The sequence below is a fragment of the Lacerta agilis genome, chromosome 13 (assembly GCF_009819535.1).
Source record: "Lacerta agilis isolate rLacAgi1 chromosome 13, rLacAgi1.pri, whole genome shotgun sequence".
Taxonomy (NCBI): domain Eukaryota; kingdom Metazoa; phylum Chordata; class Lepidosauria; order Squamata; family Lacertidae; genus Lacerta; species Lacerta agilis.
The window spans coordinates 8849699-8968035 of NC_046324.1; the positions used below are offsets into that span (position 1 = coordinate 8849699).

The following is a 118337-nucleotide window of genomic DNA, read 5'->3' on the forward strand; positions in this document are numbered from 1 at the left end:
TCTGTAAGAGAAATGGCAAAAAACTGGAGTCCAGAAAAGACCCTCCCTACAACTGCCTTAAAAACAAAGTGAGATCTGGTGAATAAATGACTCCTCCTTTTCTATACTTCCCTTTGTCTGTCTTTCTCATCCCTCCCATAAGTCACTTTCCCAATTAAAACTCATTTCTGTAAAGATCAGAGTTGGGGAAGCTGTGGCTGGACTCCCATCAGCCCTAGCTAGCACGGCCAATGATCAGGGATGATGAGAGTTGTAGTCCAACATCTACAGCTCAATTGCCAGGCGATGAAAATTTTGCAACATCATTTAGACCAGCCTTCTCCACCCTCTAGCCCTTTGGGCGCTGCTGAACTAGAACCCCCACCAACCCCAGACAGCAACATCAATGGCTAGGAATGATAGGAGTTGTTACTCAACAATATCTGGAGACCACGGGGCTGGGGGGGAACTGAATTGGACAAGTTTCCCTTTGTTTGCTTAAAGCAGGGAGACGGGCACGGTATAGGTGTCTTATCAGGGAAACATTCCAGGCCAAAGCCATGAAGATTTCCCAGCTGCTGCCGACCAAAGAGAATGTACAATATTGCTGTTGTTGTTCATCCTAGTCCATTATTTAATGGCGAAACAGGGCCAATTAAAGCCATTAATCAGCCTCCCTTGCATTCCAGCATCAAGGTCGAGGGAGGCTCAGTTCTGCTATCCAAGCTGGAATGTAATCATGACTGTTGATGAGCAACATTCTGGGTCAGAATAAACTCTGAATGCAGGAAGCCTTTTTTCTTCCCAGTATGCCAGAATCCAAAGAACCAGATGGACATTCTTAGACTGCAATCCTAGTTACAAATAGTCTTTATATTGTGTGTATACACACACACACACACACAGAGAGAGAGAGAGAGAGAGAGGCACCCCCCTAGATTGCAAAACAAGGAGTCCAATGGCACATAAGGCAGGGATGAAAAAACTGTGGCACTCCATGTATAATTGGACTACAACTCCCATCATCCCAGGCCGTTGGTCAGGCAGGCTGGAGCTGACAACAGTTGAAATTCAACGACTTCAGGAGGGTTGCAGGTTCTAATCCCTGGGTTAAGGCATTTCTTGAGGTATATTTTGTATGCATGAAAATTTATCCCCAGTCTCTGCAGGCAGTTCTGCACAGGAACGCTTCCTAGCAGGTAACAAATTAAGCAGCCACTGGGATCATAGCTCAACAGGAGCCAACTTGAATCAGCTGACACTGTATTTGGTTTTCCCATCAGTCTTTAACTGCAAACGCTTATGCCAGTCTTCGTTAACCTGACACTGTCCAGATTATTCCAGACTACAACTCCCATCATTTCCAACCAGCACACGGTGACTGGGGCTGATGGGAATTGTGGTCCAAAATGTTTGGAGAGCACCAAGTTGGCTAAGGATGTTTCATGCTAGCATAAGCAGAAAATGGGCTTCATTTAGAAAGATCTCTCTGCTGCTTCCTTCTCAAACATTTTTTTTTTTGCGGGAAATGCCCTTATTCCACTGCCATTTCCCATTGCAAAAAAAGGGAAAGTTGACAGCTATGGCCATTTCCCAATGCAAAAAAAGGAAGTTTAACAGCTCTGTACTGTACTTGACTTTAAAAAAAAAAATTAATGAAATTTTGTTGCCTTATTTATTGGGGGGATGGGAGCTTTTAGTGAAACATGGTTTCCATGTATTAACTAACAAGCTAACTGTTATACCTCTAGAAACTATACAGCCCTCTTTGGACCGTGAAAGTATTTTTAAGGGCAGGGTTTCACAATGCCACAAAGGATTTCACTGGTGTCCCTGGGCAGATGTTTTTTAAAAGAAAAGACACATGCATGAAGGAAAGAAAAAGGCTACCAGCAGCCACTAGGAACAATGGCTTTCTTGCCTAGCTTGCAGATTTCTCACGGGCCTCTGGGTGGTGACAGTAAGAACAGGATAGGGGTCTAGGTTGGCCGTTGGGCCTGATCCAGCAGGCTCATCTTATGTTTTTAAGGCCCTGGAGGAAAGACAGGCCACACCTCAATGGAACGGCCATAGCATGTTTTACATGAAGAAGGTCTCAGGTTCATTCCCCACCATTGCCTGGTGAAAGGATCAGCTAGCAAATGATGGGAAACACTTTCTCTGCATGAGATCCTAGAAACACAAGGGACACAAATTGCTTGGCCTGGGGTATGCCAGCTTCCTAAGCAAACAATACATTTCTTATAGTGCTTAAGGTGCCATTCGACTTTTTTGTGTGTGCACTAGTTGAAGGTTGTATTTCAAGCAAATATTTGGAGTAGTAACTCATGAACCAAGTCCCTCTCATGAGCTACAGTTGTCAGCCATGAATTCAGGCATCTCTAGTAATTGCAATTAGCAAATGGTTCTTGAAAGTTATATTACAACAAAGGCACCAGGAGAGCAATGAAATTTCTCAGATGAAGTACAGCACACCTTTTCCAAAAGATGCAGTCTAGCATCCATTCAAATGGAACGCAAATCATCTTAGATGGGCATAAATAGGTTCACAGGTTACTGCAAAAGCCGGGTCTGTAACCTGAGCCTAAAGAGGGGGAGGGGGGAAACCTATTAAACCCAGTTACAGGTAGGTAGCCACTTATCCTTGGCTAACAGTGCCATCTACTGGTCAAGAGGTATTACTACACACAACAGCTCAAGGGATGATATAGCGGCAAGCATGTCTGTTCCCATGAAACCTCCCAATTCTATTCAGAGTAGCCTTCCTAAACCTGAACTGCATGAGGTGCAACATGACAGAAAATCCTGGAATCTGGATACCTTAAGGGCTGCTTTATCCTGTGCCTTCTGATCAATATCAGAGGCCCTGTTCTGTCACTGGGATGTGATCTCTGGCCTCTGCCATTATCATTAATTACCTGCCCTTTACCCTGAGGTCCCAGGGTCTGGTTACAACAATTAAAACACAACATTAAAAACAGTTTAAAACAACTTACGATCACAGGAAATCAAGTGGGTCCTAAAATATACACCTAAAGTTTCAAAAGCCAGAGTAAAGAGCCTGTGGTCTAAGGACTGCTTTGCATGTGTACTTAAAAGGAAGAAGGTCACCAGTCCAGATCAGAGGATCCTGCTGAGGTTACTGGTGGCTGAATTTGCTTGCTTTCCTCTTCCTTCTCCATTTATTTTGTATCATGTTAGTGAGTCTGCAGGTAGGGGGCTATCTTTATCTTTTAAACTCTACATAGCACTTCCAACAATTTTAGACATGTTACAGGCACTAAATCAAGAACAATAGGTAGATGAATTGGATCAAAGGTAGCCTAGAGATATGGGAAATATATTTTTACTGTGGCATGTTATGTTCTTTTACATAGTGCTTTGAGAAACTCTTTGCCTAATTATTAAGTCAGTTTGTGCCCAATGCAAAAGGACACAAAGAAAAAGAAGCAATGACCACTCCCCCTTTGTAAATACAAAAGCCAGCAATTTACTCACATCAGCCCAGGTAACAACTACTCACCCCGGGTATCTTTAGAAGCTCTGATACAAGAATAGGCAACTTTAAAGCAGCCACACTTCCAGTAACACCAACAAGGATGTGAGTGTTCTTCTGCATTTCAATCTTGGGAACCATCACATTCTGTATGCAAACAAGGAAAACATGGGACTGTTATTGCTTTCAAACATCACTTGAGGAATCTGTGTAGGGCCAGATTTTCTTTATTTATTTTCTTGATTCCGTGTATGAATCACTTCGCATAAAACATCTGAAAGGATATTTTACTTTCAGTAAGAACATCAACAACAAAAACAACTCCATATGAAAAAACAACTCCATATATACAACTAAAAGCAATTCCAAATGTAAGGGCAAGTTCCAATACACTAGCATAAAGGTTTCCACTCACCTGTTGAAAAAGGAAGGTCTTCAGTAGAGACTCAAAAGACAATAGACAGTGCCTGTCTGGAGGGAGTCCCAATGGATATGTACTACCATGCTAAAGGTCCAATTCCTATATTGTATGGAATGGACCTCCTGATGAGATTATATCCTGTAGAGCACAGTAATCTATTGGATATATAAGGGGTGAGCTAACCTTTTAGTTATCCTGGTCCCATACTGCTTTGTATACCAGAACCAACAGCTCAAACTTAGCTTGGTAACTAAGTGGCAGCCAGTGCAATTCTTTCAACAGCAGTATAGCACAGTGATGACAATCGGCCCCAGTGAGCAGTTCAGACACTGCATTCTGTACTAGCTGCAGCTTCTGGGTCAACCTCAAAGGCAGCCCCACATACAGCACACTGCAGAAATGCTGTGCTGGAGGTTACCACCACAGGGACAACAATGGATTCAATGCACAATGACTTACTAGTCTACTTTACTACAGAAAATGCCAATTCAGGACCAAACACAGGCTAAGCAATCTCTGAAATGGCAGGTGTGTATAGGGGAAGGAGAGTGAATGGACTGCAGGACCTCTCCATGTAGTCTGCTGAAAGATCAGGAATTTTTGGCTGCCCTCTTTTAAATGTTTCCATTCCATCTTTCCTTTCCATTCCAACAACTCCGTAACTAGGATAATATCCAGTTCATTAAAGACATACAAACTTTAGAAAAATACATACCTGATTAATTGACACATCAGGCTTGAACATTGAAGCATGGTACTCGAGCATGGACAAAAGCTGACATGCCACATTTGGGCAACTAAAGGGAATTCTAACCCCCATCTTTTCTAGAATGTGTGGCAGTGTTAGAAACTCAGAAATGTAAGCTGGGCACCAAAAAGCTCTTTAAACCAAGGCTACAATTGCCAAAACGGAATGTATAGTTGTCATTTGGGGGCAAGATAATAACAATATAATAGTAATTTATTATTTGTACCCTGCCCATCTGGCTGGGTCTCCCCAGCCACTCTGGGCGGCTTCCAACAAATATTAAAATACATTAAAATATCACAGATTAAAAACTTTCCTAAACAGGGCTGCCTTCAGGTATTTTCTGGATGTCAGGTAGCTGTTTATCTCCTTGACCTCTGATGGGAGGGCGTTCCACAGGGTGGGTGCCACTACCGAGAAGGCCCTCTGCCTGGTTCCCTGTAGCTTTGCTTCTCGCAGTGAGGGAACCGCCAGATGGACTGACTGGGAACATTGCCTTGCAAATCAGCCAACGAAGGGTGCAAACCATGTCAACTCAGAAGTAATTCCCACTGAATTCAGAGGGGCTTACTCTTAGGAAGATGGGGTGAGGATTACAGGCAAAAGTGCCACTCTCCTTAAAACCTCTTCACTCCTGCAGGAGAAGAGAGGAACCAGGCAGAGGGCCTTCTCGGTAGTGGCACCCGCCCTGTGCAACGCCCTCCCTTCAGATGTCAAGGAAATAAACAACTATCTGACTTTTAAAAGACATTTGAAGGCAACCCTGTATTGCCGGGGGGGGGGATATATGTATAATGTTTTACCATTTTTTTATGTGCTGTACGCTGCCAAGAGTGGCTGGGGAAACCCAGCCAGATGGGTGGCGTATAAATGATAAAATTATTATTATTATTAACTGACAGTATAGCCTGCCAGTCTTTATTATGCCCTTCATCAGCCACGCATGTGCACATGGCAAAGAATACATGTGTAAGTATATATGCGTGTCAGGGCGTGTTTGATCCGAGGAAGGATCAAATCCCCAGGTTGTTGGTTTTGTTTTGTTTTGTTTTGTTTTGTTTTGTTTTTTGTCTCCTAGTATTGCTCTATTATTCTTTCCTGCATTTGGTTCTTGTTCTCTAGAACTTCCACTTTGGAGGTTAGATCGTTGATTAATACCTGCAGGGAAGCCTCCAGTTTTTCTACTAATCTCGCTTCCATTTCCCTCAGATCTCGTTTCGTTATTGGACGGTCATCATCTTGAAGGGGCGTTGCGGTTTCAGCGTTGTTTGCCATCTTCCTGGTTGGTGTCATCTCAATCTCCCTGGTGATTTTGGTTTGAGGTTTGCTTGGCGTCTTCTTGGAGTACGGCGTGTTGCAGTTACGAGTTGTGGCGCTGGTGGTTCCTGGGTGTCGTTGGTTTGCTGAGCTGATCAGGCATCGTTGACTGGTGGCTTTTACAAAGCGTTCAGGTTAGGTGGCCATTTGTGTCACTTTAGGCTGTGTTTTAAGAACTTGTCTGGGGTTTCTGTAGTCGCCTCAGCGGTGTCGCCAGAGCGAGGAGCAGGTAAGCAGACAGACAGACCAACAGACAGTTCACATTGGGGGGGGGGGGTTTAAGCAGGCAGAGATGCAAGAGACCAGAGGGGTGGGGCCAGGGGAAATGTGTTTTAGGGGGGGTTATATATACACAAAAGGGGTACTGCGGTCCGGTTAAGGTGGAAGGTGGGGTTGGGAATGCGTTCAGCAGCAGAACCAGACAAACAGGATATAGGTAAGAGTGGAGGGAGAAAGATGAAGAAGGGGGGAAGGGAAAAGGGGGGGAACGGGAGGGAGGGAAAAGGAGAAGGGTGGAAGGAGGGGGAAATTGGAGTAAAAGAAAAAAGGGGGGCCTCTGGCGGCTCCCCGGTTGATCCACTGACCGTCCCCAGCACCCGCGCTCGGAAGCCGGTCAGGCAGCACGAGCACACTGGCCGCCCTCAGGAGCTCTGCGGCACCGTGCCGTGCGCCCATCAAATCCCCAGGTTAACATTATCTTGGCCCGGTCCCTCCCTCTCTCAGCCTGGCCTACCTCACAGGGCTGCTGTTCGTGAGACCCAAGCTACGATCCTAACCGCTCTTCTCTGGGAGTTAGTCCCACTGAATTCAACGTTGTTAGGATTGCAGCATAAAACGGGGGGTGGGGGTGGCGAACAGGGTTCGATGCCCTCCGCCCCCCCGGAAGAAATGCAACTAGCATTAAGAAGCATATAAATAAGCAGCGACTCTCGACCTTTCCTTCCCCCAAACTTACCTGAGGGAACGACCCGTCCTCGGAACCTTCCAGCGAGGAGCGCAGGAGCACGGACACTATTGGGAGAGGACCTTCCGCTTCCTAGACGGCTGCTGCAGGTGCATTTATTAGAAAGGTACTCGGGACACCACTTCCCCTTCCTTCCATAGGCTTACTGGGCAGACTGACGCACTGTGCTGCTCAATTTCCGGTTCCTTTCTAGAACGAATGTAACCATAGACTTAAATGTAGAGTGGCGCGCAAGCGTCAACTTTTACTCCTCCATTCCCCACGCACACACCCGATAGAGGAAGCTCAGGGCATTTAATGGATGATTCCAGGATTTAGGAGGTTTTTTTTTAAAAAAAAAAGGGGGGGGGAAACAAATCAGCCAGGTGTATCTCTTAATCCTAGCATCTCTAAAGGTAGCCTGCATAGGACACAGAAAATCCCACAACTATTTTTAGTTAGTTACTGATTTTTTTATTTGCAAATTTAACGAAGAAACAGAAATAAAATAAAAAATACTATTTAAATACTGCTAGTAATAACAAAAAACATAGCAATCATCTGTTCGCAAGCTGAATGCAATAATCACCAGTACATACATCTTAAGTTACTATAAGCCCTCCAAATGCCTATTAATTCTGTTCCAGCTCACAATCAATCTCAAGACTGAGACCAATGCAGACTTTAACGCCAAACCAGTCTCCACCCCTGCCCTCACCACCTTGCTTATGTAACACCAGGCTTTGATGAAGGGCTTCTGTAGAATTCACGACATTTGTTCACTATTTTGTGACATTTTAATTAGCCGAATAAAGGTACTGAGCTACTATGGACTTTGGAATTCTGCAAGGGGTCACATTCCCTGAATAGCCTTGTTGCGATGATTCAGAGGTTTAATCTGAAACCAAGCTAGATTTTGGCAAATTGGTTTCTCTGTGTCTTCACTCTCTTACATAATGGATGTTGGCTTAGGTTACGGGTATATGTTCTGTATTGTTTTTATTGGTACTATTGCTACAAGAATGTCATGGCCTTTGGCTAGAACAATAAACTTGTGAACTGATCTAATAATACTCAGCGATGATTAGTTTATGAAACTGTGTTAGTTAAGTAACTAAAAGGTATGGAGTATTTTAAAGGTATTTACAAAGATGCAAAGGATTACCTGTTTGAAAATGAAGATGGTCTTAATTAAGGTGTTTCAATGTGGCCTGGGTATTCTGTTTGAAGAATGCATACTGAGGGCATACTACCCTTATGTAATTTGTGTACATGCTGTTCCTGATGTTGCCTGTTTTTAAGTGCTTAATAAACACATAAACCTAATGTGTCTAATTCCTTCATTTTTCCAACTGCACATTATCAGCTTTCCAACTGCACACTATAAAAAACTCCTCCCCCAGCCCCACAACCATACACTTGCTGACTACTCACCCAATTAGCAACCCATGCAAGAATCTGTATCCACCCACTTTCTTGCCTGCTTGTCACAGCTATCTGGCAGTCTCTCCCTCTCATCAGTTTCTCGCCCATTTTTGTATTCCTCTTCACCACCTCTGCATCTGATTCCTCTTTTCTCTTGTCATCTTCTTTCCGAGGAATTCTTCTCCAACAATGCACACATTTTTTAATTTTTTTGTGGTGAGGCATCACCAGCACCAGCACAATACAAAACCAAACCAAAAGCACAACCTTTGATATAATTTGTTTTATTAATTAGTCTCCAGGTTGACACCATTTCATCAGGGACAGACATGGAATGACTGAATAATCACAAGTGGTCCCCATATTTAAAAACCCCATCCCTTGCTTTTCCCATTTTGTTCTCTATATAACATTTGTTTAAAAACTCTTTTGTGAATTAGATACATTGAGATGATTACTTATGGCACCACAGCTATTTGAGGAGTCTCTGAAAAGAAATGCAGAACAGGATCGCCAGTGTCTCTCTCTTCTTTACCAAACAGGAGCTCAGCGGAGGAGAAACCTCTGCCCTGCCTAAGCAAGGGAAACTCACAAGAATTCAATGAACAATGATTAGAAGCCATTATATTCCCTTTTTGAAAAATAAATTATTACAAATGCATTCAGCCCACAACTGTTCCCTATCCGATTGAATTTTCCCCCCATGAATAACTCAGTCCAGCCATCAGCATGCAGCAAATGAAAACCCTTATAAGACGTTGCTGTCTCAAGTGGCAGCCCATAAGCAACACCCACTACTTCCAGGCTAAGATCCAAGGCCTATTGGTACTACCATTTCAGCACACAGTGAATAGCTGCAAGATGGCCTTGAGGGACAAGAAGCCAGAACCCAATTAAGGAGGAAGAAGCAATGGGAAGCTAAACGTCAGGACAGATGAACAGAAGCTGGTGCTGGTAACTGAGGTTTGGTGCATGAGGTTTGTGAATGCAGGAGAAGTCATCTATGGCTTACCATAGGTGCTGGGAGATGACAGCAAGCAATGGAACAATATATAATTGCAGGTGATGGGACACCACAAGCAGAAGAGACCTGCTGGATGAGACCAAAGGCCCATCAAGTCCAGCATCCTGCTCTCACAGCGACAAAGCCAGATGCATATGAAAACCCTACTAGCAAGACATGAATACAACAGAACTCTCTCACTCTTGTTCCCCAGCAACTGTTATTCAGAGTTACTGTACATTGTCTCTGACACTAGGGGTATCCTTTCTGATTCAGCTCCAAGCACCTCTTCTCCAATCCATCTCAAGGAGGCATTCTTTCAGCACCTCCAATCCCTGCAAACAGCAAGCTGGCTGGCACAGAGCCCCCAGTCATTCCCCACTTGCATGGTCTCCATTTGGGAGAGCCACAGAGAATGAACAAATTCTCTAGCCTAGAATCCCTGAGATGCATTTCGGGCACAAGATTTATCTGTACTAAAAATGTGCCTGCCGTTTTGGCTTACAACAAAACCTGTGAACAAGGACACACACACACACACACACACACACACACACACACCCTAGAGCTGATATTATTTGGGTACTGTTATCACCAAGCTGGTCAACCTGGGATGGGACTGTATTACTTCCAACTGCGGGTGGGATTTCACATGATGGAAAGCCCCTCCATTCAAAAACAACAACATCCCTACATGAAGAAAACTAGCACATCAGGGAGATAAATTCTGGCTTAGCCTTCTCACTGCTTGCTTTCCATGTACGGGGATTTCCCCCCCCCCTTTTTTTTTTTTTAAGGAGGAACATTTACCTGAAGTACTGTCAGAAAAAAATAAAAAAATTGTCCAGTAGCAATTTAATTATTTTTTTCCAACTGCGTCAGACCAACACGGCTACCTACCTGAATCTGAAGTACTGTATTCAGTTCTAGGCACTGCAGAGGATATACTGATAAACAGAACATGTCCAGAGGTGGGCAAGAAAGATGGCTAGAGGCCTGGAGACCAAGTCCTTCAAGGAAAGTTTGAAGGAGTTGGGCATCTCTAGCTGGAGAAGAGACAATTAAGAGGTGATGTGATAGCCATCTTCAAATACTGTACTGTTTAGAGTATTGGGCTGGGGCCTGGGAGACCAGGGTTCAAATTCCCCACTCAGCCATGAAGTTCACTGAGTGACCTCGGGCCAGTCACAATCTCTCAACCTAGCCTACCTCACAGGGTTGTTGTGAGGATTAAAATGGAGAGGGGGGAAACTGTGTATGTCACCTTGCGCTCCACAGAGGAACTGAGAGATAGTCATGTAAAATAATAGAATCACAGAATTGTAGAGTTGGAAGGGGCCACAAGGGTCTTCTAATCCCACCCCCTGCAATGCAAGAATCTTTTGCCCAACATGGGGCTCAAACCCACGACTCTGAGAGTAAGAGTCTCATGCTCTACCAGCTGAGCTATCCACGATAATAATAATAATAATGGCAGAGGGCTAAACTAGTTGATTTTGAGGTCCCTTACAACTCCTTATGATTCTACCATTCAAGATTCAAGCTTATGAGCCCTTATGTGCAAGCTGAAGTAATACTTCCCCAACACAAATTCACCACTGCAGAGAGAATTGCTCATCATGTATACCTGAAAGGCATTTTTCCTCTTGGGGATCAAGAGCTACAGATCATCTTCAAACCACATTGTCCCCCCATTCCCTTCACAGACTCAACGAATTTCTCTATTCCCAGAGCTGCAAGCATCATTACAGGGCATTGCCAGGCACACTCAGTGGGAAGCAAGTTACCCCCTTCCAGATTATCTTGTTGCTGCAATTGAAAGCAGAGCTCCCTGAATTTCTCAAGTCTGACTCCTCCGACTGATGAGCGAGATGAACAGAGGCCAAGCTGTTCCAACTGATTCCATCTGCTCAGAATGACAAAACTGGCTTCCCATCTTTGAGAACAGGCCGGCCTCTGCAGTTTTTAACGAGAGAAACAGGCAGAATTCCATACATTTGGGTGACATGCACTGAGAAGGTGGGTGGACTTCTACAGGGATGCTTAAAAATAGCAGTGTTTAAAAACCCTTGCTGCTTCCTCCCCTCCCCACCAACACATAAATTAACCCATTTCACAGAACCAACACAGGAGCAGGAAATATGCACTTGTGAAGCAGAAGGAGGAAATTGCAGGTGGTGGAGGGAGGTGAGGGGAGAAAAGGGAGGTAAAAAGCTTCAAGAAGGGAGGAAAAGCACACCACCAATCTGAACGAGTTTTGAAAGCCTTCTTCTATGGTGTTCTCTAATCCTACGGGATTAACCCACTTTTATTAGATCTAACACAACAGAGGAAGAAGTTGCTGCAGGTAGCCAAAGAGAATGGCTGCCCATGCAATAACTCCATTCTGCAGGACCCACCAAAATTAAGGTGAAAATAATCTACTCTTGCCAGAAGTCTACGTTAAGTTCTGAAGGCAGACAAGACTCTTTTAAGTGTCTCTGATTCAGTGGAACTGCCAATCTTTAATAAACTCTGAATGCACACACACACCTGGGAGGCCAAACAGTAATGTTCTAGCAGCAGAGAATACAGCAAGATAAGACACAGGGGCAGAGGAAGGCATAAACACACTTCACAGCCACTTGAACACCAGGGAATATCACGTTCTCTTATTCAAAGCACACAATCCCATAAAGCAAGCAAATAGCCCTGTTCAAGCACCATGGGTATCAACCCACTTAATGAGCAAGGGGGTGAATATGGTGACCCCACCTCCCGACAACTCCATCCTTATCCACTCAGTACCTACACCCTTCCTGTGTTGACCTGGGAAGACCTGGAGGAGGCAAATGCAAGTAGAAGTTGCCCGCCAGACCTTTCCACCTCAACATGCAAAGATTGGGAACCGAGGGGAGGGGGGCAGGGTCCATGGGGGACACTGGGAGCAGGGCCTGCACACATGACCCTCTGCCTCCTACCTGGGTTATATTTCCCGTTCAGGTGTAGGACTGTATTTCACCATGGGAAGGACAATGACTCAGTGGCAGAACACCTGCAAGGTCCCAGGTTGAACCCCCAGCATCTCCTGGTAGGGCTGGGAGAGACCACTAGCTGATACCTTGGAGAGTGGCTGCCAGTCAGTGTGGACTATACTGAGCCACATGAACTGACAGCCTCCTATGTTCTGATGTTGGATATGATGGGGAAGAGGGTGTTGGCCAAGGAAACCAGAATGAGTTGCCGTATTGTTATTTTATTTTTATTAAATAAATTTATATGCTGCCCTTCCTCCATAGGTCTCATGGTGGGTTAAAATACAAGATAAAATACAAGATTCATACCCAGATCAAGAAAAAGCATTGGAAGTTGAAGTGAAGGTCTGCTCGGGATGCAGGAGAGGCTTCCATGTTCCGAAAAACAATTGTCTGTGTGTGGTGGCTCTTCACACAAGACAGCCTATTATAGACAAGCTTCACATTAATTCCTATACAGAAGCACCTTCTGTGCCTGCATGTTTTTTAAAAAACCAAAATCCATAAAGCAGCCTTGCGGCTCTGTAGAAACACTGATACAAATCAATGAAAATACAATTACTTGATGCTGGGTCTTCTGACACCACCAGACAATTCAGAAACATTAGGAATTGTTCTACAATGTTTCAGCCAAAGAGAGAAAAAACTCCATTCTTTACATTTAGTTGAGAATTGCCATGTATCAGTGAGCCAATGGAATTTGGAATGTTGTTCATAGGACTGTAGAGTTTGAAAGGACCCCAAGGGCTCTCTAGTCCAACCCCCTGCAATGTAGGAATCGCTGCTAAAGCATCCATGACTGATGGCCATCCCACCTCTGCCTAAAAACCTCCAAGGAAGGAGAGTCCACAACCTCCTGAGGGAGGCCTGTCACACAGCTCTTACTGTCAGAAAGTTTTTCTTGCTGTTTAGTCGGAATTTCCTTTCTTGTAACTTGAATCCAGTTGTTTAAGTCCTACCCACCAGAGCAGGAGAAAACAAGCTTGCTCCATCTTCCACACAATAGCTCTACAGATATTTGACTATGGCTATCATATCTCCTCTCAGACTCCTCTTTTCCAGGCTAAATATACCCGGCTCCTTCAACCTTTCACTACAAGGCCTGGGTTTTTTTCCTTCTTGCATGTAGGAACAATAATAAGTAATAGAAATAATCAGGAATCAGCTTCACTCCTTCCTTCTCTCATGAGAAGATGCTGAGGAACCATCGGAAGCTGCCATATATTGGCCCATTTACTGTCTACAGTACTGTGAACTGCCATAAAATCTACAGATGAAGTGCGGTATACAAATTTAATAAATAATAACAATAACAATAACACACCGACGGGCAGCAGCTCGCCAAGATTTCAGGCAGTAGACATTTCCAGCCCTACTGGGAGATGCTGGGGATTGAACCGGGGACCTTCTGCACACAAAGTATGTGCTTTACCACTGATCTACAGCCCTTCCCCAGGAAAAGGGAAAAGAGAGCATGCAGACAGGTACAATGCAGCCTACTTCCTGCTGTGGGGCTCCAGCCAGCAGCTATAGTGGTCACCATTCTTGGCCTGGGTAGTGGACAACAGGAGTATCAGGCAAGGGCACCTGCCATTTGATTAACTGGGGCGACTGTGACTTGTCCAAATGACCGCCAAACTGCATGGCAGCTACATGGACTGTGATCAAGGCAACCCCGCTAAATCAGAGCCAAGCAAACCTGTGGCGTTTGGGATGGTGTTGGGACTCCCATCAGTCCCAGCCAGCATGGCCAATGTAAATGATGATGAGTTGGAGTCTAGCAACATCTGGAAGGTCACCATTCCCCCAGCCCAGCTCCAATGTCATATGAAGCTCTATAGCCAATTTTGGGCCATATTCTCTTCTGCAAAGCAGAGAAATGTGGGTTGTTGACTATGTATTGTGAGAAGTACTGCTTCTCACCCCTTTATAGGTGAAAATTATGAGGTCATGGAACCAATTGCCTGGTTGGGGGGAGGCTCTCGCTGACCAGAGGTCTTCGAGCACAAGTTGAACAACCACCAGTTGGTGATGCTCTACATCTGAGCTTCTGGCATCAAGCAGTGGCTTGAACTATATGGCCCACACAACAGGGGTGGGGAACATTAGGCCTTTTGGCCCTTCCCCCAGGCAACACCCCTCACTTGACCCTGTTACTTACACACACACACACACACACACACACACACACTTCATGCTTTTGCCTGGCTGGAATGTGTCTTGAACTCCGATAACACCCCTTGCTTGTCTAGATGGAAGGCAGAGAGAAAGTAGCCTGCTGCACAAAGGTAACACAGGCGTTCCTAGCTCCACCTGGTTTTGCCTCTGGACCTGCACACCACCAGCACATAGCTCTCGAAAGCTTGTCCAGAAGAGAACAAGATCCTCTCTATGATTCTATGTATGGGGCTTCTGGGGTTGGGGGCATGTTTGGAATGGGGTAAATTTCACACTGAACACAGGGGTCTGCTCCAGTTCAAACAGGGCAGCTCTACAGCACTGCTCACAACTTTGTTTTTTAAGCCACACACTAGCACTGCCTTACTATCGATACATCGGAAGAGTAAATGGACTTGTTTATAAAACCGCACGTTAAGGTAAGCGGTAACCTCTGGTGGATCAGCATGGAATGAAAGGGTTGAGCTCTGGTTTTGAGAGTGGAGAGAGTGTGTGAAAAAGAGCAGGGTTTAAATGCTATTAAGCCAGCAATGCCCTACATCAGAAACATGCAGCCCCCCCAGGTGTTGTTGGATACTACCCCCATCATCTCTGACCATGCTGGCCGGGGCTGATGGGAGTTGGAGACCATAACACCCAAAGGGTCACAGGCTCCCTTCCCCTGTTCTATGCTGTATAAGTTGCAAATAGCTGGGACAGAATGAACCCAACAAAGTTCTTGCAACAGGCAGCTGTTGTGAACTGGGTTATCCATGAAACCCCCAGAGTGTCCCTTTAATAGCTCTTGAATATTTGGGCTCTCCACACTCACCCCGGCTGATGCAGCTATAATATCATCTACCACCACAGTAAAATTTAAAAACCACCACTGTACATTGTTTCACAAAAGGGGGAGGGAGACCAGCACACACATGTACAGTCACTACAGCACGACACAATAGTCCTGCATGTCAACGCAACAGCTTCTTCAGATTGGGGGGAGGGGAGAGAGAGAGAGAGAACAAATTATCTCCAAGGACAATTATCCTAGAACAAAGTCAAAGGGTGGAGGAAGAATAAGGATTTTGACATGCCTCCATCCCATCAAGGAGGCTTTTATACAGCCAGCCCTGCGCCAACCCTCCTATACAGTGAAATTTACATACACAGAGAAACACACACGCTCTCCTCCAGTTCTTCCTGCCCACTTCAAGTCACAAACCCTTCAGGTTCACATCTCACTCGGGAAGTTCTAGTTGGGTGGGGAAGGTCGCACCTCACATGTCATTGGGGTAGTTGTAGTTAGGAGTGGCCGAATACTGCGTCTCATGTGGCATCATGGCTCCCTGGGCAGCACCAACCGCCACGTTCTGAGCTGCCTGCTGCACGTGGGGGTTCTTCCAGGCTCCCGTCGTCCACTCCTCTTGCGCTTTGCTGATACTCCCACCACTTCCTCGGTAAAATTTATGGACCTGGAATGGAGGAATGTAAAACAGGGTCGTTCATCACCTTTTTCAGTTTAGCCTTGGAAGGACAAACAAAGGAGCCAAGCTCACGATTGTTTCTTGGGAAAACCACGTAGCCATCTAACATCAGAAGAGCTCTGCTGGATCAGGCCAAGGGCCCATCTAGTTCAGCATCCTGCTTTCACCAGACACCCATGGGAAGCCTGCAAGCAGGACCTGAGTGCAACAGCACTCTCCGCACTTCTGAATCCAAGTAACTAAGCCTTTATTCTCCATGAAATTGTACAATACTCTTTTAATCCAAGTTGGTGGTCATCCATAATTTAACTGTGTACCATGTGAAGAAGTTATTTCTTTTATCTGTCCTAAATCTTCCAGCACTGAGTGACCCCAAGCTCTTGCTGGTGGCTGCCCAAGATTCTCAAAGTACATGGACAGATACTTCTAAGGCACACATTAAATATATAGGTGTGAGGTGCACACAGAAAAAAAATGTAAGAAGCAGCTTCTTGGTGACTGATATATACCAATCAAAATCCATGCACATTGCACGTCACTTGTGCAAACGCAGTCATGTCAACTCTGGCCCTTGGAAACAGAAGGAACAGCCAGCAGGAGTCTCCTGGGCATTCTCAGCCAATAGAGTGTGAGATATATCTATGTAGCATCCCCATGTGAAACCTTTCCCACATCTTACCATACTGAGGGCAATGAAGGAGAAGACGGACATGGCTGTGAACATGATGGTGGGGATGAGCATCACGACAGCCGACCCCACATTCGTCCCAAAGAAAGATATTGCTGCAATCCAGCCACTGCAGAGAAACGACGAGAGTGGGAGGAAACATTGTGAGGAAGCTATGATGCTGCTACCACTCCTTTGAGCCATAACCTGGAGAAAGGTCATAGTGCAGTGGCAGAGAGCCTGCATTGCATGCAGAAGGTCCAGGGTTCAATCCCTGGCATCTCCAGCTAACGAGATCACATGGCAGTTCCCTATCCCTGAACGAGGCCATACAGTTAATTGCCTAAATATTTATTTTAAGTGGGTGTCTGCTCTTGTCAACACTTCAGATGTCCAGCTTACCAGACTCCCCAGCCAGGGATCCCGACTGCCTGGATGATGCTGATCACCAGCTGAGCCATGAAGGTGAAGAAGAAAGCCATGAAGCTGAAGGAGCTGTCTGTCCTACAAAAGAAAAGAGCCCATCATTGTTGCCTTCTCCACTGCTGTTACTGACAACCAGTCCAACCACTAGGCAGGTCTCCCACCAGCAGTCAAGACTCAAAAGGAAAGAGAAGAGTGCTCTCCCGTACTTTGAAAAAAGACCTGTCACCAAACAAGATGACCCAGCTAGGATGCAAGCAGCCTCCAGGAAAAGACAGGACAGGGAAAGCAGCTATTTATTGATGGGTGAACACAGAAAGGATGACCAAGCTAGCATTAATTTGCAGTGCTAATTTTAAAAAAGCTTTTCCCCATTTCTGCATGCCTAAGAACATCGAACACACACTGAAGATGACTAGGACTGCTTGGAAACAGAGAAGACATACTGCCACACTGCCTTTCCTTATAGTGATAGTGATCAGACACATGGCTTAAAGTCATGGGCGGTGGCAAGGATGGATAAGAGAAGGAAGGGTGATGTGATTTGCAGGTGAGAACTACAGAAGCAGGAATGTGTGGTAGGAGCTGGAGACCACCATGGGTTAGAACATCTGTGCACAGGAGAATAAAACAGCAACTAAGAAATGGGTGGATATGGAGGGGCTACTGAACGCAGTAGCAAAGGGGTGGGAAACCTGTGGCCTTCCAGATGTTGCCGGACTATAATGCCCATCATCCCACACTGTTGATCAGGCTAGCTGTTGATCAGGATTTGAGAGTCCAGCAGCAAGTGGAAGCCATGGATTCCCCATCTGTGCAGTAGGACCTAGCCAAAAGAACTGAGGAGCACACTGGGGTGGGGCTGGAGAATGAGAGAGAGACAGAGAGAGAAGCTGTGCCTATCACTTACTTGAAGGCTTTGTAAATGGGTCTAAACCAGCAGACATAGGAGCAAGGCGTAAAGAGAATGAGCCAGAGAATTGCCAGTCCAAAGTTAACTGCTCCACCACCTCCGATCATCCATGCAAGGCAACCAATCAGATTCACTGCCAAGGTGATGCTATTCACTGCAAACACATTTATCGAAAGAGACACACAGAGAGAGGAGCAAAAGTAGCAGATCACACAGCAAGAGCTGGACAAGCTGAGAGTGGAGAAGATAAATGAGTTCAGGGCTTCAACGAAGAATAGTAAGTGCCACCTCCACGATTTTCCAAGGGTGTTTCCAGACCATAGCTATTTTCAGGTATGATTGAATCACATGCTGGCAAATTTGGGTTACACAATTAAAGCTGAGTTAGAGGCCTTGCCCAACAAACCCACTTCTCCAAAATGATTGGAACCTAGCCTCCCTACAAACAAATCAGTGTGAATGCTCTAGAAACACACATTGTCTGGAAATGCCCCTAGTTGGGCTTCTCACATTCCCTTCGGGAAAGGCAAGGGAGAGAGACAAAGGAGTAGAAAAACAAAAAAAGGGAACCAAATAAATCTACCCTCTTGACAGTCAACAACGGTCTACACTGTTGTTGTTGTTTTGTTTTGTTTTAAATTGTTTTTATTAAATATTTTGAGACTACACTGACGACTGAGTTGGCCCTTAAAGAAAACAGAAACCAAGAGCACAGATGAAGGCTGGGACTGGAAAACTGTTCCACGCTGGCCAAAACCTTTTGTCCAGATCTGAAGAATTAAGACTCTACCTCTGGACTTGGTTCCACAAATAATAACCTAGGATTGCCATACTTCAAAAGGTGTAAATCCAGACAAAAAAGTTGTTGCCTTGGCCCAGTATACCTGAAGGAGCGTCTCCACCCCCATCGTTCAGCCCGGACACTGAGGTCCAGCTCTGAGGGCCTTCTGGCAGTTTCCTCACTGCGAGAAGTGAGGTTACAGGGAACCAAGCAGAGGGCCTTCTCGGTAGTGGCCCCCACCTTGTGGAACGCCCTCCCATCAGATGTCAAGGAAATAAACAACTATCTGACTTTTAGAAGACATCTGAAGGCAGCCCTGTTTAGGGAAGTTTTTAATGTCTGATGTTCCTTAAATAGCAATTAGAAAACAAAACGGCAGACAGAATATTGACACCACATCACTCCAGTGCTTAAAATCTTGCAGACTGCCCATATGTTACCAAGCCAAGGTCAAGTTCTTGTCTTAATTTACAAAACCTTTAACAGCTTGAGTCCAGGATGCCTTTAGGACTACCTGATGCCTTCGATATCCAGGGTCTTTCAGGGTATATCTGTTGGAGGTCCCCCAAGGCTGAGATTGGCAGCTCATATCTGCCAGGAGCCCCACATTCCACATTGTGAGCCTAATTTTGCCTCTCTAGCAAAAAAAATATCTATCAATATTGAAAATAAATTAAAATTTTAAATTCAGATTTGTGGAAAGGGAAATGAAAGAGTGGGTCCCTTACTGCTTCTAGTCCATGCTTCCCCACTTACACCCACTAGAATGCTGGCTTGCCCTTTTAACCCTTCAACCTCCACAACTTACACATCCAGAGGTAGTAAAGACGTTTGACTGTGGTTCGGTGTAGGGGTGGGATTTCCTCATCAAAATCCTGGTAAAAGCACGGTTTCAATGGGATGAAACGAGGGAGAGGAGGGAAATTGTTGATTCTTTCTGCAAGAAAAACAGAAGGCAATTTGTTTCCTTTCCATTTCCCTCCCCACAAGTAGTATAGTCATTCAATATTTAAGCAGGGCCTTTTCCGAATGGTTCAACACTTTTGTACACAATGATTGTATACAAAAGCTAGGCACAAAACCATGGCTTGCACTAACCATATTAAACAACAATGGCTTAGCAAAAACAAACTACGGCATTGCCATTATGTCTGAACCCAGCAAATATCTCTGCCACCCTCGTAACAACCCTACTGTGAAAATAGCAAGGGATGGGCATTCTGTGGCTTCCATATGTTGCTGAACTAGCGTTCCCATGGTCCTTGGCCACTGACCATGCTGGGCACAATAGCTGTTGGAGTCCAACAATACAGGTATATAGAGTGCCAAGTTCCCAACCCCTGTTATAAGCAAAAAGCAGAGATACAACAGCTTGCCTTGATTTTGTATATTCAGACTGGGGCACTTCCTGGTGTACAGCTGACACTCTTGATCATTACAGCATTGCAACTTTCAACTAGCCATATTGTACATCCTCTGAACTTACTTTGTCCATGAGAATGTGAGTGAAAATGTACAGTAGTTTGAAATGTGGTTCAGATCAGAAATGACTGCATTTTTTAAAAAGAACTCCCCATTCTGCTCCCAAGGACAGTTCCATTAATAATTTAAATACTTGTCTTTTGGTCTGTCCCCCATCCCCAATGCACACTTTACATACAGATAAAATTAGCAACCTCCTATGCACCTGTTCTGTGACAAAGATAACACAGAAGCGGATGCCCCAGACTGTGGGGGAGCAGAGAGAAGAGGACATTCTAACAAACTGCTATTGGTTGCAATGACTAAATTAATTATTCAGAATCCCCAGACAATGAGTTGTGCATCTTATTTGTGACAATTTGCTTAATGTGAACAGGAGCAGTTCAATATGCAATCCTAAGAACATTTGCCTGGAGGCGAACCTGTGGAAATAGAATTTATGCCTAAGAAGGGCCTGCCCAAGACAATTGAACACTTTAGATATAAAATCTAAATGGCACTGTTTCATGCCATCACCTCCCAGCAGTAAAAATCCAATAATAAATTAAATGAATGACAATGTACCACCTGTTCATGATATCATAAGTCTGAGTCAACAGCCCATTTCTGCCTAATAGTAGACTTGGCTTAACTTCCAAGAAAATAAATTTATGATCAACAGCATAACATATTGATTAGAGGGTAGAGAGGGCAGAGAGATGATAGAGGTCTATGGAACTATGTACACCGAGAGGAACTGTTTCTCCCTTTCGGGGCTCTTGGGTTCGTGGGACTGATAACAGCCACAATAATATAAAAGGCTCATTTGGGTGACTTTCAGGTCAAGGGAGGCTGACACACAGAAAAGGAACCACTAGCATTTCAATGATGAGTACGTTAAGAAGTCTGGAAGCTTTGGCTACATGCAGCACTTCCTTATGCAATCAAAATCCACAGTGTATAACTGAGCTGATTTCTGTCTACATCAAGGGTGGGGAACCTCTGGCTCACAGGCTACACCCCCTGTAGCCTTTCCCACACACACCTGGCATTATAGGTGATGTTAGGTGTGGGGCTGGTATTCATATTATGGCTTCAAATGAACAATTGGGAGCTGAAAATGAACTCCTGGTGGTTCCTTTGCTGGAGCAAGGCATGCTTCCACTGACCACAAATGGAGGAAGGAGGAGGAAGTGATTTCCAATGAAACACTAGCTAATATGGATATATCTTCCTTGGCCATTTTAACAGCATTTTCAATGGAAACTGCTTCCTGCTCCTGAAGCAAGGTTCAGGACAGGGCTGTTTGAAAGCCCTTTTGCAAGTGGTCCCCTACTGTAATTCTACATCACTGAGGAATTGTGAAGGGCTTCTGCCATAGCCCATCCTATATATCAGTGACAGCCAATGTAGCATCCTCCAGATGTTCTTGGCCTCCAGCTCCCATCAGCCCCAGCCAACATGATCAATGGCCAGGGATGATGGGAAGTCAACAACAATGGAAACGGACAACATTGGCTACCCTGGCATATACTCATGGCAATCTCCTTCTCTGAGTATGGACTCTTGGGCAGTCAGAACAGCACCATCTACACACAAGAGAGAGGCATCAGCAGACTCAGTGGAACCCCAAGGTGTGTGGAAGTACAAACACACACACAAATCTACAAGAAAAGAAAAAAACTGGGGGAAGAGTCCCACAAGCATGCTCTGTGGGAATGGAATGTTGGCTGACTGTTGTGGTGGGGCAAAGGAAGAAGGAAATTTAATATCCTGAAAGAACGCATGGCCAGATGGCTGCCTTGAACAACAGGATTCAAGACTGCAACAAAATCTGTGTTTCCTGAAATTAACCACAGAAGAGCACGAAACTTGTTACCAGAGCCCTACCTGACACTGCTAAGTATTGGGGGCAACCAGAACAAATAAAAGTTGGCTTTTTAATGGCTGCGAGACTATTAATCTCTAAATACTGGTAATATCTGAAGAGCCTCTCTATAGAGACTTAGTATGAAAAGCTCTTGGTACTGGCAATTTCAGAGAAGATTATCACTTAAGTACGATTACCGGTATTTGGAAGACAAATTTTAAAAGGCAAATTTTGCTCCATTTGGTCAGGCTTCATTGATTATTTAGCAAAATTGGACAATCCTAGTGGAATACTAGGATGGTTTGCATTCATATGGGGCCAATAATCTCCACTACTTATTCTTTTCAAAGTCCAGATACCTTTGATGGGTACAAGAAGTTGTAATTGGAGATTTCTGTGAAGTAACAGACAGGCATTTCTAGACTGGTCCCACTTGTTGCTGTGAATTTCTATGAACCTGGGAGCTCTGTCCATCAAAAGTTGTCACTGTGTCAAACACAGGCATCTCAGGAATACTGATCTTGTCATCAAGTGTTGACTCACTTCAGCCTCCCAGTTCAGGTTGAACATGAGAATATACAAACTACTGTCCCAGGATAAAAAGTGTTGATAGAATCAGGCCTTGCTCAGAGCATCAATTCCTCACACAATGAAAGCTTTAGTTTGCAAGAAAATCTTACTGTCATCTTACCTCCCATGATGTCGCCCAGTCTTTATTCCACAGATAGACAGAAGAACTTGTCACACCACCAATAAAGCTGAAAGAAATCAGGGAACAGTTATGTGGATACCGTCATTATATAGTTTTGCCACCAGGTGACACTGGACTTATTTGTATCTGGTTGGAGTCAGGCACTTACTGCTTGTTTGAGAGAAACAATCAAGTACTAGGCTAACTTTATGACTTGTGTGTGCTCCCAAGACTTCAATGACAACAGATACGATGTTAAAGGAAGAGACTAGGGATAAACATGTCCTTGACATGCAAGTCTTTCCACTTTCCTACCCGAGTTAGGAAGAGAGCAGAGAGAATTGTAGCAGATCCTTTACATCCCAGTCATCATCTGCTTGATTTACTTCCATCTGGACGTCACTACAGGACTTCATATACAAAATCGGCCAGGCACAAGAATAGTTTTTTCCCCTTGTGCCATTAAATTGTTAAATTCGTAGTTGTATAGCTGAAGGGGAGGTAAAATATGGGTGGGGTTTCTTTGCTTCTTTGTATTGTGAGAGGAACAGTGTCTGTATGTTTACACTGCAATGTAGCCGAAACAAATTCCAAGTACTGTATGTTGGAAAATGTACTTGGCCAATAATAAATTATTCCTATTCAATTATTCCTATTATTCTGATAGACCAGGCCTAATCGTGCAATTTGCTTCCTTTGCTGGCTCAAAATCCAAAGGAACATTTGCAGTGGCTTGGAACCACTCAAAACAAAAGCATGACCACCTCAGTAAACTTAAGATCAATGTAAATCAGGGGTGGGGGACTTTTTTCCAGCGGAGGGCCACATTACCTTTTGGGCAAGCTTCTTAGAGGCACAGGCCAGTGGTGGACAGGGCCAGAGACAAAAGTGGGTAGAGAAATGAATGCAAAGTTTATAGTTCGTACACACACTCCTCTCTAGTCTCCAGACAAACAAGAGGCATTACAGTGGTACCTCGGGTTACATATGCTTCAGGTTACATACTCCACTAACCCAGAAATAACGCTTCAGGTTAAGAACTTTGGTTCAGGATAAGAACAGAAATCGTGCTCTGGCGGCACAGTGGCAGTGAGAGGTCCCATTAGCTAAAGTGGTGCTTCAGGTTAAGAACAGTTTCAGGTTAAGAACGGACCTCCAGAATGAATTAAGTACGTAACCAGAGGTACCACTGTATTCCAAGGACATATTCCAACCATGCAAAAACACTTGGGGGCAAAGGAGGGCCATTAAGGGGTACGGCATGGAGAGAATTCCCAGGGAACCAGATATAGAAGCCTGGAAGCCCACATTTATTTCCAAACCATGTATAAAGAGTAAGACATTCTTAGCTATTTTAAGCTTGATGTATTTGCCGCCCTGGGCTCCTTTGGGAGCAATAGGCAGAGGGAATATACATTTAATGGTACAATAATAATTGTGCTCATCTTCCTATTCTATCCCAGTCAATTAGAATCCCTTTTCTAAGTAGATAAATTGGAATGCACAAGATCTGACCAGCAACCGACAGGCAAAGCTGTTAGAGGCATCCATAGCCAGCGTCCAGCAGAAGTCTGTGTTGCTAAACAAACCGGCTTTAGCCTGAGAAGTTAAAAAAGGTTCTACAATGTAGGACAGACATACTTAGCCTCTGGCTCTTCCTGAGTAACCTATGAGTGACCTACACTGACCCACACTACTCTCTAATCCACAGATACAGACCTGGGCAGGAAGAGCCAGAATAGATCTACGAGGACAGCCAGCTTGACTGTAGTGGCACTACAGTCCCAGACTTTGGCTTATGTTTTCTGAAGGATATATCCAAAAAATCCAACCTTCTGCCTTATGACATCCAGATGAAAATACAGCAGAATGCATTATTCCTCATAGGGGATTATATCCCTGTTTTCTTGCATTGATTAGGTATTGGTTTGGTGCATTCCCAAGGACTTAGAGCAGGCGACTCTATAGCTGCATACACACCATATACTTAAAAGCATGTGGTTTCCTCCAGAGAATCCTGGGAACTGTAGTTTGCCCACACAATGCCTAGCACTTCCTGAACAAACTACAGTTCCCAGGATTCTTTGTTGGAACTATTGTATGTGCTTTAAATGTATGGTGCACAGACACACCTATGCTAAGCTTAGAGTCTTCTGCACAAGGTTTGCACAAACCAGGATTGCAAACCATGGTTTGAATACTCTTTCCAATCCTATTATTTCATTTGATTACACTGTTACCTTGTCCTTTTCCAAGCAGCTCAAGGAGGTTACACAGCACTTTCTTCTTCTATCTGTATTCTCACAACCCTGTGAGGTAAGCTAGGCTTAAAGACTGGCCGAAGGTTACCCCCAACAGCTTCATGGCTAATCAGTTGACGGACACGGTGACAGCTCAGCCCCAACCTCCAATTCTGTGTAGGGGCCTCTGTGTCTTGCAGAAGAATTGAGGTGCTGTGACCCCTAAAGGTTCCAGATTGCCCTGCTCTGTCTTACTGCCCAATGGCCCAGCTTTCTCCTCTGTAACATGTGCTTTGGGGAGTGCCAGGTCCTCTTCCGAAGAGGATCCGTCCAGTAGGCCACATGACAGTTGACAATAACTTAAGAAGTACATAAATCAATGCCATTTTGAAAGGTTTGATCCACTATCCTGATTCAAAACAGCATTCAATAGTATCCAAACATACACCAAAAACCCTGCCCCTTGATCTCAGGAACCATCATTCCAAGTTTGGTGAATACACATCAAGAGGTGTTTGAATGTATAGAGAACAGACAGCGAAGCAAACAGCAACTTTCCAAAATATACACCAGAAGAAAGGAAGATACTGGTGGGGGAGAGGGGGATGAGAGAACCAAAATATGCAAATCCTAAATATATTTACTTATATGGTGCTTATCCCATACTAAATATTTTCAGAACTGGTTCTCAGATTTGACCTTATACATTACATTGATTAGCATGAAAGACCAACTACAGATCTTTCCAAGAACTAATTTTTCCATTTCATTTATTTACTTAAATGTTTTAATGTCACACTCTACTTTGCAATTAACACTAAAAACTAATGGCAACCATATTAAAGATGGCACAAAACAATAAGCCAAAACAAAAACCTAATTAGCATTAAGTGGCTTTAAAAAAAAAAGCCAGAGCAAATAAGATCTTCTCTTGGTGCCAAAAGGATGTTAAATTTAGTGCCAGGGAAGCTTTCTTGGGGAGAGTGTTCCATAAATGCAACAAGGGAGGCTGTCCCAACCTGATACCAGTCCAATGTTTTGAACTGGAACCCAAGTGATGTGGCTTTTCCGAAAAATGTCAAAGTTGCATAGGGGAATTTTCAGTTTGCAGGAAATGATTCTGAGCAGGGGTGGGGAACTGAATCTGACCAGTGGGGCAGATCCCCAGGCCACCTTTAGCAGATGGATTAGGCTGCACCCCTGTCAATCACCTCCAATCATCATATTAGGTGACAACTTTAGAGGGGCTCAATAACCAACTGATTGCCCCCCTTTGAAGATATGTTAATCAGCTGGTTTGGGTTGATAGAAGGCATTCAGTGAGGCCTGCTGTAACCCCCAAGCAGCTGATTGGCAGTTACGGTATGCCCTTTTAATGTCAGTTTACAGGGATGATTGGTATCAAAACGCTCTTGCAAATGAACGTTTTTCCTCCACAAACTGGCAGTTCAGTTGTAAAAATGTTCATGTGCTGAGCAGCACCAAGAGCAACTCCCATCAGCTGTGCCAGAGAGTTCCCAGTAGGAAACTCCCTAGTGCAGCCAATCCCAGCAGGTCTCACAGATCAGTGCTGTCAGTGAGTGCCACTCACCAAGAAATGGAATACAAGTGTTAAATCAATTCAAAACAAGACATGTCAGTTCCCAATTGCTCATTTGCAGCCAAATATTTACCTGCCCCACACCTGGCATCACATATGTAAGGTGTAGGGCAGGTGAGTGTAGTTGGGGGGAAAAGGCCTGGGGGACCCAACTGTGACCTTTGCTGGGACTAATTAAGCCAATAGGATATAAGTTCCTCACTGCTGCCTGAAGGAATGATCTAATCTAGCATGTTTATTCAAACTATATTTAGTAAACAAAGCTTTGAAACTGCCAAGTTTGTCTAACGAGGTGTTTTCACTTAGAATCCATTCACTGTTACTAATAATCTTAGGACATGGGATATTTCCCAAGGAAAAATAAAGCACTGTGAAATTTTCTTCCCTGCATCACTATTAGAACCCATCCCTTGTGACCATTAGCCCTGCTTGCTGCAACTGATGGGCACAGGAATCCAACAACATATAGAGGACACCAGGTTGGGAAAGGCTGGAATAAATACCAAGCTTTATGCAAAAGGGCATTCTCAGAATCATAAAATGTGAATGATTCAGACACAGTTATACAGGCTGCATAGGAAAGCTGCCTTATAACAAATCAGTGTCAGGATCCTGTCCCAAAACTTGGATGGCAGTGACTCTTACTTGTAAGTGAGGAAGAGATAACTTCTCAGGCTAATAGTGGTAAAGGCTGAGCAGGAAGCGGAGGGTCCAGAAGTCAAGGTTCCAAGATGCACAAGCAAGGCAAGTGGTTCATAACCGAATGGAAACTACACAGATGTCCCAATAGTTGAGACATCCCTTGTGTCAAGTTATTAAAGAAAGGATGGGGTGAGCTCACTCAGGGGACTCTCTTGTCATACGGATCTTCTGAGTGTGCACATGTCCGTTCTGTCTGAGTGGGTGTATCTAATCCCACTAAGTAAAGGGGGTGTCTGGTTCTTGACAACAAAACTGTCTCCTGCCCCTCTGCCTCCAACTCTGAAATCAGCTCTGACCATAAGAAGCTGCCTTATAGTGAGTCAGACCAACTGGTCCATCTAGCTCAGTATTGTCTACACTGGCAGTGGCTCTCCAGGGTTTCAGGTAGGGAATCTTTCCCAGCCTGACTTAGAGATGCTGGGCACTGATTGAACCTGAGACCTCCTGCATGCAAGGCAGGTGGCTACATCCCTTTCCTAAGGAAGTTTCTCATGGAATTTAGCAAAAGTTGGCTTCCCTGCAATTTCCACTCATTCATTTTAGCCCTGCCCTGTATTATGGAAGTGATGGAACGAGAGTTAAGTTTTCTCTCTCCTCTTTCCCCACACCACCTTATAACTTTGTAAACCATGGTCATATTCCACTTAATATTCTTTCTCTTTAAGCTGGAAAGCCTCAACTTGCCTAACTGGAAACGTGTTCTGCCATCTTAATCATTTGGGTTGTGTTTTCTGCACCTCTTCCAGCTCTACAATAGCTACAGCATAGAAACCTCCATATACATTCGCCACCACTCGAAAGTGTAAGACAATAATCTGCAAATGCCCAGAAATTCTGCTGTTCTCATATTACAGGTGACAGCAGCCTCTCTGCTTCCAGCCAGGTCACTGGATTTGGAACAGAGGAAGCTGCATTGAACAGTCAGTCCATTGATCCACCTAACTCAGTACTGTCCATCCTGACAGATGGTGGCTCTCCAGGGTTTCAGACAGGAGTCTTTCATGGCCCTATCTGGAGATGCTAGGGATTGAACCTCAGGTCATCTAAATGCCCTACGAAGAAGCTATGGCACTTCGCCTGAGATGCTCTCCCCACACCAAGTTCAGTGGTGCCACAAAGGAAGGACTTTGGGGTAGATACACATCCAGGGCCTGTTCAACAGAATACAGTAAGTGAGGGGGATGCAAATGCAGAAGTGGTTTATCATATTTTGAAATAAGTGAAGTAATACACGTTGCCACTTAAAGAGCACACACCCACACTTCATAAATCCATTAAGTCTAGGGTCTAAAATGCCAGCTGCACCACTGGGAGTAGACCCTATTTTGAGGAATGTGAAGGAACACCAGGTAGCCTTGTGTCAGAGAAATAATAAGAAAAGGCATTTCATTTTCCAGCTGAGAAAGACAGACTCTGCTGCTACCTAATCTCCAAATGCAATACCCCTAGGCTGGGTTTCAAACTGATTGATGCACACTCAACTGCCGTTCATCTCAGGAGGACAAGCAAACATGCAAAGGATTGGACTGAAGAGCCTGTCCATATTTTAGGACTTCAGTCCAACCTAAGCAGATATTTCAGCATTGGTTGGACCCAACACTTTTGACCTTATAAATAATAGAAGCCCCATCTTCATACAAAACATTATCTGCCATTTGCAGACGAATGGAGCCTGAACATCTACCCTAAGGAGTTTATGGTTGTTTCTCTCTCTGAGGGTTGCTCTCTGCTTATTACAGTCTCTCTTTCTAATGCAAATAAATTCCCATACTTCTGTAAGATGAAATCTAGTTATAAAATAATACCGTTTTTGTTTTGTTTCTACAAGCGCATTGATTCTCAAGTCAATTTTTGAAGTCACCAGGAATCAATTGTTTATATTTTTGTGACAATGGGTATACATGAATGACTTTCCCAAAGAAAGCATCATCCTACACTAACCTTCCCCAACCTGGTGCCCTCCAAATGTTGCTTGGAAATGGGAGCTATAGACCATGCCTAGAAAGAACGGAGGAGATGTAAGTGCAGGTAAGCCTTGTGTTAGAAGTGCCAGTGCTTGATTCAACACAAGGCAGCACCTAGGTTTGTTGACCTGTACTAACTGGCATGTTCAAGTCCCCCGCTCTGTACTAAATAACACTGTTAGACAGTTATAACGTTATTTATATTTATTTATTTTATAAATTTTGTACACCGCTTGAAACCAAACAAGTCTCAAAGTGGTTTACAAAAAGATAAAAACAAGAAAATCAAGGGGGGGGAAATATAATACTATAAACAAACAGAAAGTTAAAATACTAAAACAGATGAAAATTCACATAAGCATTTCTAAGCATCTGGATAGGCTTGCCTGAACAACAATATGTTTAGATTAGCCACACATCCTAGGCCTCTGTTAGCAAAACTGAAGAATCAGCTTGAAAGAAATTAACCTCGTACTTGAGCAGCCACATCATAAAGGTGACGAGATTATGTATCAAGTCCCTGGCTTTGCATGCATTTGCATCCAAGATTCCAAGTGAGAAATGATGCATAAGAGAAGGTCAACACAGACTGTGTACACACCATACCTTTAAAGCACATCCAAAGCACACACATCTCAAAGAATCCTGAGAACTGTAGTTTGTTAAGGGTGCTAAGAATTGTAGCACAGTGAGGGCTAAACTACAATCCCCAGATTCCTGAGGACAGGAGACGTGCTTTGAATGTACTTTAAAGGTATGGTGTAGGATGCTGCCTTATACTGAGGGCTCATCCTGACTTCCTTTTGCACTGTGCTTTCCAGGAACAGGTCCACGCTTTAAAGCTCTGTATCCGACCAGGGTTTATTTGTTTTTTTGTCCCGACACTTTCCCCTGGGAACCTCACATTTTAGCACTGAATCAGACCAAATGGCAATCCACAGAAAATTTTATTGCTATTAGCTTCAACTCAGTGCCAAAATGTGAATTTTCCCAAGGAAAACACCAGGACAAAAAAAATACCACTTGGACACCGAGCTTTAAAGTCCAGACCTGTGCCTAGAAACACAGTACAAAAGGGAGTCTGGGTGAGCCCTGAGTCAACCATTGGTCCACCCACCTCCATATTGCCTATGAGACTGGCAGAGGTTCTCCAAGGTTTCAGGCAGAGATGTCTCCTTGAACTACCTGGAGATGCCAGGAGCTGAACCTGGGAATTTCTGCATGCAAAGCTGAAGCTCTACCACTGAGCTGTGACCCTGGATAATACAGAATCTAGGTGATCTTATACAACTTCCAGAAGTTCCTCCTAATGTTCAACCAAAATCATTAGACCACACACACACACTTACTAAGGCTTTCTTACATGCATATAACTCCTCCCAACACAAACCTGCCCTTAAACTCTCTGACAGCACCATCCTATTATCTACCTATTGAAAGTAAATCTTGCTTATTCCAGTGGTGTTAACTGGCAGTCAATAGGTTATAGCATAGTGGAGATGTAACCCACAAAATTTGGAATGTGCAGGGTTAACCGTGGAAGAGGACAACTGCCTTAGGGAAGATGCTGATTGGATGGAGTTCAGCAAAGCCCTTGGTTCTACAATACCATAGCTGAGGTCACTCTGCAAACACATTTTGTCTCTGTTGGAATATCTTTGCACACTCATGCACTCATTGAAGGAGGGGTGGGAAGAGAAGGAACTTACCGTTTTACAGATATAACCCCTATAGAGCAGAACAGTTTGCACACTAACCACAGACACACATCTACCGGAAGGCCTCAAAATGCAAGAATCCGCGCTCCCCACCAGCACCATCAATGTCAACAGCTTGCGGATGGAACCTACACAGTCTTTTGCCTCTAATCCGTTTTTCCTTTTTGCACAGCGCTCCTGTTGGGGGAGGGAGCTGGGTCCAGTGCATGCATCTTGCAAAGGTTCGGAGAGAAAAGGGAACCGTGGATCAGCTCCCCTGATCCACGGTCCCCCCCCCTTTTTAATTTTTTTATTTTGCAAGGGTGGAGTGCGGGGGATGAGGAGGAAAGACGCGCCGGGGAAAGGCTCCATTGCACGTATCCTCTCAAGGAAATCGCACTGAAGGCCACATTGCTCGGCCCCGGGGAAAGATAAGCAAAACCCCGTCCCCACGTCCCCGAAGGCACCACGCTAACACAGCGCGGGGAGGGCAGCAGACTGGGAGGAAGAGGCCTCTTTTCCCGGGCGTCCAACGGGAGAGGCCTCCGCCCTTCTCCATCTCCCGCTTTTAGGACTCACCGCTTCGCTGCCTCGGTCCTCGGGCCCCGCCGAACGTCTTCCCCGGATCCGGACCCGCAGCGCCCACCGGCGCCTCCTGCTGCAGCGGCCGCAGCTCTCGCGAGGCTCCTCCGATCCTTCTTCTTCTCCTCCCCCCGCCCCGCACGCACCCAGGGCTGGGTGGCTCCGGCGGATGAGAGAGGGGCGGGGCGGAGGCGGAGATGCTGCCGCTGTCCCCGGTGCTGAAACGTCTCTGGGTGCGGCGAGCAGACGGAGAGGAGGGGCCAGGATGCAAGGCGGAGGAGATGCGAGGCTGCTGAGGCTGCCAATACCAGGAGGAGGACTTCAGGGCCTGCTCAGCGGAATGAGCAAGACCCCTCCAAGCAGAAGGGCTGGCTTAGCGCATTCTGATGTGCACATTTATTTATAAAACCATGCCTTCTCGTAAAATATCAGGGTGGAGTAGAGCAATATAAGGGCATTATTATTATTTTTAAAATACACATTAAGAGCAGTACAGAACACTCATTAAAATGATGGGCCACTTAAGAAAGTGGTGAACTTTAAACAAGGTTTGATTTGAATGTTTTAAAAGCTGCATAAGCCTGTCAACATTATATTAAAAATAAGACACCTGTTCAAGAGACACCTGAAAATCAAAAGTGAGGGTGCCTGCCACATCTCTGCTGGAAGAGTGTTCCACAGCATGGGACCATTTAGCAACACTAAATGCCCAACTTCTGGTTGAGGCTGGTCAGGCCTCTACAACACAAGGGACAACTAACAGCGCTTATCTCTGTTACCAGATTGAGATTTAAGGGTTCAGGTGGTCCTTAAGGTATCCTGGACCCAAGTTGTCCCAGGCTTTGTACAGTGACACAAGGGCCTTGAACCTGGCCCAGCTGCCTATGGGCATATGTTGCCATCTAAAGAGCACTACTTACTACCAAGACCATTAAGTCCAGAGTCTAAAATTCCCAGTGGGTAGCCTTTGACAAAGGAAGTTTTAGAACTGGGCTTCCCACTCCTATGAATCTGAAGAAAAACATGCATGTGTTCTACTTAACCAAAACTTTGCAGCTCAGAGTGGAAATACAGTTGAAACTCAGGCATACATAAAGCAAAGAGTTGTCAAACTGTAGTCTGCAGACCACTGGAAGTCCATGAACTGCATTCAGGTAATCTTCAGAAAGGCTAAACTAAAGCTGAATATCCATTCTTCATCCTGCTTTTGTTTTCTATGACTACAGAAATTGAGTCTGTTTTTGGTTTTTTACCTGGGGTAGATTTAGCAAATAGGCTAATGACAACCATGTAGACAGTGTGACAAACTTACATCCATGAGCAGCACTAATTCCACAGTAAACCTCAATCTGTAAGCACCATGTGGCAGTGGATCTACAGGATCTAAGACAGAGACCTTTTCCCAGGCCTAGTGAAAGGTGCCAAGGTGCAAACTTTTCACACTCTCTATGTAAAGGATGTGTTCGACTATCACATTTGGATGTGTTGTCGACTGCATATTTCTACCTCACAAGTTGTACCAGGAACGAGAACATAAGGGCCTGCTGGATCAGACCACTGGCCCATCTAGTCAACCAGCCTGTTCTCAAAGTGCTCAACCAGGTGCAAATGGGAAGCCTGAAAGCATGACCTAAGATTGGGCTGCTAAAACATATTGCCCTGCAATTCAGAATGCTTCTCCTTGTATTATAGATGACATTTGCAAGCAACCAAAGCAGCTTCATTGAAAAGTAGATACCCACATCTGTGCAGAAGTAGTAATATTGAAACCACTGCTATTTGGCTTAAGTAAGTTCTACTAATAGAACAGAAATCAAACCAAATTTTTGGTAGTTCTGAAATTATAAATTCTTTACAGAATTTAACTGTTCAAATTCTAAGGTATCATGCAGGACAAAACTTTCTAATGTAAACTTGGCAATCCTTTCAGGAGAAAATTCAGAATAAAGCACAACTGTCAAAATTAAGAATAAGGATCACAAGGAAGAATATTCAGAGGCAGGGTGTGTTTGTTAAATGTTACTTATAACTTCCGTTTTAATTTTGATTTTCGATCAGAGAAAATACTTGTTTCATTTGGAATACAGTATGCCAAGTAATCAGAGCAGCCAGGAATGAAATCCTGTATTTCTCCAAGGAATTTGTTCATCTCTTTAGCAGAAGGATAACCTGTGAAGTAAAGGTTAAAAGGTACACATTTTACAATCTCAATATTGTTTTTAAAAAACACAGAATGTAATGTTGCAAAACACAGAAAGAAATATTGGAAGGCCTTAAGCATCTCAATTACAAAGCATTTTTTTGTTGGCTGTGCTTACATGAATTTAAGGGGAACCCTTGTGTTTCCACTAATGAGACACAATTAGCAACTTGAAAGAAGGTGATTTAAACAGCACAGAGGAACAGGGAAAGAGTTTTTAAAAGCCTTCCACTAGCCCAACAATCCAATCCTACACACCCCTGCTCTTAAAATAATGAATTTTTCTGAGAGAGACAGAAAATTCAGGGATAACTCTCCAGTGCCATATTTCATTTTGTCCTGATCCCCATATGGGACAGCTGCATATTCTTGCATTGCAGGGGGTTGGACTAGATGATCTTGCAGGATCCCTTCCAATTCTACAGTTCTATGATCTGATGTCATAACCCAAGGACAGGAATATGAAGAGAGAGAGAGATCATTAATTTAAATTGTTTGGATTTGCATGAAGAAATGTAATATTATTTTGACTGCAACTTTTAAAAAAAAACCATTAAAACTGGATGAAAAGAATTGCTTTTGGATTGTAAATCCAATTTAATTTTAATATCTGAAATCAATAACAAATTCACTTCAGCCCTGTCAGAAACTGTTGGCAAAACAGATGAAATGAAATGAATTGAATCAGACTAACTAAACCCACACTTCACAGTTTAAAGGTACACTGAGATCCAGTCTTGTCACTAGAGATGGAGGTTGCCTCTGTGGCATGGAGTGCCTTTTACCAGAAATGTCCGGCTTGCCAGCTATGACCACTTCTGGACAGCAATAATCTGGCTAGAGTGATGGTTGGATTATTGCAATGTGAGTTATGTGAGACTGCCCTAGCAGGACGTTTGGAAGGCTCAGTTAGTAGAAAATGCAGCCACATTACACCAATTTAAAAAAGATTAATTCTTTGCCTTAGCTCCTGGGCCCAATTCAAGATGCTGAACTTTACCTAACTAAATTGAGACCTGAGTTCCTAAAGAAGTAGCTGTCACAAAGGACTCTGGTCTCCTGCCATTTCTCTAAGTCAGGCTGTCACATATCTCCTACCAGTTCTATTCAAATGCACTTAAGGGTGCATGCCTGTAGTGTAGTTTGTGGAGGGTGCTGGGAATTGTAGCTCTGTGAGCCATTAAGCACAGTTCTCATAATTCTTTGGGAGAAATAATGTCCTTTCACTTTGCTTTAAATGTATGGTGTGTACTGTGTACAGAGCCTGTGTCTCTAGGAAAACCACAGTTGTTTAACCAGGGGTTTAAATAGATTTTTTAAACTTATCTAACTGAGCAAGTTATAGTTTGCCATTCATTGATGAAGATCAGAGTAAAATTTGCTGCTTTTAATCTTTGTTTTGTGTTTTTACTGTTTTGGCTTTATGCTGTACAGTACTTAAAACTAAGGTCATGTGCATAATAGTGATAAATCTTAATAGTGAAAAATCCTAAACTATACTTTATTCTTACCTATCACCATATTGCTTGCTGGATAATCTTGTAGTGGAATATATGCCATCTTCACTGTTTCTACCGTCCCTGGGATTTGATTGTCTTCACTGTAATTTCAGACAGAAATTTTGCTATTATTTACACTTTCAAAAGCATTTTTTTACGACAATCAATATAACACCAGAGAAGTATTTTAATTCCAGATTATTATTTTTGTTTTCCATCATCTTGCTACTCAAGGTACAATAATCTGTGCACTGCCCCGAAGAAAGAGATTTACAAGAGCATAATTTTTAACTTGTGCTGCTTTGTATTATCTAGACCCAGCCTCCAGCTATGGTTCATCAGACATTTATATTAATGAAGCAAACAGGTTCAAACTGTTAAAAGGCATCCTCTCTTCATAAAGAATCTTGGAACTGTCAATTCCCTGGAATTACTTTGGTTGGGAGTCATGGGTGCTTCCATATGGGAGCTTACTACTGTGAACAGGTTGTGACTTCATATGGAACATAAACAAGAAGCACATAACTTCCCCAACGAATCCTGGGAACTGTGGTTTGTTAAGAGGACTTTGAATTGTAGCTCTGATGTAAACTGCAGTTCCTATGAATCTTTTGAGCAGTCAAATGCCAATATATATCACTGGTGTGCACAACCAGTGATATATTGTAAATGTGTTGCCAGAAACAGATTTTTTAACTTACAGGATTTCCCCCAGAATGGGAAAATCAAGATAAAGTGGGGGAGCATACAAGCTGGCATTTTTTATGTCAATAACATCTTGCAGACACGGAAAAACAAAAAACAACAAACCTGCATTCATGAGGAGCACTATTCCCAAAAACAAAATCTGTCCAGAAAACCATATGATAAAGTGGAATAAAACCAATATAACTGACTTCTAGCAGAGGCTGCCCTGTATGACTTCTAGTATGCACTGCCCTGAGACCTCCAGGCAGTATATAAATTCAATAAATAAATAAAATAATAGACCAAGGCAATGGAACAAGATGCATTAAGTACCCTTATGTAGACATCTTTTCTGGCTGTGGGAGCTCAGTTGGGCAGACTAACATTATTTGGTTCAAATTACTTCCCTTCTGTGAGGTCAGCTAATTAATGCTTTCATATTGGGTAGTATCCAAGCTCAACTTAGAGTAGACCCACTGAAATTAATAGGCTTAAGTTAATCATGTTGATTATTAACTCTGGATACAACTCAAAATCTGGGCATTGTTGATATAATTACTGTTGGTGGAGTGGTAATTATATTGGACATTTACAATAAAAAAAATAAGAATTGAGAACTAGCTGTGAGAACTGACTTTAGCTAATCCGCACTGTCACTGAACACATGCCACCACCAGTGTATTTTAGCTACTGCATAAAACTACAGACATCCAACAATATCATCTGATACAAAATATACCTTTTCTCCAACCCTCTCTTCGCCTTTATCTCTTCTTCCATCCTGTGGCACTTTACTTCAACAGGTTGACTGGGCTGTGGATATATTTTAAAAATGGCCATAGCTGAAACTGGGCACAGGACTCAATGTAGCAATGCAGTTTTATAAAAGAGATGGGAATTGGCTCCAAAAATATTCATGGTATTATTAATTATTGCCACCAATCCATGCATTATTCAGTGCTGAGCTACATAATACTGGAGTCAAACTCAGTCTTTCACTTCTGTGTAGGAGAGTCATTGGTACTGAGTTTTTTCCTCCTATGGACAAGACTCACATCCTTATTAGGCAATTAGCATGGAGGTGGATGGGTGGGAACAGAGAAAGAAATGGGCAGAAGGAGAGAGAGTATGGCAGAGAGAGTAAAGCAGAGGGAGGGGTAAGCATGCAGAGAGATAAGCTGTGGAGGCTGGTCAATTGGAGAGAATGGGGCACTGCCCCACCAACCTCAGCCAGGCCTCATCTGCCTGCCTTCCAACTTAATGTCAGGGCTGCCCTTATAGAAGTCAGCAGGGAGGAGGATGGGGACAAAACTAGCAGTGATTGTCCATCTGCCATTGGTTCTGGCTACACCTCTGGCCTCCCTGCCTTTTGTCCCACCAGCTCCAAGGGTCATCAGCATAGGAGCTAACTCCTAGGGGTTGTTGGGGCTTCAGCCCCCACAATAAAATATTTGAGGGGGCTGGGTCCCCACAAGGTTGATGGGCATTCCCATTCAAATGGTATGTGTGATCAATTATTCAGAGTGGGGTTTATCCAGGCCCCCACAATATTTTATTCAAGTTAGCACCCCTGGTCATCAGCTTCACTGGAGACAGGCAAAGGGAGGGGCAGATAGAGACAGGCAGAGAAGCACAGAGGGAAAGACAGGCAGCTCTAAAGGAAGGAAGGAAACTACATACCAAGTTCATGCTTTCAGCAAATTTCAGTTATTTCATTTTGGAGTACTATTCCATACTGTACATACAAATGTTGTATGTCAGGCTTCCTCAACCTTGGTCCTCTAGATGTTTTTGGCCTACAACTCCCATGATCCCTAGCTAGCAGGACCAGTGGTCAGGGATGATGGGAATTGTAGTCTCAAAACATCTGGAGGGCTGAGGTTGAGGAAACCTGCTGTATGTGAAACTCTAAAATAAAAAAGTTACAGACCAAAACAGATAACTAAATTAAAATTAAAAACATGTAATGTACACTGTACATTCGATATTCTTCTTACCTGCAACTTCAGAGGGTTGGAAATCTGCTCCCATATAAAGCTGCCATTTTTTTTCCTAATTTCTGTAGGGATTGCAAAAAGAAAGAGAATCAGGCTTTCAGTACATCTTTATCAGATGATGCAATGTAATGGCCATCACTCACTAACAATGTTTGCTGCTGAAGTACTTCAAGGACGCATTTTAGTCAGGCAAAAGCATTTGAGGCAGGTGCTCAGCTGGGTTGGTGAGAGATGTGTGGCCTGGTGAGGGTGCCAAGGGTTGGACAGAGAAAACTGCTTTTCACTCCCCATGCCCAAGGTTTCCATCCCTGTCTTAAATAACAAGTGTAATACTGAAATGGGGAAAAATACTTGTGCCCACACACCTTGCTGCAAGCAGGCAGGTAGAAGGAGGAAGTGTCCTAATGCTGTTGAGTTTTTTGTTTCAGAGTTGACACATGCCGTAAGATAGGAAGAATGAAAAACAGTGACTCTGTCTTCTAGATAATCGAAGCTCTGGTGTATTCTAGAGGAAGAGGAAGGGGGTTACAGAAATGAATATGAAGCATCCAAACAATTGTTTTAATTACAGCTTTCAAGGAGGGTGAATCCCTCCAAAGATCAACCAAGGTAGAGGATGTGGTGGCATCCATAAATGGAATTAATTAGTTTGTTTGTTGCTATATTTTTTTACCACCCCAAGGGAGTGCTGCTAGGATATTTTGCCTCGGCAGCAAAATGCCTTAGATCAGGGAGTTCCCAAACTGTGGTGTGGTGACCACCAGTGGCCCATAAGCTTCATTCAGGTGTTCTGCAGACCGTATGTGGATTTGTGGTTGGAGACGGCACATCCAGCACATTAAATATTCATATTGAGTTTTAATTGCATTTGTATTGTTTATTTTCCACATTGTATTTAATAGTGTTCCAATTTGAAGACAATGGAATTCAAATTCTAATACTATAAAATACAATAAAACGATATAGTATCTAGCACAGGCAGCACATGACAATTGCTACAGCAACCCAGAAAAATCATTAAGTGATCCACTAAGAGCATCAGCAATTTTCATGTGCTCGAAGGGGGGGGGGAGAGTTTGGGAACCACAGCCTTACATCATCTCCATTCTCAGGTATATAGGCAATATAATCCACAATATATACATATCCTCCATCCCCCAGCTATTAAATATCTGTGAGATACTTCTTGCATTTCCAATACAGAAGGATATTTTAAAGCTGATTTACATCCCAACACTTCTCCTTCCAGAAATTAGGCAGTAGAAGCAGAAGCTTCCAGTGTACAATGCCCAGACTTCAGACCATGTATGGTATTGATAAAGACTGAGCTATAAAGCCACCTACAAAATATACCTTTTTGTGTCAGGGTGGGAAGCATCACTGCTGAACAGATAATCAGCATCGTCCTGGTTTGTGATCACTCCTTCTTCAGCAACTGCAGAAAAATGCCACAAGGGAATAATCTTTCTTCTTCAAAATATACTTACTCTTTGAAATACGGGTTTTGAAATTTGCAAACATGTATTCCTTGCATTGAACTGTTGTTGTTTACTAATTCTTTATTAAACTTTTTTGAAGATGAAAATTAAAAATGAAGCAAATCAGAATTAAGGGGTGAGTTGTTAGCATAACAGGCTTGAGGCAGCTTAATAACGAAACATAAAGGTATTCTTAATACTTTCTCCTTTATGTTATCCTTACAGGAATTTCTTTACAGGGTGTTTCTTTGCAGTGTCCAAGGTGAAGAGATAACTCAAAAGGTTCATAGTTTATACTGAGGGTTGTGGGGCAGACATTACTCTTTACACTGGTATAGTCTCTCTTGCCTCCTTGCTAGGAGGGGAGGGAACTCCATTGCAACAGAAAAAAATAAAGATCTGCCTTGCTTTTTCGGCCTCCTGCTTCCATCCATTATTCTCTGACCGATTATAGACTTAGGGACTTTTGCTGCACAACTTAGGGAGTTGTCCAGCAAAAGCCAAGCACCCCTATTTTTTCTATACCAATACAGGTAGATAGATAGATAGATAGATGTTTGCTGTGCTGGAGCTCTCTGTCCCTTCAAAACTAGCTGCTCCCACCAACCCCTCTCGATCCCATCTCCCATAGGAGCCAAAATAAAATATTTGAGAGGGCTGCTCCTTCCCCCAAAACAGTTGATGGACATTGTCATTTCAAATGATGTTAGTGCTCCGTAACATGGGATCGATTTTGCAAGTCAGGGCTTACTTGCCCCCCCCCCAAACAAAAAAACCCATTTTATTCAATTTGGCACCCCTGCCAACTCCCTGCCCTCAGTGAAAACATAAAGTTTGACTTTCAGCCTCAACCTTCTCCTCAGGCTGAGGGATATAAAATCTCCCACTTTTCTTCCCCAGAGTGTCGTTATTTCCCCTCACCCCAAAGGCCACGGAGCTCATGGCTGACGCTTTGAGAAAACCAGGCGCTGCAGCCCCTGAACATCCTGTTGTGAAGTAAAGGGTGCCCCTGACAGGCCTCCACTTTCCCGCCTTTTTCTTTTTTGATACAGTGAAACCGAAATCCTGCGGAGGAAAGGAGTGAGGAATATGTCTCCACTCACTTTCCACAATTACATTTGACCAATTTGTTTACACATTTTCCACAGTGTATTGCACACAAACGAGAGAACCCACAAAAAAAACCATGCTTTTCCTCACAGGAATTCATGGCGTTTTGCACACAGAGGGTGTCCCAGGCAGTCTCCCCACCCCACCCCAATATAGGCTATTTTGATGCTACTGACTGTCCAGCAATCCTGTCAGAATTCAAATCTATCAGTTAATCGTGAACAAGGCCAAATCTAGGTTTTGAAGGCCTGTGCGCAAAGTGTCGTGCTAGGCCATTGCTAGGCCCCTACCCTGTTGGTGGGCCTTGCTGGAACTGCCCAGCTATGGCAGGTTGCAATAGTGTGAAAGAGGATTTCTGATATATTTCAGCTGCTACTGCCCGTCTTGGTAGCATAAAGGGCAATAAAATGGGAAGCTTACTTGAAAACATCTTACAACATGGGGTCATAGTGAAATTAGGGACTTGATTTTCCATCGACAGTTATGTACATCTATCACAATAAGGGATGGATGAATCTGCCAGTTTTCCCAGTTTCTCATTTTTCCAATCCTACATTCAGTTTTCCACATTTTCGCAGGAAATCGCAAAAAATGTTTTGGTTTTTTTATTTTAAAAAATCCTTATAGAAATTGATCAGCATTTTTGTGTGACTTTCTCCTAAAAAATAGGACCCTTCAACCCCAGCTAGCACTGCAGTAGGGTAGTGTAATGAGTGCAAAACCTATGTAAAGCCAGATAATAATGGTCTACAGACATAAACATTTACCCTTTATTAAGACTATTATTTGAACTTTATTCAAGAGCCCAGCGTCACACTGTGAAATTGAAATGAGTATTCTTTTTATTGGATTTCATCAAACAAATACAAAAGGACACACCGAAACATTTTTGTTGGGGAACAAGTTTTACCCCAGAGTTATTACTGGTACTTATTAACCTTTACTTCTGCTCCCTGCCATTTCGAAGCTAAATATTTTTCTAATAAATATACATGTGGACAATTTTATACATGTGCTAAACTTGTGCTACATTGTGAACTCAAGTGGATTTAATTTTTTAAAATAATAATATAATTTTTTTCATTTTGGGGGGAAAATATATAATTAATCTCTCCTTACAATTAGGAGTGATTAGTGTAAGAATTCTGTAGGCCTCAACTGCGATGCCACTTTTACGGGCCTACATGGGATCCTGCTAACTTTTCAGCCATGGCAGGGCTGGGTAGCAGAATTGAAGCTGGACCACAGGAAGGGCCAGGGTAGCTACCAGAGCAGGTCCCAATGATAGGGCCAGAGTTAAGTCCCAAAAGAAGTCCAGGGGCACCTGCTGTCCCCTTTCATTGACAATGGGATCTTAGCACCAGATCATGCGAGTTGTCTGCATCTAATAGCTCAGGGTGAAAGAGATCTATTTTACACATGGTGCTCCTTCTCACCCTGCATCTATAAGTGAAAAGCAACAAGTCTCAGAGGCTCACTGTTTTGTCCTGCGTCATTCAGACATGGACAAAGGTATGGGTAGAGTTTCTCTGCGAAATTGTCCATGAAAGTGTAGATGTGAGACATATTGTCTGCATTATAAAAGGATACCTGACCACCATCATAATCCAAGAACACCCCAATTCTAGTGGGAATTTTGGTCAGGGCCAGAGTTTTTGATTCCATGTCTATAGCTTTAAACTCATTCTTATTCCTTAGCTTTATAAGCCAGTGACCCTCTTTGGGTGACAGTGGGTAGTTCCCTTTACGGTTAATGCTCTCTCTCACGACCCCCAAGGTCCATTTGGTCTTGTTCCATGTCTCCACTTCCCAGTAGTGTCTCCCAGCGGTGAACCCTTCAGACGCCAGGACAGAAACGCTGCAGTCAAATCTCTCTGGAATGTCCGGCAAAACTAGCTTTGTGTCAGTATGTCTCACGCAGGTCAACTTGTCAGAGAGAACCAAGTTTGGATGTGCTGTTTTGGGGTCCAGAGTCAGGAAGGAAATGTCTGGTGGGATCAAGAAAAACATGACTATTGTAGCATTGGAGACTTTTAAGGACAATCGTGAAAGTGTAAAAACAACCAATAAAGAAGGCCCTACTGTTATGCAAAATTTTGTGTTATGCAAAAAAAAAATATTCCTCAATATATGATATTCTCTTTATTGAACCAGCTAAGGTCTGAATTCAACAGCTTTGCTGAAGCTAAGCAAGTCTGGGTTTGACAAACGTTGAGTTTGGAAACCACTAAAAATTCTAGTTACTGGTAGGTAGCCGTGTTGGTCTGCCATAGTCAAAACAAAATAAAAAAAAAAATCCTTCCAGTAGCATCTTAGAGACCAACTAACTTAGTTCTTGGTATGAACTTTCATGTGCATGCACACTTCTTCAGATAAGAATTCTGTTTAGGCTGTCTTAAGTTCCATAGTGGAAGAAAAATGAGATATAAATACATGGAAAAATTAAGAAAACTTTTTTCTAGATGTAAAGATATGCAAGCTATTCATGAAAACCTGCATTCCCTGTCCCAACAAAAAAGTAATACAATGTCATATTAAATTTTGTCACTTTCATTTTAAAGTTTGCAGTCCAAATGCCACTTAACTCGCTAGTGCTGAACAGCAGTATCTTCAGCTACAACACCTTTTAGTGTCTATTTATAGACTGTAGGCATTGAATAACTAGATATCTCCAATATTGCTGAAGGAAATAGTTGGATATTTGTGTAATGGTTGTTGAGAAATGTTTTTGGGAATGTTGTAAATTGGATTTTCAGAAACTTGTTGATGAATGAATAGAGCATTCCATTCACCTCTAATTACTGAAAAGTTGTTTCAGCATCTACAGGTATATGTAGTAATGAAGTAGAGATTTAAAATGGAGATTAATTCAGCAAAAATTGATGTTCCGTGTATATTGGACAACACGACACTTTTAGAGAAAGGAATTTGCTAGTTCAGGCAGATGCTGGTGATGTAAAACTAAAAACCTCTTTGAGGTATAATCTTTTAGGTTAGAAATTATTGTTCATGTTAACTTTGTTTTGAAGAAACTGATTTGTAGATGTTTGCACTCTCTTAAATTATATTCCTGTGTTGTGGGGGACTAACAGGAGACAACAAAAAAAGATCCTGCAAGCCCTTATTGTGGTGAGAAAGAGGAATCAGAACACTTATGTGAAGCTCAGTGACTGCCTGTCTTTTCCCTTAAACCATTTTACAGCACGGTCCTATACAGATTTATAGTGCCTTTCCTGCCTTTGACCACAACGCAGCGCCAAATTTTCTAATGCCTTGCTGCAGTATCTTTGAACTACTCAGAAGTTAGTTCAGTGGGGCTTACTCCCATGTGTGTACAGAGCTGCAGCTTTAGTTTGATTTAAAGATGAGTAAGTGGTACAGGACACAGCTTTACCTGGGCTGAGGATGGATTTCATTTCCTTCCATACAGCATAATGTATGGGCCCTTTGTAGTCCCCTGCATTCAGAGTTCCAATCACTAGTTCACCCAGAGATGAATTTTCCGTTTTCTGTTCCATCCTGCACAAATCATGAAGTCACATTCCAGTTAGCAGGAAGTGATACTGCCTGAAAAAAAATGTTCTATAAACAACCATTATAGTGGTTCACATATCAAAACAAATCTTAACATTGCTTAGCCAAAGACCATCAAAGCATTAAAAAGTACAATGACAATGTGGGGTGCACTGCTCAAAATATACTTAAAACATGTTTGTATAAGATAATGCATTACTATATTCAGTATTGTTGACAGTGATTAAAAACTGTAAGAGGCATTCCAGAAATGGCTACAATAGGACCCTATAAACGAATAACAATAATTGTGCAGCAGTAGTTGGAGCAAGGGACAAACGGAAAGATACTGTAAATTTTCAGCAGCATGCACTAGTATGCTTCATGTTCACATTAAGCCTTAATTTAACCTGAAGATACATTTGTGACCAATTAAAATATAAGTTCACTATGTTTCTCATTTTCTTAATATTAAAGTCAGTTCTCCACATTTCTATAGCAATTTAATATTCTGTCCTTCCCACCCCGCCCCCTAAAAAAGTTCTTTAAAATTTGCCGGGATTTTTGGGTGCATTTCTCCTACTAAGCACACATTTGTATGCAGTTTTGACAACTGTACACATTTTTGCAATTAATGTCCCCTAATATAATGCTATTTTGCACGTTATTTTAACTAAAATGTACGTTTAAATCATAGCTGTCAACTTTTCCCTTTTCCTGCGAGTAATCCTATTCGAAATAAGGGAATTTCCCTTAAAAAAGGGAAAAGTTGACAGCTATGGTTTAATTTGGATGCAGAACTGCATTGAAAAAATCAGAGTAGTGCAAATTTTGACTGCTAGCTGTGTTTCAGTTCAGAAACTGTTTCATAAAATGTGAAATACTGAGGTAGTTTCTCCTCAAAATGCAAACAAAATCAAATTGTTCTTCCATCCCTACACTCTGACATATGCCAGCAGAAGAGAAGGGCACACTTGAGTCCAAGGCCCGTGCTACCTCATTCCTGTAATACTAAATTATGCTACAGGCGACTCTCAACTTATGTGATGCTTACGTTCCGGAGATAGCACACAATGCAAAAATCGAGTATAGTCAAAAGACATTGGGTGCGATGGTGGGGGAAATTGCCAAAGGTTTCCCCCCAAAACAGCACTCACTTTCTACCCGCTAGGTGTGTGTGTGCCTGGAACCCAAGCTTCAATATTCACAAGTTAAACAGGCGTAAGTTACGAGTTACCTGTATAACGTTATGTTTGAACCAAGCACTACTCTTCTGTAATATGAAATATCACCCTTAATTACATATGGCGAAACTTACAATATTTAGCCCTATTTAGCTACAGTATTTAGTATCCATAGAAGATACTGTACCAAGAACCAAGGTATCAAGAATGCATAGCCTGGTCCCCTGGAGAATATCCTGCCACTGGCATACGTGCCAACTTTCAAGGGCATGGCTAGTATACTCCACCCTATCACTCTCACATTTGGTTCCCACACCTACAGGTAAATAAGGCTTGTCCCCTGACTGATTAAAGAAAGCCTGCCTTACTGTTTCGATAACACTTGCTCACAGACTCACACTTACTTTTCCATGAAAGCTTTTATTCCCTGTCAGAGGAAAGGAGAGAGAGGGAAAAAACAGTTATTTACTAGTGGTCTTTGGGACACACTTTCAGCATACCATGTGGAACCTAGCAGACCCAAGCAGGACAGGTGGTTCATTGCACCAGAAACCAATCGATGCCCCTCACAGTCTGCCTGTCTCCTCTTCCAGAAGGTGTTTCTTTTCTCACAGATGTTCATGGTGATCTAAAAAGCTGCTTTCACCAAACCTCTCTGCGAGGCTATAAAAAACATACTGTTGCTGCTGTATCCCAGATTCCTTTCTTCCGTTTTCAGCTTCCATTACTAAAGGGGCAAAACAACTCTATGTGGGGACAGGGAGGAAGGAAAGCAGTAGATTAACTGCCGCATCCTAAATCCTACCAGCCAACTAGGGTAAATAGCAGGTGCATTTTCTCCTAAATCTTTGCTATCTCAACTCCAGGCTAGCGTAGGTGTTAAGGCCCGAGTCTCAAAGCCTTCTTTCTGGCGGCAGGCATCATGGGGTAGTGAATTGGCACACACACACACACACACACACACACACACAGACACACACACACACACTCAAGGCCACTGCTCACCTCATTATTAGCTTGGCTGACTGGCTTCCCGTGTCACCACCATGTAAAGGTAAAAGTAAAGGAAGCCCTGACCGTTGGGTCCAGCCACGGATGACTCTGGGGTTGCGGCGCACATCTCGCACTATATGCCGAGGGAGCCAGTGTTTGTCCGCAAATAGCTTCCAAGTCATGTGGCCAGCATGACTAAGTCGCTTCTGGCAAACCAGAGCAGCGCACGGAAACGCCGGGCCCAAATACAATTTGTGCTTTAGCTCATAGAAATTTAGTGTTTCTTCCTGTGCCACAAAGGGCTGGACATTTTGCACCTCCCTGGTCAGGACATTCAGAGCTTAAGTGATGCAGTCAAGGGGAAACACAGGGTAATGCAACTCGGGGGCTTTTTTTCAGAGCAGCAGTAATGGCATCATTTCCTGGAGCTGGAAAACTGCCTTTTTTCGTTAACATACAGTGTTCCTTATTACTATGGTCTGTTTCCTTATACTAAGCATGCAGTGACTGGACTAGAAATCTCTGAAATAACCCATGGACAATATCCCAAACAATGTTGTACGGTTAAGTCCAAATTCCTTACTTTCAGGAAGCCAGCAGAATTCTGCTGGTACAGACGGGCCTGGATGCAGACCAGGGTATCCTTAGCGCTCTGTGTTTGGTCTTGGAGTTTGTTTAGATTTGCCTCCATTTCTTGGAGGAGAATTTCACCCTCTTCTTTTAACTGATTGATGTACATTTTCTCCTTGCCATGAAGAAACTGGTGCAGTTTTAGAAATTCCAAGGAAATATGGTACTGAAATTGCAATCTGTTCTCCTGGAAAAAATAATAATTTATCAGACAAAGCAAAGGGTGCTCTAGTAGCTGATATAAATATTTTTATAAATAAATAAGATTTATTTTTTAAAAAAGAAAACAGTCGTCTATTACTGCTTTGTAATATTTCAGTGACCCGTTTGCAGTATTAAGACCCCATCTGGAAGCACACAATTGTATTAAAATAGCAACATTATTGTTGGAGGGATTGTCTAGATTTTCTTTTCCCATTTAATAATAGGCAATCAAGAGCAAATTCAAAGTGCATCATGTTGCAACTCCAGACAAGCTTACTTTTTATATCAGGGGTTGGCAGACTTCAGGCATGTCAAATTTATTTTATTTATTTATTAATAAAACCACAAGATCTGTCAACCAGACCTTGTGCAAAAGCTGTATAGTTAGAATTAAAGAACAAGGTATCTCTGAGTACATCCTGATATTAGAATTTGTTTTCAGTACCAGAACTGAACAGAGCTCACCGACCTTTCAGACAAAAGTTAGCTTGGGCTGTGTACACATGACTAGATTAAAACATAGTTGGGGCATTTCCCCTCCATTGTGTTTCAAATTGCATTTGCACACGATTGATAATTATAATAATGGTGATGGTGATAATTTCATTACATATGGCTCGACGTGTTTCTAAGTAGCCTGGTGTCTGTTCACACCATTGGGTGGAGAGAAGATGCAGGCGTCTTGATATTGTTCAAATAAGATTGAAGCTGCTTGGGGGGGGGGGTGCATCAAAACACAGAATTTCTCAAGAAACTACAGAACAGATGTGGATTGTGACTAACAGCATGTGTACATGGTTTCACAAACCAGTGGTGGGAGCACATTGAATTCAGAGTAAACTGAAGTGTGTGCACAGCATTCTAGTTAGCTTCCTTCATTCAAGTGATTTAATGTAGGTATGGAAAACACTGTGTACACACAGCAGTTTAAAGTGGATTCAGTGCATTCCATGTGTGCCTGTTTTCCACACAATGTTATCCTTATCCAAGGGGCAGCCTATACTTTCCGTCCTTATAATTTGAACTTTCCTGAACTATGGATAAAGCAGTGAAGCGGAAGGGTGGAATTCAATATAAAATCTAATATTACCCAATTGTGGATGTACTGCAGTTCATTTTGTGGATGGATGGCTGAGTGGGCCATTTTTACATGTATGGTGACATTTTTCTTGGTCCCATCTATTTCCACAAACGACTATGTCCAATGGTGAGGCACTCCTTAATGGCCTACTACTGGTGTGACTAGGCTCACGTGTACATTTTAAAAAATTGCATAGCCTTCAACATTTCTCCGAAGAAAATAGGTACGTCTCATTCCATAGTGATAATTTTACTATTTATACATCATACATCTTACTGGGTTGCCCCAGCCACTCTGGGTGGCTTTCAACATATATTAAAACAAAATGAAACATTAACCATTTTATTAAAAAAAAACCTTCCCTATATAGAATTGCCTGCAGACAGCTTGGGGGTTGGATAATTCCATACCCTCCAACATTTCTCCAGTGAAAATAGGGGCATCCTAAGGAAAAGCAGGACATTCCGTGATCAAATCAGTTACCGGGACAGCTTCTCTAAATCAAGGAAGTCCCTGTTAAATAGGGACACGGAGGATCTGAAATTGTTTGCGTCTTTTGTGCAAGTCTGGTATATCTGATGACTTGTACCTCAAAAATAAAACATAGGTCATGCACAGGTAAAAAAAAAATGTGAAGGCATGCCCACTATGGTCCTCAGGCTTCCAAAACTCTGGGAGGGTTGGGAAGTGTTAACTGAGAGAACACAGAAGCTCATAATGCAAACACACCTCATCAGACACCACCCACAAGTGCGAATGGGAAGCATTGAGAAAGAAATCAATTGAAAGAGCTCATGTGTGGACAAACATGCACCAAAGCTACAAGGAGACCCACATGCACATTAACACTCTGGTGTATATAGACAAAGTAATTTTGATGCTGCTATTCTTAAATGCACATTAATGCTACTCACTTTATGACTAGAAATCTTCTCCTCCTGAGCATTTTTCAACATCTCGAGTTTCATCATGATGGACCTGAGCTGCATTCTCATCATGAGCAGTTTTTCCTGGAGGGGGGTGGGAATAATTCTATAATTCACAGAATAATTCTATAATTATTTAAAAAAATCAGTAATTCTATATCCAAGGAAGGTGATCAGTCCCATTTAAGTTTGTCAGCCACATTACCAGAGTTGCATGAAACTTTTCAGGTGGTGGTCACTGCATTTCACATATTTCACAAGCATATTAATATATAGATAGGCACAGTGCTTTTTTCCCTTAAAAATATGTTTGGGGATACTCTCTTTTTTCTACTAATATTGAAATACTACCCCTCAATGAGGCCAAACTTAGATTCACAAAAGGTTTAGTGGTACCCCTGCATCCCCCCAGAAAAAAACCCTGGATAGGCATATAAACACATGCTTCCTATAACTCTCTGCAACATGCAAGGAGTCCATGGCAGAGGCAGGCATTCCTTGGCAGATGAGTTAATCTGGAAAAGTGTTACTTAGTAGAGCTAGAAATTTAGAAAATCACTGGCAGAATGCAAGCTGTTATGTAGGCACGATCTCTGTTCTTTTTGAGCTGTGCCAACCAGGAAGTATCTTTGCTTCATGGCTGAGGTTCTTTGATGTAATAGTAATGCCATCTGCAACTAAAACAACTTAAATCACAATACTAAGTAAGCCAACTTCCAAGTACTGTAAATATACCGGTATGCACAGGATTGGGCAAGATCTGCATTTCCCATCTTCAAGCACTAGAGGGCAACTTTAACTCACATGTCATCCATTCACCCCCACAGAAAAAATTGAACTGAAGTCCTAGAAAGTCATAGAACCATATGGAGGGGAAGAATCACAGGAAGGGACCACAAGGGCCATCTAGTCCAACCCCCTGCAATGCAGGAATATTTTCCCCCAATGTGGGAACTCGAACCCACAACTTCTTCAAGTGTTGTGATACAGTTCTACAACCCAAAATGGTGGAAAAACATGTGTGCATATATGGGGAAAGCATAGACAAAAATTAGTCAAAATAGCATACAAAAATGCATGGCATTAAAGAAAATTGGTTGCAAAAATACATATACTAGACAAAAAATGTGTGTATCAGGAGAAATGTGCACTGAAAGGCTGATGAAAATTCATTGCAAACTGATGCGGATATATGGCAAATTAAATTTGCAACTGGAATAATCAAATTTGACAGATTCATCCACATATAAAAAAGAGGAGAAATTCTTTTTAGAAATATTTTAAAATAGAAAACAGAATAGAAAAAATACTTTTAAAATGTTTTCTGACACAGATGCTGTTTTGCTCATCATCAGGACTGACATGGGTGCTACCCAACATGTGTTTGTGATACTCTGCACTACTCTCCACACGGCAGCCACCGTTGCAGTTGATACATCATGAGTGGCAATAGGCTGTCCTGGGTACATAGAATTTTCCTTCTGCACAAAATGCAACCACGAGAAAAGAGGTCTATGAAGCAACTAATCTGTGCCACATGTGTGTGATAAAGCTTTTTGTTTGTTTTTTGGTAAGGCTCTAAACTGCATCCAGTTAGCAGAAAAGTGTATTTGAGCTAGAGGCCTGCTTACTGAATGGAAACATTTTAAAGTGTTTGTACAGGATAATCTCCATCCATTTTTAAAACATCCAACCAGCCAGAAGGTTGTGGGGGGGGAGCAGGTGGCCCAAAAACTGGATCTTTTGAGCTGGGTCCCCGATTTCCTGACCCTCCCACCTTAAAAAAAACAACCAAAACTTTTAAAACAATGTTTATAGGGCAGCTGAGCATGCTGCAAAGCAAAGTGCTGGTGGGACATCCTCAACCACCCAACTTCATTTCCCCAGAGGAACACTATACAGTACATGAATGCAAATTTGTGTCACAGGCAGCTACTTTTAAGTCCTTACCAATGCCCAGCTAGCTTTAAAACATATATACACACCTTTTATTTCAACGGACCTGATAAGTAGGTACTTAGGTGTTTCCCTTTGAAACCAGCATAGTTTTAAAAAGCCTGGGTTGTATTTAGCTAAGGGCTTGTCCACACTTACCTTTCCTCCACTCTTTCCAGGTAGGGGCACATCCACTTTAAAACTCGGTGTCGAGCACCTCTTCTTCTTCTTCTTTTGTTCCTGAGATTTCCCCTCAAAACCAGCTCATTAAAGCTGAATCAGAGCAAATGGCAATCTGCAGAAAACCTAAATTGCCATTTGCTCCAACTGAGCGCCAAAGCGCAGGTTTTCAGAGGGAAACAAAAACAAAAACACTTGACACAGAGCTTTAAAGCACAGAACAGTGCGTGGGGCAAAAAGGTAAGTGCAAATCAGCCCAGAGCCCTACTCCAAGTAGACCCACTGAAATTGAGAAATCTAAGTTGGTAGTGTCCATTAACTCCAGTGGGCCTGCTCTGAGTAGGACTAGCATTGAATACTGCCACTTGAGTTTGGCTGGATCATTTCCCATATGTTTTGATCCGGCCTTGGTAAGATGGTTACCGTATAAATCTGCACAGCATCTGGGATAAGGAGAAACTGGGTGCTTTGTTCTTTGGGATGCTGAGCTTCTCGGCAGCTGAAGCAGGCCAGCTTTTCTTGCGGCTTCCAGTAGAGGGTGTATGGCTCACTGTGTTCTATGCACTTCTGTTGCTGGCACCCCACATGAAAGGTCTTAATCCTTTCCGCCATTTTCTCCAGTGTTTTGTTTACTATGAACTTCCGCTCTGGGACGCTCGCGTGGCATTGTGGACAGAAGACTCCCTTTTTCCCCCATACTGACTCTAGACAATTTTTGCAGAAGTTATGGCCACAGGGCAGAATGACAGGCTCCTTAAACAGCTCTAGACATATACCACAGGATAACTCCTTGGTGAAATCATCTGCATGTATCTCCCAAGAGGTTTCAGAAGAACTGGCGCCGGCAGGTTGGGCTTCTTTTTCAGTTGTGGTAGTAAATGAGGTAGTTGAAGGGTTTTTGCTTGCGGGTGTGGACATTATAGCAGAAAGAAATGCCCTAAGGCAGCAGTCAAGATAGGGCCATCCTGTCAGATGAAAAAGGAGTTAAATGAGCTTATCATAAAGCATAATAATCAAGGCTGGGTGGCAGTTGTGTGAGGACTAGCAAAACTCTACTCAATGTGAGAGCTTTCAGTAGAGTCTTCCCTCCCAGGGCAATATCATTGCTTTTTGTTCACCATTTGTTACCCAATTAACTCCAAGTTACTTAAAGCAGAAGAAAAAAGACAACTCCTATAGCAGCCACAGGAAGCTTTTGGCCATACTAATAACAAACAATATTGTCTTAGTCGATCAAAAGCCTGGGGGGAAATATAAGTCTTTAAATGATGCTGAAAAGATGTCAACAAAGGTACCCAGGCAGACTTGGCTGGGAAGCACATAGCATCAATAGGGAGTCACAACTGAAAATACCCCTTCCTTGTCACCACTACCAAAGCCTCCCTCAGAGGGGGTCCCTGGAGAAGAGCCTCAGAGGATGGTCTAAGGCAGGCATAGGCAAACTCAGCCCTCCATATGTTTTGAGACTACAATTCCCATCATCCCTTACCACTGGTCCTGTTAGGGATGAGGGGAGTTGTAGTCCCAAAACATCTGGAGGGCCTAGTTTGCCTATGCCTGGTCTAAAGGTCCAGGTAGGTTCTAGATTATATCGCGGTCCTGAGCCATAAAGAGCTTTCAAGGTCAAAAACAGCACTTTCAATGGGGCTTGGAGGCACACGGGCAGCCAGTGTAGTATTCGCATTGAGCCTGTCAACAGTCACCGCTAATGCTGCCAGGCAGGTGTGGGGCACAGAGGGTTCATGGGGCTGTGATGCGCCAGCTGCTTGCCTGCCCACGCAGGGGGAAGCCCAGCTGGCAAGTCAATGCGGCCTTTGTTGGGTGCATCCCTCCAATGCTGGCTGGGCGGTCATTTGGCGAGTGGGTCAAGGGCGCTGTGGCAAGACCAGGCTGGGCTCTAGGGCCCAGAAGGGGGTCTTGCCTTCTGGCCAGCCCAGGACATCCATCCACATTGCCCACACTTGCGGTTTGATTTCACCCTGGAGGCACACTCCATTACCTCTCAAGACAGGACAGATGCAAACAGTGAGGTTGCTGCTGCTGGGATGAATATAGCCTCTTCACACAAGGCATGATTTACTCAATACATACACAGTATCGCCAGGAATTCTGTGTTGTTTGGGAAAAATAAAGCTTTTGCTAGTACCAACCTTCTAACTTTCCACACCAATACCACTTTCCTGCTCTGGATCTCCCTTTCAAAATTACCGACAGATTGAGCTGGCATTCTGTATTAAAATAGCTTCCCGTTGCCATCATTTTTCTAAGCAGTTTATTCCCAACTCACCTGTTTCCCAGAAATAATGTGTTTCCAGGAGCTATTGTTTCTCTTCCACCCTATCTCATTATACAGCTTTTCCGTCCTGGCTGATAACTGCCACTCACCAACTGTTTTCCTCTTCCAGAAGATTCCATCTGTGTTCCATTGAAATTATTTGCTCTCAGATCCAGCCATCAGGCTCTCCAGATGAGATCAAAGCTTAACTTCCATCAAAACAGGCCTGTTTTTATTCTTTCCTCAGCATTGCTGTCCAATTCCTTTATGCTGTATAACCAGATCTCTCTCACACAGGGTATCCATGGTCAATAATTACTGATGTTATGCTTCTCCTCTAGTTTTAATACAGGGGAAAAAATCCACTTTTGCCTTGCATGTGATAAGGTGTTCGAAAAACATCCCGGTATTTATAATCTTGGTAAAATGAGTTGTTTACCATCAGTTCGCTTCCCTCTCCACTCTGGAACTGTGGGTGTTGGCCCACAATATGCTTTTGTGGGTTATATGGTGTGTTAAAACAACCACGAGTCTTATGACACCTTAAAGGCTAACACATTTATTACGGTATAACATTTCATGGTCTACAATCCAGTTCATCAGATGATCCTGAGTAATAGGTGTATATATACACAAGAACACGGAAATTTCACATTGCATTCTTCCTTTGATGTTCCTTTGTCCTAGAGTGGCTACTTTTAGATCAAATACAGAGTTCTCCTGGAAGGTAGAAATGTTCCCCTACTTGCTTTTGAACGCTGCCATTTCTGATGTCAGATTTGCAATCATTTATTCTTTCACAGAAGGAATGGCCTGTCACAGAGAACGCAGAAGGGCATATAGCCTCTTGCTTGGGGTGTGTTTAGAAACCCGTGTCTGGAATGCAGCCTACTGCAAAAGGTAAAAATCCCACCCATTGCCCATCCCACATTTGCCCCTTCAGGAAGATTAAAGGGTTTCTGATTGGTCTTGCCTTCTTCCGTAAGAAGTGTTAATCCAGGGGTCGGCAACCTAAGGCCCATGGGCCACAAGCGGCACATGGGGGTTGTTTAACTGGCCCACAAGCTGCCCCTAAACCGAGCGGCCTGCTCAGCAAGTCCCCATGTGCTACACTAAAGTGGTGCGGCGACTCACTTCTGCTGTGTCGGAAATTGTGTCTGTGCTGATGCAGGTAATCGTGGGCACTTACGCACACGATTATGCAGGTAATCGTGGGCACTGATCCGGCCCACAGAGGATTCTCTGCTGGAGTGAACCAGCCCAGGTGAGGTAAACCTTGCCAACCCCCGAGTTAATCCTTTGCCGTCAGCTCCCCTCTTCTACTGGCCAAGAATTATTTATCATAAGCAACTCTGGCAAGAAAGCCGTGAGAGTGTTTGCTTTGTTCTGAGCTCTGCAGTTTGTTTTTAGTTTAGTTTTAATTTTTTTAAAAAAGGTTACAGCTTGCTACATATGGGCAACAAGCATCTTTTACTTTTCTTCTTTTTCAGACTCAAAGGGTTATCTGGGGACCCCCCCCCCAAGTCATGCAACGTATTTTGAGACATTGGGATTTGAGTTCTGACACATATATAATTTTTGAGGCCTATTTTGTGAAGGGAGTGCAGTGTGACTTACAATCTCTCTCCTTATTTTGATTCTTAAAGCTCGCTTTTAACTGCAATTGTGTATTATGACAGACGAAAAATATCATAACGCTCCTTATGATTAGAACATGTTTGTGGAGATCTGTTGACGGATGTAATATTGCATTTTGTATGCAATCCTGTTTACAGATACCAGGGATAAGGCCTATTTAACATAAGAGGACTTACTCATGAATAAACATGTGTGGGCGTGCCCTGCCAAACCAATAAATCAAGGCCACCAACTGTTACAAAAGGAAATCTTGGTAGAAGTATTTTATTAAGAGTTTAATAAACGCTAATACAAGCATTACGTTAGGCCAAATGAGAAATTAATTCACAGTCAAAAAAGTGAAATATATAGGATACTCAGAGTAGACCCACTGAAATTAATGGACCAAAGTTACTCAAGTCCAATACGTTTAATGGCTCTATTCAAAGTACAACTAGTATTTGATGCAACCCATAAGCCTTTCTACTTGCTTCTTTTTGCAAAGATTCAAATTCCTGGAAAATTTTGCTGATAGAAGTATTTGAAAAATCAACAGGTTACATTGGGTTGTTTTTTTTTATGAAGCCAGACTGCAAATCACTGAATGTTACAATAAATGCATGACTCATCATGATTTCCGAGGCAATCTTCAATTGTCTGCCTACAGTGGACACATCACACACTTCAAAATCTCAAGCACGGCCCATCAGCAGGTCTCAGCAGGTTTTGGTGTATGCGGCTCATGATGGAAAACTATCCAGAGAGCTACATAATCAGTAGAAAAGCAGGAACAGCGCAGGAAGAATGCTCAAGGAGCAATAAAAAGGAAGGCTCTTCAGACCTGGAGAGGAAAAACATAAAACCAACTTTTATACTGACTCATATGTGGGGGGGAAAACCCCAACAGTGGATCATATGCTGCCAAACTACAATTAACCTCAATGTGGTCTTGAGCATCATTATTGCAACCTAATCTTGCCTGTTAGTGGCAGGGGAAAGCAGGACAGAAATGTAGAAGAGCACTTTGAACAGTGAGAAGTATTAGGAGAACTAGCTACGGGCAGAGCTGCAAATCAAGAAATCTATTGGTTCACCGGGAACTCACTGGGTGGCCTCGACCAGGCATCCCCAACCTGCAGCCCTCCAGATGTTTTGGCCTACAACTCCCCTGATCCTTAGCTAACAGAACCAGTGGTCAGGGATGATGGGAACTGTAGTCTAAAACATCTGGAGGGCCAAAGGTTGGGGTGCCTGGCCTTGACCAAGTCACCCTCTCTCTCTTAGCCTCAAGCCCCCACCACCACCACAATATAGGAGGTAATACTGATTTCAGAAGGGTTGGGGAGCATGTGGTATAGTGGCTGGAGTGTTAGACTAGGGTCTGGCAGTCCAGGGTTCGAATTCTCAAATCAGCCAAGAGACTTGCTGGGTAACATTGGGTCATGTTCTGGCGGTTCCCTCACTGCGAGAAGTGAAGTTACAGGGGACCATGCAGAGGGCCTTCTCGGTGGTGGCACCCGCCCTGTGGAACGCCCTCCCATCAGATATCTAGGAAATAAGCAACTATCTGACTTTTAGAAGACACCTGAAGGCAGCCCTGTTTAGGTTAAGTTTTTAAATGTTTGATGTTTTATCGTGTTTTTAATACAGTGGTACCTCGGGTTACATACGCTTCAGGTTACATATGCTTCAGGTTACAGACTCCGCTAACCCAGAAATAACACTTCAGGTTAAGAACTTTGCTTCAGGATAAGAACAGAAATCGTGCTCTGGCGGCGCAGTGGCAGTGGGAGGCCCCATTAGCTAAAGTGGTGCTTCAGGTTAAGAACAGTTTCAGGTTAAGAACGGACCTCCGGAACTAATTAAGTACGTAACCAGAGGTACCACTGTATTCTGTTAGGAGCTGCCCAGAGAGGCTGGGGAAACCCAGCCAGATGGGTGGGGTATAAACAATAAATTATCATTAACATCATCATTATCCCAGCCTAAACTACCTCATAGGACTGAGGATAAAATGGGAGCAGAGGCAGAGAAGAACCATGCATGTTACCTTGCATTCCTTGGATGGGGGGGAGGGGGGAGATGGGATATACATGAAAAAATAAAAATGGTGTTGGACTTTAGGGGAGAAATTCATCCTTGCATGTATTTGTTTTCCTGTTCCCTTCGTATCTTGCCTTTTTGTAGGACTGTGAGGCAAGGTTGCTTTGCTCTTCTGTCGCAAACTACAAGGAGTGGCTTTTTACATGTTGGGAAATGCTAGGTTTCATATACCCCCTGCCCCCCTCAGGGAATGACACAGTGTTTGCAGATGGGGCCATAGGAAGCTCAGCACACATTCAATACAACCCTTGTGGTGGGTGCATTTTATGGCTTGCATTCGTTTTTAAAAACAAGTCTGTTCCCTATTGCTAAGAGTTATCTGTGTGCAGCTATATATATAATTAGAAAAGCGTAATGTTAGCACACCATAATGGTAAAATATCATTTGTATTATGATGCTATAATCCACCAATGCTGATTTTTTTAAAAATAGTTTGTCGCTGCACACACCCCCCCCCCCAAAAAAAACCCACCAACAGTTTCTGGTCATTTATCAATATGATTGCCAGTGACCAAAAAGTTATTTTTAAAAGAAATCATTTAAAATCAACACTGAAAGGAGTTGGTTGGTACCGGCATCCATGTTGTGGCATGGCTGACCCAACTCTCTGGGAGAAGTGAAGTTACAGGGAACCAGGCAGAGGGCCTTCTTGGTAGCGGTGTCCACCCTGTGGAACGCCCTCCCATCAGATGTCAAGGAAATATACAACTATCTGACTTTTAGAAGACAGCTGAAGGCAACCCTGTATCGGGAAATTTTTTACGTCTAATGTTTTACCATTTTTTATGGGCTGTAAACTGCCCAGAGTGGCTGGGGAAACTCAGCTAGATGGGCAGGATAATAATAATAATAATAATAATAATAATAATAATTTATTAATTACAGTGGTGCCTCGCAAGACGAAATTAATTCATTCTGCGAGTGCTGTCGTATAGCGAAAATTTCGTCTTGCGAAGCACCAACGGGGGAAGACCAGTTTGATGGGGGGGGGGGAATTGGCAATTTTTTCGTCTTGCGAGGCAAGCCCATTGACAAATTCGTCTTGCGAGACAGCCTTCCGCTAGCGAATGCCTTTCGTCTAGTGAGTTTTTCGTCTAGCGAGGCATTCGTCTAGCGGGGCACCACTGTATTATTAAAAGTATACATGGGCAGGCTGAAAATTATGTGCTGTGGCAAGTACAACAAAATGGCTGCCTGCCACACTCCTCCTTCCTCCTATTGCATAAACAGGAAATGTGGTTGGGGAGGAGGGAGGGAGGGCAGCAGCAGCAGAGGCAGTTATGTTGGGCCTCTCCCCGAGAAAAGACCAAGATTGAGCTGAAGAGCATGAGATATATTCAAGCAAGGGAAAACTAGCTGTGTACAACCAGTGGTGGGTCAGGATGGGGAGGACAGTAAAGAGGAGTACGTATGCATGCAGAATTTCCCAGGTTCAACCCCAGGCATTTCCTGGCAGGGCTGGGGGAGACCCCTAGAGAGCTGCTGCCAGTCAGTGTAGACGATGCTGAGCTAGATGGACCAATGGTATGACTCACTAAAAGGGTGCTTTCTATTTTGCAGCGATTTTTGTCCCTTATGAGAGAAAGGAAATGTATTTCTTTAAATAAATAAAAATCACATTAATTATCATTCATTAGTTATTTTTGTAAAACTACACTTTTGTAAAAAGTGGTGGTTATTTTAAAAAGTAACCATCTATATCTTACCTTTCCTGCTGAAGGGTCATTTGCTTATTACTCTTGCTCTGTAGAAGAAGAAAACAAGGTAAGCATCTCAAGACATAAATTTTTCCAATAACTTATGACAGTTTTAATATGAAGCGCCTACAGATTTCTTGCAACTTGCTGAAAGATTATGCTCAATGAATGTCTACTGCTCTTGCAAAGGATGACTAGTTGTCCATGACAATTTGCAGCAACGTACAGATGCAAATCTTAGCCTGTGAATGTCATCTGAAGATATGTGTTTTCTGGAGGGACTACAGATGACAGAGCACAGCTGTTCGTGTTTCAAGACTTTATTATTTCAAGAAAAAATAAAGGGAAGAGAAAGAAGACCACAGTGGCAGATACGCACCCCATTTGACAATTTTTGGTTTGTCTAGGGTGCTGTGCTCCACTCTGCAGGAGACATCTTTCCCATCTGGAATGACCTTGGCGTAGACAAGGCGATTGAAGGCCCAGCTTTTATCAAAAGAAAGGTCAGACTGTTTCACATCTTCAAGTGGCTTCCCATCTTTCTCAATTGTGATGTTGATTTTGGGAGGGTGGAAGTTGTCCACGTAGCAGTTCACAATGTTTTCTTTGCCCATCTCCACAGGATAGCGGGAATAAACTTGTACATTGGGAGTCCCTGTAGGAATGGGTGAAAGAGGTAAATGTTGAAAGATTCATTCCCCGTGTGCAGGCATGGAATTGTTGTCTATCACATGACAGTGTTTTCATTCCACAGAGTGGGAAATGGGATGTGATGTAGACAGGATGTTTGTCTTACTGTGTTCCCTGAACTGGGACTATTGTCCTTTGTTTTTTCTCTTTGCTGCCTGATGACAGAGAGAAAGGGAGCCATGTTGAAGTGCTCCCGTGTGTATTATATGTAAATAAAGTAGACTAGCCAACATGCTGAGTTGCTGTGGTCTGTCACGCAAGCTGGGCAAACTCTGCGGATCCAGTAAGTGTGCTGATGTCCTCCCACATCAGTCACTGTGATGTTTGGGCTGAAGAAGCTTAAGAAGCTCCCGAACGATTATCCAGGAAGGAGGGAACATGCTAGTCGGGCATGTGTCTCTGCCAGGGTCCTACTTGTGAGTAGACAGTAAAAAGGCAAGGTTTAGGGATACAGGTTATCATCTGCCATGCTTTATTACCTGTGCACTCAGGGCTATATCCGACCTAGGAAATAATTTCCTACCTGGACACTGCTTCCATACAAGAAGCTGCATGTATACTGTCACAGACTGAAATAGCCCACGTGCCCATTTTGCTACATACACATAGCACAGGAACCCACTAGGCCAAGGTGATATCTGGTTTTCAACATCTGATAGATCACTAGCTAAACATCACGGTTTAACGATATATCACTATGTTTGAAATAAGGATGGAGCTCTGTGTAGAGTCATTGGCTGGCTTAACGGGTTTCCCTGCATAGTGATTTTTGCTGGTGCCTGCTCCTGTGATTCACTGCTCCCTGCAGAAGGCAGGGGAGAGGTGAGCCGGCAGAATTAAGGGGGCTGCAAGAATTGAGAGCAGCATTGGCTGGCTGCACTGTTTTTTCCACATTGTGATTTTTGCATAGCACCTACCCACCATGATTTGCAATGTACTGCCAGGTGAAAAATTATGAAATTGTTATCATGATATGCACTTCAAACCAGTTTTGGATGGTATATTGATGTATTGGCCAGCTCTAGGACCCACCATCAGTTGTAGCAGTCCTCTGCATGTACACAGCTAAAAATGCACAGGTGTGTACCCATTACGTATGATGACCACACACACACACTGCCCTGTACAGATACAGCACAGGAAAAGCATTTGGCGTGAAACAGATCTATCAACCTTCCTGTAAAATAGTTAACTAGGATTTGAGCCTTTTTATACACATGCGGGTGGCGCTGTGGTCTAAACCACAGAGCCTAGGGCTTGCCGATCAGAAGGTCGGCGGTTCGAATACCTGCAACGGGGTGAGCTCCCGTTGCTTGGTCCCTGCTCCTGCCAACCTAGCAGTTTGAAAGCACGAAGTGCAAGTAGATAAATAGGTACCACTCCGGCGGGAAGGTAAACAGTGTTTCCGTGCGCTGCTCTGGTTTGCCAGAAGCGGCTTAGTCATGCTGGCCACATGACCCGGAAGCTGTATGCCAGCTCCCTCTGCCAATAAACCAAGATGAGCGCTGCAACCCCCGAGTTGTCTGCGACTGGACCTAATGGTCAGGGGTCCCTTTACCTTTACTAGGAGAAAGGGAAATAAAAAGTGAAAGCAACATTTGATCTGCACTCATAAAAGACCAAGACGCCATTTCACTTGCTTTTCTAGCTGCATGTGATAGTAATGAATATAGAACTGGTCAAAGGCCAAAGACTAGTCAGAAAGTCCCTGGAAATGAGCCAGCAAGGGCCAATGGATATGTTAATACACCACCTTGAGTTCCAAGGCAGAAAAAGTAAAAGATATAGATGTAAGTCTCCAATGTTTGTGTATTTGAAATGAAAGGAACTTTCTGGTGTGTGTTTAACTCCTTCCCTGCTGGCCACCTCCCTGCCACTGCTTTTCGTCCCCCAATGTTCCAGATGAATGTTTTACACTTCTGGAAACTCAAGAAGCAAAGCAGCTTGGGGAAAGGATTAAGTTACATCCCGTCCTCAACCCTGGGCCGCAAAGTGCAATGCGTCACCTGTCCTACATTTTCAGACAACGGCTTCAATTGCTGAGTGGAAGGACAGTTTCAGGGACAAGATCTCTAATTGTCCCTTTACTCCGGGGCAAAAGTGCACCAGGAAGTAGTATCCAGGGAACTTGGTCCATTAGTGCAGGGATTTACACTTGCACAACGTCCCCTCCATTCTCACGCTATGGTACACCCTTCCCAAATCTACTGCAGAGGGTTGAAGCAACCCACATAACAGATTTAGTTCAGATGCACAAGCATTAAGCACTTAAGCACACTTCCACTTGTCCCATGCCTATAAAGCACAGATCTGAGCAGTTTTTCCTTTGCCTTGCTGCCTTCCCACTTCCAGTCTTTAGTGCTAAATCCAAACAAACAGTGATCTGCAGATTGCTCGACTGCCATTTGTTCCAATTTGGTACTAAAGGTCAGGTTTCCCTGGGGGAAAATGACGGTGCAAAATGAGGTGCGCATGTACCCTTTAGCTTTGCTCTGCCAGAACAAGTTTCTTAGTGCTGTTAGATGCAACCCACCATTATTTTCACATAAAAGCAGCTGCGGGTGTGCTCAAGCTTAATCAAAGCAGCAGTGACTAAGGGGGTGTTTTCTGGTCCAAGTGTCCTCTCCTCAAACTGCTATTAGCTCTACAGTGGAAATAAACACCAAAGGGTGTTCTTCTGTGGCAGAGGCTTCAGAGGGGTGATGGAATGGGAAAACAGTGTCAGGCCAGAGCCTCAATCTAAAGCACTCCTGCACTGGCTGCTTTTAAGTAAAAATGAAAGCAATGGGAGATCTTGTGGCAGACTTCCTGAGACTTGTGTAGCTTGGCCCTGTGAGTCTCTTTTTAAGTTTACCACTTACCCTGGCAGCATTTCCAGCTTTCAACACAAGCTTATCAAGGGCTTTTTTAAATGAAAGTACTCACTGGTGCAGAGTACGGCCAACTCTCTCTCTTTCTTTTGTTGCCCATAGCAACCATTTTGTGATGGCACCGATGACACTTTTATCAAGATACAAGTACTGTACTGGCACCTCATTTTTGACCCCAAAAAGTTCTAAAGCTGACCCTTTATGCATGCATGCGCTGGGAGCCCAAAACGGGGAGTAGATTTTCAGGAAAGCAGTAGGGGGAATTGAAATGGCCCCCAAAACAAGGGTTAGCACATGTGTGCTTCCTTCTCCTGAGGAATATTGCTGGGGGAAGAGAGCATCATGTAGGTGCTGTCACTATGTGGGGGCGAGATTGGGCACAGAGGGCAGCAGCTTTTGGGGGAGGCGGGTGTTAGCTAGCTCAAATGCCCCCTTTCTTTCCCCTAGGGAGATAGTGAATATGAGCTCTCCCCCACAAAATGGTTGTGGGGTGTGTGCGCGCATGAATTTACCTATAAACTGCTTAAATTCACATTTTAGGAATTCTATTCTCTCGAGTTTAACAGCTGTAAAGTCATCTAAAGGAAGAAGGAGGCAGGGAAGGAAGCATTTCAAGCTTAGCTTACAAAGACGTCACCACATAACAAAAAGTGTTTCTTCTATCAGGATGTTACTGTCTCATTGGAATTGGAAGGTACCTTGAGCTCCAAAAAATCCCACTGAACAGACATACTTCCACCCTCCCTCTTCTCGAGTCAACTCCCATTTTGCATTCCAGAGCTAAGGCAGCATTTCTTGGGAGCCCTGCACTTGTGGTTTGGGCCGGAAGTGTGACAAAGGAACCAACGGCCTTAAGAAGTTAGAAGCAGAAAGGAAGACAAAAAGCTTCTCAGATGCAGGGGAGCCATCATGAGCGTTTGTTGTTCTCTACCGATTCACTCAGGTCAACTGCTTCCTTCTGCCCAATTTTACTCAGGTTCGGTAAAACATGGATTAGGCCCCCCACAAAATACCCAAAAAATATCAAGGAGGCACTCTTAACTCTTTTAATCACCCATTACCCAACAGGATGAACTGAAACAACACAACCTATACGTGTTTACTCAAGTAAAACAACATAGCTCAGTTGGTTAGGAAAAAAGCATACTTGGGTATACAGGCATATGCAGGTTGTAGGTTCGATCCCCGTAAGGGACAGCTGCATATGCCTGCATTGCAAAGGGTTAGTCTAGATGATCCTCAGGGTCTCTTCTAACTCTTGGATTCTATGAAAAGCCCAGTTGTGTTCGATAGTGCTTGCTTAATATGATGTTTAGGATCACAAACACTAAGGAACACTGACTGTAGCACCTTTAAAAGCTCAGGCGGAAATCCTGTACAGGAGTAAGACCACAGTGGGACTTAGGGGGGAAAGCATAATTAGGTTTGTTCCAAGATCGCCATCCTTATTTCAGAGTAAACACACTTAGAATTGTGGCTTAACAAATTCAGGATAGCACAAAGTTTCTTAGACTAAAGCCTGCTTGACATATTCCACGTCTGCCACTATGGATCTTTTAATTCTTTAGCAATGCAATGCTATTATACGCGCCCACCGCGTATATAATTAAAACCCACCGAGTTTAACGGTGCTAAAATTTGGGCCAGTGGACACAGGGAGAGGTAACCCGTGTCAAGCTACTCGTGAAAACGCGAGCCTCTTAACCCGTTAACGAGGTCTAACCCTGGAAGACAGCCGAAGCGGGAGAGGGTTGGGTGGGCTGCAACACAGCCTTACTTACTTGGAGTGGCCTCCAGGATGCCGAACAACAGCACGAGAGCCAAGCACGACAGCATGTGAGCCTTCGCCATGGCAAAAAGTTATTCGTTGCGTCCGCTTCGGAGTCTCGGAACTCGGCGACTGAGATGGCAGAGCTCGGCAGAGGGAACTTCACGCCCAGAAATCGCTCCTCTCTGACCAATCACAATAACGCACAGATCACGCATCATTAGTCGCCGGGGAGATGTCTCAACGCAAGCTAGCTGAAAGGCCCCGGGGACTTTCCAGAGCATGCGCACTCCCGCCGCTAGCTGATTTATTTATTTATTTTGTATACAGTATTTTACTTTCAGTTTCCGTTGCTTGGAAGGCAGGCCAGTTCCGAGAAACGGGACAAGCGCAGCTGCAACAACAAGGCCCTAACTTGAAATTGAACCAGGGCCAGAGTGCAAGATGTTGTTGTTGTTGATGTGCCACAGGTTCAGATAAAGCCTGATACCTGCTCAGAACCTGTGGCATATTAATAATTAATATTGATAATTAATAGTAATAATATTAATAATTATTAATAATTAATAGCACAGAGGTCTTGTGGTGGGGCTCCCTTTGAGGAAAGGTTGCAACATTTGAGACTTTTTAGTTTAGAGAAAAAGCAACTAAAAGGTGACATGATTTGTTGTTGTTTAGTTGTGTCCGACTCTTTGTGTCCCCATGGACCAGAGCACGCCAGGCACTCCTGTATTCCACTGCCTCCCACAGTTTGGTCAGACTCATAGCTGTCAACCTTCCTTTTTCTTGCATTGGGAAACGGCCATAACTGTCAACCTTCCCTTTTTTGCAGTGGGAAATGGCGCTGGAATAAGGGAATTTCCCGCAAAAAAGGGAAAGTTGAAAGCTATGGTCAGACTCATGTTGGTAGCTTCGAGAACACTGTCCAACCATCTCGTCCTCTGTCGTCCCTTTCTCCTTTTGTCCTCTATCTTTCCCAACACCAGGGTCCTTTCCAGGGAGTCGTCTCTTCTCATGAGGTGGCCAAAGTATTGGAGCCTCAACTTCAGGATCTGTCCTTCTAGTGAGCACTCAGGGCTGATTTCTTTAAGGATTGATAAGTTTGATCTTTTTGCAGTCCATGGGACTCTCAAGAGTCTCCTCCAGCACCATAATTCAAAAGGATCAATTCTTCGGCGATCAGCCTTCTTTATGGTCCAGCTCTCACTTCCATACATCACTACTGGGAAAACCATAGCTTTAACGATACGGACCTTTGTCAGCAAGGTGACATGATAGAAATCTATAAAATTACTGTGTGCGTGGCATGGATAAAATAGATGTAGATGAACTCATGAACATCCAATGAAGCTCAATGTTGGAAGATTCAGGAAAGAGAAAAGAAATTTCTTATTCACGGAATGCATTGTTAAACCGTGGAACTCACTCCCACAAGATGGTTAGAGGCAGTATTGCTTCTGAATACCAGTGAGGACAGGATGCTGGACTAGATGAGCCCACTGGCCTGATCCAGCAGGCTCTTCTTGTGCCACCTAAGGTGGGTGCAATGCAGCCGGGGGGGAAGGGAATACAGAAGTTGCAAAAATGGCAGGTGGCGAGATTTATATACCACAATAATAATTAAAAAGTGGTTTACATACAATAGCATGAAATATTCATTAAAATAGCAATGAAACCAGACATTCAAAACTGTAAAAATAAAATTACCAAATACAGATAAAACCAACAGATTTAAAATATACATACAAAATATGTATATGTAGTGTATATGTATATGTAGTGGATAGTTCAGGGAAGGGGTCGAGCCAGTGCCCAGCAAGTGTGAAAAATGAAAATTCCATAGGGATCATAAGGAATTGAAAAAACAGCGGCCAATATAATGCCATTAGGCGAATCTGTGTTGTGACTGTGTTTTAAATACAGAGTGCAATTCTGCGTGCAGCACCACAAAAGCCTGGGAAAGTTTCTAAGCAGGGCAGCCAAAATGTTCCAAGGAGCTGGGGCGACTTCCTCGAGGACAACTTACTACATTAATAATAAAACATATAAATAAATATTAATAATATTTATACCCCGCCCATCTGGCTGGGTTTCCCCAGCCACTCTGGGTGGCTCCCAACAGAATATTAAAAACTAAATAAAACATCAAACTTTAAAAACTTCCCTAAACTAGACTGCCTTCAGGTGTCTTCTAAAAAAGTAAAAACAAAATTAAAAAATCCTTCCAGTAGCACCTTAGAGACCAACTAAGTTTGTTATTGGTATGAGCTTTCGTGTGCATGCCAGGTATCTGAAGAAGGTATCTGAAGAAGTGTGCATGCACACAAAAGCTCATACCAATAACAAACTTAGCGAGTGGCGCTGTGGTCTAAGAGCCTAGGGCTTGCCGATTGGTTGGCGATTCGAATCCCTGCGACGGGGTGAGCTCCCATTGCTCGGTCCCAGCTCCTGCCCACCTAGTAGTTTGAAAGCACGTCAAGTGCAAGTAGATAAATAGGTACCGCTCTGACGGGAAGGTAAATTGTGTTTCTGTGCGCTGCTCTGGTTCGCCAGAAGCGGCTTAGTCATGCTGGCCACATGACCTGGAAGCTGTCTGCAGACAAACGACGGATCCCTCGGCCTATAGAGCAAGATGAGCGCTGCAACCTCCGAGTTGCCCATGACTGGACCTAATGGTCAGGGGTACCTTTACCTTTAAGCTGCTACTGGAAGGGTTTTTAAATTTTTGTTTTGACCGCGGCAGACCAACAGGGCTACCTACCTGTTTCTAAAAGTCAGATAGTTGTTTATTTCCTTGACATCTGATGGCGTTTGACATTTGGCGTTTGAAACTCTTCTTCTGGCACAAGATGCCCTACAGAATCATCTAATCGTAGAGTTGCAAGGGACACCCTGAGGATCATTTAGTCCAACCCCCTGCAATGCAGGAAATCTGGGGATCGAACCTGCAACCTGGACCTTATCATCACCAACGCTCCAACCAGCTGAACGAAGGGTTGGTTTGGCTCTTTTATTATGTACATGGGCTTTTCGTTTTTGCATTTTTATGTTGTGAACGGCAAGGTACAAATGCAATAAACGACAAGAGTGGGGAGATTTCGCCCGGCGCCTAAAGATACATAAGCGATGGTACCAAGAGGCGAGCCTCGCAAACGGCCGCAATAGCGGTATATTTTTAAATGAAGCCCAGCAGCTGCTGCCCCTCCCTTAACAAGGCCTCTTCAAAAAGAGGCAGGAATAGGAGACGCCGTCGAGGAAAACGCGCGTCCCCGATGGCGGAGGGAGGGGAAGCGGCGGCGGCCGGGGCCGCGCAGGATCTGGTAAGCGATTGGCGCCGGAGGGATCTCCGGCCTCTGTTGGCAGCACAACCCGCTGCTCCGCCCAGCCTCGACGGGTGGGACCAGACGCGGAAGACTCTGCCCTCCCTCTTGGTGGGGTGGAGCTCCAGCTCCTCCTTGCTTTCTGTGTTTGCAGCTCCTTGGGAGCCGGAGAGAGAGAGTCCCTGCAGGAGCCGCTTTCGGACGTTCCACGAGAGGCTCTGCCCTCCCTTCTCCCTTCCTCTCTCGGGAAGCCCGGGCGACACGCGTGCTTCGCCTCGATGCTTATTATTATTGTTGTTATTTCGGGGCAGCGGAAGGCGAAAAGCACCGGGCGGTTTAAGCTCGCTTGTTTTAACGAGTTTTTTTGGGGGGGCGGGGCGGGATGAGTTCAGTGGGGTTTACACGCGTTGTACACGCGTACGTCGGCATGAGCCTCGCTTGAACACGGAGGTGGGGTTTGCGGCAAGAGTAAAGAGTAAAGCTGGAGCTGCAAATCGCAGTGAGCTGTTGCAGGGGTGGGGGAGTCACCTGCGCAGTCACGTCTCTCTAGGGCTCCCCCGCATGCTCTTTGTTTTTATTTCACACTTTCACCCGACTCCAGCTTTGTGAAAGTGTCAGAGTGAATGCTCTCACCACCATTACCACCATGCAGCGTGATTATTACCTGAAACCAGTGCTTTTTTCTGGCGGGGGGGGGATGCAGGGGGACCCATACCCCTAAACCTTTTGTGAATCTAAGTTTGGCATCATTGAGGGGCAGTATTTCAATATGAGCAGGAAAATGAGAGTACCCCTAAACATTTTTTTAGGGAAAACAACACTGCCTGAAACCCTGGGGGCGGGGGCTGTGTTCCTTAAAATCCCTGCAGGCGTACTGGGGTATAAGCCTTCCTGCCGCAGTCAAATCTGCCAGCTTTTAACAATGCAAGTCTACTCAGAAGCAAGTCAGGTAGAGTTCCGCAGGTGTTCTTGATAGTGGCTGTACATTCTTGTAGCTTTCACTTATATAATTAACAAGATTTGCATGTTGCTTGATGGTAAGAAAACCGGAGCAGTTTACAAAAATACAACATGAAACCCAAGTTCTCAGTTAAAAAACAGGTCCTTTAAAACATTCAAAAGAACTTTGGCAGGTAACATGCCTATAAACAGAAGGGAACAAGGGTAGGGTTTTCTTGGACTGATCACCTTTGGAAATGACCCATGGCTGTGTAGGAAATGGTCAGGGGTGTGTGTGTTTAATTAATAAATCAAATTTCTATAGCATTCTTCATCCCGATGATCACAAGGTGGTCTACAATATAAAAAGTCACCAAGAAGGTTTAAATAGCGAGAAATAAATTTCTGGCTGGGTGGTGGTGGGTCATAGAAGATGTTACATTGGTTATTGTGAAAAGATGTTTGAGAGGAACTAGTGTACACAGAACTAGGATTGCCATATTTTTGGCAAGGTCGCAAATTGGTGTTTTGTAGCTATTTTAAGGGGGAATTGGCACTGCTGGATTTTCCTGGGCATTTGACCAATACAGTAATTGTGAAGCTTCTGTTTCCCCAATATCTTGGAGCAGGGCACATCGTCGTCCTTGAGATTAATAAGTCTCAAGCCTCAAGTCACTGAGGGAAATTTAACAGGTGACCTGTTGCCAAGGGGAGGCCAGACATCTGAGTCTAAATATGGGTGGGTTAGAAACCCAATATACTTGCTGTGTTCACATCACAGTAAACCAGGGGTAGGCAACCTGAGGCCCGTGGGCCGGATGCAGCCCAATCACATCAATCCGGCCCGTGGATAGTCCGGGAATCAGCATGTTTTTACTTTAGTAGAATGTGTCCTTTTATTTAAAATGCATCTCTGGGTTATTTGTGGGGCCTGCCTGGTGTTTTTACATGAGTAGAATGTGTGCTTTTATTTAAAATTCATCTCTGGGTTATTTGTGGGGCATAGGAGTTCGTTCATTTTTTTCTTCAAAATATAGTCTGGCCCACCGCATGGTCTGAGGGACGGTGGACCGGCCCACAGCTGAAAAAGGTTGCTGACGCCTGTAAACCATAGATAATGATTTACCATGAATGCATACAGGTAGATGGCTCATTTTCCACCCCAGTGTGAACAGAGGCAAGAAAAAAAAAATCTAGTTTAATGTTGTGTTTTTGTATGAATTGGAAAATGTTTCAGTTCCAAACTGTGATGTGGAGCCAGGGTTTCTTCTTGGCTTACCAATCAGTTTGTTTGGAGTGAAACGAACCCTGATTCTGTTCTAACACTAAGCCAGGGATTGCGGTTTGTTGGTTCTGATAGGAGCGGATGATGTTGGAGCCATTCTTGCATTCATGGTTCATAATTTACTGTGATTGCAGGAACCGGCGCCGTTGGCTTTGGTTCTGTGTACTTAGTTTTGGAAGAGGTTTCGATACTGTCCATTAATTTCTCCCACAAGGGAGTTGACAGCAGGATGAGTTCCCTTATTGTTTCTCCATCTCCAACCAGATCCTGGAGGATTACTTTATGATGGAAGAAGAACCTTTGGGTGACAAGACGGCTGAAGAGGAAGAAATTGATCTTTACGTTAACTTGACGTTCACTTCAACAGGTAAGAAAACATTTAAACTGTTCTGGAAATAATAGTATATTCCGACAAAAGCAAAGCAATATTTTCTGATTTTTAAAACTCAAAATCCCCTCAGTGCAATTCAAGAAAGCGTTGAAGGCATTTCACTTAAATAAAAGGCTGCATTTTAGTGCAACCCCAAATCCTGAGAACTAGTCCATTGCTCGCAGAGGTAACATTCCTATCACCTTTAGCAAACTACAGTTCCTGCTATTCTTTGGGCGGGGAATATGCTTTGAATGTCCTTTCAATGTCTGGTGTGATCACAGCCAAAACAAAATTCCAAAAGAATCTACCAAGATTGACAATGGCGGTGGTGTGTCTCTTCTACAGTGTGGGAGTTTTTTTGGCTGTCTAAGGGCTTGCTTCCTGCATTGTAGTTGATTCGCTGTGGCAGGTAAAGTGTTGCTGCCCTCTTCCTAAGATCCCTCCTTCTGTTGCTGATCTGTCCCCCTCACTTCTAAAGCTTACCTGGAGCAGGCTGGAGGGAAAGTCCTGGAGACAGATGCAGAGCAAGCTCACGTGGGTGGATTTGAGGAGGTGATGGTGACTATTGGGGAAGAGAAATCTGAAGCTACGGAGGCGGAACCCATGCTAGAAGATGCGGCAGAGAATGAAAGCCTTCCCACGGAGCCACAACATGCTTACGATGATGGTGATGCTGAAGAAGAGGAGGAAGAGGAGGAAGTGGCAATGGCTGACCAAGATGAGGAATCTGCATGGGAGGAGGATCATAAAAGCAAGGAAGCTGGAGAGCCAAACAACCTGGGAGACCCTGCAGTTATGAGAGCTGTGCGTGGCCAACGTACATTGGAGGTAAGATAGACTTAAGGTGTGCCACGCAAGACTTCTCTTACAGTCTTGCCAGTCTCTTCTCTTCATTTGGCTTTTGCAACCGAACGGGCACTAGGTTTGGTAAAAGAGTTGGATCCTTTGACTTGGGGTCCCCAGTATGGATAGGGAGAGCATGTGGCGTCTGTTTAAGGTGTTTTGAGAGTAGGTGTCGGCTGGGGCTGCTGATTAATGATCTGTGTAAAATATAAATTGCCCTTTGGGTGTCTTGTACTTTGAGAAAGCTGGATAACTTGAGGCCAGCAATATGGAGCCGATTCTATCATTGTGACTTTTGTGATGTAGGAATTTACTTAGGCTCATTTTTTTTTGTTTTCGGTTTTCCTTTGCAGAGAGAAGATTCTGCTGTCCTAGACAGCAGAGTTGCCAACAATCTCTCAGATTATCCTACTGATTTCTTGGTAAGACTGCTTTCTTTCCTCACCCCCCCCCCTTTAAGATACAGTTTCTTCTACATTCATTTTATCGGTGTTTTCTGATACATCAGCTGCAGCCATATTGGGATAGTCTGGCCACTGTAGTCCATGCACTTTTAACCTCAAGACTGGAGTGTGCTCTCTTGTGGGCCTGATCTGGAAACTCCAAGCAATATAAAGTGCAGCAGCTAGACTGCTGGTGGGTGCAGACAAGTGACAGCATGTGGCACCTCTGCTAAAACATCTGTATTTTATTGCGTTGGGTTCACGGTTCTCATACTAATACACAAATCCCTGAGCATCCTGGGTCCAGGGTACCTTAAAAACTGCCTGAGTCTTTAGATCCAAGCTCGGTCACTGGCGTAATCTGATAGAACACAGTTGGTTGTCCCTCTAGTTTTAGCAGCCCAGCTGGCTTCAACTGCATGTCATGCTTAACAGCCTATTGCAGTCCTTTCAATGTGCTGAAATTGGGTTTGAATTACTCAACCATTATGATTAATCGTAATTGCTTGCTTGCTTGCTTTTTTCCTTTCTCGTTTTGCTTAATTTCATTGAACGAACCTCTCTGATCCAGGGGTAGGCAACCTAAGGCCCAGGGGCCGGATGCAGCCCAATCTCCTCAGTCCGGCCCGTGGACGGTCCGGGAATCAGCGTGTTTTTACATGAGTAGAATGTGTGCTTTTATTTAAAATGCACCTCTGGGTTATTTGTGGGGCATAGGAATTCGTTCATATTTTTTTCTCAAAATATAATCCGGCCCACCACATGGTCTGAGGGGTGGTGGACCGACCCATGGCTGAAAATGGTTGCTGACCCCTGCAGTCTGATCCCTTTCAGACAGCTTCAAAACCTGCCATGTGGAATTCTACCCAGAGAAGAGTCCAGTCGCTGTCTATGTTGGAGGTAAGGCTCATTCTACACCGCTTTTTCTGCCCAGCAAAAGAAATGATAACGCTTGCGCTGTCTTTACCACAGAGGCAGCCTAGGGTCAAGTCTGTATCCAATGGCATCTTGCCTCTATTCATATTTGATCCTTGGGTGCACTCAATGCTAACGTCTCACAACAAATGCCAGTGATATGCAAGAAAGATTGTACAACCTGAAAAAAGAGACAAGGCATGTACTTCTGTAAACCAATAAAATATTTAATAAAAATAAATTTTAAAAAGAAAGAGAAACTAAAGATCAGCCTTTCTAATGCTACAGGTTCTTGAAACCAATAAACTCCTGCTCCATATCTCACACCTGTGTAAGCAATTAGGCTTCTCTGGTAGGTTTCTGGAACATTCTCCACTTCCAGTTAACAGAAGCTTACTCACTCAAGCAGTTTTCTGTGAAACAAATGATCAGTCCCCCCAACACTCCTGTCCCCCAAACACTTTAGGCTAATATCTGCTTCCATGTACCATTGCCACTTAAAATCTGAGTTGGGAGTCGCTTCAGACCATGAACTGAGAGCAAACCAGAAATTCATCAAAAATAGAAATTTCTCTGGCGACCAAGACGGTGCAATGCGCTTCACCACAATATCCATGGGGGATTAATTTTGGATTTAAAGGTGAACCTACCAAATATGTTTCTTCTGTAACAATACATGAGCAAAGCACAATCATCCATTGAAATTTAATTATCTAACCAGGTAATGTGTACAAAACTGTATTTGCTAGGGTAGTAGTAGTAGTAGTAGTAGTAATAATAATAAATTAATAATAATATAATCTATTTATACCCCGCCCATCTGGCTAGGTTTCCCCTGCCACTCTGGGCGGACTCCCAACAGAATGTTAAAAATGTGATAAAACATCAGACACTAGTGTGCATAAAAATGCATACATGAGTGAAACTAACCTGTGAAAATTGATTTATAATTAGGAAAGTTGCTTTGTAAGGGCATGAAAATGTACCGGGTATATTAGAAACTTGCATGAAAGCGCTGATGAATTTTCATGAAGACTTTCTAACAAGCAAATCGTGAACTGCTGTGGGAAGTGGAGACCTTAAGACAGGAAAAAATGAGAAACCAAAATTGGTGGATTTATCCCATCCCTAACCTATTAAATATTACTGTTGCCTCTTATGCCTCAGGCGCTGGACAGGGCTTCTATGTCCCGGGTCAACCTAGATCTTTTGGCCTCACCGGCACAGAGAAGCTATCTAGACACATCTTGCCTGGAGCGTTCAGGCTTCCGTGGGAGAACCTTCAAGCCCTCTTCTCAGCGCTTCATGCGGCAGGTAAACTGGCTTCATCACCTGGACCTGTCTCACGTCCGCCCCCTCCTCCCCCCGCGATCCTCAAACCCTCGATCTTGCTACTACTACGCAGAACTAATTTTCAAATTGCTTATGTTAGAACGGCAAAGCAGTTGTCTGGGTTTGTCTGGGTTTACTAGTCTGGAGTAACAGTTCTGTACAGTATGCAGAACATGCACCTAATGCCTGAGGATACCTGAGCTGGTGTGGATATGCCCACCCTGTGGAACAACCTCAAGTCAGATGCCAAGGAAAGAAACAGCTATCAGACATTTAGAAGAGATCTGAAAGCAGCCCTGTATAGGGAAGTTTTTAATGTTTGATGGTTTACTGTGTTTGAGGTTATAATTTGTTGGAAGCTGCCCAGAGTGGCTGAGGCAACCCAGTCAGATGAATATAATAATAATAATAATAATTAATAATTATTATTATTTTAAAAATTGTCTTTGATACTGTCCTGTCTAACAGCAATCTCCCACGATGTCTGGCTCTATGAGATCGCCTTACCTGTTCACTCCACCCCGCAGAACACGGCGTGTACTTGGCCTTAATCAGGTAATGTCATGTGTTGTCACCTGTTTTGGTTGCCAAGTTGTTACCAGGTCAAATTCAAGGTATTACTATTGATAAAGAAAGCCTTGACTGGCTTGGGACCAGTTTACTTGTGGGGGTTACCTTAGACAACATGTGCTCACTTGTTGCCTTTGATCTACAATACTTTCACTGTTATAGGTGACATATATTAATTGTTCCACAATTGTAAAAAAAAGAAAAGGGATATTTCAGTGTGACAGCACCTACACTTTGAAACTCCCGGCTTATTGGCACCTGTTTACAACTCTTTGTTTAAGCAAACCTATCCAGATGCATAGATGTTGATATGTTTTAATCTATATTACTATTTTAGTCATGTGTTTAACTGCTCTTTTAAAAAAAAAAATTCCCTGTAAATGGCTTTAGAGTTCTACGACAGTCCAGTGGCATATGAATTTTGTGAAATTGATAAAAATGTGTCCCTTAGCTCCGTTTTCACCTGCATTCCTCTTTTAAGTTTAGATGTGCCGTGACTTTTGTTTCCTTTTACACAACCCAGGGCACAAGATTGCAGTTAGTATATAATACTAATAGAAATCTCACTTCTGAGTGCAGGCCCAGATGTAACTGAAACATCACTACCCACCCATAAGAAGGGCAGTGTTGGTGGACTTTGCAGGGGATCCCAAGGTTTGCAGAAAGAAATATTTAGAAAAAAACCCCTGGGGTTGGGGAAAACTCAAAATGTGGCAGTGAAGACTGAGCATGCCCAGTGACAGTGGAATGTTGGCCAGGGGGAGGATGGAATGGAGTATCCTGGAGCTGGCCATGGTGCTCTGCCTCCATGATGCAGGAGTATCCCACAGGACAAACATTTTGTTCCAGGTCCCACTTGTTTTCACCTGAGAGAGCGAAGTACAGGTTTCTTTGACCGAATGCTGCCTGGCTCCAAACATTTGTCTCAAACAGTATCAAGAGGTTTCAAAGTAATTGGCAAAGAATTCTTGGCATTCGGAGCAGCCCTGTGCTATCTCTCGCCAACAGGGAGACACTTTACATTCACTGAGATATGGGAGTCCCCACTTTTATTATCATCATTATTATTATTACTACTACTACAGAGAATGGTTTATTGATGGCAGAGGGCGAGACAAGTTCTCAAGGGTTGTAAAAGGAAGGGTTACAGAAAGCTGATCAGGAGAGGGTCGGTCGCTAATGCTCTACTGTGTATAGGAAGGAATTTCTCCTGAACGGGATTTAACAGTTCAAGCGTAGGTTTTGAAAAGTCAGAATTCACAACTTGTTTCCTGTGTGTCCTGGTCACAGGAAACTGAACATATGCAAAGTGGCAGCCAAGTTGTTAAGAACAGTGCTCCCCCCCCTGGGGGGTACGCATACCCCTAAATATTTTAAACAAAATAAAAAATTCTTTCCAGTAGCACCTTGGAGACCAACTAAGTTTGTTCTTGGTATGAGCTTGGTACGAAAGCTCATACCAAGAACAAACTTAGTTGGTCTCTAAAGGTGCTACTGGAAAGAATTTTTTATTTTGTTTTGACTATGGCAGACCAACACGGCTACCCACCTGTAACCTAAATATTTTGTGAATCTTTGTACTTTTGTCCATTTACTGTATTTATTTTCCCCGATCTGAACTATAAAATGGTTATTTTCTTGAGTCAAAATGGGAGTATCCCTAAACTTTTTTTTTTTTTAAGCACTGGTTAAGAATATATAGATATTTAACTGTAAAGTATCAAGCTAAACCTTAGATATCCAGGCAATGTATGCCTTTTTTTGGTCTCCAAGTAAGAGCAAGTTACCATATATACTTGAGTATAAGCCTAGTTTTTCAGCACACTTTTTGTGCTTTAAAAGCTGCCCTCGGCTTATACTCAAGTCAACCATTCCTTAAGAAGTGTACAAGAACGGTGGTTCTTTACTCTCCCCAGGCAGCTTGTTCCATTCCTGAACTGCTCACATAAATGCAAACTTTAGACCCCAGAAGGCAGAAAGCCTATCAGTTAAGGAAGTATTAAAACCCCACAGGTGCTCACTTTCCCTGGCTCCTGCTTAAACAGGACAGGATCCCAGCCTTCTCTGTATAACACAAGGGAACATTGCGCTGTGGGTTAAACCACAGAGCCCTAGGGCTTGCCGATCAGAAGAATGGCGGTTCGAAACCCTGTGACGGGGTGAGCTCCACAGCAGCAAAGGAGGAAGAGGAAGGAGCAGCCCAAAGGGCTGCTTTGGGCTGCCCGTTCCTCCTCTACCACAGTGGCAAAGGTGAACCGGCTTATACTTGAGTCAATAAGCTTTCCCACATTTTTGTAGGGAAATTAGGTGCCTCGGCTTATATTTGGGTCGACTTATACTCGCGTATATACGGTATTTGCTTGCAGGACTCCCTCTTCCACTATCTGAGCTGCTATTGAGATGCAAAGTAGAGAGAATTGTCAGAGGACTAGAATGCCCCCAAGTGGTTAGATGTGGCCGGGCATCTGCATTTTCTCAATCTCCAGTTATAGTTGCTTATCTGAAACCACCAGGAGTTGCTTCATGAGCACTGTTAACAGGAGCCACATAATATTTGTTCTGCATCTTTAAGAGAAAGATCTTTAAGTGCGACAGCATCCAAACTTTGGAACTCCCTGCCTATTGACATCAGCTTGGCACCTTCACTGTACTTTTTTCCAGCTCCTGCTAAAAACACTTTTGTTTAGGCAAGCCTACCCTGATATGTAGAATATTAACACATTTGTTTTTAGTTTGTTGCTGGTTTTACATTTTAAAATGTTTTTAAAAGGTTTTTTTTTTTACCAATAGTTTTATTTTGTTTTGTTTTTGTTCAACTGCTTTGACATTTTTCACAATCAAACGGAATATCAAACTTAATAATAAAAAAATAAAATCTCCTTTCCTCCCTCTTCTCTCCAGACATCTGCCTATGCGTCTCCAACTCCATGTAGGCCCTTTTTTCCAAATGTTAATAGCCCAAGCTGGGCTATGGCCCATAATCTTGATCCTCCACTCTTCAGTCCAACATCTGGCAACCAGCAGAAGTTCAGGTATAGAAAGCATGGGTGAGATCACCTTGTGTTTGAGAGGATGCAGCCCGTTCAGGAGTCCATCTCCATCTGCGGGTTTAGTACTTGAGATTAGAGTTGTGGCGGGGTTGTTTGACTAGCTTGGAGAACTATAATCACAAGAGCTTCGTGGCATGCTCATGGATCCCTGCTATGACACCTGATTGATTGATTGATTGATAGTTGGCATCCGTGTGTCTCAAGAGATGATGGAGTGCAGCTCTGGGTGTGAAGTCAAACCACTGCGTTAGCAGCCCCAAAGTGACCTCTGGGACGCAAACCTGGATAAGTGGGTATGGAGGTCCTGGGCCCCCCAGATGGCAAGACGCCCCTCTTGGGCTTGCTGATGGGGTCCAAAGGAAAGCAGAGCAATAGGTTTGGCACCAGCTTGGCTGCAGGAGTTGCCAAAAGGAAGCGTACAAGGCACAATCCAACTGTCTTAGGGACTCCACTCTGAATTTGTGTGGTGTTTATTTCTTAGCTTTTTTTCTCTCCTGAAGATACCCTGCAAGGCAGCAGAGGTTTAGGATCAGAGTTTTCCTTCTAGATGAGCTACCTTCCCAGGTGATTGAGCCCCACCTGCCCCTCACATCCCTCCAGGGCACAGGCAGAAGCCTCCTCCTTGACTACTCCATGCCACTTGCTATTGCCAGGCATGTAGCACAAAAGGCTTTTGGAGTGTTGGTCATGATCTGCAGGCTCTGTTTGTCGTCTGTTAATTCAAATAGAATTTTGGGGGAAAGAGGACAGCCAGCAAATAGTTTGATCAGGGTTGTTGCCTGTAATTGAGGCTTAACTTTGGAGTAGGGAACTTGGCAAGGGACGCGGGTGGCGCTGTGATCTAAACCACTGAGCCCCTCGGGCTTGCTGATCAGAAGGTCGGCGGTTCGAATCCCTGCGACGGGGTGAGTTCCCGTTGCTCGGTCCCAGCTCCTGCCAACCTACCAGTTCAAAAGCACACCAGTGCAAGTAGATAAATAGGTACTGCTCTGGCGGGAAGGTAAACGGCGTTTCCATGCGCTGCTCCAGAAACGGCTTAGTCATGCTGGCCACATGACCCGGAAAAACTGTCTGCGGACAAACACCGGCTCCCTCAGCCTGTAAAGCGAGATGAGTGCCGCAACCCCAGAGTCGTCTGCGGCTGGACTTAACTGTCAGGGGTCCTTTACCTTTACCTTTTTAATCCAAAGAGTATGGGGAACTTGGCATACAGACTAACCTGTTGAATATTTGAGAACTGTGGGCAAGATAAGCTGCTGACAAAATATTTATTCTGTACTTGCAATTTGGGGTGAGGAGAAAATCAGTTCAGTTACCATTTAAAGGTGACTTGCTTTAAGTCGCACTTTCTGCCACAATATGAAAACCAAATGCAGCCCATCTTCAAAATAGCAGTTCTCAGTTTTTCAAACTAGTTCTGCAGCCAAATAATGTGCACAGAAGAATGTACAGGTGAAACTCAAAAAATTAGAATATCGTGGAAAAGTCCATTTATGTAAGCAATTGTTTTCATTAGCTACTGGAGTTTAATATATGAGCTAGACTCATGGCATGCAAAGCGAGATATGTCAAGCCTTTGCTTGTTATAATTGTGATGATTATGGCGTACAGCTGAGAACCCCAAAGTTGACATTGTTAATTTGGGGTTCTCATCAGCTGTACGCCATAATCATCACAATTATAACAAATAAAGGCTTGACATATCTCGCTTTGCATGCCATGAGTCTAGCTCATATATTAGTTTCACCTTTTAAGTTGAATTACTGAAAGAAATGAACCTTTCCACAATATTCTAATTTTTTAAGTTTCACCTGTATACTGGGATAAAGTTTGCAGAAAAATAGTACGTTAGTAGTAACAAACACACTATATTAGGGGAAGTTGCTTTGCAAATATGTATATATTAAGCGGGGGGAAAGGTCCTAAAGGCATGGGAGACGGATCCTGGTACCTCACCTTTGTCCTCTGTTTCATTACAGTGTCCCCAGTGCCATGACACAACTTCACCCTCTGCATCAACGGATCCTGACCCAAAGACAGCGAGGGCAAGAAAGGAGGTAAGTGAGGGCAAATGAAGACAACTTAATATGAACATTGCTACAATCTTTATGTATGTATTGCATTTATATACAACCTTTTTTTTCTCCAAGGAGCTCAAAGTGGCATGCACACTTCTCCCCCATCTCCATTTTATCCTCCCAACTACCCTGTGAGGTAGGTTACATGAAGAGGCAATGACTGGCCCAAGGTCACCCAGTGAGCTTCATGGCTGATTTGAACCCTGCTCTCCCAGGTCCTGGTCTAGCACTCTTAACCACTGCACCCCACTGGCTCTCATGGGATCGTTTGGTGACTCAGTACCTATTATAATGGCAAAATTAACTTATTATACGAAGTTTAAGGAACATAATACACATCATATTTTTGTGTTAAAATGGATTTGTGGATTGCTGTAGATAATGTTGGCTATTTTCTGAGGGCTAGTTATACCGGTAGATTTTCAATGTTTTGACGCAGTTGCTCATTGGAGATCGTTTAGTGTTTTTCTTTTCTCCTCTCCTCCCTCCCCCCTCAAACTTTTTGGTACAGTATGGAATATTGAATTAAATAACTAAAACTGGAAAAAAATACAATGAAAGCACCAACTTCATTCAGACTTCTAAAACTTAAGACGAGCTCAAAACAAAACAAAATAAAAAAATTCCTTCCAGTAGCACCTTAGAGACCAACTAAGTTTGTTCTTGGTATGAGCTTTCATGTGCATGCACACTTCTTCAGATACACTGAAACAAACTTGGTTGGTCTCTAAGGTGCTACTGGAAGGAATTTTTTATTTTATTTTGTTTTGACTATGGCAGACCAGCACGGCTACCTACCTGTAAACTTAAGACAAGCTGCTATTCTGAATTATTGAAGGTATTCAAGTTCGGTGCTGTTACCCTAGATGAGCTTTCCAGTTTTCATTTCTTAGTGCAGAAAGTATTGATGTGATATGTAGAGATTTTTCCTGTTCTGATTAGTTCAGGAGGATTCTATAAAGGTTTGTTTCTGTATGAGAGAAACTGAAAGAAGGTTTCTGATGTTTTGTTTATTTCTCTGGGAAGCGGAGTACAGCTGGTTTAAACTGGTTCTGTTATGTTTCTGTCAAGGTCGTGCAGACTATAATAATAAGGCCAGGAGGAGCCGGGCTCTCACTTTCTCTTTCTCTTTGTTCTGTTCCGTATGCTGTTAAGGTTTAAGTCTTATTATAAAGTTTGTAAGTTTTATTGTAAGTGCTGCAACTGAATTTTTACGAACTGTGCCAAATCCTGATTGTATTGGGTTTGTGACCATCATGCTCATTTGCCTTCAGCAGCAGTAAAGCTCTGCTGGATGAGTACAATTGCCTTTGGTCTATTTTTTGGAAACTCTGCTACGTGTTTGCTTACTCCTCCGGTCCTGGCTCGACAGAGCCATATTTAAAAGCAGTTCAGAAGAAAGAATACAGTCGTACCTTGGTTTTCAAACAGCTTAGTTCTCGAACATTTTGGCTCTCAAACGCCGCAAACCTGGGAGTGAGTGTTTTGGTTTGCGAACTATTTTTGGTAGCCAAATGTCCAACAGGGCTTCTGCTTGGCTGCAGGAGCTTCCTGCAGCCAATCAGAAGCTGCGCTTTGGTTTTGGAAGTCAAACGGACTTCCGGAACGGATTCCGTTTGACTTCCAAGGTACGACTGTATGTGACGGCAGCAAGGGGTTGGTGGTATTATGGACCAGTGCAGAAGTCTTTTTGTAAGCCTATTTCTTCTTCTCTAAAAGAATTCCCCGTATGAAGCGCCAGCCGCCAAAGGTGGATCCCTATGCTGTGCTCATGACTCCGGTAGAAAAAGACTGGGTGATAAAGGTGCAAATGTTGCAGCTTCAGAGTGACAACCTTCACAGGGATGACTATTATTACCAGGTGAGTGTTGTTGTTGTTGTTGTTGTTTAGTCGTTTAGTTGTGTCCGACTCTTCGTGACCCCATGGACCAGAGCACGCCAGGCACTCCTGTCTTCCACTGCCTCCCACAGCTTGGTCAGACTCATCTTGGTAGCTTCGAGAACATTGTCCAACCATCTCGTCCTCTGTCGTCCCCTTCTCCTTGTGCCCTCCATCTTTCCCAACATCAGGGTCTTTTCTAGGGAGTCTTCTCTTCTCATGAGGTGGCCAAAGTATTGGAGCCTCAGCTTCAGGATCTGTCCTTCCAGTGATCATTCAGGGCTGATTTCCTTCAGAATGGATAGGTTTGATCTTGTTTTTTTTAGATAATTTTTATTATTTTCCAATTAATTCAAATTACATCAAATAAAACATCTACAAACATAAAAATTTAAATCTATGCTCTGCCGAGCTGCGACTCCCCTCCCTCTCGTCAGCAGGTTTTCTAGTCCAATCCTGTTGCGCAGTTTTTACCACTTCAATCTATTGACCTTTGTCAAAGGTTTATTCCAGCCCTACTAGTGTTTTCAAACTTCCTCGATTCAATCTTAAATAATCCACAAATTTACTCCAATCTCTTTGGAACCTTGAATTGTCCTGGTTTCTGACCCTGCCGGTCAGTTTTGCAAGTTCTGCATACTCCACCATCTTTGTCTGCCACTCATCATGGATAGGTTTGATCTTCTTGCAGTCCATGGGACACTCAAGAGTCTCCTCCAGCACCATAATTCAAAAGCATCAGTTATTCGGCGATCAACCTTCTTTATGGTCCAGCTCTCACTTCCATACATCGCTACTGGGAAAACCATAGCTTTAACTATACGAACCTTTGTTCACGCTTTCCCATTCCAGCCAAGTAATGTTTGCGATACATATGCCAGTGTAACGTGCAGTAAAAATCCAGATATTACTGGAAATATTATACAGAAATGCTTTGTATTGGGGAAAATCTGCTTTGTGAAAAATACGTATATTGGACAAAATTGCATACAAGGGAGTATATTGGGATAAATTAGCACAACAATGCTGGAATTCTCTCCCTGAAGAAGGTAGACGAGCTCCTGCCTTGTCCTTCCACGGACAGGTGAAGACCTCCTTGTTCCAATAGGCTTTGGGGAACCGGCTGCTTTTAATGAAAAGGGTGGTGCTGTGCTGTTTTTATTGTAATTATTTGTAGGTTTTAAACAGAGTTCATATATGTATTTAATTTTAATTCTATTGGTTTTTTTAAATTTTATTTTTCCATGTTTTTAGTGATTATTTTATTTAGAGACCTTGAGTCCCATTAGGGAAAAAGTTGGGGTATAAATGACAATTAATAATAATAATAATAATTAATAATAATAATAATGCTGATGAATATCAGAATGTGGAGAACTGAACTTAAGATGCAAAAAATGAGAAACTGCCACTGTTAGGTTCACCCACCCCTAAGCAAGAATGCCTTTGGAAGTCCATCATCCTAGACCGCACTTGAGACGACTCTGGGGTTGTGCCGCTCATCTCGCTCTATATACCGAGGGAGCCGGCGTTTGTCCGCAGACAATTTTTCTGGCTCACGTGGCCAGCGTGACGAAGCCGCTTCTGGCGAACCAGAGCAGCACACGGAAACGCCGTTTACCTTCCCGCCGGAGTGGTACCTATTTATCTACTTGCACTTGACGTGCTTTCCAACTGCTAGATGGGCAGGAGCAGGGACCGAGCAACGGGAGCTCACTCCATCGCAGGGATTTGAACCGCTGACCTTCTGGTTGGCAAGTCCTAGGCTCTGTGGTTTAGACCACAGCACCACCTGCGTCCCAAAAAGTTCAAAAGGTGTACGTTAATCACTGTCTTGTGAGAATGGCTTGGGGAGAATTGCCATCTTGACAGTTTTGGATACTGGAGTTGGGGTGAGTGGGGAGCAGCAGAAGTGCTGTGTGCTTCCACTGCCTTTGGTACTGAGCTGTCCTGTCCTCCCCACCCCGCAGGAATATTATCGCAAGCTGGAACACAAACAGGCAGAAAAGGGGCTTCTTGGAGGGTGCAAGACTGAAGTCCCCAAGCTAGTGACACCCTATATCCAGAAAGTGGAGGCATACGAATCTGGTAAGCGCTCTGCAAAAAGGAGGCTCCTCCCTAGATGTTAGCGATGCTAGGCACCTCCTGACAATGGTTTCCTCCTTTTAGTGGTGCGGATACCAGGCTCCCTGGGCCAAGTGGCAGTGTCTACGTGCTACAGTCCCCGCAGAGCTATCGATGCCGTGCACAACATCCCACTGGAACAGGTAATGCACCCGTCCTGTTGCCTCTGGCTTGCCAGAAGCTGGGGCTCGACTCCACATATTTGCTGCATGTGAACATGAAGTCTCTTGCATATGTATCATCAGTGGGAGCTTCCAACCCATGGGCTTTGGAGGCTGTCTTGCCAGGCCATTTGGGCTAACCATGCCTGCTTTTCCTGGGCCTTGGAGTCCCATGAATGTTGGGCATGGGAAAGTTCGAGGAATTCAAGTTGGGGATGCAAAGGAAGAATCTGCTCTGCAGCTGCTGCTTGAACCGCCTGACACGTGACACAAGATGACTTATGGTTGGGTGGCCCTGCTCACCTGTCAGTGGTCCATAGCGGATAGTTGTCCCCCTCCCCACCCCAATAAATAAGGCACGTTGTTAACTGGCGGGTGGATGGTATATTCTATCGGCTTTTTCCTCCTGTTTTTCATGCCACCTCTAATTGACCAGTGGAATTCTGGCCACCTTGTTGTATTCTGTAAAGTACTGGAAACGGCCCCACTGGAAACTGTATTGCAAAGCCCCCTGAACTGTTAATATAGCACCCAGGGATGCCAAGCTGGTGCTGGTTGCTCTGCTGTTGAAAACTAACACCTATCCCCCCCCCCTGCTTTTTCCCATCTTTTGAAGGCTGTGGGTAATCAACGGCTGCAAGTGCTATATGAAATTGAGAAGGTGAGTCACTGAGATACCTTGGGAAGGCAGTTCTGTGTTTATATTTTTATTTAAGCCAGTGTCCTTGGAGTGTGGCAATGCCAGTACCAGAAGCATTATTGTTGGTTAACTATTGCTTGGCTTTGTATTTATGTACTTAAACATTGATTGGGAGCGGGGTTGTTTGTTAATACAGTGGTACCTTGGTTCCCAAACGGCTTAGTTGTCAAACAAATCAACAACTCCTGAACGCCGCAAACCCGGAAGTAAGTGTTCCAGTTTGCGAATGTTTTTTGGAAGCCGAATGTCCGACGTGGCTTCTCCGGCTTCCAGTTTAGTGCAGGTAGCTCCTGATGCCAATCAGAAGCCACGCCTTGGTTTTCGAATGGTTTCGGGAGTCGAACGGACTCCCGGAATGGATTAAGTTCGAGAATTGTATTGATATATTCTGATTTGTTGAATTGCTTATTTTTGTCATTTGAATTTACTAACATGTTCTGTATTTTGTATGTTTGTATTTTCAATGTTTTGATGGTTTTGAATGTTTGCTGCAAGCTGCTTTGGGTAAAGCTCATTGTGGAAAAGCAGCATATAAGTAAACTCCGTCAATCAATCATGTGTTCTCTATTCAGCAAGGCAGTGTGTACTCTTCTTCCTCCAGTCTCTCTCTCTCTCTCTCTCTCACACACACACACACACACACACACACACCTGCCCCTTTGTCCCCACAACAAAGAGCTTGACAATATGAAACTCATGATCATGACATTCCAGTGGAGCAGATTCCTAGTGTGTCATATCCAACATAGGCTGTGTCATGACTACTGATGATGATGATGATGATGATGCATAGAAACGCTTGCAGAGTTGTTGGCAAATAGCTCTATTCAGCTAGAACTCTGTACATGCCTCCGGAACTGAGTGATTTGGCTGTGTTAATGAAATAGTCATTGTAGAAATTGAGAAAAGCCCCTACGGTGTGAACCAGTCACAAGTACAGTTACAAACTTAATTCATTCCAGAGGTCCGTTCTTAACCTGACACCATTCTTAACCTGAGGTACCACTTTAGCTAATGGGGCCTCCCACTGCCGCTGTGCGATTTCCATTCTCATCCTGGGGCAAAGTTCTTAACCCAGTTAGCGGAGTCTGTAACCCGATGTGTTTGTAACCCGAGGTACTACTGTAGTAGATTGCAATTGCCTAATTGATGGGAGTTGTAATCCAGCCACATCAGTTTGCAGGTTCCTGGACAAAACTGCTACCTTACCCATAGTGACCCTGCCAAATGATTTTACATTGCAAAAGTAAAAACTAACCTTGGCGCCGGGGGTACATGTACATGCCTGTGGTGCCTGAGCATGTGATCCTTAATGCTATCACCAAATGAAGGGTTTGACCACTGTTGTTTGGAGAATAGTTGGTTCATGCTCCTGAACTTGTGGCTTTGTGACACTGCTGACCCTAAACAAGTTTAGGAGACTCCGTGGAAAATGGAGGCATGGATTTCTCTACAGTTCTCATGAACTCTAGGTAAGAAAATACTATCTGCTGCCTTCCCTCCCCCCCAAAAAAATTGGCAGATGGGAGATAACAGGGGAAACAGCAAGCACCAGGAGAGCACAGCTAGATGCTCGGCAAATTTAGTTGGCTAAAGAGCTGCCCTGTCAAAGACGGTGGCTTTATGGATCTTGTTGGTGTGCTCCTGAGACAGATGTACCTGCAGCTGCTGGATATAGAAGATGGTCAGCGGAAACTGGAGCAAGCGCCAGAGGAGGAGCACCTCCACTTCTGTGAGAAATTTGCGCACGAGCTGGGACATATCTATCAAGCCCTAAGAATCGAAGAGCAGAACTCGGAAAAGTGAGTCCGGGGGGAATATTTGCGGCAGTGATGGTACATGAGATGGGTGTTAGGATGAAGAAGAAGATGGTGGCTGTTGTGGCCACGTGGCTGTGGACCCACCTCTATCCATCAGGCCAGCTGCCTACTTAGGTTATCAGGCCGCTGACAATTTCTATTCCTTGGGTTCACACCGTCCTCCCTCTCTAGCAGAAGAGCCAGGAGATGTTCTTTTCTGTTATACGGCCATGTCTGAAGTCCAGACAGCACTAGGTAGAACATAGCCATGGGCCTCTATGTTTGCGTGTTGGGTATGTTTTTGGCCCCTTTCCCCCTTTCTAGACTCTCATGGTGCTTTGGCAGTGGGATACGTGTGTGGACCAGCTGGTCTTTTCTTCCAGGGAAGCCAAAGATGAATTCCTTCAGATCCTGCTTGTGGGAAAAGGCAAGAGGCTGGTGGCTCGTCTGTTGCCACACTTGTCGCAGGAGCAGGCCAAGCAGGTCCTTGTGAGCATCACCCAGCACCTACCGTTTCTCCTTCAGAAGGACATGATGGATGAGGTATCCGTCCTGTGTGTTCCACTTCTTCCTTAAAACCATCTGCAAAGTATAAGGCTCTTTACCGTCATCGATGACCTTGTTATGAGGCTCCCATTATAAATTGACTTTTGGGGTGCAAAAACGGCTTGCACTAAAATAAGACATTTAAATTGGGTTGTGGGGGAAGCTGATGTCTGTAAACTGTATTGCTTGCACAATTTAATTTGCACCAGATTTTCTTGCATAACCAGACCTGAGCAGGGCAGTGAAGCCTTGCCCCAAGCCGCCAGAAAACTGAAATACGTGCACAGCTTTGTGGAATCTGAAATGTGTAAGATGGGCTGTGTCTTTACTGAATGAACTGAAAATGTTGCTTGGATCCTGTTAGGCCGAGAGTCAGGCTGCAGAATTTTTCAGAGAGCATCCAGTAACCCTTGCTTGATAAGTTGTATGGGTTTGGATTAAATTTATCAAACCCATCCTGTGCTGGGAGTAGAAACTTCATTTCTCTTAACAGGCTCAGTGTATAGAAATAAAAACCTATAACTCTTAACACTACTTCCTATGGCGTTAGAGTTCTCTATCCCATATATAAGGTTTATTAACTCTTAAAGGGCAAGCAAGCTTGATTTTAACATTTATCCTCTCAACTTACTCCTTCCATGTTCTGTGGGCTTGGTAGTCTCTGCCCATTCTCTACGGTCCTCTCTGTGATGTCATTGAGCAGTTGACCTTCAGTGAGATGATAGACATCTTACAGGAGCTAACCAGACTGCAGCCGGAGTCTGTCCAGCAATCGCTTGCTATGGTGTTTGGGAACAAGGTGTGTTTGGGGACGGGGCTTTGAAACTTACCTGGGGATCCTGGCACAATTTTGTGGCAGAGCAACAAACTGGGTGGGAGGGGAGACTTTTAAATTACCTTAGTATTTGCCAGTATCGGTGTGGTTTTATGCCACCTTACCTCGAGGTTGGCATTAAGTGAGGTGGGTTCTATTGCTGCTGTTCCCTTGCTAACGTTTCCTGCTGTGCCATCTTCTCTCCTTGTCTCTCCAAGTTTGCCATCTCACTTCTATACCTTCTCCTGAGTCACGGGGAGAGATGTCTGTCCTCCGGAATGCCCCTGAAGCCCCGCAACGGAGACTTTGAAAAATGGTGAGGTGGCATCTGTCGGGCAGGGTAGTCCCAAATAATTTGGGTCTGCAGACACCAAGCCTCTTAACATTTCATCTCCATCCTTTTCCCCCTCTTCCCTTTTCTTCCCCTTAGGGTGGATACAGTGCTCCTTGTTGCTAGGGAGCTGTCTCAGGTACCCAAGGCATCGATGGTAGAGCCATTTCACCTCCCCAGCAACCTCCTTTTTCTCTTCTGCCGCTATGTAGACAAAGACATGGCAAACCACTTAGATGCCAAGATGGAGTAAGTTTTGGGCACTGACAAAGAGCAGGTAGATAGGTACTTGGAGGAGTGGGGGAAGAGCATGTCATGTAGAGTGGCTGGAGAAACCCAGCCAGATGGGTGGGTATAAATAAATTCTTCTTATTATTATTAATTATTGAAGCAAGTGAACTCTTACATACAGGTGAAACTCGAAAAATTAGAATATCGTGGAAAGGTTCATTTCTTTCAGTAAGTCAACTTAAAAGGTGAAACTAATATATGAGATAGACTCAGGACATGCAAAGCGAGATTATGTCAAGCCTTTATTTGTTATGATTGTGGCATACAGCTGATGAGAACCCCAAATTAACAATTTCAACTTTGGGGTTCTCATCAGCTGTACACCATAATCATCACGATTATAACAAACAAAGGCTTGACATATCTCACTTTGCATGTCATGCGTCTATCTCATATATTAAACTCCAATAGCTAATGAAAACAATTGCTTACATAAATGGACTTTTCCACGATATTCTAATTTTTTGAGTTTCACCTGTACAGTGGAGGCTGTATTAGGTTGAATGGGGTACTGTCCCACGACTGCCTGTCTCCTTAAAACCACCCAGTGGGGTGGCCCTACCTGTCGTGTTTTGCCTCCTCACTCTGTTTTGCCATTTGTTAATTCGGCAGGGAGAGTGATGGAGGCCAAACGAGAACCAGCTGGTCCCATGTCTCATTGGCTCTGGCTTCACCTACTGTTGGTCTCCCTGCCTCTCCACCCCGCCAGTCCAAATGGGCACCAGTCACCACCGCTGACACAAATAACATCGCAGAACCCAGATGTAAGGCAAAGCTGCAAATTGGAGCATAGCAGGCGATTGCAGAGAAAATTCTCCTACAGGAACACGTCCTTTTCTAGCTGTTTGCTTTTGGTCTCCTCTCATGGTGGATCCCTGTTTATGGTGGCTTGTCGCTCCTGGAAATGAAGGTCCCATTACGGGCAATATGAGTTCATTGTTCATTTCCCTATCAGAAAGCTCACTGCTTTCCCAATGCTTATTTTCATGTTCATGTACACAGTAGAAAGTTAGACCATTTGGCCCCATTAGCTCAGTATTGTCTACCTTGACTGCCAGAGGCGCTCTTGGGTTTCAGATGATGGTTTCTCCCAGACCTACCAGGAGATGCCTGGGACAGTCTGCTCTACCACTGACCACTTTCCCTCTTACATTGAAGGACCCTTACTGTTGTTTGGGTTTACTTCTCGCCTCTTTCTGGCACAGCCAAGAGATTGCATATATTGATATGTGCAATACTTTGGGAGTCTATGCTGCTGTGAGCGCCATACATTTTAGGATAGCGATGCTGTTCTCAGCAGAACTCTTCCACGTTTTAATTTATTTTAGGTGGGCTTTCTACCTGGCTGAGAACCTTGATTTCTAAGTAGCAGAATGAGAGATGTGGAATGGCAGCAAGCCCTGGCCAAAGCAGGCTGGGGAAAGCTATAAGAGCCCTTGCACAAGTGCTTCCTGTTGAACATCCTTGTATGGTTCACAATTCTACGCATGCAAATGGCGGACCCATTATGAGCCACTTTGCTAAATAAAAATGGGAGGCAGGCTAGTGGCTAATGACTGGGTGGCCAGAAACTTATGCAAGCATCATGTTTTGCAATTATAATTGTGGAACGGTTCCTTGTACTTGGTAAAATTGGATAAAAGGAGATTGAAGAGAGTTCTTCACTGGGGACGCCACAGAATAGCTGAAGCCTTGCAGCAGGCATAGCCAACGTGGTGCCCTCTCAGTGTTTTGGACTACAACTTCTGTAATCTCTTGACCATTAGCTACACTGGCTGGGGCTTATGGGAGTTGCGTTGCAAAACAATATGCAGGGCACTACATTGGCTAACCCTGCTTTACAGAACGCAGTTGGGCACTGATGGGAACTAATCTTTCCCCTTTGATTCCTGATTTGCTTTCCTTTTTGTTTCAGGTGATGGGCTTCTGCCTTCATGAGCTATCGCAACACTTGGAGCCTCTTTTGTTGCTGCTGTGTGACTTTCGGTGGTCGTATCAGTCTTCGAGAGGCCTGGCTGTAGATAGAACACAGTGGTTGTTAAAGAAAATGATTATTTAATTCACAAATTCTGCTTTTGTTTGTGGTACGACATGGTTCCCCCCTCCCCAAAGTGCTCTGTGCCAATTGTAGATATTCAGTGCTAGCTCGGCACGTAAACTCAGCCTGAAATGAGTGAATACAGGCTTGGCTGTACAGTAAATACTAGGTTGTGGGGGGGTGAACGTTGTTTTTTTTACAAGATCTTGTGTACAGCACTTATACAATAAAAGCAAATAAAACTAGTTTGAAATATTGGATCTTGGAGGTGAGGGGGTGCATAGTTACCCTAAGAAAGATTGTGCACCTTTTCTTGGTTAATATTCAACTTTTCCTATTGCTGCTGTTATTATTACATATTGCATTTCATTGTTTTGCAATCCTGGCCACTGCAAGCTACTGTAGTCTGTATACTTGTACAGGAGAAAGCCACATTGTAAATACACATTATTGTGGTTCCTGAACTCCTCAGACAAGAGAGCTGCCCCTAAGCAGTTTTGTATTCATCCATTGAGCTAGAAGTTGCACCATCTCAGCGTCTGTATAACTAACTAAACATGACATTGTACTCTCTGCCGTCTTAGTGCTACGAAAAGCTAGCTGGAATTTTACCTACAGTTGCAAGCAATGATGAACCAGTGTAGAATTCAGTCTTTTTCATTTCCTGTGGTATCCCTCTGAGCCTAAGAGAATGCTTAACCACATAGTCTTGATACTTTGTCAAACGAAAGTGCTTTCAGCTCCAAGTAAGTGTTAGCTTTGTTGTCTGTGTTTAGTAATCATTAGAGCAACTGTGTTAAGGCTGTCCCAGTGCTTGTTGTTGTTCAGTCGTTCAGTCGTGTCCGACTCTTCGTAACCCCATGGACCAGAGCACACCAGGCACGCCTATCCTTCACTGCCTCCCGCAGTTTGGCCAAACTCATGTTAGTAGCTTCGAGAACACTGTTCAGCCATCTCATCCTCTGTCACCCCCTTCTCCTTGTGCCCTCCATCTTTCCCAACATCAGGGTCTTTTCCAGAGAGTCTTCTCTTCTCATGAGGTGGCCAAAGTACTGGAGCCTCAACTTCAGGATCTGTCCTTCTAGTGAAAACTCAGGGCCGATTTCCTTGAGAATGGATAGGTTTGATCTTCTTGCAGTCCATGGGACTCTCAAGAGTCTCCTCCAGCACCATAATTCAAAAGCATCAATTCTTCGGCGATCAGCCTTCTTGTCCCAGTGCAGTTGGTGCCAGATCCTTGCAGAGGTGGGGCAGCCAGGTACACTTGCTCTGAGACCAGCTGTTTTTGTTTTTGTTGTTGAGTTTATAACTTTCTTCTAGCTAGACTCCTGCCCCAGGCCTCAAACAAGCTATGCATGGGCCTGGTTGGTGTTCTATCCTTGTGCTAAGTAAGTGTAAGGATGAAAATGGGTTGCAACGTTAGTATAAGCTTCTGGAAATGCTATAAGATACCTTAGTACTAAATACACCCAAAGTATTTTTCTATAAACAGTATCTTGCTATAACTGCCCACTTCCATCATGGCTACAGTTACAGGAAATCCTGTGGTAGTACACCTGTTTACTGGCAAATACAGAAAGAGGAGACTGTTTCGTCTTTGGCTGGGCATGAAGCCATTTCTGTTAGAGAGAGCCAACCACCACTAAAGAATTCCCTTTGCCAGCTAAAAGGCAAGCCTATCAGCTAACTTCATAATGGGATGAAGTAGCTATACTGTTGTAAGTAACCTAGGGTTCTAGTGTTACCAAGTACTAGATCAATAAAGATTAAATCTCATGTCTAGCATCGCAACAGTTTAGTGGGATCAAATAATGCTTTATATAACAAAAGGCTTGACAACAGTATTTGGCAATCTGCAAAGCTGGGGTGGAATAAAGTTTCTTCTACTCTTCCCACCCCAGCCCCTACACCCCGCTCTGCCCCATATATAAGGCAGTTGATCTCTTATTTGTAGGTATGAGAAGAGGCAGACTAGTAATCAAATCCTAGACTATTACAACACATAAAATACTATTGATTTATAAAATGCATTTATGCAAACCAGTAGGAGAACACTTCAATCTCCCAGGACATTCTATACAAGATCTCAAAGTAGCTGTCTTAATACAAAGGAATTTCAGAAATAGACTGGAAAGAGAAGTTGCTGAATTGCAACTCATTACCAAACTTAAAACCATGGAGACACCTGGTCTGAACAAAGACATTGGATTCTTATCTCACTATACATGACAAAGCTATCTTTAGCCATCTCACCCCTTGCTTTTTCCTTTAGGACTAATTGCAGTCATTAGCAGTCATCAACAGGTTTTCCACACCCATCAGCCAATCACCCATTCCCTCCACCCTTCTGAGTAATACCCCTCCTCACTCTCTCACTATATATAAGGGTCTGGTGACTTCTGTTTCAGTGTATCTGAAGAAGTGTACATGCACACGAAAGCTCATACCAAGAACAAACTTGGTTGGTCTCTAAGGTGCTACTGGAAGGATTTTTTTTTTTTTTTTTTTTTTTTTACTATGGCAGACCAACCCTACCTGTAAATGCATACAGTGTAGTGGTTAGAATCTCAGACTAGGACCTGGGAGACCAGGATTCAAATCCCCTCTCTGCCATGAAGCTCACTGCATGACTGGACCAGTCACGGTCTCTCCGCCTAACCTACCTCGCAATGTTATTGGGAATAAATGGGACCATGTATGCCACCTTGAACTCTTTGGAGGAGGGATATAGATGCAATAGATAATAAATATACAATGTGCATTATCAGGGGTGCCAACTTGAATAAAATACTGTAGGGGCTCAGGTAAGCCCTACCCTGCATAATTGGTCACATGATGCAGTGCACACACCATTTGAATGGGAATGCCTATTAACTGGGTGGGAGTGGCCCTCAAATATTTTATTGTGGGGGCCGAAGCCCCCACGGCCCCTAGGAGTTGGCCCCTACCTGCATTATACAAAGTAGCAAAGCGCAAATTTGCACATTCATAAGTTTGTGTGTGCATGTGACAAATTCGGAAGGGGCCATCCCGTTAGATTGTAATGCACTGCTTTTTTGGGGGTGGGGGGTATCACCCCCTAACCGCCCCACCCTGTCCTGTATTTTGCCAGAACCAGGTGGCAACCCTACATGACGGAAGAGGCAGGATCTGTTGTCCCCGCGGGTCCTGCCATCCCACATTGCCTCAAGCGAGCCGTGTAGGCCGCCTTGCGCTCCTTGGAAAGAAAGGCGGAGCCGGCTGCCCAGCCCCAGGCACGCGTCTACTCGGGAGTAAGCCCCACCCCCGCTCAATTCCACGGGTCCGGGACTGGAAGCCAAGCGAAGTAGGACCAGGCGTGGGCGAGGAGGATGACAAGAGGCCACGCCCTGCTCCTCGCTCCCCCCCCTTCCCCACGCTCTGATTGGCTGCCCACCTCCGCCCCACTCTCCTCCCCCCCGCACTCTTTCCCCGGGGCGGCTCCCGACTCCGCCCCTTTATCCTCTCTGAGGCCCCGCCCCCTCTCCCACCTCGTCCTGGCGCCGCCGCGGGCTTCCCTCTCCCCATAAGCCGCCTGTTGCCGCTTCCGGCGGGGCTGTGCAGGAGCCGGAAGTGGCCTCCGCGGGTGGCGGCGACATGGCGTCGGGAGGCTCCCCTGTGGACCGGCTGCCTCCGCCTTTCCCCGCGGCGGAGCCTGCGGGCGCCCCGGAGGCGGGCAGCGACTCGGACGGGGAGGACATTTTCACCGGCAGCTCCGTGAGTGGCTTCGTCAGGAGGGCGCCTCTCCCTCCCTCCACCTGCTGGGACCACCACCAGCAAAACCCCTGTCTTGTCAGTCGTCGCCGCCCTCCTCCTTCCCTTCAGCGCTGCCTTGAGAAGTTTCTGCAGACTTGGCCAAGGGCGAGGAGGTGCCACTGCGGGTCCGGTGCGCCCGTGCATCGTCTCGCCCGAAGCGGAGCCTCGCTGGGTTCAGTGCAGTGGGGCTTTGCTACCCCTGAAATTGTGTTGTGTGTGTGTGTAGCGGAAAAATTAAAAATAAATTTAAGGAACCGCAGAAAGAGGGAGGGGGAGGAAGTCAAGTTTTTAAATTTTAAAAAGACTGTAAAATTATTGAAATGTATAAAACTGAAAATCATTTTACATATATATATATATATACACACACATATTGTGTGTGTGTGTGTGTAGGATTGCAAACTTAGTAGTAGTGCAAGCTTTCGCTGGCTGCAAACTGGCTACTTCTTTAGTTTCCACGAAGTTGTTAAGTATGGGTGTGGGTGTGTATCTTTACGTGCATGCGAGTAGGAAGGCGCGGTTGGTCTGCCTGTGTTGTTTTCGTTGTGCATTTTATCTTATGCTTTTATGTTGTAAGGCGCCCTGTCACCTCCCAGTGAAAGATGGTGTACAAATTCCATAAAGAATCGTGCACGTGGGGCTGGAAGGGTTAAATGGTGAATATCTTACCCATTTCCCCTCCACCTTCCTGTATAGGCACCTGCCTTCGGAGGGTAGCCCATTTATGCAGTCTTCCTGTACTCTGTTCCTTGAAGATGTGTTATGATAAACCTGGTGGCATTTAAAGTGCCACAAGGTTCTTTATTGGTTTTCCTGCAATAGAGTGGGCATGGCTTCCTCTCAGAATGCTGCAGATTGATTGATTGATTGTAAGGATATGGTGATGGGAGGTCAAATCTTGGGTTTATGTTATGAATCTGTTGCATGGTTGAGTCTTGGAAGCAGTTTAAATCTAGAACATAAAATGGTCTTTGCCCCTTCTTTTGGATGGGCTGGAGGACCCACCGGTGTTGACTGTTTGATCAAAGTTCTAGACTTGGGTTGAGTTCAGGTCTAGGTTTTAATCCCCTGTTTTGTCTGTTGCAGCAAAGCAGCAGCCTAATATGTTACCTCTCTATAGCTACTTAATCTATCATCTTTTCTCTGTTTCATAGCCTTTCTTTGCTAATAAGACTTCATAGGAGGCTCTGTAAATCCCATGCTGTGTAAGAGCATATATTGTGTATTCTTCCTGAGAGTTGCTGCTACTCCTTGTCTTAAAATGAATTTTGTTTACTTCGAGGCTTGTTTTATGTTACACTTCTGCTGGAATACTAGGTCATACACTTGATTAGTCTTTAAACATTCGTCTGTCACTTTTGCATCCTGAGTCAGTGGTATGTTTTCCACTGAACAGTTACCCTCCCCATTAGTCTGAAAGGACTTGAATTTAAGGTAAAGATAAAGGGACCCCTGACCATTAGATCCAGTCGTGTCCGACTCTGGGGTTGCGGCACTCATCTCGAGTTACTAGCCAAGGGAGCCGGCGTACAGCTTCCGGGTCATGTGGCCAGCATGACAAAGCTGGTTCTAGCGAACCAGAGCAGCACACGGAAACGCCGTTTACCTTCCCGCCAGAGTGGTACCTATTTATCTACTTGCACTTTTGATGTGCTTTCGAACTGCTAGATGGGCAGGAGCTGGGACCGAGCAACGGGAGCTCACCCCATTGCGGGGATTCAAACTGCCGACCTTCTGCTCAGCAAGCCCTAGGCTCTGTGGTTTAATCCACAGCGCCACCCGCGTCATGGTTAAATGCTCAAAAGGAGGATAACTTTAGTCTACTGATTCACATTCTTAGCCGTTGCTGAAAATGGCAATTTTTACCTGTTCTTATCAACAGCATCCTGAAAAGCCTGTCTTACTGCATGCAAAAAACTGTTCCCATGTTCATTCAACCATCCTTTGACCAGTCCTGGGGATGTTCATCATGTGATGGAGTAAAATTGATGTGATGGAAAAAGTTGTGCAATTAAGTTTTTAGCAAAATTGTCCTAGCTTGGTTCCTTTTTTAGAAGTTTACTGCTACCAAACTTAAGTTAATATGAAGGGAACTTGTAAACTGCAAATAGGGCATAGAATTCTGCTTGAGGAGCCCCTTTTTGCAGCGGGTGTCCTATCTTATCTAGATTCAGCTAACTGGCTAAGAGTCATAGTTAGTCCATGTTTATCAGGTCTTATGTTTCCAGAAAGAAATGTTTCTTTTAGGTCACAGTCTGTGTCGTAAACTGCAAAACCTAAAAAGTGAATGGTTTTGAGATACCTACATAAAAGGAGCTGAACTTGAAATTCAGATTCCTGGTAGGGGGTGAGGAAGAACTCTTTGGCACCAATTGACTGGAAAGAATCAGTAAGCATGATGCCGGAAGTTGCTCAATCTCTGTAGAAATCATGCAAAACTTGCAAAACTTCACCAAAATGACTAGAACTGGCAGAAATGCTAACTTTGCTCAGTATTGGTAACTTTCTAAGAATTCTCCATGGATAATAGTATATCTTCTTTTGATCTGATTTTTTTTTTTTTTTGCCCTACAGTACCATATTTCTAGCTCCTACTGCTACAAAAATGCAAGTACCAAGCTCACAACACTGTATTTTGGGGAACAATACAGCCTCATTTTACTGTAGAGCTGCATGTTGCCATGACCTGTGTCTTTTCATACAGAATAAAAGGGTGCAGAAACTTGCAGCCTCAAACTTCCAATCAAGTTTCTCCAACTTAAAGCTTAAGGGAGCGCATGAAACATAAGAACTGTATGGCTCTGGCAGAGCTGCAGGGGGCTGAAGCCTTCCAAGGATTTGTTTGTCGTCAGCAAGCCTCGCTTCTGCAGCTCATTGCTCTGGCAACAAAGAGTCTTGACTTCTAGCCTCAGCAGCTCTGTCCATGGTGCCTCTTGGGTCTGTGACCCCGTTCATGCTGCTATTTTATTTATTTATTTTGAAATTAGCAACTCAGCCGTGCAAACAGTGTCAGTGCTGTCTCCAGATACCAGAGCATTGTGTCTTCAGAGAGCTGTTGGGAAACAGTGGGCCTTTATAAGCCAGCGCTACAATGACGAGAATAGTGTAAAATGCACCAATGTATGCATTATTAATTCTGCCCCCAAATAAACTTTTTTGACTTTTATTCTTCATAGCTACTGAGAAGAAACATACTTAATGTACTGAAATGGGAAGGTTTTTTTTTTTAAAGGGTTTGAAAAAACATTGGGTTTGCAAAATAAGTGTACCTTTGGTAAAGTTGGCAGAGTTTTGTGAATCCCAAGGCATCTGTGTGGCTGAAGGCATGCAATATATTTTTTCAGGCTTCTGTCGGAATATACTTCAATAACAGATTTAACTTTGTACCATGTATAATAACTGTTGTCTGTTCTTCTTAGAGCAAGCCAATGTCACCTAAGAAAGAGTCGCCTGTACCAGTAAGAACTACCTCCACAGAAAATGGTGTTCAGGAGGAACAGGATGATCAGGACCTATTTGCAGGTATGTCTTCTTACCAGGTGTGATGGTGTAAGTTCTTAAGAAGGCATGCATTGCTGTGGATTCTCCAGTTGCACAGGAGAAGAGGTGCTTTGTGTTAAGGTGTTGTTGTTGTTCAGTCGTTCAGTTGTGTCCAACTCTTCGTGACCCCGTGGACCAGAGCACGCCAGACACGCCTATCTTTCACTGCCTCCCACAGTTTGGCCAAACTCATGCTAGTCTCTTCGAGAACACTGTTACTAAAAACAAACATATTGACTTTGCAAGGAAGCCTGTCTGCTGATATTCTTCTGCTAAAACCCATGTAGCAGTTACAGCAGTCTTTTGCTGTTAACCCTTTTGCAGAAATGGGGCTTTAGATCTTTCCTATAGAAAATCTATGGACATGAGCTCAAAAGTTGTGCTGTAGTGGCACTACAGATCAATAACTCTCCAGTTTGAATTCTGCTTTTACCACAAGCTCAAGTAGGTGATCTCAGCCTCCGTGCCCTCATCTGCAACATGGGGTGGGGTGGGGTGGGGAGTAATAATACAGAGTTATCTTACATGGTAAGACTTAAAGCATAATGCACGTGAACATTTGTATGAACATTTATATGAACGCTAAGTAGATATTAGATGGTGATAATATTAGACACGTAAATCAGAGCCAAGGAGGATCATTGGAGATTTAAAACCAGGTAGAGTATTTAACTAGCTGAAAGCTAGTTACAGGTAGGTAGCCGTGTTGGTCTGCCGTAGTCAAAACAAATATATATATATATATATATTTAGCTGAAAGCTAGTTGGAACAAATGTATGGTATTTCTAATTTTGGTAATTCTGCATGTTCAAATTAGGACAGTTTTGTGATAATTGCATGTTCTACAAGGAGTGCTTATGCCCAGGCTAGTAGCTGCTCTGTGTTTAGGTTAATTAAAGGAAGTGAAATTAGCAGGCCTTCAAATCTTTGTACTAAACTATACTTGAAACATGAAAGCTCCCAAACAGGAAACCCAACCACCTCATCTGTCGTACGTGTGCCTAGATACCGTATGTCCCTAGGTCCAGACCACAATTTACATGTGTTCCTCTTCTTTTTATACTGACAACTGGCCATTTGTTTTCAAATAGTTTGGGAACTGATGGGACCTGTTTGCTAACAAAATGAAGTTTATGCAAAATGAACTTTATTCTTGTTTTGGTATTTTGAAAAAGTCAATAAAATAAGTTTGGAGAAGAAAACGAAGTTTATACATAATAATCTAAATGACAGCTTTCAGATGGCTTCTCAGTGCAGTCCTGACATCTACTGCTGAAGGCTGCATACTTCTGGATGACCGTTGTTTGGATCTGCAGGAGGGGAGATTGCTGTTGCACTCTGGTCCTGCTTGCAGTCTTCCTTGGGGCATCTGGGTAGCCACTGTGAGAACAGGATACTGAACTAAATGGACCACTGGCCTGATCCAGGGGGCTATTATGTTCTTATGGTATGCAGTATGACTTGGGCAATTATTTCACTATAAATCTATCCAGAAACAGCAGGAATTGGTGTTGTGGCCTAGTACAAGGAAGGAGTGCAGAAGCATTATAGTTCCATATTTATATTCCTTGATCAGATTTGATTGCCAAAGATTACGGCAAATCAATAACTTGAATGCCTGTCATACAGGCTGGAATTGGGGAGAATAATGTCTAGTAGCTCTTCCTGATACAGTTCTTGTGGCCTAGAAAAACTCAACATCTTTCTTGATTTTTTTAACCCATTCCGGTTCTCTACCCCCAGTTATAAATTGTATCCTCTTTCAGATGCCACTGTAGAATTGTCTCTTGATAGCACACAAAACAACCAGAAGAAAGAGATGGCTACTGTGATCGGCCCTGTCCCTTCTTTAGAGAAAACAGCAAATTTGCCTTCTAAGCCACAGTCAAAAACCTATGAGGAGGTATGTATTTCTGTGATTGGCTAGTCATATAGTCAGTTATATATTGTATATCAACCTGGGAAGGGTGAATCTTGGTGACTATTGTGAATAGCCTACTACATCCCTAAACTAATTTCATACCCACATCTAACAGGTAATATTTAAAATACATATATCCTGCCTTGCAACTTTAAAGCTTACAGCATTTACTATTTTATTAATTATATATAAATAATATTTTTTGGGGGGGAACCCTATTGAACCTGACAAATAGAAAAAAACTTACAAAAATGATATTTTTTTTTAGGAGACAGGTCAAGAAGTTTAACAGTAGCTTCCATAGAAATGCTTTTGGAGAGGATACTTCAGAGCTGTGGTTCCATGTTAGAAATGTTGTTTTTACGTATTGAACATGAATCAGCGACTCTACATGCTATAGCCTTCAGTCTACCCCCTAATTCTCACACTATTTAATATACAAAGGTGAATATTATGTTGTGCCTGATATGTGCTCCTGACAGAAGTCCCTGGGTTAACTGACTTGAATGTACTTCTCTTACAGTTGGAAGAAGAGGAACAGGAAGACAAATTTGAACTTTCAGTGGAAGTGAGTGATCCTGAGAAAATTGGTGAGTCACTATGAAATGGAAATTACTTGACATAATTGAAGGGGAAAGCTGCATGGGTATGTGTTTTGCCTTCCGGACTGAGGCGAGGCTGGTAATAAAGTTCTGCTTTCGGTGGTGGAGCTCAGAACTGCACTGATTGAACTGTCAACCCCCATCACTTGCTGTTATGGGTCAGCTTCAATACTTTGCTCTTGCTTCCTGTGTAGAACAGCAGTGCAAGATTCTGCAAAAGCTTCTTGTTTCTGAAGTTTTCCTGTTGCCAAAAACGTGATAGAAGAGTACTGTCAAGGGGAAAACTGCATAAATTACTGTGTTAACTTCCTACTCCCCTTCTGTGCCATTGTGGGTGATAGTCAGCTAGTTACAGCATAAATCACCTGGGCTTCTTAACTTGTATATGTTCAAGTGTAATAAGGCTGTACAATAGATGCCCATTCTGAAGCTGGATGGTCTCATTCCTATATTGTGTTCTTGACCAGAAGCTTAAGGCAATTGTGTTCTGTTACTGCAGGTGCTGAAGTCATTGCTTTGAGCTTGTTTTCCAAGCAACAGATGATCCTTTTAAGTTACACTTGGTGTCTGTTGAGTAACTAATAACCTGAATATTTAGATTTTAATCTGGTTCTATAGAGGCTTCTGACTGATGCACAGCTCTATAGAAGGGTGAAGCAGCAGTACAGCAGTTTGTTCAGCATCATCCCTCTCACTCCTGAATTTCTGTGGTGCTCTTTAAACTGTTCAACATTTTTAAAAGGCTTTGTGCTTTAAAAAGCAACTTGGGTCCTGAATACAAGAGCTTGCCTAAAACAATACCTGCACTTCAGCTACTCTTGTGCCCCAATTCCCAAAAATGCTACTTAAATGAGAGACAGCAGTTTGTTTGTTTGTTTGTTTGTTTGTTTGTTGGGAGCTGGTGTACAGGAACCTTAAAATTCAAATGTACACATGGAAGGTGTGCTGGCTTGCACCTTCCTTGCAGCAGTTGGCTGAATGCACATGACGTTCTCCTAAGTCCTAACTTAATACTGTACTACCAACTTCCAATTTGCGGGCTTTCAAAGGACATGCACCGTTTTCACCTAGCAACAGCAGGAGTTGACTTTTTGGAGAGGAATATTTCAAGACCGGCTGAGATGCAGCTATTTTGCATAGATAATTTGTCATGTATCTTTTATTGCAGCTGCACAGATCCTGCAGGTTTTATTACGGGAAAGGATTCTGCAAAAAGAATTCTGTATCTATTTATGCTACTTGCTTTTAGACTTTCAATGCTCCAAAAAGCAAGCCGTGTGCAGTGAAGGGATTCTTTGGCCAGCATCCTGTGTGTGTTCTTTTTCTTCTTCTTTTTTAATGGCCTTTAGTGCCATAACAGCCACTTAATTGTTCAGCCTGGGGCAGATGTGCAGAGCTCTCCCAGATCCTAGCAGTATAACAAGTCACTAATTATTATGTTAGGCTCATCTTTGTAGGAAGTAGAGACAGTACTTGGCACCACTGAGGAGCCACTATTGTGCAAGCTTCAGCTGTCAGCATCCTGTAGCTTGCATGGTAGGATAGCTGAAGGAGACCTCCTGGATCATCTGAACCACCTCCGTACATGGGGAATGACTAGCAAGATGGAAAAATACTCAAGTGGGGATTATTTATTCAATGAAATGGGAAATGTTCAGGATGGATGTGCACCACTTTTCATCCTTGACCGGTTAACTATTTTCTTCTTCGCTTGCTTGCCAGAACTAACAATCTGTTTTAGTGAACTTTATTTACAGTATTACAGACTACAATGCTTTTCTGAAATCTTCATTGCAAACTTGTTTCTGGAGTCTTCTATGGTTCACTGTTCCCCCCCACGCACAACAAAATCAGCTGATGCACATATTATTATTCCAGCAGTAGCCTATTGAATTCCAAATGTTTTTGATATAGGAAACATGAGATGCAGCCCAGAATTCTGCATGCCTTTGTTACAACATCACATGGCTCAGCTTGTGATTCACTCTGCTGCCCGGAAACTTCTTGGCCAGAGCTATTGCTTAACTATCTCACTTTTAAATTGATTCATTGTTTAGTGCATATAACTTTTCACTCGCTGCCATTGTAGCTTCACATCCCTTTTTCTATACTTGCTAGTTTGGTATGTTTACGTTCCGCTTCAGGTAAATTGTGTCACCTTGCTAGGCTGAAATGCAGTTGCCCAGCCATTATGGAAGCGTGAGTTGTTGCAGGTAATGTAGAATTCAATATTGGAGGATTGTCTTCCTGACAGTTTTCTGAAAAGCAAAATTCTAGGGTTTCACCCGGTAGAATAGCATAAGGCCATTTGGGAGCTAAGCAGGACTTCTGGGAAGGTGGATGTTGGGCTTCACTGCCTATTACACCTTTTTTGAACCCCCCCCCCCCCAAAAATAAACAGCAACCCTGATTCTTAATTTCTTGGGGGTCACTTCATGCCTTGAAATGGTGTGGAGTTCAGTATGCTTCAAATGTGCTTTGAGCACATGTAAACACCACGATTGCACTTAGAACCTTGCGTAAGGTACACAGGTTAATCCACAGCCACGTGATAAGATCAAAGCAAGTTTGCAATACGTGACATGACCCTCAGACAATCAGCAGAAATTCTTCAGCTATCCTGGGCATCAGCCTCCGTTAATCAGTTTACCAATAGCCCACTAGGAGGAGGCATCCCCACAGCTTCAGTATGACAGTGTGCTAAAGACAACTGAATTTTTCCTTTCTTTCTCCTTCCCATAGGAGATGGTATGAATGCCTATGTGGCCTACAAGGTGTCGACACAGGTATGTCTTACTCCCTTTCTTGGTAGCACCAAGTCCAATTAATGCAAAGTTCCTTTCAGTTGGCTTTCTGCTGAAATTGCCTTTCCATTGGTATTGCACTGCAAACCTTGGGTAGTCAATGCACTTTTCAGTTGACTGATTACACGCCAGTTTCTTGGGGTAGCACACTCAGTCATTTCCCTTCCTACCCTTCCTGTATTGATTGGTGCTGGCCTTACAGGGAAGAAGCAGAGGAGTCAGACTCCTGTAGCTTCCAGAGAGCACATTCTGAAGGAAAATACAGAAAACACAGTAAGATGCATCAGAAAAATTCAGAGGAAATGCCTTCTCCCCCCCAACCCCCGGACACACACATCAAAGTATGATATAGAAAAACTGAACTTCTTAATTAAAAATTTTTTTTTGCATGATTGGGAACTATTTTAATAAGGATGTGCAAGCTCTTACACGAGTCTCTTCTTCAACATGACAACATTCCAGTTAATGGCTACGAAATAGAAGGTGAAGACCTCGTTACAACAGTAGACTGCTCAACTATAGCTTTGCTTTGCTCAGCTGAGGCCAACTTAAATTTCTGGAGCTGAGAGTTAAAGGGCTTTTTTATGCTTACTTGGTTCTGCGTAAATCTCAGTAAGAGGGAAGCTCCTACCAGAAAGCTTTTCTTAATATTTTTCATGAATATCTCGAAGCATCCGCTCTGGAATCTTTAGTCACATGAAGCGGACACGGGGCAATGGATTCAAACTACAAGAAAGAAGATTCCACCTAAACATTAGGAAGAACTTCCTGACAGTGAGAGCTGTTGGGCAGTGGAATTTGCTGCCAAGGAGTGTGGTGGAGTCTCCTTCTTTAGAGGTCTTTAAGCGGAGGCTTGACAGCCATCTGTCAGGAATGCTTTGATGGTGTTTCCTGCTTGGCAGAGGGTTGGACTGGATGGCCCTTGTGGACTCTTCCAACTCTATGATTCATTTACCCAGTTTAGTTGATCAGTTTAAAGACAAGGAGTTGGCGAGTTAAATCTGCTCATCCATTTGCAGCCCAGCCACAGTGCTGGTGGTTTCTGTTTCCAATCTGTGTTTCTCCTGTTCCTGTAAATGAGTAAAAATATATCGGGCAGGATCCAAAGAGTTTCATGAGAGTCTTTGATTCTGAACATGACTTCTTCATGCTGCATGGCAAACCATTTTTACAAGTTTTCTGGGGTGGAGGACAGTTTGATACGGCATATTCAAAGGGAAGCAAAGTGGCATGTGGCATAAACCAGTCACAGCCTTATCTCAGTAGAATTATTGTATCCTGACCATGCTTGGGAACCTTTGGAGGGCAGCAGCTTCATCTCCATCATTGTCATTTTGTCTGAGTGAAAAATCAAGAAATATATAATTAATAATGTGAACTGTTCATTACCTTTACTATATGTAGTGCCTTTCATTTTCTTATGGTACAATCCTAAGTATGTTTCACTCAGAGTTCAGTTCTCTTGTCTTCAAAGCGGTTTACTCCCAGGTAAGCAGTCAAAGGACTGCAGCATGTAAAATTCATGCTTGCCAACGTTGTGTTTTTCAGCTCTTTCAAACAAAAGGAAAAAAGTTTGTGCGATGGTAGCGCAGCAGTGGCAAAGAATGGTTTATTTCTATAGCTTCAAGAATTCTGCAAGCAAAGCATCTCTATGCACATGTTTGTAAGATATAACTTGATACAGAATGCTCCATGTTAACACAATGTCATTGTGTCCTCCTCAGACCACTTTGCCAATGTTCAGGAATAAGCAGTTCTCTGTGAAGAGGAGATTCAGCGACTTCCTGGGCTTGTATGAGAAGCTATCAGAGAAGCATGCACAAAATGGATTCATCGTCCCCCCACCTCCTGAGAAGAGTTTGATAGGTGAGGTTGGTCAGTCAGTCTGCCAGCAACATCTCTGCAGACCTCTGCTCTCTGTTTTCAATGCATCATTGTAATTGAGGTGCCCTTGATACTGTGATCTTAACCTTTCCAAGGTTAATAACACTTAAAACATACCAATGGACTTTTAAAAGCATAACACTGTGCAACAAGAAAGCATCATCAGCCCACCTTGTCCTTGTGTGCCTTGTGCGTGTAATTGTTGGTTGCTGTTTGGCAGAGAGCAATAGACACCTAAGGCATACAGTGGTACCTCGCTAGACAAATGCCTTGCTAGACGAAAAACTCGCTAGACGAAAGGCATTCGCCAATGAAAGGCTGACTCACAAGACGAATTTCCCTATGGGCTTGCCTCGCAAGACGAAAAATTTTCGTGATTTTTTTCCCCGTCAAACCGCTCTTCCCCCGTTGGTGCTTCGCAAGACGAAATTTTCGCTAGACAGCACTCGCAGAGCGAATTAATTTCGTCTTGCGAGGCACCACTGTACCTTACTTCCTTCCTAATATTGCATCTCTGATACTGCTGAAGTTTCACTGCCAGCTTCCATCTGCAGTTCTCTACTACTCTGCTCCAATAGCACTTCTGCCTTTGGGCTCCACACAGAATGTTGTGGCTTTCTATAAAGAGCAATGCCCTTCTGGACGCACAGTGTTCACGTGACCTGTGCTGTTGTCATAATGCCTTTCTGGCTCTTTGACTTGCTCTGCAAGCGATGTTGGAGTCAGTTGCGCACAGTGCTTGCAGAGTGGAGAGCAGTTTTCTTCACATGGGTGCTCAGGTGCTGCACCAAGGACATGTATACCTGTACATCTTGTATACCTGAAGGAGCATCTCCACCCCCATCGTTCAGCCCGGACACAGAGATCCAGCGCTGAGGGCCTTCTGGCGGTTCCCTCACTGCGAGAAGCAAAGCTACAGGGAACCAGGCAGAGGGCCTTCTCGGTAGTGGCGCCCGCCCTGTGGAATGCCCTCCCATCAGAGGTCAAAGAGATAAACAACTATCTGACATTTAGAAAATACCTGAAGGCAGCCCTCTTTAGGGAAGTTTTTAATCTGTGATATTCAAATGTATTTTAATATTTGTTGGAAGCCGCCCAGAGTGGCCAGATGGGCGGGGTACAAATAATAAATTATTATTATTATTATTATTATTATTATTATTATTATTATTATTATTATTATGTTTGTCCTATTAAAGCCACAGCGAGAGCAAGCTGAAGGTGCAGCACAGGTACAGCTGACCATATCGCTTCATTCTTGTTCCAGGAATGACCAAAGTAAAAGTTGGGAAAGAAGATTCTTCGTCCACAGAATTCCTAGAAAAACGTCGAGCTGCCTTAGAAAGGTAATCACTTCATGCATGTAACTGTCTGCCGTAGTTGACCCTTGTCAAAGGCCACAGTAAGCTGTTCACTTGGCCTACTCTGCTATGTAAAACTGAGGAAAAACTGCCATATATGGAGTCAGTTCATTGGTCCGTCTAGTATTCTCTGAATGGCAGCAACTCTCCCAATCCCCAAGCAGAGATCACTCTGAGCCTTCCTAGCCATCTGCCTAGGTGGGGGTGATGGAAGTTGCCATCCAAAATATCTGGAGGGCACCAGGTTGGGGAAGGCAGTTACAGAGCTTTAACCCTTCTCCTTTGTGTTGTCAGAGGAGCAAATGTTGAAAGCTTTGGAAGAAGCGCCTGAAATAATTCATAATACAAAATGCAGCCTCCTTTTCATTCTTGATTTCTGAGAACAAATCCTCTGACTTCAACCTAATAAAGAAAGTACCTCCTTTCCTTTCAAGCTGACTTTAACAAAGCATGCTTTTCCTTAAAATTCCTCAGGGTCATCATCCTGTGAATTTCCATCAGTTATAAAACATTCTCTGTAACCATACCTTTTAAAACAAACAAACAAACGAACCTCTTCTAGCATGATCCTACTAGCTGAAGTTAAATCCTGATTAAAAACGGGCTGGCGAAGATCGCTAAAACAAAAAGCAGGTTCAGGTATCTCTCATCATCAGATGGGGAAGTGAGAGAGGAAGCAGGCACCGTTCCAGTTCTTGTTCTGCTTTGTTAACACTTTTGCTTTCAGTGATGCAGACTGCAAAAGGGTCACCTTCCTTTAATACATCACATGTTTTCCTCCATTACCTTTCTTTATCTAGGAGTGTGGCTCTCAAACCAGTTGGAGAGCAAACCTGCTAGCCAGCAGTTTTGCATCCCTGTCATTCAAGCCATTAACAGCTGCCACCACACATTCCACACCCTCCTCCCTTGGTTGTGGATCCTGGCAAAATGCAAATTCCACACATTCCAATTGTCCTGAATGTTGTGATGTCAGTGTGCATCCCCTCCCCACTTTTTGAAAATAAGAAATGCTAAATGAAGGGAGCCTGGCCTCATACTTTCCTCTCCCACAGGTATCTTCAAAGAACGGTCAACCATCCAACCATGCTGCAGGACCCAGATGTCAGGGAATTCTTGGAAAAAGATGAGGTTGGTTTGCTGCCGCACCTGAGTGCGCAACACTTGTCTGCAAAGTGTTTCTGCACTTGGGGCCCAGTTTATTTATCTAACATGGTTTATTTGGTAAAACTCTTGAGGAATTCGTTTTGTAGATGTTCTCGATCGGAACGAACTTGTACTCTCGGACACATTGTTGAGCTGCAGAGGAGGTAGAAAGTCACAAACCTCTTGTCACAGCTTCTGTCAAAACAGAGAAACCACTTGTGTGTTCTCCCTCTAGTCAGCTGCTCTTGGGCCACTTGGTCCTGCCCCAATTTGGTGAGCTACATGTGACACCTGATACAGATTGACTGGGACTTACTCCATGCCACTTCAGACTGTTCTCCCTGGAGTGGGGCTGAGGAGTTTCTGGTGGCATAGGGATTGCTAGATGCGTATAACACTGAGGGGAGGTTTTTAATGGTCTTGTGCTCCAGCCCTAAGCTCTTAAGGTCCCTTCCTTATGCAAGCCTTGTGCTTCTTTTCTGTCAATATTCTTTGGGTGTTATTCAGCAAAGTTTTACTTGGAGTAGAGCCATTGAAATGAATGGCGCTAACTTAGTTAACTTTCTGCTTTTGCAGTTGTGTGGGGCTAATATTAGACATGTCGATGCATAGCATGTCCTCGGCTTCTTCTCTTTGTTGCTTTCTGTAGTTGTAACCAACTTCTCAGCAAATAGGCCTAGTTTCAACCCTCTGGTTTTGTACTGAGGCATCACGACTTGTTTCTGCTTTCCTTGCTCACTGGTTCTGGTGCGAAATTAGGCTTTCCAGTCAATGTGTGGTTTTGTGGTGAATCCTCACCACAAAAGTTGCCTAGTTGTATCATGTTCTCCTTTTTTGGAAAAAAAAAGAAAGCAAGTTCTAGTCGCTATACACAGTTCACAAATCATAAATTAGTACCCATATGTTCAGGGAACACTTGGGATGTCTTCTAGGAATGGAACTGTAACAATATCCCTCCATTGCTGCCAAGTCATGGGCTTGGAGACACTAGTGATGTATTCCTAGCAGCTCCAGAAACATGGTTTATAATTAGGTCTACTGGTTTTACTTGTTTCCCAAAGGCTTCTGGGCCACTTGGGGTTTACCTGTATACCTGAAGGAGCATCACAGCCCCATCCTTCAGCTTGGACACTGAGGTCCAGCTCCAAGGGCCTTCTGGAGGAAGTGGAAAGTGAAGTTACAGGAAACCAGCCTTCTAGAGGCACCCACCCTATGGAACGCCCTCCCATCAGATGTCAAACAGATAAACAAATATACCACTTTCCATAGACATCTGAAGGCAGCCCTGTATTGGGAAGCTTTTAAGGTCTGGTGTATTTTGTGTTCTTTTATACTCTGTTAGAAGCCGCCCAGAGTGGCTGGAACAACCCAGTCAGATGGGTGGAGCACAAGTAATTTCTATTAATATTACTGTTATTGGGTTGCATAGGTTATTCACTGAGCAGCATTACTGGAGGAGGATCTTTAGCAGGTGATTGGATCAGATGAGTTCTTGATGCTTTCTTGTTCTCTGAGAGGCCTTGAACCTATCACCAGATAGATGCTTTCTCAGCAGTTGGGCCCAGCTATCATGAAATTGGAAGAGAGCAAGATTATAACCAAATTTCAAGAGCTGCTCCAGTGTCCAGCACAACATCACATGTTAGCAGCTGCACAATAAAACCCCTCTTCCTACCTGGTGGTCCATCCCAGCTGACTAGTACGTAGCATGGAAAGAATACAGCAAGTGGGTCATGCAGTCTCTTTCCAAAGCAGGCGCCCATTGCTAGGAGCCAGTTTCCATGTCGGAAGAAACACCAGACACAGGTGATGGGCATCAGAGCTGCTTTTCTGTTTTACAAGAGGCTTTTCCCAGTGCAGAATACAGGCTGATGCATCCATTTTCTGAACCTTAAATATGCGGCAGCTAGACTGGTGACTGGGAGCAGCCGTCGAGACCATATAACACCGGTCCTGAAAGACCTACATTGGCTCCCAGTACATTTCCAAGCACAATTCAAAGTCTTGGTGCTGACCTTTAAACCCCTAAACGGCCTCAGCCCATTATACCTGAAGGAGCGTCTCTACCCCCATCGTTCTGCCCGGACACTGAGGTCCAGCGCCGAGGGCCTTCTGGCAGTTCCCTGACTGCGAGAAGTAAAGCTACAGGGAACCAGGCAGAGGGCCTTCTCGGTAGTGGTGCCCGCCCTGTGGAACGCCCTCCCATCAAATGTCAAAGAGATAAACAACCACCTGACATTTAGAAAACACCTGAAGGCAGCCCTGTTTTGGGAAGTTTTTAATGTGTGACATTTTAATGAATTTTAATATTTGTTGGAAGCCACCCAGAGTGGGGTACAAATAAATTATTATTATTATTATTATTATTAATTAAATAAATATAAGGACTGTATGGAACTTGGGGGTATTTTCTGCCAAACACTGCTACCTGCCTCTGTTTGGAATATCTCTGGTACCCATTTATACTTCATGCTTCTTTCATGGCCTCTTAATATATGACTTCAAGTAGCTCAGTTGGTCAGTGCTGTAGATGATCAGGCTTTACTCTCCCTACAGTTGCCACGAGCAGTTGGCACTCAGACCCTGAGTGGAGCTGGACTTCTGAAGATGTTCAACAGAGCTACTGATGCCGTCAGCAAAATGACCATCAAGATGAATGAGTCGGACATTGTAAGTTTTTAACAGCTGTATATTTGACATATATGTATTTCTTTGGGGAGTGTTTGTGGACGTGAATACCTATCTCAGGGGTTGCCAACATGGCGGCTTCCAGCTGTTGGCAGACCACAACTTGCACCATCCCTGAGTATACCATGCTAACTGGGGAGTTTAACAGCATCCTGAGGACACCACACTGGTGTTTCCAGGCCTAGCTGGATATCACATTGACTTCCGTTAAAATTAGACCTTGGTGGTTTTACCTCTTTCAGTGGTTTGAAGAGAAGCTTCAGGAGGTGGAATGTGAGGAGCAGCGCCTGCGGAAGCTACATGCTGTTGTAGAACTGCTAGTTAATCACAGGAAAGGTAACGTCGCAATTCACTGTCATGGATTGGTTGGGTGCAGGTGGGAGGGGGAGGAACCAGTTGGGGAACCACAGGCAGAGAAGGCTCAAAGCCCAGGCAGTGTTGGTGGGACAAGGATGAGTGGTCAGAGGGAAGAAGACTGAGAAGAGGTAACAGGACGTGGTGAGCTGAGAGGCTGTGGCAGAGAGCAGTCCAGAGGCAGAAGCTGAAACAGGGGAGGGGGGAGGCCAGGAGGCAGAGATGAGTCAGGCTCATGAAGAGTCATAGGTGTCTCCCCCTCCTGCTGCAACAAGCTTCCCCTGGTCTCCTAGAACCAGAAGAGGCAGGAAAAGGGCAGAGGAGAGGTTGGATTCACACAGGCACAGTCTCCAATTGCTTGGGGAAAACCCTGGAGAGAAGGGCACTTAGGCAGCTGTGAGGAGGTGGGGGCTTTCAGTCTCTGCAACTGATCCATAGGACAAGACCTACCAGGGATGAGCTGCTGTGCTCATGTGGCCTGATGCTTTGCCAAGTTTGTGCAGATCATGTTTTTGCTAATAAAGAGTTAACTCCAGCTTGCATGGTGTGATTACTGTGGGGTCGCTCCTGGCACCTGCTTTGTAAAGCTGAAAAACTACGCAAGACTTCTATAGATCTCTGTGCAGCAGAGCATGCTGCAAATCAGGGCTGGACAACCTTTTTCAACCCAAACGTGCACATTCCCTTCTGGGCAACCTTCCAGGGGCTGCATGGCAGTGATGGGTAATAGCTACTGAAGGCAAAGAGCTTCCAGGGTCATGGAAGGCTGCCATGTGGAAAATAGCAACATGAAATTATTGGCATAACATGCGGCAAACTGTTATCCAGGTCCTTACTTTCTGTAGCATCTTCAGTCTCCAGCTGCAGCATATCCCAAAATACCAAATGGTGAGGTGCAAGCCAGTGGATTGTGTAACCAATTGCTGCATTTCCAACGGTGATCTTTGGCTGGCTTAGTTTCTCACGTTTCCTGCTGCGCTTAATGCCTTTCTGTTCCACCCACCAGAACTGTCACTGAATACGGGTCAGTTTGCCAAGAGTTTAGCCATGCTGGGGAGTTCAGAGGACAACACCGCCATGTCCCGGGCGCTCTCCCAGCTGGCTGAGGTGGAAGAGAAGATTGAACAGCTGCACCAAGAACAGGCAAACAGTGACTTCTTCCTCCTGGCTGAGCTCCTGAGTGACTACATTCGCCTTCTTTCTGTTGTGAGGGTGAGAATGAGTTGACAAGAAACTTAAATGTGTTTATGTGTAATGCCTATGTTCCTAGTCATGGGCTTGAGAGCCCCAGGCCTGCTGCATTCAGAATGCTTTCAGGCCCAGCCCCAGTATCTTGAAATACAAACAACAAGTCTGTGCTCTGAATAAACCTAGGTGTGTCGCTGCTCCACTGTCCACTACATGTGTTGGAGGTGGAGGGGTGTGTGCCAATTTTCTATTTTTAATTTTCAAATTTATAACACAACAGCGCCAAATTAAAAGTAATACATTTTTTTTTCAAAAAGTGGCTTCCCATTCTCTCAGATATTTCCATTATTTCCCCTTTTAAATGCTGCTTATTTTCCAGATTTATCTCTAATCAACATCCTTTTTTAGCAAATTTCTCAACCATCAGCTGTCCCATTACCGACTCCTGCATATGGATAAAACAAAATTATTTCAAATAACAAGTGAGGTTATAGTAATTTAAATATTTTATTTTTCTTTCTCAGTTTCGCGTAACTGCATTTTCTTATCCCAGAAAGTTACTGTCCTCTGCCTGCTTGCACAGTCATTCCCACAGAAACTCTCTTTTTCCATCTTAATTTATATGCAAGCTCTCTCCTTTTCAACGTGTTTTCGTTTGAGTTACCAGCCTCCCAAGGCCATTTCTTACATTCCACTCAAGATGCAGCATTTGCAGCCGGCCATTGTGTTGGAAGCGTACCATGCGCTGGAGGGTCTTCTGATGCTCTGATTTAACCCGTTGTTGTGTGTGGTGTTGCCTGGTGGAGGAGAGACTCGTTCTGAAGGTGTGCCTTCCCTGCCAACAGGGTGCCTTTGACCAGCGGATGAAGACCTGGCAACGCTGGCAGGATGCCCAGATCATGCTGCAGAAGAAACGAGAAACAGAGGCTCGGCTGCTGTGGGCCAACAAACCCGACAAGCTTCAGCAAGCCAAAGAGGAGATCTCAGAGGTGAGAGGGACATCCAAACCTGACAGGTCTCCCCTCTCCATCCCTGTTGGTGTGTGTCTCCCTATCCTAATAAGCACTGAGGAACTCAGAAGGGTTATATGAACCAAATCTTCATCTGTAAGCGAGGAGAGATGGCATGGTTCTTTCTGAGATGAGCCCCTCCAGTTAGTGGGGAAACCCAATGGTTTTAACGAAAGCTTTATCTTTATATATCTGCTTACATGTCCGTTCTAGGGTGTTAAAACATGTAGTGTGTGTAATGAAGATGTACACACACACTTCTACATCATGACAACCTGTCCTTTTCACATTTCTGCAGTGGGAATCTCGTGTGACGCAGTATGAGCGAGACTTTGAACGAATATCTGCAGTTCTCCGGAAGGAGGTGTTGCGGTTTGAGGTATAGAACATGCGTTAAGCACATCGGAACCCCTTTAATTTGACAGTTTAACACGGCGCTGGCAGACCAGGGGACCTGGTTTCCTACCACTCTGAATTGAGATATTGCTGGGTTGAGGAAGTTGAGAAGTCTCATAACTAGGTTTGACTTGGATGCTGCTTTCGTTTCCCTTAATTTGATAAACTTTTCCCTAAAGCAGATACACAGTAGTTGGTAGTCTCTGTGTCAAGGAAAGCATAAAGATTTGTATATGACTGAATGCTTTACCATGGAGGTTTCAGCTTCCATTACAAAGCAGCTCCGAGAAATGCTGGTCGGTCTTCCTGCGATAGCTTGTGAGAGTGGGCTGCGGGTATTTAGGTGGCTTCAGAATCTAGCGTGAAACAGACCTGTTTTGCTGGGCAAAACTGTACAACAGGAGTGGGCAGCAGCTAGGTGTGAATCTATTGTTGGATCTTTGGGTGATTCTGCAGTAGATAAGCCAAGGTTTCTGGTTTAGGTTTAGCAGGAGCAACAGCAAAAAGCCTTTTTTCTAGATTGGGCTGCTTTAAAAGAACAGCGCTGCTTTGGGGAGAGGAGCTGGTGTAGATGCTGCAGTAATAGTACTAAAAACCAATTCCTCTGCAGGCACCCTGCTAGTTTAAGTACGTATCTGCCTCCTTAACTAATTGCTCTTGTGCACCTGCCTTTGGTGCAAGGTTCTGGTTAGAAATAAGGTAGATCTGCAAACCATATGTCTGCCTGTTCCTGCTGCTCAAAGCAGTTATCACTGTTCTGTTACAGTAAGATAATTTCTGTGGCATCTTGGGGGTTGATTGGTTTTGTGGCATCAATAGGCAAAGCTTGTTTTTGTTTGTTTAATTGGGCATGCAGCTGTCTACAAAGCACGATGCCTTCAGTATCTCAAGCCAAATCCTGGTGCCTGATGTCTCATAAGAGACTTGCTACAACCTCCTGTTGGGAAGGTTAAGTCGTCTTCATCATTATTATTCTTTTACATCCTTTGTCTACAGAAAGAGAAAACAAAAGATTTCAAAACTCATGTGACCAAATACCTGGAGACGCTGTTACATTCGCAGCAGCAGGTGAGGGAGCAATCAGCCACGTACATCTTCCTTGACTTTCATCATTTGCTGGCTATTTATCCCAGGAGACGCCTTGCAGAACAACACAACCCAGTGAAATGCTCATCTGTCTTGTTAGAGTTGCCTGCTTGGTCAGACCAGAGTCCAGCTTTTGCTCCTATCCAGTGCATGCCAGTGGGGTCCCATATGAGAATGAAATCCAATGGACCACAAAGTATAGATGCCCTGTGGCACTTCAATAGAAACTCTCTCCAGTGCATTACACAAGGCAGAGCACAGCTGTATGTTCTTGCTTAAATAAAGATGGCCCAGCAGCTTGCAAGGCCATGTTGATTACCCACTTAAAAAAATAAAGGAAGGGAACAAAGCCCTTCAGTGGCCAAAGTCCTTGGTGGGTGGTAAAAGGGGGTGGCATTGCCAGATAACTTTTAGATGAGCAGCTTGTGTTTTCCTTGCTGACATTTCCTCCTCTTTCTTGTGTCCTATGCAGTTTGTGAAGTACTGGGATGCATTCTTACCAGAGGCAAAGGCCATCTCCTAACCAGGCCAAGCAACCTGGACTGATTCTGCCTTTACTACATTATACCTCTTGGCCTTTCAGATGGATCCTGCAGAGCTGATAAGACTCCACAAGCAAAGCAGCAGTTTCCCCAGCTAGTAACTCTTCTTCTAACTGTATATTTTTTCATTTAGGTTCATATATATATACACACACACACAAACACACATATATATATTTTCCTATTGAAGAGACTAGTCCCCTGCTTAACAAGCCAAGACCCGCTGTAGGGAGCGGAGAATGGGCAGGGGTTATTGTGTATTTTTTGGACTTTGGTATTGGGCCCAGGAATGCTTCCTGCGACTCCTGTGGTGCCATGACGACTATGTAATAAAACTTAAAATCAAGGCTAATCTGTTTCTTACTTCTGCATTGTGGTAGCTCCTGGAAAGGAGGTGCAATGGAACAAATGTTACTATCGACTGAATAGCTGTGTTCTGAGGAAAGCAATCATCTGCCTGTCGCTTGGTGCCATAAGCAAACCCCTGCCATTCTGCAGCAGGAGCCTTCAAATGGCCCGTGCTTTGTTGATGGTTGTGTGTGTGTGTGAATTGTGAATATTCAATCTTACGTACTTTTCAGTCTACTTGCACTTTCCCCTTTTCTCTGTATCCACCAGCCTCATTTTATCCCAGGTTGCAAACTCTCCAAACCTTGCATGCACTTCTAGCACAAGAGCTGCTTCTGCCTGAGCAGCTTGTTTTGAGAGGCTCACTGCTGGAATCAAATCCTGGTGCTTTGGGGAAGAGCCATAGCTCAGTGGCAAAACAGGTGCCTTGTGTGCAGACGGTCCCCTGGTTCCATCCCCAGTAGCATCTCCGGGTAAGGCTGGGAATGTCCTCTTTGGAGATTTGCTGCCAGTCAGTGTAGACATTACTGAGCTAGATTAACCCTATGCCCTTGACTCTGTTTGAATGCAGCTTCCTAGATTCCCTTGATTTGCAGGTGGGGAAGAGAATATTGTTGGCCAGTCTCTCATCATCCTTGGAATAACCTGATTTAAATACTAGCAGCCAAACATTGTCTGGTGCTTGCTAATGCTCTAGTGTGTAGTTTTTTTGTTAAGCTGAAAACACTTGATTTCTTGCCTGCTCAGAGTCCTTGGCTTAATTTCGTTCTCCCCCACTCTGAGACATTGGTGCTAAAGATTCAAAATTAGCTTGACCACAACCATGCCCTTAAAAGCCTTGTATGCATTTTTATTTGCCTTCTGCTTTCAGTTCTAATAAACTGGGGCTAGAAGTCTCTGCAAACTAAATATCAACTGATATTAAAAGAGGAACCTGCAAGTCCTTTGTTTCTATGCTATCCCATTAAATCTGTATCTGAAAATATTTCCTGCTCCTTGCTCTTCCACGTAGCCTGCAGAGCAGCAGTGGGTACTTAATCCCTTTGGCGAATATATATTTCTGTTTTGTTCTTGTTGGCATAGACTCAGATTGGGGAAGTGGGTTATAAATCCCGCAGATGTTCTGTGGACTCAGCACAAGGAAGCATGAGGTAGTGTCGCTTAAGCCAAAATGATGGGTTTACTGGGGGGTAGGGGAAACTGTATTGAGCCCCCAAGGTATTTGTTCCAGACTCCTATACCTGAGAGAAGAGAAACTGGAGCAAGAGTTACCCAGAAGTCCTTCTGTTCATTCAGCCACTGACTTATCAGTTCCATTAGCAGGCTGTGCAATGTATGGCAAACTGATAAACCGGGTGGTGCCCCTGTACCTACAGGGCGTGGCAAAACAACCACAGATGCCACTGAGCACACTTGCCCAAGTATGTTGTATTTGGGTTGGTCAGCCATTATTATGGTCAATAGGGCAAAGTGGAAGCCATTACAAATTCAGATACAATTTGCTATATAGAAGAAGAAAATACAGTGGTATCTCAGGTTACAGATGCTTCAGGTTACAGACTCCGCTAACCCAGAAATAATGCTTCAGGTTAAGAACTTTGCTTCAGGATAAGAACAGAAATTGTGCTCTGGCGGCGCAGCGGCAGCGGGAGGCCCCATTAGCTAAAGTGGTGCGTCAGGTTAAGAACAGTTTCAGGTTAAGAGCGGACCTCCAGAACGAATTAAGTTCTGAACCCGAGGTACCACTGTACAGCAGTGGTGCCAGTAAATAAGGGAACATAAACACCCCCAAAAAGGTGGTTTATTGTCCCGAAGCAGGGTATATGCTGTGACCCCTCTTTTTAGCAACCCCCCCCCAACTTACTTGCTTTGGAGAATTCTTCTGTTTTCAGTTGATGAGTCTGGGAAATAACAGCAGTATCATTTTGGGGGGGGAAGGCCTATCCCTTGAAGCAGAGATGGAGAGTCTTTGGTCCTCCAGATATGACTGGACTCAAATCTTGTCAGTCTGAGCCAATGGTGTGACCTCTGGAGAGCCACTAGTTTTCTTTAACAGAAAGGCAGGATGCAGGTAGGGAAAGTGAGAACACTGGCATTGTTACTGGCATCTGTCGATGTCTCGAGAGACTCAATGGATTGCGCCTCCAGGGGTGATGTCAAACTGCTGCATTAGCAACACCAAAGTGGCTTCCCGGAGGCGAAAGCCTGAGCAGTGTGTCTGGAGGTCCTGCGCTGCCCAGACAAGACCCCCCTCTCGGCCTTGCTGATATGGTCCAAAGGAAAGCAGAGCCAGATGTTGGGCACCTGCTTGGCTGCAGGAGTTGCCAGAAGAAGGCATACAAGGTGGCATCCAACCATATTAGGGACTCCACTCAAGATTTATTTTCCCAAAGATGTCCTGCAATAGGTACTACCCCTCCTCTAACACCCCATACACCCTGAACACTGGCATAGTATTATATTAACATGGGTTAAAGCCACATCAGTGTAATGCATTATTGCTTCTAAGTGGGTGATTGATGGGAAATCTCTGGGCTTCCAGATTTTGCTGGACTACAACTCCCATCATCCCTCATCATTAGTCATGCTTACTGGGACTGATGGGATTTGGAGCTCCACAACATCTGGAGGGCACCAATTTCCCCATACCTGCTCTACTTAAACGTTGGGACTTGCGGCAACTTAAAAGCAGCCTTGCCCATCCTGGTGCCCTCCAGATGTTGGGCGGGGTTGGTGTGAATTATAGTCCAAAATATCTGGAAGACACTGGCTTGGAAAAGACTGCCTTAAATACTTAACAAGGTTATGACATAACCTTTTGTGGAACAGCCTAGATAATTACAGCCACTGTTTATGGTATTCAGTGTTAGCCTTGCTCAGAGTAGACCATCGATATGAATGGCTTAGATCAGCCATGAAGTGTAGTCCTAAATCGGCAGCCTGTCTCAGGGAACCTGTGCTGCTCCAGATGTTGTTAAACTATAACACCCATCATCCCTGGACCCTGACCATTAGCTATCCTGACGGGGCCACATGGTCTCTACCCCTGTGCACAAGAAAGACAGGATACAGGTGGTGAGCTGAGCAGATGTGAGGTCAGGAGGAAACAGAGAACTTTGCCCATGATAAATTGATAAGTCTTTAGGGGGCTGAAAGACTCCTTGTTTTGTAACTGGCAATGACTCCAAGGTCTTGGTGGACAGAAGCATTTCCTATTACTCTGTCATCTGATCTGGAGTTGCCAAGGCCAGATTGGAGAGAGGGGTCTGCTCCACCATATAAATAGTGTTGTTGACTTTATAACTAGTCTATACTCACTGGCTCATGTACTAAAGATTTAAAAGAGGGGAAGTTAAGACAATTCAACCGCTGAGTAACTTCTTATCTGTGAAATACCTGAGTATTCATTCAACTGGAAGTCTATAATACATCCCCAACCAATCTTGAGAGAAGATAACAGTGATTAAGGCTAGCTCATTCCAAGTGCCAGGGATCTGAATCACACACTGGCAAGCTCATTCATGCTGTTGCTTAGCATGGCTAAGTAAGCTTTCTGTTATTCCATTAATTATCCGTGCGTGGTCCATACTATATTCTCTCCAGATTGCGTCTTTCCTGCACTTTCCCCTCCCTCTAGCAGTCTAG

At 43.9% G+C, this 118337-nt stretch overlaps 7 protein-coding genes across 11 annotated transcripts in view; 2 read left to right on the top strand and 5 right to left on the bottom strand.

Moving 5' to 3' along the window:
* Positions 1 to 6076, bottom strand: part of PPCDC (phosphopantothenoylcysteine decarboxylase) — a 12679-nt gene extending 6603 nt beyond the window's left edge. Inside the window, exons 1-2 of the mRNA XM_033167454.1 lie at positions 5803 to 6076; positions 3503 to 3622 (exon numbers count right to left, since the gene is read on the bottom strand). Of these exons, the coding sequence (XP_033023345.1) occupies positions 3503 to 3622; positions 5803 to 5937 (255 nt within the window). The 5' untranslated portion in view covers positions 5938 to 6076. The remainder of the gene's footprint in view (positions 1 to 3502; positions 3623 to 5802) is intronic.
* Positions 6077 to 15373: 9297 nt separating this feature from the next.
* SCAMP5 (secretory carrier membrane protein 5) lies at positions 15374 to 31803 on the bottom strand. The gene is made up of 7 exons (XM_033167027.1): positions 31576 to 31803; positions 22794 to 22860; positions 19580 to 19708; positions 17988 to 18144; positions 17057 to 17158; positions 16667 to 16784; positions 15374 to 15975 (listed from the first exon to the last, which is right to left on the bottom strand). The coding sequence occupies exons 2-7, from the start codon at positions 22798 to 22800 to the stop codon at positions 15781 to 15783; spliced, it is 708 nt and encodes a 235-aa protein (XP_033022918.1). The 5' UTR covers positions 22801 to 22860; positions 31576 to 31803; the 3' UTR covers positions 15374 to 15780.
* Positions 31804 to 33584: 1781 nt separating this feature from the next.
* TERB2 (telomere repeat binding bouquet formation protein 2) lies at positions 33585 to 40449 on the bottom strand. The gene is made up of 7 exons (XM_033167306.1): positions 40361 to 40449; positions 39315 to 39396; positions 38327 to 38466; positions 37962 to 38023; positions 36704 to 36777; positions 35290 to 35378; positions 33585 to 33747 (listed from the first exon to the last, which is right to left on the bottom strand). The coding sequence occupies exons 1-7, from the start codon at positions 40422 to 40424 to the stop codon at positions 33602 to 33604; spliced, it is 657 nt and encodes a 218-aa protein (XP_033023197.1). The 5' UTR covers positions 40425 to 40449; the 3' UTR covers positions 33585 to 33601.
* A 1202-nt stretch (positions 40450 to 41651) lies between these two features.
* On the bottom strand, positions 41652 to 52219 carry TRIM69 (tripartite motif containing 69). The gene is made up of 6 exons (XM_033167796.1): positions 51619 to 52219; positions 49069 to 49164; positions 46823 to 47056; positions 45651 to 45673; positions 43944 to 44068; positions 41652 to 42537 (listed from the first exon to the last, which is right to left on the bottom strand). The coding sequence occupies exons 1-6, from the start codon at positions 52111 to 52113 to the stop codon at positions 41993 to 41995; spliced, it is 1518 nt and encodes a 505-aa protein (XP_033023687.1). The 5' UTR covers positions 52114 to 52219; the 3' UTR covers positions 41652 to 41992.
* A 3438-nt stretch (positions 52220 to 55657) lies between these two features.
* On the bottom strand, positions 55658 to 64361 carry B2M (beta-2-microglobulin). The gene is made up of 4 exons (XM_033167660.1): positions 64230 to 64361; positions 59268 to 59543; positions 58898 to 58935; positions 55658 to 55928 (listed from the first exon to the last, which is right to left on the bottom strand). The coding sequence occupies exons 1-3, from the start codon at positions 64297 to 64299 to the stop codon at positions 58925 to 58927; spliced, it is 357 nt and encodes a 118-aa protein (XP_033023551.1). The 5' UTR covers positions 64300 to 64361; the 3' UTR covers positions 55658 to 55928; positions 58898 to 58924.
* A 3037-nt stretch (positions 64362 to 67398) lies between these two features.
* On the top strand, positions 67399 to 90387 carry PATL2 (PAT1 homolog 2). 4 transcript variants are annotated; one of them, XM_033167817.1, is made up of 19 exons: positions 67399 to 67536; positions 70025 to 70127; positions 70612 to 70961; positions 71330 to 71398; positions 72239 to 72319; positions 73502 to 73648; positions 74135 to 74221; positions 77138 to 77268; positions 79266 to 79343; positions 81084 to 81225; positions 83214 to 83331; positions 83413 to 83510; positions 84145 to 84189; positions 85882 to 86030; positions 86411 to 86570; positions 87232 to 87372; positions 87606 to 87703; positions 87818 to 87967; positions 89925 to 90387. In XM_033167817.1, the coding sequence occupies exons 1-19, from the start codon at positions 67489 to 67491 to the stop codon at positions 89926 to 89928; spliced, it is 2199 nt and encodes a 732-aa protein (XP_033023708.1). In that variant the 5' UTR covers positions 67399 to 67488; the 3' UTR covers positions 89929 to 90387. The 4 variants fall into 4 exon arrangements, with proteins under 4 accessions (XP_033023708.1, XP_033023710.1, XP_033023711.1 ...); XM_033167819.1 differs by having other exon boundaries at positions 72254 to 72319; XM_033167821.1 differs by lacking the exon at positions 67399 to 67536 and adding an exon at positions 68717 to 68757 and having other exon boundaries at positions 89925 to 90386.
* A 3245-nt stretch (positions 90388 to 93632) lies between these two features.
* Positions 93633 to 114696, top strand: SNX1 (sorting nexin 1). Of its 2 annotated transcripts, XM_033166898.1 has the most exons (15): positions 93633 to 93782; positions 97241 to 97343; positions 99129 to 99265; positions 99807 to 99873; positions 102628 to 102671; positions 104414 to 104555; positions 105841 to 105919; positions 106990 to 107065; positions 109637 to 109750; positions 110011 to 110104; positions 111129 to 111334; positions 112156 to 112299; positions 112619 to 112699; positions 113713 to 113784; positions 114275 to 114696. In XM_033166898.1, exons 1-15 carry the CDS (start codon positions 93663 to 93665, stop codon positions 114323 to 114325), a joined length of 1530 nt encoding a protein of 509 aa, XP_033022789.1. In that variant the 5' UTR covers positions 93633 to 93662; the 3' UTR covers positions 114326 to 114696. The 2 variants fall into 2 exon arrangements, with proteins under 2 accessions (XP_033022789.1, XP_033022790.1); XM_033166899.1 differs by lacking the exon at positions 112619 to 112699.
* Positions 114697 to 118337: the final 3641 nt, after the last annotated feature.

Coding starts and splice junctions, on each gene's coding strand:
- SCAMP5 (XM_033167027.1), bottom strand. Junction 18,145..19,579: donor TCTTTACTACCTCTGGATGT/GTAAGTTGTGGA, acceptor ATGTGTTTGCAG/TGAATAGCATCACCTTGGCA. Junction 17,159..17,987: donor CCCATTTACAAAGCCTTCAA/GTAAGTGATAGG, acceptor TTTCTTTTGTAG/GACAGACAGCTCCTTCAGCT.
- TERB2 (XM_033167306.1), bottom strand. CDS start 40,424: ATGTTCAGGGGCTGCAGCGCCTGGTTTTCTCAAAGCGTCAGCCATGAG. Junction 39,397..40,360: donor TGAGCTCCGTGGCCTTTGGG/GTGAGGGGAAAT, acceptor ATTTTTCTGCAG/TTGCTGAAGAAGGAGTGATC. Junction 38,467..39,314: donor TCCCACCCTGACACAAAAAG/GTATATTTTGTA, acceptor CTCTTCCTCTAG/AATACACCAGAGCTTCGATT.
- TRIM69 (XM_033167796.1), bottom strand. CDS start 52,113: ATGTCCACACCCGCAAGCAAAAACCCTTCAACTACCTCATTTACTACC. Junction 44,069..45,650: donor ATAAAAGCTTTCATGGAAAA/GTAAGTGTGAGT, acceptor TGATTTGTGCAG/GATGGAACAGAAAACGGAAA. Junction 42,538..43,943: donor GAAATCCATCCTCAGCCCAG/GTAAAGCTGTGT, acceptor TGATCCCACCAG/ACATTTCCTTCCTGACTCTG.
- B2M (XM_033167660.1), bottom strand. CDS start 64,299: ATGGCGAAGGCTCACATGCTGTCGTGCTTGGCTCTCGTGCTGTTGTTC. Junction 59,544..64,229: donor CATCCTGGAGGCCACTCCAA/GTAAGTAAGGCT, acceptor CCATTCCTACAG/GGACTCCCAATGTACAAGTT.
- PATL2 (XM_033167817.1), top strand. CDS start 67,489: ATGGCGGAGGGAGGGGAAGCGGCGGCGGCCGGGGCCGCGCAGGATCTG. Junction 72,320..73,501: donor AGTCGCTGTCTATGTTGGAG/GTAAGGCTCATT, acceptor CTTATGCCTCAG/GCGCTGGACAGGGCTTCTAT. Junction 83,511..84,144: donor ACAACATCCCACTGGAACAG/GTAATGCACCCG, acceptor CATCTTTTGAAG/GCTGTGGGTAATCAACGGCT.
- SNX1 (XM_033166898.1), top strand. CDS start 93,663: ATGGCGTCGGGAGGCTCCCCTGTGGACCGGCTGCCTCCGCCTTTCCCC. Junction 105,920..106,989: donor CGTCGAGCTGCCTTAGAAAG/GTAATCACTTCA, acceptor CCTCTCCCACAG/GTATCTTCAAAGAACGGTCA. Junction 107,066..109,636: donor AATTCTTGGAAAAAGATGAG/GTTGGTTTGCTG, acceptor CTCTCCCTACAG/TTGCCACGAGCAGTTGGCAC.